Source organism: Lepisma saccharinum, chromosome 11 (assembly GCF_977018435.1).
Source record: "Lepisma saccharinum chromosome 11, izLepSacc3.1, whole genome shotgun sequence".
Classification (NCBI taxonomy): domain Eukaryota; kingdom Metazoa; phylum Arthropoda; class Insecta; order Zygentoma; family Lepismatidae; genus Lepisma; species Lepisma saccharinum.
The window spans coordinates 54,149,764-54,293,942 of NC_139239.1; the positions used below are offsets into that span (position 1 = coordinate 54,149,764).

Genomic DNA, 144,179 nt, shown 5'->3' on the forward strand with positions numbered 1-144,179 from the left:
ACCAGCCTGCCCCTACACTACACCTAATATCAAAAAGTGCAGCGAAGTACTGTCGGATTAAATATTATAGATACTCGAGTTTAGACTGCAATTAAAAATTAACCAGTAGACGTACATAAAAAAGAGTTACATCAAAATTTAGCTTATTCAATTCTGCGTTAATCTACGCTAACCAAACGTGGCAACATGGCGCACAGCGATGTCCGTTTATCCGTGGAAACTTCGGCTGGCACTGGCGAATCTGTGCTTGCGGTGTTGCCACGTTCCGCGTACAGCTTTACTCCGCTGAATAAAAATCTGTATAAAATCGGTTTCGCAATGTGAATTGACAACAATAATGGATTTTAATAACAGATGCAAAGAGCTTAAAAACAAGAACAATATTGTATTTGCGTGAGTACCCAATACGTTGAAAAAGTTGTTTCGCAAAATTCATGATTTTTTTTTGGCAAATTATAGAAACCTGGAAATTAAGATTTGTGTTTGAAACATTTCTGCCTGCATCATACTAAAATTTCGTAACGATCGGACAACCCGTTTTTGATTTAAAGAATTTCAAAAAGAGCAATCGTTTGCAAAACTCAAAAAAACCCGCCCCTTTTTTGTTGTCACTACGTTAAAAAATATATGACATAGCCTAAAAATTAGCATAGATTAACGCAGAATTGAACAAGCTAAATTTTGATGTAACTCGTTTTATGTAGGTCTACTAGTTAATTTTTAATTGCAGTCTAAACTCGAGTCTCTATAATTTTTAATCCAACAGTAGACTGAAGGGACAGTCACAAAGAACACCCATGCCCACTCCGGGATTCGAACCCAGGACTCCTGGCGTCGTAGCGCATTGTGAAAATAAGATGCAGGAAGTTTTAAATCATTATTACCTAGGCTATTACATAGATAGGTAACCGTAATAAATGATATTTAATATAAAATATTAGAATTTGAATTTGAAAAGTTTATTTATTGTACGTGTGTCTTAAAGCCGTACTATATACCTAGTAGGGGTCATAACACTTATATCAGTATTGATGAGAATTCACAGAAGTAGAAATCTTACTTTTCACAGAATTTAATCACGCTGTTTAATTTGGCGTGTGCCACCTTCCTCATGGGAGTTTCCTTGCTGAATGCGAAAATAATGTAGGAAACAAATTACGAATGTCGGATAAGCACCAGGCGCCGTAGCCTTGTTAACCTGGAAACTTCTTTAGTATTCAGTGTGCACCGTGATGAAAGTATCACAATTATTATTATTATTATTATTATTTATTTGAAGTAGGGTTACACTTAAGCTTACAGTTAATTTTAAGATTATCTTACCATAAATACAGCTTTTTGCACTACATGAATTAATTTGTTAAGCTATTCAATTAAGCTAAATATTTATAAATGTACAAAATATAGAAAATTACAAGTGTACCTACATAATTTAAAAACACAAGAAATAAAAGTTAAGTAAGTATATGTGAAGGAGGCAATGAGGTAAATGAGGCACAGTGTCAGTATTCATAGATTAACATCTTAATTCGTTGTTTAAATTTGGCCAAATTTCTCTCCTTGGGATGATTAATTAAATTTCTGTTTGTTTGAGTTGGTGTTTTAAGTCCACTTTATGCACAGTAAGGCTAATCGGGACTGGACCTACAGTTTAAAGTGGGATCCGAACCACTTGTGCCTCCACCGGGTATCGAACCCGGGACCCCTTGATTACAAGGCAATGACGCTACCACTGCGCCATGGGGGAGGCCCAAATTTCTGTTTGTAAATCGAATTAAATTCGGTCGTAAGATGTCACAATAGTAGCTAATGTTATATTATCTAATTTCCTCAGCACTCACGAAATTGAAACCCATACATTTCACTTTCGAGGAAAATGATTTGTTTTTTTGCATACGTTTTCTTTGTCGGATGAGCGCTCCGCGTCAAACTAGGACATGACAAAAGGGAGGGAAATTGTCTCAGCGCCTCTGATTGGTCGGCTTCCGGACGCATTTGACGTACACGAGGAAGAGAAAAGATAGGGGGTTTGAGATCCTTCACAGTGTATCCAAATGCAGTTTTTATTATCCATGGGTTTGTTGATTTATTATCGAGTGTCCGGAAATTTTCCACTGTGGTCTTCATTACATGCTGTTTAAAATCAAACTGGTTAAACTTCCACAGGAATAATAAGAAATATCACACTCGAGCTCGGTAGGTTGAAAACTTATTTACAATGTTATGGAAATTTTATTAATCAATTTATGAAACAATTGAGGGAACAAATACCTATTTATCTATTTATCATTTGAACCAGTGTCGTTGGTTTCATCCCCATCCCATAGCTGACAGTGTCCGCTGAGGTGTATTCGTAATTTCGCCACTGAAGGTTACGGATTCGAGTCCCGCCTGGGCATGGATCACAGTTAGCCTGAAAGAGGAAGAAAAAGCATTGTGTGTATTAAAAAAAGAGCACCAAATACAAATTCGTATACGTCACCTAGTAACATACAGTGGCGGGTAGATAAATTTCACAAGGTGTGCTTGTGAGTGTTCCTGTATACAATAATCATTGTTTTTGAAAAGATAGATCCATACATTCCACCGTATACATCCGTATAGATGGGCGTTAGTGGGAGGAAGGGTTCTATGTGAATGAAACAGTGGCGGAGCTAGAGTTTCTAGTGCGGATGCGCCACTGGGTGGCTGTTAAATATTTCCATTTGCCACATTTTCAAATAGAACTGTTTTGCGATAATAACACTGGAATGATGTTATACAAACAAGAACTTATTACCCAACAATAAGAAGTTTAAGGGGATAAATTTTAAGTTATATTACAAATTAACAAATCACCAATGTGCTAAATCTTACCTTTGAGATAAAAGCATTTTAATATTCGAGATCCCGGTAAGAACAGGATTTACATATGGATAATGTTTTCATCAATAGAAGATGTAGCTACTTATGGCTATTTATTAGAGCACAGGAATCTATCAATAATAGAAGTCTGAAACTTCCGTAGGCGAAAAGGTCAAAATTTTCACATTCGTGGTGTTGGCATTAGTGCAAGGATTTCATAGGCGCTGCTCCTGGAATGAAACGTCGTGCAACAGAATTTTGCTTCTCAATGTTTCCGTTTCCGAGCACTTTCGCCGTTCGAGAGTCTGCAACACTGAGCCTTACCGAGTGGGGGCCCTAGCCCCTTTTCTGTCCCCCACCACCGGAGACCTTCCCCGCGCGGGATTCCAAAAAACTCTCATTGAATCAGCTGCGAAGAGCATCCTCCGTCCGCCATTAACATAAGCCGGCAGGAGTGGAAAACCGGGAGAGTGGGTCAGGGAGTATATAAGCTATCCGGAGCTTTCCCCGTCCATATCAGTTGTCGTTCTTATAGTGTTACGGAAGGACGGAAACATGAAGGTAAGGTCCCCTCTGAGTGTTCTGTGTGTGCGAGTGTTCTGGACGTGACTCTGTGGCTCATTCATTTGTCTTTAAATGCTTTTAGTGCATTTTCCTGTAGGACTTTGTGTTGTGATTCGTGTGGGTGCAACAACCGACTTGACGTGTTCGAAGTAACGGAGTTGGTTGTAAGCGAAAGTAATATTGTAGTGCACTTGAGTGTAGCAGACAGTGTTTCAGACTTAACATCTTTATTTTTTCATTTTTTTACACATTGATAACATAGAACAAACAAAATGCCTACTTGTTAATTTCTTCTCGTATACTCCTCCTATTCTTACCTTTCTCATACTTTTACTTTTTTACCATATTTGAAATTATTTCGCCTTGCTACTCTCTCTCTCTCTCTCTCTCCTACCCTCCCCGAGGACATAGTGGTAACGTCGTTGCCTCGTAATCAAGGGGTGCCGGGTTCGATACCCGGTGCAGGCATATAGTGGTTCGGATTCCACTTTAAACTGTATGTCCAGTCCCGAAGAGCCTTACTGTGCATAAAGTGGACTTAAAACAGGTTATTTAAACACGTTCTTTGATGCCATGTTTCGGGAGAACATACACTCCCTTCATCAGACATTTATTTGTACTTTAATATGTTGCAATTATGACAGTATGACATTTAAAAAAAAAACAAAAAAAAGAATTACAGTGTGTTTCAAAAAGAATTACCCGATTTTAAAACCTTATATCTGTTGAACCATGCACCGCCAATGAATGAAACTTGTACGTACACTCACCCCAAGTAGTTAACAGGCAGTTTGTTTCTTTATACAGTATATTTGTAGAAGATACAATAAACCTACAAGTGTATCAATATACGCTGTATAAAACACACCTTATAACTAACTTAGTTGTCCGTACTACTACCGCCGTGGCCTAGAGTTGAAATGACTGCCTCTAGATACCACTAGTAACGCTTTGAAATCTGGTCATTCCTTTTGAAACACACTGTAGTTTTCAATGAATATTGTATATGAGAAACTCTTTGCAAAGAAATTTGTTTGTATTCCATTCTAGAAGGATTTTTTTTATATTGCAAAATAATTTAGATAATTTAACTTCAAAATTGTTTATAAATCTCCGAAAAATTTGAAATATATTTAGATTTGAATATAGAATGAGAAAACTAGTGCCAGACGTGGAATACAAAATAATATACAATATAATCTGTTCATGTTCAATAGATTTGTAGGAAAAACATAAAAAAAAAGTGAATGAGATGGCACGAACATGATTTAGACATTATAAATTTAAACCCAAGAACAGGTTCAACTCACATCATCAAAGAAAAGCACATTATTAAAAGGAGAAAGATTTTGAAAAGAGTTACGAGAGACATAGATTTAAATGTGTGAGAAGTTTCGTTCATTGTAAAAGGATGCTGGAAGAAATTGTAAACGAAAATGAAATATAGACTCAGTATGTGGTGTAAGACGACATTTAAAAAATTTAATCCTACTTAATATATCAAGAAACTTGGTAGAAAAGTAGATGATTTTGAATTATCTGATGACATTATGGATTCATAATTAATATTTGACAAGATATTCAGTTATAACACCATTAAGCCTTGTTTCCATGATATGAAAAACTCAATTTGCTGACCAAGGCTGAATTTATTTTATTTTAAAAAACATAAACTAAACGTTACGTTTCAACCTTCTAGCAAGGTCTTCTTCAGACTCTGTACCAAATACAAATGAAATAAGGTACAAAACAGGAGGATATATATATATACACACACAAAAATCACTCCTTCCCAGACACAAGATTATTAGATTCCTTTCCAGGTGTTCTGCAGGAGGTTTTTTAAGATATTCAGTTGAAAAAAATGTTGCTTGTTTCTCAGTTGAGTCGTCAGGTACCAACAGTGTAACATTAGTGACAAAATTCGTAACTGCTTCTTTTTTGTTTATGTTAAGTTTATGCTATTGCTATAACTGTAACATTGATCAAAGTACATGTAAATGTTTCCTGAAGAGAGTATTTGTTCATCCGAAACGTTACATCAAAACCATGTTTAACTGCTTGTAGCATCAGTAAGCTACAAGTGAAAATACAAAAGTAATTGTAACGGTGCTTTGTTACTTTGTGTTACTTCACTCGCGTTACCTTGACAGATTCAGCATTGGAGAATTTACTTCCCATGACAAAACAAGCTTTGTTGTGTTGTTTTAAACTTATGCATGTAAAGTTACACTGGGAAAACGTGCACAACATGGAACCCCTGACGTACGCAGGATTTTTATTTTCGGGAGGGGCTGGAATTGTAAAGGCTGATAGTGCATTGCATACACAATAAGATATTTCGTACATTAAAATCTTTACACTTTCAAATATTGCAATCGGGGATAAGGTTAATTTGCTTATACCACTGTTTTTTTTTCATCGAGTACTTTTCACTGCTTTGACATGAAAATGTTGATTTTCTCAAAGTTTCGGAGGGGGCTGTAGCCCCTCTGCGCAGGGAACAGATGTGATACTTGTGTAAACAGTATTCAGTGGGTTCTAAAACTGGGGCGGGCAAGGTGTAAAAACTGGGGGGCGTTGGTAGATAACTGCCCCCCTAAACGCCGCCACTACTCTTAGTGGATGCCAAAGTAATCGCAACTTGTTACTTTCAGAAGCGTAATAACGGTAACTTTAACGCATTACTTCTTTCAGTAACAAACTCCGAGTCTCACTTCTATCAGATGATGACGATGACATTGTGTTTTATAAGAAATTTGAACCCACTCCTTCCCATTTCGCAGCGTAATACGCTAACTGCTCGACCGTGACTAATACATTGCTCTCGTACTTTGAAGTACGAATAATGATACAACTTTATGTATTTTATGAGCATATTTCACATCACTGCTTGAGCATCATATATGCTGATGATGCGTGCATTTTCACATGGTCGGGAATATCAGAATTTTGTTCATAGACTCCGATATGAACTGGTGAGAGGCTTTCCAGGATATCCATGAAGATGTAACGCAATCTTTGTTTTGAAACCGAAGTGTGCCTCCGGGCTAAAATATGTGTCAGTTGAGTGAGACCGTTTCCCTCCTTCGTTTCGTCTTGGTCTCTGTCTTTTATTTTTTACTCACCTTGAGAACGTGTTTCCCGTTGCATGATGGAAGTTCACAGGCGCCGTGGCAGCTTTCTACTGACACGAGGTGTACTTGACTCCAGCCTAATTTACTCGAGATTAACAGCTGTGTGTTCGAAGAAAGCATTTCTTTCCTGAAAGGAAGAATCTCTTTTTAGAGTCAATGACCTTCAAACTGGCCATGATCAGTACTAGGCTGTATTTTGTATCTGTCCTTCCTTCAATTGTATCTATTCATCACTCATCCTTTATTCTAATTTATTTTCGTTTATTTTAAGTTGCTTTTCTACCTATTCGGTTAATCGCGACGAAAAGGATGAATGATATAATAGCAGTGAAGCCATTCCTGACCGTAACTCGAACCTGATATGCCCGACCCTGTGGCCGAGTGGTTAGCACATCGCGCTGCGACGCCAAGGGTCCCGGGTTCGAATCCCGGTCGGGTATGGTTGTTTCTGAATGTCCATTTTCATCCATTTCATCAATTCATACCTCTTCGCATCCCCATCTTCGCAAATTAGCCAAGAGGCACAAAACGCGAAGTAAAATAAACTAAATCAATCAATCAATCAATCAATCGAACCTGATACCTCTGTTGGGTTATTTCAGGATGGTTTTTCTTTCCGAATATGACAGACGTGGGGTTCGCCCATGGGTACCTGGGCAGGGAGGTAAAAGTTGCTTGACCGTGGTGTTCATTACACAACTCGAAATATGGCCCGCATCGAGAATATTGGACCAATTTCGCACATTCTATGCCACCATAGCACGGTGTAATATACATAATATAATATAATACACTGTCATGAGTTGATGGGACCCGGGACATACAACATTCGCTTTCCAAGCGTCGTCGAGCCGCCACCCATGGCGGAGTGGTTACCACATTGCGCTACGACGCCAGGGGTCCCGGGTTCGAATCATAGCCTGGGCATGGATCTTTGTGAGTGTCATGAATTTCATCATATCATCACTCATCCCCATCTTCTCAAATTAGCCAAAAGTGGCACAAGAAGCGAAGTAAAATAAAGCAAATCAATCAATCAATCAACCAAGCGTCGTCCATTACAACGAAAAGCCACCCGACAGATCTTGGTCCATGAACAGCTGTTTTTCTACCAACCAAGTTCTGCTTAAGTTGAATTATTTTCAAAAAGTGGAGATTTCATGGAAACATATTGAGATAGGGTAGATTTGCTTTAGAGTAATTCAAAAAATTTACCAATATATTATTTCTGAATGTGATGATACATAAGGAATTTAACAAGGACGTTATGTTCACGAACAGACGAACTGAATATCTTGCAAAATTGTCTTACCGTTCACTATTTTCAAGACACAACCCACATTTCCAAGGTGAAAATTGAGAACAATTTACTTCTTGCAAAATAAGAATTCTCTTAAATTCATTATCAGAAATGCAGCTAGGTACATGTGTTCATGGAGGGGGACAAATACATATATGTGTACATGTATACGAGTATGTAGCTTTAAATTGTATGTGATAAATTAATAACAAATACAAACAATTGCTGTGCCATATTAAACTTTCACTGATAAATAATAGTCGTTTCTAATATGTTCATGTACAGTATGTGTGTGTATATAATATATAGGTTGTATGTGGAATTATCATTACTTACCCTACTACATGTCTCAACAAGAACAAGAACCAGAAAGCTTAAATCAATTATGATCTACATACAAAGTTTTTTTAAAAAAAGTAATGTTTTGGAGGATTGCTTCTAAGCCACGAAAAATGTTGGGGGATGGGCACGGGGAAGTTTTGGGGGAAGCAGTGCCGTCTCGCCTTCTGACGTCACTGTTTATTATAAATTGTACTATACTTCAGAAAGGTTAACTTGTTTATAAGCACCCTGTCATGTGACCTAGTAATATCCCTCCTTCATCATCACACTTCCTGTTTGTGAAAGCAATTGAAGGTCGCGAGCAAACAGCTGTGGGTGGTGCGCCTGCTGGATGCAAGAAAGTTCGTTGATCTTGAACCAGGCATTGGCCGCTAAAAAGATGCAGCTTCATCGCTGCGGAAGAATTCATAGATCACTCCGCCTATGAGGACCTACTTTCACTAACCATTGTTCTTTTCCTGCTTCCGCCACATGCCAAAATTAAGCATCCGCGACAGTTGTTTCTGTTCATATTTATTTAGACAGCGCTTGACTTCTACGTCACTTGTTTATTTGCTATGCTAATTTGTATCTCTACTTACGCATCCCAATCGCCTCGATTAGCCAAAAGACAGAAAGGCGACTCTAAATAAAAATACAAAACAAATACAAGTCTAACAGTTTGGTCTTATACGGCTCGCACTACACATGCATCCAGGATATTTGGGGGGGAGGGAGTGCTCAACAACGTTTTGAAAGAGAGTGACGGTGCTAGAGCGAGCAGAAGGCGGTTGCCCCTACGAAATGAATGTCAGCCTAAAATTATATATTTCACACACATATTATAATTTTTATTTTGCCACAGAAGTTTTCGTTAAGGATTACAAAGGGTTGATAACTGGTACAGATCATTGGAGGGATACGATATCTTCAAACTGAAACAGTGTTTTCGAGCAAAATGTCTTACTTGCCTCTTCTGAAAAAAAATCCTCTGAACGCCCCTGAGTAAATGTTTTTTTAGCCCAAAAATACATGCTACCCAATAAGACCGTCGCTCAAAAGATATTTCCCACCCCCTTTTACCGTCTGCATTTTTTGTGACACCATCACCAACTTCACAACTACAGAGTATTGTTGGTGGGATGTTGAAGGAGAGAATAGAGTTGTCAGACTTCAACTTCGGCTCACTGGTGGACAATCAATATTTGGACAAGGAATACGTAAACGAATGAGCGAATAAATTAATACATTATGTACCCTGCTGGACAAAAAGTACCACAGGATTAGAATATATAAAGTATATAAAGCCAAATAATTAGCCAAGTCCCTTTTTTATTTCTGCGTTGCCATAGATTCGAGATTTCCACGAAACACCAGAAGCATTCTCGAAGACAGTGAGATTGCGAAATAAGTCGAATACCCAATGAAAACCATTTTGATCCCAACACATCCACATCGTCTCCCAATTCTGAGTTTCTAAAATCAGCTCACGAGAAGTTTTCATCAATTCATTTTTGATTACGGGGTTGGAGTGAGAGTCCTTCTTACTGGAGCTCTGTGTATGATCTGTTACGGCACTGTCCACTGTCTTCGCACAAAACCTTCACAATGCGTGTATGGGTGCTACTTAGTGAAGACGCCCAAATGCCAACATGTCTTCCACTTTGTACACCCTGGACTGCATCTTCAAGACTAACGAACCTCTGGCGTCTGGATCCACAGTCACTATAATCCACTGTGGCGCTCTTGCTATGCTGTCCATGTATGCTTGTGATTGTCCCTTCATCAATTTCATCTTTTCACCATTAATCTTCATCTCTGTAATTAGCCAAAAGTGGCACAAACACAAAGCAAAATAAATGAAGGATACAGGGGAAAAACAATCAAAGTCCACTTTTGGTGAAGATTGAGATTATGATACCATGGTATTGTAGGGGTGGTGTACACAACCTGACATGCCTAACTTTAGGAAAAACACTCATATTCCTGCACAAATCAGCATTGAAAAATATTTTTTCTGTTTATTCTGTACCATTTACAAACTTCAAATTGCATACCTGTAAAAAGTTAGAAAGTGGACTTTGAGTGTTTTTCCCCTGTACCCTTCAAATCAAATCAATCAATCAACAAAATCAAAAAGTTCGCGTGATTCAGTATCATTCATCATATGAATGAGTGATGAATGATTAATTATATTGTTAAATTAGGCTCACAATATTTTATTTCCAACCTGAGAAGCCACGAACGGAGCATCTCGGAGGGCTCGAGCCCCTTGAGCCCAATGGCTCCTAAAGACATTCACCCCCCCCCCCCAATTAACTCTTTCTCATCATGAAAAACCTCACAGTCGGCTAGAGTGAATTGATTGCAAATATTCCTTTCACCGTTGCCTTAAGTGCCTTGGAAAGTCCTCGCCGATCAAAGATAGGCATCGCTTTCGTAAGGAAGGTGACGGCGGATTTACGTGTGAAATGTTTATCGGTGCATGGAGTTATATCACACACTCCCTGTGGTGGAAGGAAGCCCTCTTGTACGTCTGTGTGACTAAGCAGCTCGTTAAGATTATTAAGTAAGTGATCTTGACCTAAATTACTAACGACAATTTTGTTCTGCGATGAGTAGGTGGTGTATAATTATAACGAAGGTATTTCTGAACTGTTTCAGGCATGGGCCTTTCGACTTCCGGTACTATGTTTTCCAAAATTGGTTCCAAATTTTCGAAAATCCAGTGATAAACTTCGATTCAGAAACATGTGGTACTTGTGATAATGTTATTTACAGTGCATGAAGCACTATTAATTTTCACATTCTGATTTTCTAGTTCTTCTTTTAAGGTACGTGTTACAATAGCGACAAATTGATGATTATGGTCACCGACAGGGTCGGTTTAAGACGAAATTGGGCCTGATGCTGCATACCGTCGATTTTTTCTGTAGAACTAACTTTCGAGGTGAAAAATTTACTACATGTGTCTAGGCGTCCGAAATTGGGGCTCCAAATTTCATTCTAAGATTTATTTTCAGGTTAATACAGCAAAAGAAAACTGTTCAGCTATCGGGAAATGCTCGTCTGTTTTCATGTGGACCTATTTCAGGAATGGGCCTAATGCTGCAGCATCAATAGCACCCACCTTAATCCGGCCTTGGTCACCGACGAGATGTGCATCACAAGAAAACATCTTTGATTGATCAAGAACATGAAACAATAATTCCTGCAACTTGTAGATGGATACTTGAATTGGAACTAGACATCTAGTTAGTTTGGGGAGTGAGTTTCATAACTATGAAATATACTTCCATCTATATTGGAATTCCTCGTATCCATTCATAGTAAAGGTAGAGTGAGCAGTAACTATTAATATCTACTTATAGCATTCTCCAAATAATAAGACCTCTTCAGTCTTCAGCCTCTTTTATTTATAGCATTCTACTTCAGTAGTCTACAGCAATTATATGTACTTTTAGGTGCAATTATGATTTATACAATCCTCTCAAGCCGTAGAACCCGAATAAATGTATAACATTGACCCTCCTATTCTAGAACAGGCCATATAGCTCTCAATTTTTAAAGTAACATTTCCTTAACCTTGTACTGCAAATAATAATAAAAAATATTCACAAAATAATTTTGTTCTTTTTACAACTTTTTATGGCTATTTTCAAGCTAGTTTTAACAGGTTTTGGAAACATGTACAATTGAGGAACATGTAAGCTCTAGGCTTCGTTCCATTGTTTGCACTCATTGTAAACAGCTTTTACTTTCATATAAAGATTTCCGAAAGCACGTTTCAAGTGTGGTAGTAACTATTCGTACAACCACAATGCAGTATAATGGACTCACGGTGGCTCGATTTCTTTTGTACTGAGAATGACATTCTTTGATCTGCATTCGTCAATTTATTTCAATGGGTACAAATCAGATCAAATAATTAACGGGGTACTCTACCCCCCTCTGAAAAGTTTGGGGGATACAATGTACCCATGTACATCTTCGTTCCTGTTCCAATGTGTGTTGTGACTCAACCTTACGTAGTGGAACTCATAGGAGCGTAAAGGTTTACGTGCACTACAATTCCTCAACAAAACCTTTGAAATAAAGTTAACACTTTTGGGGTGCAAGGGGAAGGCGAAATGAGAGCAAGTTTCCAATTTTTTGACCTCTGTACCTGTCATGCATGTAGAGTTTTTTTACATGAAATTGCAATAGGAGCTAGGTACCTCTCATTGCTGATGTGCTATTGAATTTTAACGATATCAGTTAACACGTTTCAAGACGATCAGCTTTAAACCTACCGTAACAAAATTTTGGAAAATAGTATTTTTGCAAGGATATATTTTGCTGTCCAGTTATAAAATGGGTGTTGTACTTTTTTTCTGTTTCCTCCCGCATAACCTTATATTTCTGTTCTCAGTATTCCTCTCTAAACACATGTCCTGCACAGTGTATTGAAGCTTTCCTGGCGACAAAATGAACAGATGCTATGGGGTTATCAACCAGATGAGTTCCAAGGGTTATAAACTTTAGGTGAGAGTGACGTTATCTCTTGAAAGTTCAAAAACCTTTTCAAAACTCACCTAGTCGATATCCCGAAACAGGGTTGTCTAATATTAACGGTGTTATTTGCATTGCTTCACAGTTATCAACATGTCACTCTATCACAATGACCTTCAAGCAAGACTTGGACTCCGTTTGATGCTGTACTCGAAATCCTTCGACGTCCAAAATCGTAAGAGTCCTACATTCGTCCATGAACAATTGAATATCCCCCGTGTGTCACTCATTCTCTTGTGTCCTCAAGATGCCATCTGCAAGATTACCGTACTATGCAACTTTCATTCTTTCGTTACGTAATGCACGTGTATTTGTTCAACCTAACCCATTGACAATGTATGCAACGATCTGCACATGTTGCAATTTTTTCATGCGCTGTCGCTCTTGCAAATCTAATTCAGCATCAGCTATGATGACGAGCACGGTGTCATGCTGCGCGTCCAGGATCGAACCTACAGCATAGAAGTTAAGTTCATATCATTTTGAATATATGAACCATCTTATAGTAGCAATTTTTTATTAAATTAAACAGGGTTCGTATTAACAGAGGGAGAAGTAATTACTTTCCTCCATCATTCAAAGTATCGGGCGAACACTGCTTAATGTTTATCCTTTGAAGGGATGATTCTCTCTCCTTCTAGTGAAGTGCTCCGGAATTTCGAAAGAGAGAGGGGGTTGCGTCTCATTTTTTAAACATGTTAAAGGGAAAATTTTTACCGGGAAGTTGAGTGCCTCTTTCATAGCAACATTTGCGAACCAAATTTTTCTACGCTGTATTTCAGTTGCGAATTTGTTCATGGTGAAAACAGAAAAGCCGACCTACAACCACTGTGAAAATGATTTTTTTCCCTTTTTGGAGTGGTTCTTACATATCTGATGCAAGTACAGTGGGATCCATGAGTATTACCCTGCAAATTGTCCATCACCATGTTCGCGCACTTTATTTGACCTAATAAGAGCTTCAAGAATTAAAAGAAAACTCAAAACAAGCTGTTGACAACTTCTGCACCAGCATACATAAAATCCATCGCTTAAAAACACATAGGATGTAAGAGAAATATTAATGAAAATAGTCATGGACAATTTGCACGGTAATACTCATGGATCCCACTGTACAAGAAAGATATAGTAATAAGCCGGCCCCTGTGGCGGAGTGGTTAGCACATCGCGCTACTACGCCAAAGGGGGTCCCTGGTTCGAATACTGGCCTGGGCATGGATGTTTGTGAGAGTTTATTCATCAATTTCATCATATCATCACTCATCCCCATCTTCGCAAATTAGCCAAAGTGGCACAAAAGACGAAGTAAAATAATGCGAATCAAACCAAAAAGATATAATAATATGCGCTATGTAGAGAGTGTTTAATGTACATATATTATATATGGTGTGTATCGACGTTTATCTGTGTTGAGTCCACTTTAAACTCAGTTAGGCACATCAGGATTGGACCTACATGTTTAAGAAGTTGGGTCACTCCGATACGAACCACTGTGCAATGTACTTCCATCAGGTATTGTGACTGACACAAAGATGTTCATTTATTTAATTTATTACTTATTGTTTAATTTGTGTGTTTAATACACACGATATATTTGTGTTGTTATGAATTTCTATTTTGTTATGTTCGCAAGACGTGATGTATAATTCTATTATGATCACATTATTGATAATGTAAAAATATGATGTATAAACTTCTATACGTTTTGACCATAGCAACGATAAAAAGAACACAAAAGATAGTAGATCAATAAGTGAAAAAGTATATGGAAATTTTTAATAGTGACGTCCGAGTTTTCATTGGATTTATCAAACTGTAAGCGGATTTGTATAAAGGGAAATACTAGGATGTTTCATTGAAGTTTAAGTAAAAGGCTTGCTTCAATAATTTGGTGCCTACAACCAGGATTCAAGAAAAAAAGGACAATCTTCTGATGCGTGGTTTGAAGATTCCGCAATGATTGTTATAGACTTTTAAATTTTATTTTGTCTTGGATTTGCAATTTGTTGAACATGTTGCGAAGACAAAATTGGCTGTTAATCATGATATTAGTAATGTTAACAATGAGCTCAATATTGTAATGTCTGAATTTAAGGACAAAATAGATGCGGTTGATACAGCGTGTTTACAATCAACTACATGTCTTGAATCTGCATTTGATAAAAAATGTTGTAATTTTGATGAGAAACTATTTCAATTTGAAAATGTGCAAGAATCATCGAAAGAACACGTTCTGGATTACGACGAACGTCTAAAGGATGTTAGTAATATGTTTAATATGATCAAAGTTTAGATAATATCAAATCAAATCATAATGACTGCTCTTCTAACATTATTGATCTTATGTCTAGAGTCACTATTTTAGAAAGTAAAAGCGATGTTAATGCTGATGTAACTAACTAACTAACTCTCTAGCCTTCTTAAACCCGAAGGTTCATGGCTGCAGCAACACAGGCCTTCCATCTGTCCCTATCTTGAGCAAGATCTATATATTCTTTTCCATCCCTACCGATTTCCCTTAGGTCCATCTCGACGTTGTCCCTCCATCTTTGTCTTGGCCTTCCTACTGGTCTCTTACCATCAGGTTTCCCAACAAGAATCCTGTAAACTCCTCTTTCCTCTCCCATTCGTGCCACATGGCCTGCCCACCTAAGTCTTCTTGATTTAATTATTCTAATAATATCTGGACATGAATACAAATTATGTAGTTCTAAATTATGTAACCTTCTCCACTCACCTGTCTCCTCATCCCTTTTAGGTCCAAATATTTTCCTAAGGATCCTATTTTCAAATACTCTCAATTTATGTTCCTCTTTCAATGTAAGGGACCAAGTTTCACACCCATATAGTACTACAGGCAAAATTACGGTTTTGTATATTTTAACTTTTAGTTTCTTAGATATTAAATGAGAAGACAAAAGTTTATGAAGAGAGAAGTAACATGCATTTCCTGAATTAAGCCTACTTTTTATTTCCTCTTTAATATAATTTTCATTTGTTAATATTACTCCTAAGTATTTGAATTTGGAAACTGTTTCAAACGAGTTGTTATCAATAATTAGATTTTGATTATTACCTAACACTTGGTTTCGGCCTGTAAGCATATATTTAGTTTTCTCTTTGTTAACTTCCAAACCTATCTCTTTAGCAGTTTTGAAAAATATTTTAGCATTATTCTTAATTGTATTCACATCATCCCCCAGTAAGTCTACATCATCTGCATATGCTAACAACTGAGTCACACCATTTAATTTTAGTCCTTCTTTAGTTTCGTTTACCTTCCTAACAGCATATTCTAAGGCAAAATTAAAGAGCAATGGAGATAATGCATCTCCTTGTTTTAACCCATCATGAATTGTAAATTTGTCAGACATATTAATACCCACACGAATTTTACTTTCTGTTTCACTGGTGCATATTTTTATCATACTAACAAGCTTCTTAGGTATTCCAAACTCTACTAATATATTATATAATTTATCTCTTTTGACCGAATCATATGCTTTTTTGAAATCAATGAATAGCTGATGGACATTTTGATTATATTCCCACTTTTTTTCAAGTGTCTGTCTGATGTGAAAAATTTGATCTGTAGTTGATCTGTTGCGTTTAAATCCACATTGATAATCACCTATAATTTCATTAGCATATGGGGTTAGTCTTGTTAAAAGAATGTTAGATAATATTTTATATGTTGTTGAGAGTAGAGAAATTCCACGGTAATTATTGCAGTTCATTTTATCACCTTTTTTAAACACAGGAACAATTATGGATTCTTTCCACTGTTGAGGGATTTCTTCTTTATTCCATATTAAACAAATTAATTTATGAATTTGACATATTAATGAATTTCCACCATATTTAATTAACTCAGCTGGTATTAAATCAATGCCAGGTGCTTTGTTATTCTTTAGCCTTTTAATAGCATCTTTAACTTCAGTCAAGTTAGGTTCTGGAACTAAAGGTTCTGCTGTGTGTACTTCATTCACTTCTGATTTATCTCCTACATGAACATTTAAAAGGTCATTAAAGTAGTTCTTCCATCTATTTAGAATATCGCTTGGGTCAGCTAGAAAATCACCGTCTTTATCTTTTATCAAGTTTACTTTAGGTTGCCACCCCTTTCTAAACTCATTTACACCTTTATATAAATCTCTGATATTTTTATTTTTGCTGTTTGTTTCAATTTCGTTAATTTTGCTTTTCAAGTCATCTCTTTTTTTACTTCTAAACGTGCGGTTAACTTCTCGCTTTATTCTATTATAATTGTTTAGATTTGTATCATCAGAGTTATTTAACCACCTAAGTCTAGCCTGATTTCTTATTTCTATTAGATTATGACATTCATTATCAAACCATGGCTTACTTTTTCTCGGTTTATGGTATCCTATACTTTCTTTAGCTGCTGATTCTATTGCATTACGTATGTGCTCCCAATTCTTATTTACGTCTGTTTCATTTATATTTTCATCATCATTTAAATCCTTCAAAATATCAAATCTATTTGACAGTTTAATTTGGTAATCTTTCTTAATTCTTTCATCAGTAAACTTTCCTGTATCAAATTTTAGAACTTTTAGATTTTGTTGCTTATGATTTATCACTGAGAGTCTTTCTCTTAATTTAGCAATTACTAAATAATGGTCACTGGCACAGTCAGCACCTCTATGTGTACGAACGTCTATTATACTAGTATGCCTTCTCTTATCAATGAGAATATGATCTATCTGATTATGAGTTTTACCATCTGGAGAAGACCAGGTATATTTATGGATATCTCTATGTTTAACCCATTACTGCCCACTGTCGACATTTGTCGACATAAAATTTAATAATTTATTATAATTTTTTTCTCATGGGTTTTGTGATATTTGTTTACAACGATAACTTTCGTGGATGAGTTGGCAACTACTTCAGCGACTGCAGCAGAGTGACCTTCAGTTTCCCTCCACAGAGCTTGGGGAGTCATTGTTGTTCACACGTGTTTGCATTGTGTTTGCATCGTGCGCTATGGCTGCTAGCAATAGGTATGTTTTTTCGTATTATCCTAAATCTTAATTAGGTTATTTTTATGTGTGCATAAATAGCACATGTTGGTTATATTTACGCTATGTTCACTTTCGTTGAATGGTTATCATCATCTTCTACGTACGTCGTTATAATTTAGTGTCGACATTTGTCGACAGTGAGCACGGACGTGTCCACTGTTTTCATCACCGGCCCTGTTACGATATCAGTTGTATATTTTTTCCAGGTTGACTGTAGAGCAGATCGCTTGTATATTAGAAGAGACAGACGACCTCTTAGATGCAATTGTATACACCGAGCCTCCTGAGAATATTCTTCTAAGCGATGGTGATAGTGATGAAGATGAACCCGTTTTAGATATGAACAAACTTTCTGGTAATCAACTTCGGACAGGTGCAGTGCTGGTTTGCTCCAAAATCACCGATAAGGGAATAGTGCATTTGAGACTGGGTGAACCAGATGATGATGCGTGCGATAATGTTTCAGCTGTTTCAGTGTCCGATGTGCCTCAGTTTGATTTTGGAAGTCCTCCGCAGAAGCGACCAAAATCTGAAGCGTCAACAAGCAAAGATCCCGGTAGTTGTGTTCAAATCGGGAGTAAACAAATCAAGACTGGAGTAAAAGTTATACCTTCACATCAGAGAATAAAGTCTCAAGTTCGTAAGTGGGAAAAGAGTGACATCGGAGACAAACCTTTGATCGAGTTCACACTACCCGACTTTCTTCAAAATGATTTCACACCGGTACAATTGTTCGAAATGTTTTTGGACGATGAAGTTATTGAATTTATAGTTCAATCCACAATTGAGTATGCCGTACAGAAGGGAAAACCTGCATTTACATTGTGCAAGGATGAACTCAAACTTTTCTTTGCAATATTATTCCTTTCTGCATACAATGTAATGGCTAGAACCAGAATGTATTGGGAATTATCTGAAGATGTACATCACGCAGGTGTTTCGAAAGCAATGTCAAGGAATAGGTTTGAAGAAATACTGCGATACATACGTTCTTGTGACAATTCAAAACAAGACGCTGTTGATCGTTTTGGGAAGATAAGGCCAGTTTGGTCTATGATAAATGAGCGTTGGCTTCAATTTTATCCAGGTGATACATATCTCTCAATTGACGAGTCAATGGTGCCATATTATGGAAGACATGGCGCCAAACAGCACATCCACGGGAAACCCATTCGCTTTGGTTTCAAAGTATGGGCATTGTCGACGCGTCTTGGATATCTTATTCAAGGAGAGCCGTATCAAGGTGCTGCAACGGGAAATACAATACCAGAATTGGGAGTAGGTGGCTCTGTAGTCATGGATTTGATATCCGAACTTTCTGCTCGTTCACGGCTCTCTTTGTTTTTTGACAACTATTTTACTTCCATTCGTCTGCTGGAACATTTACAAGCAAACTGTCACGATGGAACTGGTACGGTTCGCCCAAATCGTGTAGAAAATTCTCCACTTCCAGATGTTAGTTCGTGCAGGAAACAAGAGCGGGGAAGTTACCATCAACTAACAGACAAAAGTACTGGCATTACTCTTGTACGCTACCATGATAACAACATCGTTACGGTAGCATCAACTGTCTCGGGTGTGTCACCTCTGGGACATGCAAGGCGATGGAGCAATGCGCACAAAAAATACATTTCACTTCCTCAACCTTCGTGTGTTGCTCTATACAATACTTACGTGGGTGGTGTTGACCGCATGGACCAAAACATTCCATGCTACAGGATTAGTATCGGGAACAAGAAGTGGTATTGGCCAATGATAAGTTATCTGCTTAACGTTTCCATGAACAACGCATGGCAACTTTACCGCCCGACTGCTAAAGGAAAAGAAGATGGGCTTGATCTGCTCTCATTTACGAGGTATGTAGTACGGAATTATATGCAGTCGTACGTGAAAAACCATCCACTAGCAGGAAGGCCAAGCGTTAAAGTCTCATCCAGAGTATTGTCTGAAGTGCGATTTGATGGCACATCACATCATTTGGAAACTGTTTCCAAGCAAGTACGTTGTGGACATTGTGGAAAGGCTACAAGGAAGAAATGTAAGAAGTGCAATGTCGGATGCCATATACAGTGTTCAGAGGCATTTCACACACAGAAATAGATCAGCAACACTTACACAAAGTATGCATTTTTTTCTATTTCCAAAATTTAATTATGTTTTTATTTAGTTAGGTTCGAAAGTAGCAACTCAATTCAGAAATAATTGATATAATTTTATTATGTACCGCTGCAAATGTAAAAATATGAATGAGCATTGTAATTTCTTGTAAATATGTTCATGTATCAATATAATCTGAATGTCAAACAATAAAAATATAAAATATGTGGAATTTCGTTGTAATAACTGCCCATATATTTAGTAAAATAATCATGTTTATTAAGGTTTTGTTATTCAGTATTGATCGTGCCATCCGTGCTCACTGTCGACATTTGTCGACATGCTAAAACTAAGAGACTATTGGTCGAAAAAAATAAAAATCATTATTTTGGCATTATTTTAGACAAACTACAAAAGGGTTTCAAAGGATACAAGAAATTTCGAAAAATAAATAATTTGGGCAGTAATGGGTTAAAAGTGGTACTTTTCACAATTAAATTCTTTGAGGTTGCAAAAGTAATCAATCTTATACCATTATCATTACTTAATTCATGAAGACTTTCTTTACCAATCGTGGGTTTAAATGTCTCTTCTTTACCAATCTGTGCATTACAGTCACCTAACAGAATTTTCATATCATACTGAGAAAATTTATCAAAGACCTGTTCTAACTCTGTATAAAAATCATCTTTAGTATTATCATCTTTATCTTCCGTTGGTGCATGTATGTTTATTAAAATAATTTTACACCACCTACCCTGTAAAACTGCATATGATATCCTATCATTAATAAATTCTACTGTTTTAAGAGCTGAGATAATTCTATTATTTATGAAAAAGCCTGTTCCAAAATTATGATTTTCAGTACCACCATAGAAAAAAGTATAATTTTTAGTTTTACAATTCCCTTCTCCTGGCCACCTAACTTCCTGGACAGCTACTACATCTAATTTATACCTAACTATCTCATTAACTGTACATTGAAATGCCCCAGGCCGGTAAAGGCTCAGAACATTCCAGGTGCCTAATTTAATATCCTTATTCCTAACGTAGATCTTATCCTTAGTCCAGGGACCTCCCAAAGTAGTCCCCACCCGGAGATCCGAACGGGGGACTATTTTACCTCCGGAATATTTTACCTTGGGAACATCCATGGCCTTATATTGCTGATTCTTGACATGGCTTTTTACAGTACAGAGTTGTCAGCTCTACGCCTAACCCCCAATATGAATGGAGGAACTACTACAGAAGACAAACACAAACATATTAGACAGCACAACTACTACACAAGACACACACAAACACATCACAACTATAACACAATATAAACACAAACACACCACAACTACTACACAAGACAAACACAAACAAATTAGACAGCACAACTACTACGCAAAACAAACATACTAGACAGTACAAGTACGAAAATTATTCACGTAATAAAGGGAAGAAAAATAAATGCCAACATTTTTTTTAAAAAAAATAGTCAAATTTCATTGAAAAAGGCAGAAAAAGGCATTATAATTAAAAATAGGCAGTGGAGTCCCAAATAGGCAAAATAGGCAAAATGAAAAGGCTTCTAAAACATTCGAAACAACATAAAAAACGTATATCCGGAAAAATTTTATCAATATATGCAGTAAATAAAAAGAGGCATTTTGCCAAACTTCCGAGCTCTAGTTATTATTATTATTATTATTATTATTGATAACATTACAAACAATGAGATTGCACAGTGAACGTGATTGTTTAGTTTTCTGGTAACCATTTATCACTTCTCGCCGGCAGCGTTTGTGGTCGGGCGAAAGGGGAAGGAAGGCTCCTCCGTGTGAAAGATGAAAAGACCACCGACTATTGTTATTTCTTGTTTATTAGACGCAGGAGACCAAAAGGACTAAATACAACTTGACTTTCTGTAGTGACTTTCTTAATTTCTTCAGTTAATGCTGATGTACATAAGCATATTTCTGATTGTACAGAAAAGTTCCAACAGTTTAATTCCCGAATTGAAGGTATGGAACAAGGTAGCAAAATCCTTCAATCTGATGGCAAATATTTAACAGCCGAAGTTAATTCCAATGAAAATGCTCGTAATTCAGCTGTTACAAATAGTAAAAGTAGAATAAAATCAATTGTTGTGGACAATACAGAATCTAATACATGTCAGAATGGAAGATCCAAGTCTAGTGATGTATCAGATGATTCTTCTAGGACTGTTTCTGGTAAGAAGAATGTTATTAAGACTCGTGCCCGTAAACATGTCCGTTGGAAGCACAGGTATGATAAATCTTTAAGATCTAGCTCTAAAGAAACTTCCGTAAAGAAATTTCGATGTGAAGACACAGAAAGTTCATTCCAAAAGCGAGGGTTAGATGCTGAGAAACATAACTACACTCAAGCTTGTTATCAACTACTTGGTACGAACAATGGCAATGTTAGGAATGTACATAATAATCCACATTGTCATATGGATCAAAACTTTAATTCTCCTTGTATGTGGTGTGATTTTAACCCACAAATATCGGAACCTAACCTACAAAATGACTGCGTTAGCAGTATTTATCGTGATGCAAGTGTACCATGTTCAGTTTCGAACAATCACGATGATTCTTATTCTTCTGTAAATGGTTCGAGATTGCACGATTATGGTAACACAGGATTAAATGGAGCAAATTATGTTTGCCGTAATTGACCTTACAATTCGAGAGGAAGAATTGATCAGCCTATATCCAGAAATAGCTACGTATGATGGAGAGGAAAATGCAAGAAACAGTCTTTTAAAATTAAATGAATTATCTCAATTGCCCAAGTTATCTGGCAAGATAGAACAACAATCAGCAAGAGAATATATTGAACAGCTGGATAATATATTAAATCTTATAGGTGTACCAACAGAAATGAAACTGCAAAGTGTACAGCAATGTTTTATTGGGAGAGCTGGTTATTGGTTTCGTACACATAAATATTACTTTAATTACTATGACCAGTTTGTACAAGAATTCATCAATCAGTTTGCTTCTTCGGAACTTATTCAATCACAACTTACTCCAGTTACCGTAATTTGGTTGAAAATCCTCAAGATATAGATGTCGTGCGGTTTTTCGTGCGCCATCCGTTACTTAGTCAGTTACCTGACAATCACAATTGCCAATCACATTACTGGTCACGAAATTCGTTCAGTAGATCAACTGACTAGCATGTTAAGAAGGTTAGATGTAATAAAATATAAAATTTAGTAGAATGGGGCTTGTTGCTCTTCCTAATGAAGAAAACGAATGTGAAAATATTCCAAAGGTTTTTAAGTACTCTAAACAAAGTAGAGGCAAGTTAAATGTGCGGCAAGTTAATGTTCGACGTTCAAATCCACTAGTGTTTGTACTCAGACTCCAACTAATAGTGAGATAGAAGCCAATCCTGTTATCAATGAAGGTTACGAAAATCGGCAGGGCAACAATTTTCGAGGTCGATATTTCAACAATTTCAGACGAACCTCTAATAATTATAGATTTCATGGAAATTTTACTGCACGAAAGAATTATAATGGCTTGAGATCTAGAAGCGGAGGACAATTCCGAAATAATTACAGGCAAAATAATTATCGTTCACCTACAGGACAATTTAATGATGAAAATTTGCTGAATCAATCGCGATTCTATTACATAAATGAAAATCGCAGTGCTAATAATAATACAATGCCATATCAGTGTTTTCCTGCAAATTCAAGTCCATTAAATTCTCAACCTGAAGTAGTAAGTTTGGTATCATAAACTAATTCTGATTCTACAAGAATGACAAATGCTATGCAAGGTTCCGGTGGGATGTTAAATTAAAAGGTTGGGATATTTTACTTCAAGCAAGTTTTGTACAAGGGTAAAATTTTGCTTAAGATGACATCAAGAAATTTGGCTATTCTTTCCACTTCAAAGAAAGGTGGAATATTTTAATCTAAGCATATTCAATGGAACTAATGATGTTGAAACTTCTTCCTATTGCTACTGATGTGCTAAAATACGAGAATTGTTGCTGGGTGCAAGTAAGAATGTACCTTCTGTTTCTGGGTGATATTATTTAAGAATGTGTTTAGAGAACAGTATAAACACGTATATTTATCATGTGAAGGAAGAAAAAAGGATTATATGATAGTAATTATACGAGAGAATGTTTTTATCTCGACACGATTCTCTGAAGAAAATTTATTTGGATTATTGGCGTTAAAATAGATTAGATCTAATAAATACATGCTACTCTTTCTCTGTTAATATAACTCAAATTTTTGCAGATAGTTGTGAAGAATAAATATTTAACAAAGTGATACTGACAGCACTATCTATTATTAGATTAATATACACCGGAACATCTTCAATGTAGGGAGAAAGGCGAGAAATCTATATTTTTTCACCCATAGATGGTTCAAATTTTAATGGGCGACAATTTAGGGGATCTATGCCGCTCTTTGTCCTCCCCTACCCTAATATCCACTATCAGTTAACGTTTTGAAATTTAGATGGTTAGGGAGAAATTTATCATTGCGCACCTTCACCACGTACAACACCACTCGGTGTCGGGATCGAACCATAGGGGTGGCGTTAGCTCATAGCCACTCGCTTATGCTTAATCTTCATCTGGAGAGGTACCTAGATAAATGTTACTCTATATAACTCTTAAATGAATGGCGACGCACAAATTGGGTTTAATGAACGTTAAGACTGAATCGGCATGGACATAATTAATGAAAGAAATTACCTGTCTCGTATTTGAAGTGAAGATCAATAGGTCCTCCAATGTCCAATCACACACAGTCTATCATATATCTCCTGAACTTCTATCACGGTACTCCTTTCTACTTCCCCCTACATCCTTTTACTTCCACCGACTTTCTAAGCCAAACACCGACTCTTGAATCTCTCACTTACGATCAACCCCTTCATTGTCGCTCCTCCCCTTCATTCCATTTTTCAACTCATCACACTCGAAACGTATACTGCTGTCCTACATGCATTCTTTGTACATCCTGCCTTCTACTAAGGCCAGGGTAGCTCCAGAATGTGAGGTACACTACGATTAATCTTAGGTCTCTAAAAGATCTATCCACATGGGCGGAGGGGAGGGGATGGAAGGGGCACAGAATATGCTGTAAGCATGTACATAAAAGATGTAACACTAAAATTAATATAATGTGCGGTGTGTATGTGTTTCAAGACAATTAGGGCTACAAGCAGAGGCGCAAACTTATGATAAATGGGAGGGGGGAGATCGGCATAATCAATACTTTATATACGTATGTAAATATACATAAAATGTGTCCTACGTGATTTGTGGGGGGGCAGAAAGTGCCTTGCCCCCCCCCCAAAGTCGGCGCCTATGGGTACAAGTGTTCGTTTTAGGTTCAATTTGTGGTCAGATAGACTAATCGGAACTGGACCTTCAAAGTGAAATTGAATCACGGTATAATGTACTTCCATCAGAAACAAACCCAGGTCCCTTTGATTATAAGGTGATAGCTTTAGTAGATCTTTGTGAAATTGTAGCAGTTATACGTTATTTGTATTAACAATGATTGCAGAAAGTGATAAGCATGAGATATCATTTCCTCAGGCGAAACTGTCACAAACATGGACAGTATTCGATCTAGAATGCTCTCGTTTTGTGGTCATCAGTGAACATTATTATCTTGTAACCAAGATTCGCTTTCCGGTGTCGACCTATTTAAGTGTCTATTAAATCTAGGCCTAATTAATGTATTTGAGTTGCTTTATTTTACTTCGCTTCTTGTGCCACTTTTGGCTAATTCACGAAGATGGGGATGAGTGATGATATGATGAAATTGATGAAAGGACGTTCACAAACATCCATACCCAGGCAGGATTCGAAACTGGGGCTCCTGGCGTAGTAGCGCGATGTGCTAACCACTCCGCCACGGGGACTGGCGATTAACGTATTCGTTCCAAACATTGTGCTGTTCTCTTACTATTTGGAAAATGATTGCTCGAACGTGTTTTGTTTGTGTACTATCAATACTTACATGCCCCTCCCGCTAAATCCGCCAATGTCTATTCATATATCCATACCTTTACAAATCCAATTTCAAAATCTTCTCGTTTCATATTTCGATAATTTTAAGTGTTGTGATAGAGTTCACAGAAGAGTTAATTCAAATTGTTTCATTAATAGTAACAATATCGAAGAGTGGAAATTTGTAATGATAGGCCTAGATCCAGAATTAAATTAAAAAATAATATTGTTGAAAACAACATGAGACAATAGAAAACTCTCGTCTAAACAAGTCTCGAAGCGTAAGCTCTCGTTATCGCCTCAGTACCAACCTTTGTCGACGGAGGTTTGATTGAGTAAAACCATGGTAGAAGATCATTGCTTTCCTTGGCTCTGAACAGGTAAAACAACTTTCGCTGACCAAGCGAGAAGACTTCAGAGTCAAGGTCTAGGTTTGCCTCGCACTCCAAGATCAATACAAGCTGAGAAAAAGAAAAAGTAAAAGACAAGAATCGAGTCTCGGAGGCAGTGGGTCGAGAAGAAACGATCGAGGAAGTAGGCCAGACATTGCCCAGTGAAAGCGCTCGAGTTGCACGTCTTCTCGAAGACTGCCTTGACTATTGCGCGCCTTGGGTCGGTCCCAGATTTCACGTCTTTTACGGCGAACTCGTGTTTGCGGTTCTTCAGTTCGCAATTGTGTAAGCAGACATCTCCCTTTTACTGGTCCTGAGTATGCGAGAGCAGGGAGAAATGGTAAACCTGGGAAGGCCGGAAGAAACTGTTGATCTCATGTTGCACTCTAGCCCCGATTAGTTCCCTGCACTTTTTTTACTCTCTCTGCACTCAAGCGTCTGGTTGCTTACACGGTGCAACACCGACTCGTCTACTTTGTTCATTTGGTGTCAAGTAGTGTATTTGGTGTCTGCACCGTTTGCAAGGGCGCCCGCAGATTTTTTTCTCAGGGGGGCAGGGTCACAGAAGCTTTCATTATTCTTATTATTATTATTATGGCTATTATTTTTGTTATTATTATTATTATATTATTATTATTACTACTACTACCACCACATATGTTTTTTAAACAATTACATACATTTGTAATTTCCATATTCTCTATATCTATATACAATTTGGATAATTGTATACTGACAAGAAGCTGTTTTTTTATAGTTAGATAATCAGTGTAAAAGAGACTGAAAGCTTAAATGTAACCCTGCTTGAAAATAAATAATAATAATAATAGTTGTAACTTAAGTCACAGAAAACAACATTTTTTGTTATAAAATATCGCTACATTTTCACCATTCAAATTACATGAACTCTTTCCAGAAATTTCAGTCGGGAATAGTGCCCCCCCCCCCCCCCATGTCCTCTCCGTGTGGGCGCCCTTGACCGTTTGCACTACGTCCTGGAGCGGTGTAATGTATGGTGTATGGTCACGTGGCGCGCTTAAATAATTAAAGGAATGCTTAAAGCATCAGAGAGGAATTTGTTGAATCCTCTGAACTGAACACTGCTTTTCGTCTACGTGATTGAACGTCATTTCCTTGCACCAGCCTGATACTGAGATGCATCTGCACTACACCTAATGTCAAAAAGTACAAGGAACTAAACAAGGCTATTTATCTAAATGCGATGTTAGTTCAGCATCAAAAACATTTACTTTCTAAGCGATATGTATATCCACACCTGGTATTCATCCCGTTTATTTCAATTAGCATTTAAGTGCGCGCTCACGCGATTTAGGTACAGCAACTCCCTGCACATTGTCACATGCCGTGAAGGCATATGAGGTGTTGCTGAGGTAAGGCCCCGCTCATTCCACTCTCGGCCTTTTGTGAAGGTGGTGTGATCTGAACCTCGCTCCGGCCGCCTTTAACTGAGAGTTTTGGCGTAGGTAGTCATTTATTATAGGCTTGGTGAGCCTCCAATCCTCCCCACATTCCCCAAACATTTCCGGAAAAATTCCCGCCTGAAATCACGCACCTCGGGGAATCAAACCAGAGACTCAAGAGTGCAGTCAGCCGCTCTATCGAGTGAACCACATACAGTAGTTATCAAACGCATAATAACAGTTCCAATCGAACAAAATTTTAAAATTAGTTATACATTTAGCAATCTAGATGTAATCTCGATAACGTAACTGGTTGCCCATGAAGAGTCTGTTCTGACACAAAAGCGAAGTAAATGAAACAAATTAATCAATGAATTATGAAGACTTTCTGTATACATTCCAAATCTCAGCGCAAACTTGAGAGTCAAGGGGAAAATTCAGTTTCGAGTTATAATTGTTGGGTGTTAAAGGCGTATCTACACGCCAATTTATTTGCACCTTCCACGATTATACGAGACTCAAATCCTTATCACATACTTATACTTTAATAATACCAACGCTTTGGCCAGGACTCGAACCTATATTATTACTGGAGAACTCAGTGACATGCATCTCAAGACTGAGGATCCTTGTCATAGACTATGTAGAGTATTCACATTGTATTACTTCATGGAGAATATTTTCTCTACTGCAGAGGTTCCCAAACATTATTGTTTCACTGCGCCCTTAGTGTTTCAAGATTTTCCAATGGTACCCAAGACAGAATGTAGGTCTATCTAACACTTGCAACGTTCAGTTAGTGTGGTTAGGTTCATTTACTTAAGTTAAAAAATAATCACATATTTCAAATTCAGAAACATTTTATATGTAGAAAGTACTAAATAAGGACATATTGGGAACAATCATATCATTGATTAACATGTAAGTGTCATTTCAGTAAAAATATTGGAACGTTTCGCTCCCCTGCAGGGAGCGGCGGCGCACACTTTGGGAACCACCGCTTTACTGTATTTCATGACCGAGTCGTTTTTCTCCAAGATCTGCACATGGACGCCTTTTATTGTCAATACTTGTCCAGTTGTACTGTATTTATAGGATACAATACTACGTACACATGAAGACTCTTTGAGTACAAACATATTCTACCAAGTCTATTTTTGAGTAAGCAGGTGTTCAGTAACTCAGAAGTCCATCATCACATCAGAACGAACAATCCCTGCGATAGAAAACTGGAACAGAGTCATCAGTTCTTCAGATGCATCTCGTCAAAAGGTCGTTGCACTTGCATTCTTGAACGTTCGCCTTCCATATGTTTCCTGTACACTTGCAAGTCGTTTTCTTGCTGGAGAAGCTTCTCTTTTCTCGGTTCGCAAAGTGCTTATCGCTTTTTGACTAGCAAGACCTGTCTGTACGGCAACCACCTTCTTAGAGAAAGCAAGGAAAGCAAAAATGGTCTTTGTAAACCCTTTCTTAATTGCCCGTTAAATGCAGAGAGTGCTAAGGATATAATTTCCCTTTCAGATTGTAGAAATTGTACAATCTAAAAGTGGCGAGGCTATGGGGAGATCAGGGTGTGTCACTGCTCCCCCAGAGTTGTAGAAAACATATTTATGACTGTCAGTATATAATTTGGCGTCAATATTATATACAATATTCTATATTGACTTTCCAGTTTCTAAGAATTTTTGTGTACTCGCTCAACTGGCACTCTGTCCCCCTGCTAAATTCTTTTCTGTCGTTGCTACTGCAATATTTTCATGCTTATCATTTCAAACTTGCATTACGTAAAATATAATTCCTGATTTCAGTTTGATGCGTTTTCTGTCTGTTGCCCTCTGGACATTTAAGCGGTACACATTTCTTGTCATAATTGACCAAAAATATGTCATGCGACAGGATGTGTGCCTGCAATAAAATCAATAACTGTTTAATACTTACTTCTCTCTTGAATCAAATGCTGATATCACGGTTTCATTAGGTTTCGTTTCACAGTTGTAGGGAACATGACACCGCACCACGACCACCACTGCATTTTTTTTACACACCCTCTCTTCTCTCTCACTTTCTTCTCTTCCACAATCACAGGGTGGCGACAGACCTGGAAAACCGGGAAAAGTCAGGGAATTTGAGGTGTCAAAAAAAGTCAGGGAAATGTCAGGGAATTTCGTCTTGATTGACTTCGAACAGTCTTTTGACGAAAATTGTTATAACTCTGGCACTATGGGAGCAATCTACTTCGGATAACTTTTGTTTTGCAGCTAAAACATCAGCGCATGCAACGGTGTACAATTTACAACACCGGACCGAGGAAGGGGGCTTGGGGGGGCACGTCCCCCGAATTTCAATGGAAAAAACAAAAATATGGAGTTTGCCCCCTCTTCTCCCGCTATTTTGGGGAGAAGGCGCAAACTTTAGTATTCTTTTCAAAGAATGGACATTTCTCAACAGAATGAAACATGTTTTATGTTCTTGGGTGCCATACAAGTTGAATAATAAGCCAAAATGTGATTATTATTTTTTTTACGAAATGTATAAGTAATTTACATTTTTGGAGGAAAATTGTTATAACTCGGGCACTAAGGGAGCAATCTACTTCGGATAAGTTTTGTTTTGCAGCTAAAACATCAGAGCATGCAGCGGTGTATAATTCAGAACGCCGAACCAAGTAAAGGGGGTTTGGGGGGAGCGACTACCGAATTTCAATGGAAAGAAAACAACAAAAATATGGAGTTTACCCACTATTCTCCCGTTATTTGGAAAGAAGGTGCGAACTTTAGTATTCTTTTCAAAGAATGGACATTTCTCAAGAGAATGAAACATGTTTCATGTTCTTTGGTGCCATACAAATTGAATAATATGCCAAAATGTGATTTTTCTTTTTTTACGAAAAATAGGTAATATGCATGTTTGGAGGAAAATTGTTATAACTCGGGTACTATGGGGGCAATCTACTTCGGATAAGTTTTGGTTTGCAGCTAAAACATCATAGCATGCAACTGTGTACAATTCAGAACACCGAACCGAAGAAGGGGGGGTTTGGGGGCGCAACTACCGAATTTCAATGAAAAAAAATAATCTGGAGTTTACCTCCTCTTCTCCCTCTATTTTGGGGAGAAGGCGCAAACCTTAGTATTCTCTTCAAAGAATCGAAGTTTCCAAAGAGATTGAAACATGTTTCATGTTCTTTGGTGCCATACAAGTTGAATAATATGCCAAAATGTGATTTTTCTTTTTTTACGAGAAATAGGTAATTTGCATGTTTGGAGGAAAATTATTATAACTCGGGTACTATGGGGGCAATCTACTTCGGATTAGTTTTGGTTTGCAGCTAAAACATCATAGCATGCAACCGTGTACAATTCAGAACACCGAACCGAAGAAGGGGGGGGGGGGTGGGGGTTGGGGGCGCAACTACCGAATTTCAATGAAAAAAAAAATCTGGAGTTTACCTCCTCTTCTCCCTCTATTTTGGGGAGAAGGCGCAAACCTTAGTATTCTCTTCAAAGAATGGACGTTTCCAAAGAGATTGAAATATGTTTCATGTTCTTTGGTGCCATACAAGTTGAATAATATGCCAAAATGTGATTTTTCTTTTTTTTACGAAAAATAGGTAATTTGCATTTTTGGAGGAAAATTGTTATAACTCTGGCACTACGGGAGCAATCTACTTCGGATATGTTTTGTTTTGCAGATAAAACATCAGAGCATGCAACAGTGTACAATTCAGAACGCCGAACCGAGGAAGGGGGTTTGGGGTGGTGCGACCCCCGAATTTCAATGGAAAAGACAAATATCTGGAGTTTGCTACATTCTTTTCAAAGAATGGACATTTCTCAAGAGAATGAAACATGTTTCATGTTCTCGGGTGCCATACAAGTTGAATAATAAGCCAAAATGTGAAACTGTTTTTTTACGAAAAATAGGTAATTTGCATTTTTGGAGGAAAATTGTTAGAACTTGGGCACTATGGGAGCAATCTACTTCGGATAAGTTTTGTTTTGCAGCTAAAACATCAGAGCATGCAACGGTGTACAATTCAGAATGTCGAACCGAGGAAAGGGGGTTTGGGGGGAGCGACTACCGAGTTTCAATGAAAAAAAACAACAAAAAAACATCTGGAGTTTACCCCCTCTTTTCCCACTATTTGGGAAGACGGTGCGAACTTTAGTATTCTTTTCAAAGAATGGATATTTCTCAAGAGAATGAAACATGTTTCATGTTCTTTGGTGCCATACAAGTTGAATTATGAGCCAAAATGTGAAAGAAACTCTGTTCGGAAATGTGGCATGGATATGTTGCGGAGGGGGAGGGGGAGAGCTTGGCCATCAATATGAATTTCCCAGGCTTGCTCCAGACCTGTGTCAGAGTTTCCACCCAAACATAAGAGTATGAAGGTCCAAAACGCACATTCATTTCGTAATCAGCACCATGATACCATATGGTATCATCGGGCCAGTACGACCTTACCCTGATGATACCATAATGGTTGGTATCATTGGAGGAGTAAAGGTTAAGCCTCTAAATATTATGTGGTGAAAAATGCATTGAATTATCATTTTTTCTTGTCCGTATGGGAGTAGTAAGGGAACTTGTCAACAGATGGAGGGGATAAGAGCCGGTGGCGCCGTCCGATAGTTGTCAGACGTCGTAGTTAGGCATTTTGTTGGGCAAACTGAAGGAACATGGAAACAAATATGTTCCATTTATACATACGATTTTTGTCGAATATCACCACCCGACAAAGTATCTCACTACACCATGCGACAGAAATTGCATGGACTGAAACATCCAACAAAAATCGCATGCATAAACAAGAAGAGCTTTAGACTGCAAATATGCTGGTGGAATTTTATTACTCTTCTGGCTCACTTCACATTATTTAATGTAGCAGTGCTTACGAAGGTTTTCTTTCATCATCCTGACGCATTACTGGTTTCGCACAAGTTAACATACGTTTACAATGACATTGCACTATTCTTACATATCAAGAAGAACCCAACCAAATGGGATATATATTGAATACTATCACGAAAAAGTTAAACATAAATCTACATTGGTGAACGTTATAAAAATTGGCAAGTGCATGCTCCCAACATCAAATTTACTGCAACACTAGTATTGAAATGAAATTAATGCCACTCTCTGTCCTGTCTGTTTAATCTCGTGAGAGATGGTCTTAAATTTCTCACTGAGTGAAGTTAATGTCCAATATTATGAAATAAAATACTAATAATAAATACGTAAATATTTTAATATCATATTTACTCGAATCATTCAATCATAACAGCAAATCACTTCCTTCAAGAATTGACTTTTCTCTGCCAGCCCTGCTAAATTTTCACTTTCCATCTACTGATTTATACGAGGGGTGGCCAGAAAGTAATTTCCAATTAGTAGGTACATTGATTTTTTGCAAACGCCAAAACCGTTAAAAATGGTAATTGCTGCGAAATTATGTTTAGGAATGTGCAGTGATGTCTGGACACATTTTTCGCCCGTTCGAAATATCGAAATAATGCGAATTTGGCAAAAAATGCGAATTGTAGGCATTTTTAGCGATTTTTTAAAAAGAAATGTCCTAAAACCATGAAATCCAACATCCTTGTCTTTTCTAGGCCATGTTTGTGTACAAAGAACATTCAAGTTTTCCAACATTTTACTCAAGAGTAAACTATAGAGTTATACGTACGTGAAATGATTCCGACAGCCACATTAAATCATATATTTCCCACGATTTTTTCAACTTCTATCAAAACCATTTGCATCACAGAGCAAAGTGGCAAGGTTATAACAGGAGATTGAGTGCTTATCTACCGTCACACGGGAGCCACATCTTCGTATTTGTCGCACGAGATATGTTTTGAATTACCACGCTAAGTGCGTTCTATCGGCATTTCTCGATTGAGTAATAATGGAGCTCAGTCGTTAGGGCATCTGACTACTATGCGAGAGACCCGGGTTCGATCCCCAGCGGGGGAGAACCGGAATGTTTTCCACCTATTCAAACTGCTCCGGCGCCCACCCAGCATCATACGAAGCTGGTACCTTGAGGAAACTTTGAGGGATAAAGGCAGCCAAGAGTGTGGTGCTGATCACATCATCCCCACGTTCAGCCGTGATCAAGAAAGTGTGGGGCCCTAACCCCACACCAAAATTTCATTATCTAAAATCCTTCCCTTAAAATTAATAAAGGGGTATGGAAAATAACTTTCAAGATATCAAACTCTCGCGAAGAGGCATAAGCCATGTGACTTACAATTTGAAACAGTAGTTTAAAAACACCATGAAGGTATAATTTCAGATATTTGCCAGAAAATGCGCTAAAATGAAAATGTGAATTTTGGGAAAAATTTTCGGCATAATCACCACCGTTGTTCTGGCATGTGTCGCACCATGGCACTAAATTTTGTATGCCCATGGTATATGTGTGTGACACCAAAGAGTGGAACAATCTCTACCGCAATGTAGCTGTCAAATCCTTGCCTTGCCAGAAACCTCTTCAGTTAAACAAAGAGATGAAAGTAGGTACATTCAAGGCCAGGGCTGTACAGGGAGTGGTCCAAGTTCTCTCACCTGAAGTGATGCAAAGGGCCCGTGTGTACTCAGCTCTATGGGGTTGTGCACATTCGATTGGCCTTCCGTGAATTGTCTGCAACATCATCTGACCATCCTATCACTTACGACGTCCGGTCTGCACAACTCACACGATTGCTCTGTGCCAAATTCTGAGTGTGCAATGTAGGCTACATCGCAGTCGGTGGGAGACTGTATGAGAGCTGCAATCTTTAACCTAGAACTGTCCTAAACCGGCTACATTGCAACTGTACCAGATTACAGCTACATGCCACTTCTTCCTGCCTGTATGTGTGTGTCGCTCTCTGACCACTAGTGCTGCGTATAGGTACCATTGGAGCTTTTCCAGGATGCCCCTCGTATATGAACTTTCAGAAGCTTTTATTATTAGTGTGTTCCTGTTTTAATGTGTTGGTTAGCTAAATCAGGTACCTATACAATGCAATTCTATAAATTCCTTGATATCCCATCGATAATGTAAGGAAATATGACACTTTCTTTTGTTTGATTCAGTTGTTTCACTTATATGCAAGAGTTAAGTTGTTTGTTTTACAGAGAAGAGAGAAGTAGCTTTATTCATTGAAAAATGAGTCCGCACTCATAGTTTTTGCAAGCAGAGGGTTCCAAACCTCAGTGGAAATATCAACATATAATACCGAGAATGTATAAGGAGACTGATAAATTACAAATTGTATTTCTTAATCAGTCACTCTTATCTCATTTAGTCGTAACTTTACAATAAGCAAGTATGTTATTTTAAACTTACTGCATATGACAAAATTCCATAATCCTTCCTTAGCTTGTGAATTGTAATAATTTTCCAAATTCACTATTTTGCAGTTTGAATTCAAGTCATAGAGAATAGAGAAATTAAGTCAATTTAATAGAAGATAATATTCATACTTAGCAAAACCATATGTGGATCTGTATGAGTTTATTATTTCCATTTGTAAAAACATCAATTTAGTTTAGTTTGTAATTGTCAGGGAAAAATGTAAATTTTGTCCTGGAAAACCTGGAAAAGTCAGGGAATTTCATTTCTGCTTGTTTGTAGCCACCCTGAATCAGCTTCCTATCCTCCCTTCAATTGCCTTACGTCATAAATTGTTCTTAAATTATTCCTATTCCCTTCGTGCTTGGTGTTGCTTGTCTGATACCCTATCTACATGCTTTAACCATCGTATTAGTTGTAAAACTAACTGTATTCTGTCATTCGTTGAGGGTGTAAGGAATGGCCTTTACATAAGACACTCAAGTGTTAACCTCACTTCCACGCAGCATAGCTGTATTACATTATTGGACACTAACGAGGTTCTTATACGAGATACTGATCTGTTTCCTTGTTATATCATTTATTGTCTATCAATTTACATACAGTAAATGAAGACTTCATATAGTGTGGTTTAGAGAGAATATTTTAGACAGTGAGGTATATCATCTTGTTCTTTAATATTTCTAGATATTGACGAAGCTAAAATTTAGGATTTTGAAATTATAACACCAAGCATTTGGATTTGTAATTTATCAAAGTTTATATTCTATTTGTTTTCAGATACAACTAATATGCCTGGCAGTGATAGTGGCGATGGTTGGGGCTGCCACCTTGACCGACAGGGATAAAAGGGATTTGCTTGGTCTTTTGAACAACAAGTTAGACGAACATTATGGAGCTCCGGTAAGCATATTCAATAATTCATTCAACTTCCAGCATTTTATATCACTCACGTGTCTTGCTGTCTTAATTTGACTACACTAAAAAGCTGATCGAAGAAATGACGGCCTAAGAGAGAGTCAATTTCCGTTGCTATCAAAACTGTTAGAAGTTATCGTAAAAATTACAATATTCTACCGTTAAAAAATTAACAACCTGTTAATTTATGAAAACGGTGCACACCGTTTTCTATTTCAATTTGAACACTGTATCATGCATGAAGATAAGTAACCATTGTAAATTACACTTGCTTACACCATATGGTTTAAAAGTGAATCATTCAAATTAGATTGATTAGGGTAACTATGGAATGGTCGTTACTACATTAAGAAAGGTCACGATACTTTTTTTTTAACAGTTATTAGATGGCAGCGAAAATTAATGGTCTTAGACCGGCATTTCTTCACTTTTTACAGTGAAACTGCAGTGAAAAAAGACCATGGACGTTTTTAAAGGTTAACGGTCATTGCATAGTTAAAAAATTAACGTTATTGCAATGATTTAGTTTTTAGAAATGTATTTATCGTGCACAGAACTGCAATTTATAATCACTATATATCTTTACGTAAGATAAAATATTGAAATTTTAGAAAAGAATGGTTGCATCTCGTTTATGTTAATTATCAGGCAGGCTGTTAAAATTTAAAGCTAGAATAACGCAAACTTTACTGTAAGCTCGAATAATGTAGATTTGTTTTTAAATATAAAATCCATTTACAGACACTACTGTATTTATAATAATAGCTACTATGTCTTTTATGCTTTCTTTTTTAAAGGAACTAAAAAATGCCTTTAAGGGTTTTTTACTCGTTCACTTATTAAGTTGATTAAGTTACGTTCTCTTCTTGTTAACCAATTGCGGGTGTCACAGTGTAGGACGTCCCAATTAGAAAACGTTCCCCCGGAAAATCAAAAAAGTCTCCCGGATAAAATACCAGGTGTTTCATAAATAATTGGGGGGTTATAAAAATTTATTGCAAGTAAACGATGGAACTTACGTTACCGAAACCAGTCCAGATCGATCGAGGAACGCAAGAAGTTTGTGCGTGTATGTTTTGTTAAGCGAGAGTTCATATCCCTGCCGGTGCGACACTCAAATCACCCACATCATTCACAGTGCAGTGCTGTGTGCAATGTTTTGGTCCTCAAGATCACGGGACCTTACACCGTGTGACTTCGTTTTGTGGACTCCATCTAAGACAGGGCATTCGTCTCACAGATGCCGCGTGATATCGCAGCCCTAAGAGAGCGCATCATCGCAGTTATAGACACAATGGACAGGCCCATGTTGATGCGAGTGTGGCAAGAAGCAGACTGTCGTGTCAATATGTGCCTGTCATCCGTGGCGCACACATTGAACATTTGTATGTGTTGAAAAAAAACTGTTTGAGTTCTGGACTGGTTTCATTAACGTTAGTTCAATACTTAAATTCCAATAATTTTTTGTAACATCTCAATTATTTATGAAACACCCGGTACAATATGACCTTTAAGACCTTTCCCCACCATGGTAGAATTTCCCCTTCAGAAAACACAATGGTCTATTATATGGTATATTATCTCCCTAGACTTTCTACAATTTTACCTATATTTACTTTGTATGTTTTACTTAAACAAAACTTTACTTCAAGGAAGGTTTTGCACTGAACAGCTCTTATTATTATGACATCTTAATCTTTAACTATCTATGGTAGACATATTAATCTCCTCGCGTTCTAGACAGTTTCTGTCACTTCACTTCACACCTTGCGTGTTTGGACTCTATGAATGTACTCAGTATAAGTTAATTGCTCTGTGCACTTATAAACACTACATGTCACACATTGGGTCCCAATGAAGCAACTAATCCAGGACCTCCTGAAAACAAGCTGAAAATATTAACCTCAAAACTATAGATGACACTCGGTGGAAAAAATCGTTTTGAAAATGATATCGTGCCGTGGTCACAGATGTTCAACCGATTCACACGGCCTGTCATCAGTCGATTGGCGAACCTCCCACTCGATTCGTTGGACCATTTCCTAGCACAGGGCAACCATTCTTTTTTATCCGGATTCGGTGGTCAAAATATTCACACGTGAATTGGTTTTCAGCGATGCATGACGTGGTCAATCTCGCACGCTTACACAACTTCTGAAGGAGTTTCTACCATTCAAGAAATTTTCGGATGGAGAGGCTTACACATGCAGTCAGTGTTCATGTAATGCATCTAGTTGGACGTTTTTATTGAATGTCCAAGTAAATACCTAATAGGACATTCATAAGAACATACTCAAGACATGCAAATGACATATATATATTGAAGAGTGATGCAGAGCCGAATATGTAAAAATTATACTTTTCCATCTCTCCACTACTAACCAACGATCCGACCATTCATTGACAATGCCACATTTCACAGAGAATAGCTTCATTGTTTTAAGCTACATACCACTGTGTATGTAATTCTGGCCTCGCCGCATCCTCTGGGGATTTTCCAGAGGATATTCAGGTTAGTCGCAAAACTCTTTCAACAACGCTTGGGTGCTGGTAGATATCATAAAACAAGTAACTTTTCCCTATAAAGTTTACCTCGAAAGCGCTTAGTTTCTGCGCTATATGCGATTAAAATCTATCCTGTACATATGCAACCCAACACAGCAAACGCTTGCTGTGACATAACTTCCAGGGGGACGTGGCAGGGTTGCCACTAGCGTTCCTCGTTAAGAGAGACGACTTGAAAACAACAACTTGGGAGTCTTGCCTGAGCAAAATCCAAAACATTAATGGCACTTGCGATGTTGTAAGAAGCATTGACAGTATTTAAAAGTGACCAAGACAAATAATGCGCAGACTGAAATTCAAGATTACTCAATCTAAAATATCTCCATAATTGATTGATTAATTTGGTTTATTTTAATTCGCTTTTCTGCAGCTTTTCTGTACCTTGCAATTGTTGATATTGCATGATACACGAAACACTCCGTGGTGATGTGGTTAGCACAGCTCGCTACGGCGCCAGGTGTCTCGGGTTTAAATCCTGTCCTAGACATTGGTGTCATTTGTTATTTCATCATATCATCCTCATCTTCGCGATTAGCCAAAGGTGTCAGAAAAGCGAATTAAAATAAACCAAATCAATCAATCAATTATGGAGATATTTTAGAATGAGTAATCTTGAATTTCTGTCTGCGCATTATTTGTCTTGGTCAGTTTTAAATACTGTCAATGCTTCTTACAACATCGCAAGTACCATTAATGTTTTGTAGTTTGCTCATGCAGACTCCCAAGTTGTTGTTTTCGAGTCGTCTCTGGAAGTTATGTCACAGCAAGCGTTTGCTGTGTTGGGTTGCATACGTACAGGAGAGATTTTAAGCGCTTATAGCGCAGAAACTAAGCGCTTTCGAGGTAAACTTTATAGGGAAAAGTTACTTGTTTTTATGATATCTACCAGCACCCAAGCGTTGTTGAAAGAGTTTGTGACACCCTGTATATGTTCTGTACGAATGCAGTCATGTTGTTTTGCACGCAAAATGTTTTATTCGTATTTATACACTTAGAATTAAATTATTACTTATAAGTATATATTACAAACACTTTTACACTTTTGCTATTTTCATTTTACATTTTAGATTATTACACTCTATAAGTATCGACACATACTGCAACTCTTTAGAAATATCGTTGTTCTTTGTGGAGAGTTCATTGTGGACGATAACTGGTAGTTACGAAGATTTTATGTAATTATTATTTTTTGTTGCCATAATTCCTTTTCACATTTTTTATTTGTAGTTAAATGCTATTCCCCTAGTTGTATTTCTTATGTTACCTTATGCATCTTCACTACCTCTGTAATTTGATCGCGACGAAGAAGATTAAGGAAGAATTTATGAAATATATGACGTAACAAATACAAACATAAGGTCTAATTTAGGATACTTGGATCTGTATCACGAACCACCAGATTGGTATTTTTTCGCATTGTGTCGGTTTTTAGATTTTTAGGCTAATTGAACGGTGAGAATGTACGATGATTAGATTAATTAAACTGTTGAGGATATACTCACAAAAAAAAAACATACCTAGGCCGGGACTTAAATCCGAAACCTTCTGTAACAAGGCCTTCAATCTACCACCCAGAACACTCCCCTACCAGGGCGGTTAAAGAATGCACTTCTTGTAAGAAAAAGGAGAGGAGTAGCCGAACTGTTGTGAAAATAGACGTCGAACCGAGTTCTTTACAAAGACAACAGTTCGCGTTCACTACCTTTCTCCTTCGCATATTTGTGAAGTAAATCTTCTGATGATGAATGTGTGGATGCAAACTTTGAAAGGATGGGGAATCTGGGTCTACAGCAGACATAAACAGGTCACTCAAAGTTTGTCTTTGAAGTCTCCTCAGTCTCTCGCAAACAATCTGTATTTGAGATTTTCACTGCATCTGCAGTGTGAATAGAAGAGAAGAAGAATCCCATGGAAAATGAAGTAGGCTACAGCACTTGCATCACACCACAGAAAAATTACTTTATAATATAGTTCCCTTGTGATTATACGATTTCTTGTATCATACAATTTTTTCTTGACAGCCAATACCAAACATCACCTAAAGGTATGTAGGCCCTGTATTTAACAGCATTAACCATGTTTCTATATATCTCCCATTTAGTGTGTAGATTCATCTTCTCGACCCAGTATCAACTTCCACGGTCAGACAGTAATCGCGTACCTACTGTCATATTTGGAGAACCAATGATACCCTATGCTGCGTATGCATATTTAGGTCTTTCATCTAATCCAAATCCCGGGTTACAATATTTCAGCGAAAGCTAAACACATTTCGGTAGAGAATTCGCTTTCGTACGTCAAGTTCAGAAGAGGGCACACGGGGGAGATGAAGGGGAGGCTGAAGCATGAAAATGTAGCAACGCCATAAATGCATGTTTGGATCAGTGTGTTTGAAACATCATCCATTTCATCAATTCATTGTCCACCTCGTGGCGATTGCCCTTCTCAACGTTGATTTTTAGCAAACCCTGATATGCACATCTTAATTTTGCAATATAATAATTATACAGTAGAGCATCGGTTATCCGAATACCGACCAACCGAAACATCGGCTAACCGAAAGCGTTCCAGTAGGCAAATTCAAATGTAGTTCCACCAGCGAGTCTCAGCTCTGAAGCAAAGGACAATTTTGGACATCTTTTCCTAAACACGTGTGATACAAAATATATACAGTTTTGTATTTAATATCACTGTTTCTTTGTTTTATATTGCTCCTATGACTTTTTTCGCAAATGATCGGTTATCCGAAAAATAAGTTATCCGAACACCCCCAGCCCAGAATTGTTTCGGATAATCTATGCTCTACTGTAATTCATTTTTTTAGAACTTTCCTGCAGGCTTGTTTGCAGTTTCTCCACTACAGACAGAACTTGGATAACAAAAAACGTATTGTGTGATATCCAGAACGATACATGAAATGAACACAATTTCGCTGTGTGTGACTTGCACATGTGGGAGGAGGAAAAATCATATTTGTGACATGGGAAAATCTGAACATTCTCCTGCCTTTGGGAACTTTGTTACGGAAGAAAAAGGGAATGCACTCATTCCACGTTGTATAAACAATGAGACAGTCGCAGTTCCTACTGCCTGTTGAAATCACCAGGCACGGTGAACGCATATTCATGGAGAATTGTTCTTCAGTCATAAAGTTGTCAGGCGATATGTTGTAGTTCGGTAATCGTAAAGTTATAGACTTTACTTGATTATGTACTTCGTTGGTGGTTCAGTTATACAACACTACGGTAGATGAATTTTAAGGCCACACATACAGCTTTACATATTTAACAAAATGTTTGTACAGTTTCAAGAGTTCACATTGTGAGTTTGAATGTTTATTATTACGTTATTTTTTTAAAGAAGCGCTTTCTTCTTTACATCGGACCAAGAGCTTTGGCACTGAACGCAATATTTTTGAACGTTTTGACTAGAAATTTCCTTAGGAATAGACGCTAAAAACAGGAATTTCTTACGGGTTAATGTCAAGATGAACAAGTCAATGTGGGCGTTTACCGCTCGTGTTGTTTGTAATATGAACTGACCACTGGTCTGCTTAATTTATGTCAGAGCGATGTCAGAACTGCTGCATTTTAAGCAACCGACTCCTCTTGTTCCATTATCAGTCTTAACACTGCGTAGAAATATACACATACATTACTAAAGTGGCCGAAATATTAACGTACAAATACGCGATGTAAATACACTGGTTATTTACGTAAGTACGTTACGCCAGATTGCCGAGACATACACTGCGACGTATATTTTCATCCGTACACCCTTTCCTCTGAGCCCAGTTCTTCTAAGCAAAAGCTTAGATAGTCCGGTACTAACTGCTTTCTCCCCAGGGACCAACCTTTCAGCGGTGGTGCCTCATGGATGATCCTAGTTCACAGCTGGGTCTTGGCCGAGGGAAGAGCAGGGCAATTATCTTGGCTGGATTCTTCCAGTCCCAACCTGCCCTTTCATCCCCAGCTGTCTTTACGCCCGCGTATACACAGAAAAGTTGAGGTCTCCTAAACTTTTGGGCCGTAGGAAAATTACGGGAGTACGTACAAAACTTACGGTGCGCAGGTCCCCAAATACTGGATTTCTACGTTGCGTGCAAAGTTTAATGACCTCGACGTGTTTTTACGGCTGTGTATGCCCGCCTTAACAAAGTGGTAACGGAAACAACTAAATTTAATTTAGGGACAAAATTCAATTAATCATAATTATGTATACATATAGCAAGAAGAATTCATATGACTGTATATGACTGATCAGACTACTGTGTCAAAACCAGACTGACGTAACTCCAAATTATCACATTTACAGAAGACACGAAGAAATGTATCAGTAGAATTATTTCTGACTCTTTAAAAAAATCAGTGAATTGGAGAAATTGCTAACGAGAAGAGGTAAAGGTACGTCGATCTGTCTCCAAATAGAGCTCTTAAGGGAAGATGTGTTAAATAAAGCCGAAAATTGTATTTTTGGAGTTAGGTTCCTCTGGTTCTCACACGACGAGAGGAAAATGTGTATTGAGTTCCGTCCAAATCGGACCTCATCTTCCTCTCTTCCTAACATTGTTGACCAGGCGTGTAGCCACCAATGTTGCCAGTTCTTGTTAGGACACTTTGAAAGATGGTCGGTGGAGAATTCAATTTCGTACGTGAAGTTCAGAATAGGGCACAAGAGAGAAAGAAAGGAGAGGCTGAAACACAAAAATGTAGCAATTCCATAAACCTAGCCGCAATCTATTGATTGATTGATTTGATGTTTTAAGTCCACTTTATGCACAGAAAAGTTAATCTGGACTGGACCTACAGTTTAAAGTGGGATCCGAACCACTGTGTGCCTCCACCAGGTATCGAATCCATAGCCACAATCTATGTTGCCCTATCATCTGTTGGGAGAAGTAGAGGAGGGTCTTTTGGCAGTTTCTGATGTTTTCTAGGATAAACGTTCTTTACATTTTACCCGGACTTTATATTTTTGTTTAAAATTATGAATAAATACGAAGGAAGTAAACAATATATCTAAATAAGAATTGGTAAAAAAATAAAATGTTTTTGAGTTTTTCATCAACAATTTGACTCTGATAAGATGTCACTCGAAACGTATATCAGCATTATTTAATACCAGAATGTAAATTGTGATATCTCTGTGGATTGATTGTCTTGGGGACACACAGATACGGAAGCGAAGAAAACACATATCTTTGTATAATGGCATATCCTTGGAGTGTGGACGACATGCATCCCATTTCCAAACTCCTGGGCAGGCCGCTGTTCGTAAATAATTGGCAAGATAATCTGACAAAATAAATAATTCAGAACGTGGAAGTGTACAGGATTCAAACAATTAAAATCTGGAAATTGAACTGGATTGGTCATCCATTAAGACAGATAAACAACAATGCCACAGAGTGGAATATAGCAGGAAAGCTACGAAGAAGAAGCATCCACAAGGGCATAGGTGAAATAAGATAAAAGCAGACTCTGAGTTTAAAGTTAGATGGCGGGCTGTTTTAGAGGGTCTATGTTTCAGGATGAATGAAGGTGTAGTAAGTAAATACAACCATCTTACACAGTGCACGAAAACGTGAAATTGTGACTTATGTGGGGTTAGAATCTTTTATCCTCATGTCCAATAGCGAACGGCACATTGAGAATTTTCTAAAAACCGATCAGATCACTGTGATCAACATGTCATCGCATCGTAAGTTCGTTAACGATCACAGGTCATTGCAGAACCAAGCGACACGGATAGGCGTGCGCAGACCCTCTGATTAAGGGGGCAAAAGCCTAGATGAAAGTTCAGTCGGGAAAGAAAAATCTTATTTTATCTCACTCTTTTAGTTATACTATATATATATATATATATATATATATATATATATATATATATATATATATATATATATATATAATATGTCTGTGTGTATATAAAACATATTATTTAAATACATTACATGATCAATTCATCCGCCCCATATAAAACCAAATGCAAAAAATAAATTGTCTTTGAAATGTGCGTTTCCCTCCAAACCAAACTGTTATAGCATCAATTGTCTCAAGTACTTAGTTGTTCTTACTTGTCCCTCTGGTAATTCACAATGCATTATGAAAAAGAAAGAAAATGCGAGCGTAGCGAGCAAGAAAATTTTTCGATCCAAATTTATATAAATTGAAAACAGTATTGATTTGATAGCACACAAAAAATGTCATGGGATGCCGTGGCATTCTCGTTTACAATTTTTCTCATCAGATCGTTCGGCGTAGAGGGACAACATTTGCAGCCCCCTAGCTACTACTGCTCTGAACTTGACAAGACTGTAGGAAAAGCAGGAACTGCGAGCGAAGCCAGCAAGACAATTTTACGAAATTAATTCTTATTTGTATAAAATTTGAAGTCGAGGGGGCAATTTTCCCTCTGTGCCCCCTGCAGGTGCTCCTGACCGTCTGGAAGAAATATTGCAAGAAAGACTTGAAAACTAATTCCATCTTCAATATTCTTTTGTCCTGCTACTCTTAGATTCTGCTAGTCTTACATTATTTTACTTCAATCTTTGCCCCCTAGTATTGATTTCCGTCCAAGGTTGGGAAAAGGCAATACCCCTGCCCCCTTGTGGTTGTGCCACTGAACCCCCTTCCCCCGTAGTTGCATCGAACTTTCATCGGCTTGAAAAGACTTCATCTTCTTTAAGAGTATAATAACAGCAATAAGAATCCTCTAGACTAAGTTTCTAAGTGAAAGTATAATAATATAGAGGCATGGAACGTCTGGAAGGGGGGGAGCAAGGATGGTTACATCTCCCCCTTCGAAAACGAATGTCAACCTAAAAGTATAAATTTTACACGTATAGTTTGATTTCAGTCATAGTAATTTACATGAATTATTATGCGATAATTTCAAATTCAAGTGCTGTTTTTTTGAGGGGCAACACTATTATCGGGGTAATATGCCCCATGGAAAAATACCTTGTTTGTCCCTTCGTGGAAAAAAAATGCGAACGTCCGTGATTAAGGGGGGCAACTGCCCCCCTTGCCCACCCTCCCGCCCACCCCCCGTGCGCACGCCTATGGTGACACGGTTACGGAGAATGTCACAAGAAGCCCTACACATATTCGACCTATTGGCATTTTCATGCAAGGACGTTGTACCACTGCTTCGCCCGTGGTAGTCAGCAATTGCTACCGCAGTCAATATTTATCTTCGGTCGCGTGCCTGAGCATTGCATCAGCAACGAACGTACGCCTAGATCACCACAAAAGGCAAGGACGTTTTTCTTTCATTTCTGGAAAGCCTGTGTTCAGTGGAGAAAGCGTTGGACGCCGATCAACGATTGTAAACTGTGACACTGACATTGGAGAAACCGAATCTTCCACGGCACTCCTTCTTTTCAGTCGTGAGACTTTTGTACTTTCGTCACCGAAATTTCACGGTAGCCGACTCGCAGAGGATGGGTTTTCTAAATGCATGCGTTGTGTTCAGATGTCACCGTCCGACACACTGGTTCGGTTGTCCTTGCCGTTTTTAGATCTGATGTTTACGTAGAAGAGGGGCGGTTTAAATGCGGTATCGGAACCAAAAAGGATGGACAACTTTCGCTTTTTTCCCCACTTGTGGATTTGTGGTTCTGTGAAATTTCTTGAAATTCTATGATATCGGATCGGACCAACAGTAAGTTAGATTTGGAACTTTCCACATAATTCTACATTCATCAGGTCTTCAACTTGGAGCTTTCCCGTAAATTGTCATACAAGAGTATAGAAACCATAGGTTTACCACTTCAACAGCCAATAATAGGGTGTAGGGATTGTTCTTTCCGAAGATTACTGAACCACCGCCGGCTTCCGTGGTGGAGTGGTTAGCATATCGCGCTACGACGCTAGGGGTCCCGGGTTCGAATCCTGACCTGGGCGTGGATGTGAGTGTCCATTCATTAATTTCATCATATCATGACTCATCTCCATCTTCGCAAATTATCCAAAAGTGGCACAAAAAACGAAGTAAAATAGAGCAAATCAAAATAAAATAAATAAAATACTCAACCACCAAGCTCTTTTACAGTGATATGATAATTGCAGGTTAACGAAACTATACTAATGTCCAAAATTAAAGCAACAAACGGAAATTCTTTCCCGTGTGTCCATTTGACCACATAATACGATCAGGTGATAGTACATGTAATATTTATGATGTCATAGACAACTGGTTTAAGATAGAAAATAAACTAACCTTAATGAGCCAGGATTCAGGGATGCCCATCCCCCCCCCCAAGGCTAATGGCGCATCCCCCCCAAGGCTAATGGCGCATCCCGCCCAAATCTTGTCATGCGTTTCCCCCAAATCATATCATTCGCGCCCTTAAACTATATCGTAATCCTCACAAAATATTTAATTACGACAGCGTGTCTACCGAAAGTAACTTTTCCTTAGCTTTACTGAACATTATAATTGATCTGCCCCTCCTCCCTAAACGGGTGTGCCATCACTCAAGACCACCCCTAAAATCGTTCATCATAATCGAGAATATCGCGTGGATCCCACTTTAAACTGTAGGTTCAGTCCCGATTAGCCTTAGAGTGCATAAAGTGGACTTAAAAAAAAACAAATCTATCAGTCGAGAATATCGCTTGTCTTGTAATGCAGCTTTAGTATAAAAACTTGATATTCATCTCATTAAAGCGCCAAACACACATCGTAGCAACAAATTATTGTGTGCGAAGCGAGCAAGGAAATTTTTACATCCATTTCTTTGCAGGCATTCAAGAATATTAATTTAATGGGGTGTCAATACTTTCGTAAGAACCCGAGATATTTAGTCTTTTCCTTTTCCAACTTTTCCTTTGGCACATTCGGGGTCGAAAACGTGTGGATGCCTTATCGCTAAATACAATCTCCAGAATGTAATGTTCGAACTCTCTCTCCACTACAGAAATCCCTTGACAATCTAAGATTTAACACTTTATCAAGAGCTTTCTATCTCTCCCTTTAAATTTAATACTCAATCCTCCCACCAAAATTTCCATGCCAATTTTAGACTTACTGTTAATATTGAAGAGTAGACTTTGCCTCCTCCAAAAAATTAATTCTCAGTCTCCACACCAGAATTTGCGCAACAATCTAAGACAATAGTAATATACCAGAATTGGATATCCCCTCAATTTAATGCTCAATCCGCCTCTAACTAAAGTACTCACCATAATCTAAGACCTAGAGTTGGATACTGTCCCCCCCCCCAATTCAGAATCCCCCTCAGAACCCACGTGTCAATTAAGGCCTAATATATAGGAGTTCCAAAATTCCCCCTCCTTCGATAATGCCCGAAACACTTTCATTTTTTCATCCAATGGAATAAATATGGTGCATTTAAGATGTAAAATTTTTACATATATTTTGGAAAAGATATAAATGTTGAATTTTATATTATTTGAAGGGAAAAAATCCCCACAAGAAATCTCGATGGCGCAGCCTGCGCCATAATCCACCTGTGGGCACCCCTGCAAGGATTTATCAACAAAGAAATCACGATAGCAACAGGTTAAACTTGACAAATTTATCAACAAAAAAAATCACACGAGGAATGTATTTCTGTTTGTTGCTTTAATTTTGGACACTAGTGTAGAACAAGAACTTCCAAAACAAGGTTTAACTATACTCCTGTAAGTTATAAAAGTGTGCATTTGTCTTCGTAAAGTTGCAGCAGAAACTATGATAGTGAAAATTAATGTTCATTCTAAACGCACATTATTTGTTCATCAACACAGCATCTTAGAAGTTACAATTAGCTGAAATCGTCTCATCTACAGTCTGTTGATTAACCCTGCGAGATTTTTTTAAAGTTTACACAATACTTATTAAGTGCTCAACCCTCAGGTATATTTGCTCAAAATCTTTTTCTTACTAATACCCCCTTTATTTTCCCGCTCATTTCATATTTTCTTCTTCTCTTCTTTCTTCCTTGTTCCTTATGGAAGGCAGGTTGTGGAACTGGTTTATCGTATGTTCTTACGTTTGTTGCATTTCTCCACGTTTTCCATTCTTTCGCTAATGTCTTCATTTCTCTGTAGCTTTCACAATTCACATCTGGAAAGATTTGTTTGATATACTTACTTCTTCCTTAAATTATTTTTTCATTTTTTCTTCATGTCTGAGGATGTGGTCCATCATCTTGCATCTTCATTGGACAATTAAATCCCACAGTCTTTTCTTTCTATGTGCGCGTCTCAAAGCAGCTTCATTTCTTGCTCTGTCTAACCATTTGTTTATCAACATTCCTTGGTAGAATCATGTCCAATCTTTTCCTTTCAACGTCTGCCATTGTCCATATTTTAATCTATATAGTGCTGTGCTCCAGACAAATGTCTCCTTCCTTATAGTTAAATCTATGTTCCTGGAGGGTAATGATTGTTTTTCCTGCTAAAAGCTGATATCTGCATGTTATGCGGTATCTTACTTGTGATCTCTTTCCTGTGTCTTCCAGAATTCGTAATTGTACTGGCTTCTACTCTGTCCTATCGTTATGTTTGTTCTTAAGGGCTGAAATGTTCTACTGCATACCATTATCTTTGTTTTCATCAGATTCATTTTTTTGTTTTCATCATATTCATTTTCATTTTATAACCACTTTAGAGGACTTCTACCAATATGACTACTCTATTAAACCCGAATATAATGGAGTAGTCATAAGAACTAATGAACGATGGAGAAGTTCTTTTTAAAAAAATATATCAGAAGGACGAACGCTTGAGTGCAGAAAGAAGGCGAAAAAAGCTGAGAAAAAGAACAAAGAAGACGGGACACAAAAACAGAAACGTGAGAATCTTTTCCGCTCACGAAACTGCAAAAGTATCAAGGCTTGTCGGTTCACTTTCTGCTTCCCCTTCACTAACCTTAAATCTCTTCAGATCAGGTGTCAGGATCTGCTGGGACTTCATCTTAGGGATCACAGAAACTACTCACTTTTATTACTTTTATTGTGTGGAAAGCTATTTTTTCATAAAAAGGAGAAAAAGGACCAAGTTTCAACAATACGGTTCCGTTATTCTGTAACGCTCAAGTAAAAGGAATCCGTGGTTCGTTTCTGTTTTCTGGCGTTCTAAATCGAAGATGGAGTTAATATTTAAGGTTTACATTATTATTATTATTATTAATACTCGGTTCCTACATGCAAACAAATACACGGTGCTTTTAAAAGGTAACCCATACATTTGGTTGACACCACATTCACTACTGCCATTGCTAGATGCAAATGTGTGCATATGATGGCAACTATACAGTGGCAACACCAACTTCACAGCTGAAAAAAATGATCATTTGAAACTTGAATAGAACTTAATTGTATACATCATTATTTTGGCTATTTCAACAGTCTCTTGCCGTAAATTTACACTATTCTACCGTTAAAATTTTACAATCTGCTTGTTAATTTACATATACTGGACACAACCTTATTTTCGTTACTCATTCGTAACGGCTCCAGTCTGTGTGGCGTCGCTAACCGGCACTGAGACGTTTGGCAAAACTATATTTGCATATTGTACGATTCATATAAATATGAAATATTTAAAATTACAGTTTTGTGCACAAAAAATATATATTTTAGAAACCTGAATTATTAAATTAGATTCACTCTGTAATAGTCGTTAAAACTTTACTGACGGACATGCCCCATTTCTTTAGTGGCAACAGTAAATTGTGGTCTAAGACTATTTCTCCTCCTTTCGACTTTTTTCAGTGCAGGATTCCTTCAGTTATAACGGTGAAAGATACGATTGTAATTCCACTCCCTATTTTTTTGGATTTACTTGTTTCACCGGTTTAGGACTATGAATTGCAATGCACTAGATTATCCTTTTCGCGACAGCAGCAAGTGAGAAGCATCTCCTATCTACCCGAGCATCATTTAGGAGGCAGGAGTTCCATTCGATACACCTAAACAGTGGGTTCACCACGTCGGGGAAAGAGAACAGAACATTGTATTAACATTTTCTAATTCTTCATTAAGTCCCGCAACGTGACCGTGCTGTAAAAGACTTCAGGCTTTGGGCTCGCGCTACAGGACGCACACTGGTTCGAATCTCCTGGAAGGCGAGGGGGAGTGTAGCAACTTTTCTCATGAGATTTCGGCCAGTGTATGGAACCGGCGACCGCCCAACATCGTGAGTAAATTGAGGAGCTACGAACGAGTAGCGTAACAACAACGACTGGGGGTTTGTCGTGCTGATCACTCGTCGTTACTCCGTAACTGGTTGGACGATCGCCATCTCTGCTGAGGCCTCTGTGTGTAAGATCGGCTGTTCCCCACGGGTTATTATTATTAATTCTGCAATAAAGAATTTGTGTAATTTTCAAGATATCTGGCAAAATTAATATTTATTATGCTAATAAACCTGAATGTTTGCCTAATCGCAAGCATACGAATGAAAAGGAATATATTACGTAAAAGAACACCCTTGTCAGTACCGTGGCTCGAACCCAGAACCTTCAATGGTGATATCGTGAATCAACTACTGTATCCGCCACTATATTATTACGAACATGATTGTGCTTCATTACTGTTAACACTACTTAACGTTTAAGGCTATGTATTCAGAGAGTATTCTTCTCTGTATGCATTGTCAGGAAGAAAATAAATATCACTGGTAAGCTTTAATTTGGATCACTGACTTGTATTCGTTCAGCATGAAATATGACATTTTTCAAAATAATATATTGCGTATTGTGTGTGTTTTGATGTGTTCTACATGGTGTGAAAGTTTTGTCAGCTTAGGAATTGCATCTATGTATGTATTCATAGCCTTCATCTATTAACTGTTACAATTATCTTTTGTCTTGCAGGCCTACTATCCTCCTCACAAAGCATTCGACCTGTGGGCTTTCAAGAGGGCGATAGTGGACGCCCTTGTCCAGGCAATCAAGGCCATCAAGGGCGGCATAATTGCTGCGAAGGGAGCCCTTATCAAAGCCAAAGGCAACATCATTTCGACGAAGGGTCAGATCATCGCCACGAAGGGACAGGCGATCGTGAACTTCGGGAAGCACCTGGCGACCAAGGCCCTTCTTCCCGATGAGCACCACACGTCTCCAGGGATCAGCTACGCCTTCCCCAGCGTCAGCTACACTGCCCCTTCGGCTCCGTCGCTGACCTACGGGATCCCCAGCAAGCCTGCTCCTAGCTACCTGCCTCCCACTGCTCCGACTGCGCCCGCCACTGCGTATGGGCTCCCCAAGAAGCCACTCTCGACATACGCGGTCCCGACCAAAGTGTCTAAGTTTCCACAGCGTAAGTAAATGCATAAGTTCAAACGGAAATGTAACAACTATAGCCTAATAAGATCTTCAACTGGTTAAGAATTCAGTGTGAGTCCACTGTGGATTTGCCTCAGTGGTAAACAGCTCTGGAGCCCACTCACTCTGATTCTAGGGATAAATCAGGAGGGCGAAGCAAGGTGGAGGGTTTTGGTGTCGGTTGAAAGAACATAATGCATGCAGAGATCGAGGAAATGAGGAGTCTTACTTCCAGAACATGTTTCTAAAATCAGACGAGAATTTATGAACGCTACTATTCTTTTCATAAACAAACCATCTTGAAAGACATATTTTTGCAAGGTGTTTGTATATGTAGAAGTGTATTTTACTGCAGTGTGTGCCCACACTTTCTTTAAACAATGTCAAATTGTAAGGAACTAATTCATTTATTACAGCACCTTCAGTAGATACTTTTCAAAGTTCATTTTTTTAAAACGTAGAGGATAATTCAAGACGGCTCAAATTGACTCAAGGAATTGCAAGTTCCTCATCTCGAGGAATAATGTCCAAAATTGAATTTTTGAAGATGACATGCCCGTTGCCAAAAGTCAGAAAGTTTGTTTCAAGTCCACTTTATGTTAAGGTAGGATAATCGGTACTGGACCTACAGTTTAAAGTGGGCTCCTGACCACTGTGAAATGCGCGTACACCTGGGATCGAACCTTACACGGCAACAACCTTACTCTAAGCCATCTGGAAAGTCAACGCATTGTCTATAATATGACCTTGTTTCCATGGTGATTTACCACAACGTTTTATTATTATTTTCCACTGAATGAAGAAATTTCTTATTTTTCTCAGTTTGGTAAACAGATAAAACATCGAGAATTCTAGTATTTTCATGCATAAGCTCCTCAAATGCATATATTATGTTTTTTCGACAGTAGAATCCAAAATTGGCTAATTTTACCAAGAGCGAAAAATTTTCTTACATTTTCCAGTTTCCAAACCAGATAAAATTTATCGAGAATTTTGACAATTTCGCACAGATCTAAGCTGATCTCGATTCAACTTTGGCCCGCTTTAGAAGGACCAATATTTCAATAGACTTGCTGGCCAGGTCTGTTTGGACGCCCCTGCTCTCGGAGTCGGTACTGTATCCCTCCGCGGCCACCTGTTCCACTTCGTAGCCAACGAGCGAGGCAGATGATTATCCTCCTGAGTGTCGTCATAATCCTCCGCAAAGTGGCTGCCACTTGACCTTCTTTCCCCGAGGAATGTCGACACTCCTTTGATTGTTCTCCCGGTTGTCGGAAGGAGAAACTGCAACGCGGTGTCACTTCCCGTAGCAGTTCCTGTAAGCAAAACACCTTTGTGTTCGCATTGTTGCGACAAGAATGTCTCAGGTTTGTTGTCCGACACTCTACACCGAAACAATTTGACACGTAATGGACGCTGTTTACGTGTACAATGGTCCAGTCTCTCGTTTCGAGTGTGGCTGCTGAAGAAGTGACAGGGAATTAATGGTAGCATTTGACCCTGAGATGGAACATCAAGGGGTCGTAACTTCTGAATAATTAAAATTGACTTACAAAATTCGATACGACGTCAGATTTGTCTGTTGTTTTTCCTCCACAGATACTGGTAGGCAAAGAACTGTCTTGAAAGTACAATGAAGTTTTTGTTTGTTTGTTTTGTTGTTCATGAAATCCTTTCCGTCATGCAAGCGTCGGTGGACCGTTCAGAAACATCAATGTTTTCAGTTGCCCACGTCAACAAATTTAAGAAACCAATTTTTCTAAATATATTCTGAATTAGATAAACCTGTAACGACCGGTAATAAGTACATCTGATGTTCGATAAACTTCTTGAAATGTTATTGATATGGTTATATTTATGTCATTACGTATATGTGATGTGTTATTGACTGTTGGTCGCCTGTCACGGGGTGACGTGTGGTCAGCACTCCCAGTCGTCGTTATAGGTTTCCAGTGACCGGGTTACGCTACTCGTTCGTAGCTCCCCAATTACCTTACGCTTCCCCCAGGAGACTGGAACCTGCCGCAAAATTAGTTTGGTATTGACGCTTGGGAAGCACGTGTTGAAATCGGGTCTACGGCACTGCGGGAGGGTGGGTTGCTGGCATGCGAGCCAATCAAAATCTTCCCAGTGCTTCACCCAAGCCCTGGTTACCTGGCAACAGAAAACATTTATCTCGGTGTTGCCGCTTGTCGGGCGATTCTTCCTGCGATCAGATTTCATGTTGTTGGGAGAGGACGTGTTGTTTGTTTGTTGCGTTGCTGTGATAATTTGAGTAAGAGAAAAACAATGGGGGTCCAATCATTTCTGTAAATAAAGTTCTGGACAGGACTGCTGCTGCTTTCGGCCTGTCTAAGAACACTATTGTTACCATAGGGAAAGAAAAATATAATGTGGTAGAAATAAATAAATAAATAAATAAATGCGAGGCTTCAAAATTGGAAACCCCAGGAAAGAAGAGGAATAGCAATAAACGCCTGACAAATTTAGATACCTTTCAGCAACTCTTATTATAGGAGGAAAGATTATCCCACTGTTGGGAAACTGCGAGTTTCGTTGAAAGATTCGGCATTTTTTCAAGGTGGGGAAACATCTTTAAGGACAGTCATAAAATATCTGGGATTCTCATACAAAAAAAAAAATAATGGACGCAAAATAAAGTAAAGTATGTAGGCATATGGGGATGTGGAGGTAAAGCTCCACACATTCTCGACCTCGACCTCGACCATATTATGGAGGTGATGTGGTTCACCAACCGCCTTTACCGCAGGTTTGCCCCAGGTACTCACTTGGGCTGAGTCGACCCCGGAGCCGCTCGGGATATTTGAAAAAGTTCCACAAACCACCGCGGGTCTCACACGTGAAAGTCAGACGCCCCACCAACTCAGTTGCGGTATAATTGAAAGACGGGCAGACTTTAACGGGGACTTCGGAAAGAAATGATTATTGAAAGTGTATATACAGAATGGATTGAAAAGGTAACCTGTAAACAATGCTCGTTTCGTTAATTCGTTCATGTTGTAAGGGAGATGGAAATGAAGAGAGAAAACAATAACACATTCATCATTGTTGTCATCATTGTTATTTCGTTTTCCTCGAAAAACAATAACACATTTCATCATTGTTCCTTTTCATAACACGTTTTCCTCGACACAGCGTCAGACGGCTGCCCTGCGTACCGTACCGTACCGCATGATATGGCAACACCGTGACGCGTGTTCCTTCAGCTCTCAATACCAAACTAATTTTGCGGCAGGTATAGGGTTGTTAAAGGTCCAGAAATTTTAAATAAATTCAATTCGGATCCGGGAGAGAAAATCAGCAAGCGTAAATGGGTTCTGGACCGTAAAGAACCTTTTTATCTACAAAGTATTTCAATTCGGTCCAGGAACCCTTTTGGGAAGCCTGGAAGGCTTTTGTGGTAGGAATAAACAACTCTAGTACTGCATGCTTCCCGAGTTACTTGCAAGGTTCAATGATGCTTTGTGGGTGAGCAAGTTTCACGTTTCCACATTCCTTGGTTCTTGGATTTATTGGCATAGTATTTCCCAACCTCTGTAACTCAGTGTGGATAGATTAACAGTAATTTAATTACAAAATAATAAAGTTTCGTATTATTCGTAGGATTACACTCCATTTGACAAATTATTTGGTTTCGTCAAATCTAATGGGTCTTCATTGTTGGGTGTTCTAATAAAAAATATGGTACTGAAACAAGTTGAAGCTCATTTTAAACACTTCTCACTTCAAGTACTTATGAGTAACTTTAAGAAACGAAGGTCGAGACGGACCTGAAATAAATTAATAAGGATTATCGAGATTGGATTGATCTTGCACAGGGTACACAGCCGGAAAGCTTTTGTTACTGCAACAATATACTTTTGGGTTTAGGAATGCCAGATACGTAGATAGTTCGAGCTCCCGGGTAGCCAAATAATTAGCCCTCTCGCCTTTGGTGCGAACGGTCCCAGGTTAGATTCTCGATGGGAGCTCCAAATTTCTTGACACTCCACCGTGTGAATTATTGGGGGGGGGGGGGCTTCGTGAAAGCAACAGCAGTATCGAAACCCAGAAATGAGAGACAAAAGGACTTGATGTGCTGATCACACTTCACGTGTAGAAAAAGCCGTTATTGAAATAGGACTGATTGGGCCACATAGCTTAGTTTTAGATTTTTTTATGTGATTAGTGTGGATTTTGGAATATGCATTAAATGAAAGGAATTAGACCACTGACATTTAAAGTCAGAGAAAGAATTTTCTTTCTAGTATTCGTATTTCAAAGTAAATTAAACTACATTTGCGGGTGCCATTGTGACTATAGATTTGTCCGTTTCGCTAAAGCCAACGCAACGACGTCGTGTTGGTTCGATCATTCGCGGAGTTGCTCTAAGCATTTGACGACACATAAGGAGAAAAAAATGAAAGGAAACGGTTGCTCGTATAAGTCGCCAGAAGCACGATGCAAACACGGAGAGGAAAATGGGGACATGCTGGAGGAAAGTGGTGCTAAACGGCTTCTGCTAGAAGAACCAGGTGAAGGAAAGTACAAAAGGAGCAATTGGGAGCATCCGTTGATTCAAAGGATAGAAGAACGATGTGTCGTTTGCAAACGTTAACATAACAGCTTGGTGTGCAATAAACTTACAACCGGCTTTGCACTTTTGTTTTCTCGTTATTTCAATGTCCTTTGCTTTACCATTTACATTGCTGATATTATTGGCACTTCTATTTTAACTTATCGAACATGAGTCATTCTCACCTTGGGTGACAAAAAGACATGGACATCTAGCTAGACTGGATAGTCAAATTATCTAACTAATTTCTAGCTAGATGTTAGACGGTATTGTGAATAATGCACCAATCATATGGTGAAAATTTCAGACAAACAGTAAATATATTGTCAGTTCAAATATACTGAGACCTATATATCAATCATGTGGTAAAAAAATGACAACACAGTGTAACGAGTGCACTCACGGCCCCCGAAATGACGTGTCAATCATACCCCGGCACGGGGCCAAACGTCGTTACGTGTACGGGAGACCGGTCGTGACTCACGGTCCAGTTATCAAGTTCGGTACTGAGACGGTCGTTTATTGTCATACTATTGCGAGGCGGAGATTAATACCTTGAAATGTTACACTGTTTTGTTTACCTTTGATATGTAGATTCGAACATTCATAAAACACTAATAGCATAATATCTGGTACCTGAAAAACGTCAAATAACCACACTGACGAACGGTAAAAAAGTGAATATATATTGTAACAACAAAGAAATATTGCAATCAACAACTGTTTACAAAGCCTCCTCAAACGCTCACTCATTCACTCTCTCTCTCTTTCACACACATGAGGTATTTTTACATGTGAAGTATGGATACAAATCATGGATCTCATTAACATACCATTCCTTTTAATTTTAAACCTTTATGTGAATTTAGGGCATTCGTCTGCCAGCTCCTGTGCTCTTTTAAATTAACTTAAGTGCCAGCCCTCGGAAAGCGGTTAACTAAGACAATTGGGTCGGCGTGGTTAAATCTTTCGTTCCAATGAACGTATGCATCCAGTCGTGAGCACGACATTATAAAAGTTTCTCGGACGGGGGTGTTACACATAAGCCTCTCTCGTCCAATGAGAACAACTACTCAATCACATAGTGATGCAAAAACTTAATTGGCTCCAGCTGCCGGAATACACTAATCAATCGTCGGCGCGAGCAAAAATTACCTTAAAAACCACTATGCAACAAATAATACTATTTCACGCACACGACCTTACAATAAAAACAACTACGCTTTCCACAATTAAAAAGGACTCATCAGTCAACTATTGACAAATTAAATGGCGCGACGGGGCGGTCGGTTACACAAAAAAAAATGGAGCACACTTTGACCATTTATACTAAATATTAAAGAAATGAAATGGAGCTTCTAACGCTGAATGCAGACAATTAAATTAGAACATCTGAACATGAAATTACCCTTTTTTATAACAATACCAAAACAATTTTTAGACGCGGAAGTTAGGTTTGGGTTTTCCTGAGTAACTTTGCAAATAAGTGAGACTTCGGCGTTAACTGTCTGGTACAGTATACTTCAGAGGGTCTCATGTACATGTAAACGTGCGTCGTCAGTATCAACACCGTACAGTTAACGCCGAAGTCTCACTTATTTGCAAAGTTACTCAGGAAAACCCAAACCTAACTTCCGCGTCTAAAAATTGTTTTGGTATTGTTATAAAAAAGGGTAATTTCATGTTCAGATGTTCTAATTTAATTGTCTGCATTCAGCGTTAGAAGCTCCATTTCATTTCTTTAATATTTAGTATAAATGGTCAAAGTGTGCTCCATTTTTTTTTGTGTAACCGACCGCCCCGTCGCGCCATTTAATTTGTCAATAGTTGACTGATGAGTCCTTTTTAATTGTGGAAAGCGTAGTTGTTTTTATTGTAAGGTCGTGTGCGTGAAATAGTATTATTTGTTGCATAGTGGTTTTTAAGGTAATTTTTGCTCGCGCCGACGATTGATTAGTGTATTCCGGCAGCTGGAGCCAATTAAGTTTTTGCATCACTATGTGATTGAGTAGTTGTTCTCATTGGACGAGAGAGGCTTATGTGTAACACCCCCGTCCGAGAAACTTTTATAATGTCGTGCTCACGACTGGATGCATACGTTCATTGGAACGAAAGATTTAACCACGCCGACCCAATTGTCTTAGTTAACCGCTTTCCGAGGGCTGGCACTTAAGTTAATTTAAAAGAGCACAGGAGCTGGCAGACGAATGCCCTAAATTCACATAAAGGTTTAAAATTAAAAGGAATGGTATGTTAATGAGATCCATGATTTGTATCCATACTTCACATGTAAAAATACCTCATGTGTGTGAAAGAGAGAGAGAGTGAATGAGTGAGCGTTTGAGGAGGCTTTGTAAACAGTTGTTGATTGCAATATTTCTTTGTTGTTACAATATATATTCACTTTTTTACCGTTCGTCAGTGTGGTTATTTGACGTTTTTCAGGTACCAGATATTATGCTATTAGTGTTTTATGAATGTTCGAATCTACATATCAAAGGTAAACAAAACAGTGTAACATTTCAAGGTATTAATCTCCGCCTCGCAATAGTATGACAATAAACGACCGTCTCAGTACCGAACTTGATAACTGGACCGTGAGTCACGACCGGTCTCCCGTACACGTAACGACGTTTGGCCCCGTGCCGGGGTATGATTGACACGTCATTTCGGGGGCCGTGAGTGCACTCGTTACATTTGGCGCCGCGAACATGGGACGGCAACTTTTGTCATGTCTTTCCGGGAAAACCAGGTTGCGAGAGCGGCAGAAATTTCGTTGTTGTATACGTCACGCATAAAATTCTTGTGTTAGGTTCCTGGTTACTTGTGTGTTTTTTTTCATTTTGTATTTCGAGGGTTATTTTGATGTATTTGTCGTAGGTTCACGTGCAAGGACACGTTATTGGGCGTAATTGGTAACAATAGGGCAGATATTTTTTTCGGCGAAAGCAGCAAGGGCAGCTGCATAGGGCATTTTTTATGTACTTTTTGTGTACTTTTTTTGGTTTTTGGCATAATTTATGGCATCAGGCTGAGTTGCGGGATAAGGGATTCCCGACGGACCTCCTTTTTCTTTTCATGTATCGATTCGTAATTCACATTTTGTGTGAGCTCGCGTAAGTTTGCGTAACTGTTCCTAAGTGCGACAGAAGATTGAGCAGATAATTAAGGAAAGGCCTTCATGAGATTAAGAAATCGTCGCATAGACTGTTTGAACAAGAGTGACGTCATGATGGTTTGCAAGGTTTGTGGACAGGAATTTCATGATTTCGAAGTCGACAGCGAGGGAGATTCCGGACCGGTTTGTCTCCAGTGCAAGAGCCCGCCAGGAATGGAAAGGGAGATACCAAGTGCCCAGGGGGGTACATCGTCACGTGCGGACAGCGACCACAGCAAGGAACAAGATGACGTAGGAAGTGGCAGTGGTGCCAACCAATTCCAGCTTATCCTCCAGATGCTCCAAGGGATGCGTACCGACTCCGAGAGGTTGCAAGCCAACATGCAAGAAATGCAAACCGAGATGCAAGCCAACATCCAGGGGTTAGAAACCAGGGTCCAGACGAACATCCAGGGATTGCAGGCTGAGGTGCAAGGGATGCAGACCGACGTGCGAGGAATGGAAGAACGCCTACAAGGGACGGTTCGCGCCTCCGGAGAAGAAGTGACGCAACAGCTCCTTCAGACGATCCAAGAATCCGAGGCTCGAATCGAATCCAGGATCGCCAGGACCGACGTTCGCCTCAATGAACAGGAAGCCAAGGTGGCAACACTGGCGCAGAGCGTGCGTGAACAGGAAGGAGCTTTGCAACACATCGGCCAACAATGTGCACAGCTGGAGTCAGCCTGTAATCGGAGCAACGATGCCCTCGAGCGACAGGTACGGCGAGCAGCGAGTCTAGCGGAAGGGAATTCCGAAAAAATAAAGGAAATAGAGGACAAACTGGAACGACTAAACGTAGCCGACGTTCCGGGATCATCGCGAGAGGCGGCAGCCATGACGTCATCGCAGCCAGCTGCGGTCCCCTCGTCTTCAAGGCGCGCGAGTGACGCAAGACCGACTACGCTTGTCAACGGGGGAAGCGAAGTGGAACCTGGACTACATCTTCCATCGCCGCGACCGTTCGAAGCCCAAACTTCAACCCGGGAAGATATACGATCTGAACCAGCACCGGGGAGGAGGGCTCTGTTCCCGCCGGAATATAAGAAACATTTCAAGAAGTTCTCCGGGGCCGACAGGATTTTGCCGTCTGCCTTCATCGAGGAATTCGAAGCAACAGCGCGGGAGTTAGGACTTGCGGATGGGGAGCGATTACTCGTGCTGAAAGGCCTAATGCAAGATCGGGCAAAGAACTGGCTGGATCGGAATGAAAGACACTTTCATTCATACTCGGCGTTTAGGGAAGCGTTCTTGACACACTTTCAGCGCCCCATGCAAGTGGAAAGGATGCTTATCCAACTGAGGAACGAGAGGTACGACAGGAACGGGGGACTTACTTTTGCACAATATTTCTGGCGTAAGTTCAATGAGTTCCAGGCTCTCCAGCCCCAGATGACCACGTCCGAGATAATTGCGGCCCTAATTTATCATTACCCGCAAGAGATAAGACGGCATCTCAACGGGGCGTGCGTTTTCGATGCAGAAGCCATGTCGCTCACGCTAGAGAACCTGAACCAGTGCGAAGAGGAACGCGAGAGGACACGGAGTGACAGATGGAACAAAAGGAGGCGACCGGAGGATGAAGGAAACCGGGGAAACAAGCACCCACGCGTCCATTTCGTCCATAGGAGGTACGATGGGCAGCAACGCGCTCCAGGAGCCGAAGTTCGCCAGTTTCGAGATGATCCGCCTTCGCCACGACAGAGACGCCAGTATCGGGGACAGAGACGTCGAGGTGGTCAGACTCGCGGTTCGCCGGGTCACCATGGCAACAGCAACGACAGCAACTTTTCCAACGGGCGAGTGAACAATGGTTATTATCAACGTCACCCCGACAGTAGACCGGAGAGCCCGCGTTCTGACAACGGGCACACAAGGCGCAGCCCGCCGAGGGTTCAAAGGAGCCCGACGCGAAACGCGAACGGGCCGAATCCCAGCAACACATCTCCACAGCCGGGCCCGTCAGGTCGTCAGCGCCGAAGAGAGGAATGGGATGGCGAAACATGGTTAAGCGACGTCGCGCCATTTTAGAAGTATAAAATAACATTGCGCCATACCCAGAGTGTATAAAATGTATATTTATTATGTAAATTGGAGGTATCATTTATGTCATGAGTTTTGTGTTATCGAACTGGTTTACTTTTCTTGTACAGGGTGGTAAAAAAATTTGTAGTCAAAATTTCATGCCCCAGAGTAGTAAAAAAATTTTATTCTCCTACAGAATTTTTTGATCGGAAGGAGGGCGAGATATCACGGTATCTAGTGACATGTGAAACGCAGTTCGATATAAATATATTTTTGTTTATTGATTCATTTTATGCACAAACATGAAAGTGTGAGGTTTGATCTTATTTTGTGAATAAACTCGTATCCGAGCCAGACGTCGGAAGCTGGGGACGGGTCTTTCTTGAGTGACAGCCGCCGCTTAGAACATGACATATTTGCACCAACGCGGAGATAAGGAAAGATTATTTTCGCCGCTACCGGGCTCGAGTCGCAGCGGGCGTTCGAACCCATGTTCACGGATGACCAGAGAGATCAGCTGGAGCTCAAGCCTGCAAGGATCGACGACGCGCACTTGACTGCGTTTCAAGACAATGGAGAGAGGTCATTTCCATCCCCTGAGAAAGCGAAGCCAAGCCACTAGAGCGTCCTGTTCAACGGAAGAATTCGAATCTCTTATATATAGGCGGTGCTACCATCCCAAACACAGTTTTCACCCGGATTTCACAGAGAGAGAATCTCCGCGCTACACTCTCGCGTGATCATTGCTTTGTGTCCGTGAACTTCGTTTCCTTACGTACTGTGAGCGACTTGCGGACAGTGATGCCAAAAGCAGGGAAATTTCCCTCGGCACAGGGAAATTTGAGGGTGAAAAGGGAAAAGGGAAATTTCATGAAAAATAGCTAAAAAACAGGGAATTTTAAACTCACAATTTTGGTTTCATTCTTTTAAAAAGTTCGAAAATATTATTTTTCAGCGTGTACTTTTTCCAAATGAATAGTTAGCAACAGTGACACTTTTCAGTAAGCTTTCTTTCTTCCTGTTATAGATGAACTTGACCGGTCAGTCTTATATTTCTCACGTCTCCTAGAAAGACCTCAAGGCACGAGCCGCGCTGCACCTGGAAATAATTTGGGACGCGATTTTCAACTTCATTCCTTGTTCCATCCATCATTTCAGAACGTGTCTTAGTGGTTGTGTGCGTGACTTTGTGTGTCATGTGTCGTTGCAAGGAGAATGGAAGAGGTGACTGATAGGAAGCTACCTGCAACTCCCAAAAATATTAGAAAACGTCGTGGGGATTTATCTGCGGATCAAAAGATATCTGGGAAACATGTGAGAAAATTTCGTATTGAGTGGCAAGAAGACCCGCAGTTCAAAGGCTGGTTACAACCAGTTAAAGGTAACGAGTGTAAGTGTAGGTGCATAGCATGCGATGTTGTTTTAAATTGCGGAAAAGTGATCTGGAAAAGCATGCGAAAGGACAAATTTCTAGTATTTTATTCAATGGGGGGTTTGAACCCACTAAACCCCCTTATATACAGTTCTTTAACAGTTACTGTAATACAAAGACACAGCTTCAGATGTGTTTTGAAAATTGAGGGAAATTTAGGTCGAAAAAGGGAAATTTTACACTGGTTTAAGGGAAATCCTGCATTCGGAGATTGGCAACACTGCTTGCGGATAGGGAGTTACCAGTGTGCGCCTTATTTTGGTGAGGATTACGAGTTTATTCACAAAATAAGATCAAACCTCACACTTTCATGTTTGTGCATAAAATGAATCAATAAACAAAAATATATTTATATCGAACTGCGTTTCACATGTCACTAGATACCGTGATAACAGCAGAATATATATTATCTGTGAGTGACATCTTTGTTTGTTGCCGTAACCCAGAGCATTGAGTATTTTCTTTCGGTGTATAAAATAGCACCCAAATAATGGATCCAATAGACATAAATTATATATATTTATATATAGCTCTTTCACAACATGAGACTGCATGACTGACACAAAAATGATATATTGTTACCTTTCAAAAAATTTGACACGTTGTAGATTATCGAGTAATCACGCATCTCGATCTTTGTATTATGATCGAATAATCATGTCAGTCATTTTCGATTGTGATATTCCAGATGTAGAAGTGTAATGTTGTTTGTACCTGTTTGTAAGTTTGTAACAAGATTAGAAGAGAATGTTTATACACGGATGGTAATTTTTTTATCACAGCAGAATAAGGCGTACTAAAAATCCAGTATTCATATATGTATAAGTTGAAATTGAGAATTACATAAAATGTGACGACTAATATGAACGTCTATTTTTAGTCTTTGTGCTTAAATTGTTGTTTTTAATCCACTTTTATGATAGGCTAATCGGGACTGGACCTACAGTTTAAAGTGGGATCCGAACCACTATGTGCCTCCACCGGGTATTGAACCCAGGACCCTTTCATTACAAGGCCTTTAGCCTTTATGTTGTCGGTTTGACCCCAAGTGGGTTCACAAAACTCATTGTTCTGATAGCACATAAATCTGTTAATCCAGCCTCGATTAGTTTGTCTCTGCATAATGATAGATTAAAACAACTTTTATCGAAGCCATCAACCTGTTTGATATAACAGTTGGGCTGAAAAGTTCGTAGGCTAACATAGTAAAAAAATTTTTTGACAAAATTCGATTTTATTTTTCAATATAGTTGCCTTCGAGGGCGATACAACGATTATAGCGGTCATACAATTTTTCGATGACATTTTTATAGTACAATTTCTCTTTAGCCTCAAAATAGGCCTCAGTTTGGGCGATTACCTCTTCATCAGTGCTAAATTTCTTTCCAGCGAGCATTCTTTTAAGGTCTGCAAACAGGAAAAAGTCACTGGGGGCCAGATCTGGAGAATATGGTGGATGGGGAAGCAATTCGTAGTCTAATTCATATAATTTTGCCATCGTTTTCATTGATTTGTGACACGGTGCATTGTCGATTGTGAGCACGCGCGGCACCCATTTTGCACACAGCTTTCGCATGTTCAAATATTATTGCACAATATGTCCAACACGTTCCTTTGATATTTTTAAAGTCTCAGCTATCTCGATCAACTTCACTTTACGATCATTTAAAATTATTTTGTGGACTTTTTCGATGTTTTCGTCGGTAACAGCCTCTTTGGGGCGTCCACTGCGTGCATCGTCTTCGATGCTCATTTCGCCTCGTTTAAATTTAGCAAACCACTTCTCAACGGTTGATTTTCCTGGTGCAGAGTCCGAATAATGTTTATCAAGCCAAGTCTTGGCTTCAACAGTATTTTTTTTCGCCAAAAAGCAATGCTTTATTAACACACGAAATTCTGTTTTTATCCATTTTTTCACAATAACAAAAGCTGCTTCACTCACAATGCTATATCTCACGAACTAATTATCCGGCAGCTGTGAAATTTATACACGTATCTTTTGAAGGTTAGTACTAAGTAAAAATCACATGGATTTAATTCTAGTAACGCCATCTATGAGTCAGCCTACGAACTTTTCAGCCCAACTGTTATTCCTTCAAACACCTTCATAGAGGAATATATCAATGGTGTGTGGCATTTCTCATCTATTAGAAATTTATATATATACACACACACACTTAATATGTACATATACTAAAATCTAAATTTAGATTAATTCAAAATTTGTTATTGGTGACCTCCGTGGCGAGGGGCAGCATGGTGCCTTACGAAGTTACAGATTCTAGGTTCGTTTCCAGTCCACTTTAGCCTAATCTAAACTGGATTCGAACCGCCTTCATTGGCAATCGAACCCTGGATCTCTTGATGATAAGATGATAGAGTTAGTTTCATCGACGAGTCTCTCAATCCATTAATGATTAATGATGCTGACTTTAACAAAGCCTTTGATGATGTTGTTATTGTCTCCATTGTTTATTTCAGTGCCGGATGGAGTCCAAGCAGGCTTGATCGTCCTAAAACCAATCCACGTCCCAACAACGAGCCACACCCTCCCGGAGGCTCCGCTGGCTCCCACCGGCTCCCACCTTCCGGGTCCTGGGCTCAACGCTTACCTGCCGCCGCCAGCGCCTTCCGCCGCTTCGTACGGATCTCCCACTGCAGGTTCGTTCGGGCCCCTTGCTACCTCGTACGGAACGCCACTGGACACTTACGCCGCGGGATCGGAGCAGCTGCTCTCACTCATTGCGGCTCCTGGTAAAGCAGAGGAGAAGGGAGATGGCGACCAGGCAGTGTCCATCCAGAGCTCCATTGGATACTCGCTCCCGTCCATCACATATACATTAACGAACGCTAAGAAGACGACGTAACTGTAAAGGATATGGTGAGTACATCTATTTCTCTCAATGCTTTAATACCAGATTTCTTTAGGATCGTTCCAAAATGGAATCTAGAGAAAGATTGTGTCCATACATTTGACTTTTCGATTTAAAAAAAAATTAAAACAAAATATTGCCATAGTTATTAACTTAATTTGATTTTTGTTTTCTAGCGTAACTTTTCTTCCACTTTTTGGCTAATCGCGACGATAATGATGAGTGATGTTGTTAACATTTCCTTTCTCTCTCTCTCTCCCTCTCTCTCTCAATATTTTTCATTCTTTCTTTGCATCGCGCTTGTTTCTTTCTTTCTCTCTCAAAGAACACCGCACAGATCGGGATTCGAATCCAGGACCGCTGCTTCGTACAGCACGCCTATGAGTTTGGTTGCTATAGTTATTAACTGTAAGAATTTTATATTATTAGTAATTATCCTAAATTAGGAATGATACACGTCCTTGTTTTCCGGAACAGTCTCGGTTTTTAATAAATGAACGAATTCACTGTCTCGAAAGATGCCTATTTGTCCCGTTTTTTGTTTCAGTTTCAAATAAAAAATATTTTCCATTCAATTTATTTCGCTCTCTTTCATATGGTTCATCGTGGCAGAACTGCTTCCTTGTTGAAACTTAAAACTACAATTACCATACAACTCTGTGTCGTATTTGCTTCCACCTCTGTAACAAAGTATGTTTAGTGTCGACGTGAAGCAGGGAGGAAGGTGTAGGCTCCGTGCTTCGGTACGTGGAGGATGGGATATTAGCAGTGCTCGAAATTAGAGGAGCGCTTGACATCATAAGGAGCGATTGTATACCCGAGAGAGAGAGAAAAAAAGGCAAAGCATCTCCCAGCTGACTCAGTGTCCCAATGTTAAAAATATATGAGCATCCACCCAGCTAGATCAAAGGCTCAAGTAAACAGTCCCCTCTCCCACTCTACACACAGAATAGTAAATGGATCATTTGATACAAACAAATGCATAATGTCTGTAGCTCAGAGCAAACGTTTAAATGCATAATCGAAAAGGATGCAGGAAAGTGCATGAAAACGCATCAACTGATGCATTAAAGTTCATCTCGACTGAAAGAAATCCTCACTTGCATCATGTGATTCAACTTTGGTGTTTCTTCTACGATGTTCAAAAATGCACTAAAATGCATCAAATGGGAATCTGATTCTTCGCAGATGCCATAAAACATCAATCGATGCGTTCTGGGGCATCAATCGACATGATGCATGTAGTTTTCTGTGTGTACAATTCCCACTGGATATTAGTAGGCTACTGGTATTAAACCAATACATGATATTTAATGCTTATAATATTATGACTGTACTACAATAATACCCTTTTTGTATGAGGCGGATGCCTCGGTTTTTCATTTATAGAATCTACCATCATAACTTGATATACATCTTGAATATTCATTCTTTCCGCCCGTTACTTATGTTTATTTCTTCTTTCCCTCGGGTGTAAGGGACGAATTTCCCCATAGCACACAAATGTTTACCCCACGTGTTTACCCTGGACTCCATTCTTGCAAACTAACGAGGCTCTGGCGTCTGAGGCTTGTGTTGTGTACTGCCCATATGTGTTTGTGATTTACCCTTCATTCATTTCATCTTATTACAATTCACCCTCACTGTTGCGATTAGCCAAAAGTACCAATAAAACAAAGTAAAATCAATCAATTAATCAATTTCCCTCTCCCTCCTCTCCGCTGCTTTTCATTATTTTCCTGCCTTCCTTTCTCTTTATTGATCCCTCTCATTCTTCATGTGGTTCATATGCATTCATGATCACACATTCACAAATGTTTATCAGGTCGTTTTCTGGCCTTAAATCTACTTTACAAAAAGGATCCTGGGTCAGACTAGAAACTATGAAACAATATAATACAAAACATGTTTTGATAAAGAATAAATAATAATTATTAAATGACTTTAGTTTTCTAGGAATGCCCTATCTCATACGAAGGAGACGCGTGCCAGTCCCTATACATATGCCATGATGCCATATATCTGCCGTGTACCAGACCGTTGTGGTGCCCAGGACACAGGAAGTGTGTGCACTGGCAAAATGTGGCAACACAGTGGATTCCATATTCCATGTATATAGCTCTTTGTATTTACAGGAAACGAACTGTGTCAGTATGTGTGTTATGTGTGTGTGTGTGTGTGTGTGTGTTTGTGTAAAAGAGAACGATCCCTCACTGTACATATGGATACACGAAGAATATTGTCCTTGAGGGCAGTGAACGAGGAAAATTACATTCAGCCACCAAAGATAGTCGATATTTACTAAGACGAAGGTTTAGAAGCATCCTCTAAGTATATTTTAAGTTTTTAAAAGTTCTGAATGATAATATCCTAGTCACAACATTGGGTTTATTTCTAAAGTTAGTCTTAAATCAGTTGTTTTACTTTAACAAAATCATTTGCCAATAGTTTGGGAAGTGTTTACCGCATAGCTATGTACGAAGTAGGTTCAAAAAGTTTGTAGAATCGCTTCATTTTCGTTCGAAAAACTCTCCTTTGATGTAATACCTTTCAACCTTGAATTTTACCACCATTTGCTGATGCGACAGCATTCTCACAGTCTGGAGAGTGAGTACAGAAGCTGTAGAGTGTCTTAAAAACTTAAATCTATCGTCTTTTGTTGATGCAAATTCAATGCGAAGTCTTGCTTGCTGTTTCTGCTAGCAGCCGGGGTCGTTCAATACTTTAGCTCTGCGTAAGCAGATCACGTGGTTCCTATCCCGCCAATAACTGGTTCTATCAAGGCCGATATTTAGGTATGGTTTCGCACTCAGTTTGCTTCAGCCACTCTAAAACTTGCATCTCTTCGATCGAGAGAAACACTGCTAAGGGAAGGGAGGGTCGAAATAACGAACAAAAGAAGTACCGATGATAATTTCAACTGAAATTAATCGAACAGTCCACCCAGTGCTCTAGATCTTGGGCGAGTCAGTACACTGCTGGAATGAGTTTGGCAGGCAACACTCAACGAAGCAGGGTTGCCATATCGTATCGCTGTCAACTTAGGCATTCCGTAAACTTTTGGAACGCGCCTTGTATCTCATGATTGAAACCTTTAATCTCAAAAACTATTTTCCATAAACTAGGTAATAATTCGACTGGAGTTAGAGAGTTGTCAGGTGACAAGCTAACGGCTCAGCAACAATTTAGAAAATGAAAATGTATGATATTGATAATACTGTGCTCCCCTCTATAATTCAAAGGTAACAACGCCTAAGCTTACTACTTATACTTCAATCGTTAGCTCTTGAAAGTTACAGATGTTTGTTGTTTATAAATAAAAACAATAATTGAATTGAATTTGGAAAGCTACAAGAATGGTTAGAGTTGACCTGAAACAATGAAACTTCATTTGGATAGATTGTTGAGATGAGAGTAAAACAAATAAAACATTGAACTAAAGATATAATTTCTTGTTGAAACTCGTTCAGTTGCTCAATTTAGATTTGCATGATACAGTAGAATGCATAGCATTGATGAATGTTCTTTATTTTCTTCCATAGATATTGATATCAAAATATTTGAATTCATAGTTACAGTTTTTCTGCATTAAAAAAATATAGAACCAAGATTTATTAAATGTATTTTGTAGTAATTTATTGCTCTATATTTTTGTGTAGTTTGTATTATAAGTTTGAAAACATTTGTATCATTGTGTATATTTTTCAATAAAAATTTACTGAAACGAATCTTGATTTATTTCTTTTGGGTCAAGAATATACTTCAAGTTGAAGGTTTTCGTTTATGATAAGTTTTTGTTGAAATCCAATTTTTTAAAACTTTACTGTATCGTTAAACATATTTTCTCTATTTTACGAAATACGTTGTGTGTTGGTTTGTGTTGAGCTCCCCAACAAATATATTATGAAATACGGTATTTTTTCCGTTGAATCTAGCTATTGGTAAAGCTTTTTGGTTCACATATGATAACGAAATATGTGAAGCAATGCAGTGCGCGCTGCTGCAAACGGCTGGTAGCTGCACTTGCTCCCCCCCCCCTAACGAGTTCATTGGTCGAGCCTTTTCGAGCCACTACTTTAGCAGATACTTGAATTCGTTCGCTCGCTCGAGAAATTCACTGGTCAGAGTGTATATCTCTTCCGAAAATCACACCAGAGTATGGCTATTTCATTGTTTTTGCTTCATCTATTTCATCTATTCATCCTTCATTCGTTGCGAATAATATAGGACTAGAAACGCCACGGCAAATACCCCAAACATAAAAGTAGTCGAGGGAAATTATTTTAATAACATCTCTGGCTGTTCTGCACTTGTAACTTGGGTGCGAGTCATAACTCCTGTAGCCTCCAATCAACAAGTGAGCCACTGACGCCATCTGAACCTCGCACCTATCTCTAACCCTCTTGCTCACGCTCTACGCTGTTGGTAGGCTCGCTAGTTAGACTTGCACAGTCATTCAGAGTTTTGAAAATAATCTGACTCTAGCACACTTTAACCTGTTTTTCCCTTTCTTTCTTTCTTTCTTTGTTTTTGTCTTCGCTAGATCAAATGATCATTCATCTGTCAATGAGAGAATAAGGAAAACATAAACTGACCTCGTCTGCTTTAAAATAAGCTCTTAGGTAGGAAATATCACTTTTGTTTTGTCGTTATTTTTTTAATTCTCGTTGCTTATCCTTCCTTTCCTAATTCACCTACTTTGACAACAAGATTCACTGGGAAGGGGAGAGGGTCAGGTGTTTGTAATGTATGAGTCGTGAAGGAGAAAGTGTTGATATCGAGGTCGAGAGCTTTCTCCGCCATGTATCTGGTCCTTGTGTGGAATCCTCCGACGTTGATTGCAGTTACTTTAAAATTCTTCCGCGAGATGGCAGCTCACGTTTGCAATAATGACGTCACAGTCATACATCCAGGAGGGACTCTAGCAATAACTAAAAGGCCCCACTTCACTTCGTATATATATTTTTAGATTCATTTTCCTCCTCTTTTACTATCCGGTTTTGGCTTACTATTCACTGACGACTCGTGTCATTTTTGTGGTGTAGGAAGAAGTTATGGTAAACCGAGGAAGGTTTGAAAAATGCATTCACAGTCATACGTATTGCTTGTACAGTGGGATCCACGAGTATTACCGTGCAAATTGTCCATCACCATGTTCGTGCACTTTTATTTAACCCAATACGAGCTTCAAGAATTAAAAAAAAACTCAGAACAAACTGTTGACAACTTCTTCACCAGCATACATAAAAATCCATAAGTTAAACACATAAGACGTAAGAGAAAAATTATTGAAAATAGTCATGAACAATTTGCCGAGCAATGCCAGTGGATTCCACTGTACTATCCATTGCATTTAAAATGTTAGCTGCAGGTCCATGCACAAAGTAGAGCAAGGGGCACTTGCCCTCCTTGAACTACAAAATATTTAAATGTGAACCTATAAAAACCTATGAAAATAACATCGATGATATTTCAGAGCGTGGTGCTGATTACATCAGCTTCACAAATGTGTGTATTTGAAGTCCTATCCCTACCTCCTTCCCCCATTTGCTTGCATGGTATCTTGCATTGTTCACACAATCATTTATCATGGATCCTAGTTTGTTTGACGTAAAATTTGAAGGTCCTTTCTATTTATATTTTTAAATTGTTTATTTTTTCTCTAAGTCTTGTAAACTTTTTCAAGATGTGGCCTTCGTCTATGAGGATTTGAAAACCCAATTAAATTTCCGAACACATAAAACTGGAGAACAAATTGTGTTTTTTTTTTTTAATTTTCATGGAACGGAAAACAAGAGGTCAGAAATTTGTAATAATTATTTGTTCCAAAATATTGTACAAGCATACAAGTACGTAACTATTCACTTTCACGTTAAAAAAAAAATCGCTGTGCCATTGATGCAAAATGTATATACTATATCAGCTGAAATAAAGTTATCCAAATTATATTTAACAAAGGCATTAAGAAGATTCGGTGATATTTCTTTAAAATATAAAGGAATTATTTGCTGAATATTAAGTGTATGGATGGCAGTGGTTCAATTTGTCGGCTCATTTTCTTGCGTCTCTAGAAAATCGAAGTGTTTAGTTCATGAATACAGGTTAAACGTTACAGTTATTTGCGTTTACTAAAATCGTATATTCTTTTAAAGGTAGCCAGGCTCTTGTGCTTGCGATATTATTTGAGGCGAATTTCAAGGTTATAATTTGAATAAAAAAATTTGGGGGTACTGTACACCCTTTCGCAAATTTTAGGGGGTACAATGTACTCCTGTATCGAATGAAAATCCTGAATCTCACGTTTATACTTTTAAAACGTTATATTTTTAATAAAAATTGCAAGTCACTTTTAATGGACATATCTTAAATAGTACACCTTGTTGCTATAGTTATTACAAGGACACACTGGCGGTGATTAGAAGGGTCAAAGGGGGCAGGTGTCCTCCTCTATTAGAAACTTTTGGCTCCTGCACTGTGAGTTATTAATGCTAAGCCTTGTCTACCAAAAAAATAAACTGTCCTTGCTCCCTCGGTTTTGGCATCCAATCACCGCCACTGCAAGGACATAATTTGAATTTTCTTCAAAGTTAGGTCCTAACAGTGAAAAATGCCTTAATGTGGAAAGAAAATTGTTTAACCACCTTCCACCTCTCAAACACTATAATACCTAGAAATTTTCAGCGAAATATGCAGGCACGACCAAGACTCGTCGAGCCAGCATTTTTCGCTGAAAATTTCTACGTATTAGCTTACATCTCCTGTGTGTGCCTAATCTAAAATAACTATAATACCTGTATAATGAGGCACCAACATGCAACATTTAATGGACAGTGAAAGACGTCTAAAAAAATCATTGTCTTAATCATTGTAACCATTTTGTTGGACACGTGTCCTAAAACAAAAGTAGAAAGCTCTTCTTTCATAAGGCATTTCGTTGTGTGTTTCCCTTTTCATTTGTCCGCCGTCGGTCACCGGAAACGTGTATTGGGGAACCAGAAAAGTCGCCAATGGAAAAGTTCGAGTCAAATTAACGGTCGAGGAGTAATTGGTATTTCAAAACACCCCTATTTTCAAACTTGGAGAATACCACAGTTTTCTGAAAATAGGACAGCATCTTTGTTATTTGTTGTTTCTTTTAGGCGGAAGAAAATGTATTTGTCACGGATGTGAGAAGAAATAAAACACAGTGGCGGACTGGGAGCAAAATTCTGTTGTCATTTTGTTAACTCGGCCCAGAATAAGGGAATGAGAAGAAATACTTGTGTTTCCGCTTTCACTTGAATTTAATGTTCTCGGTGGGGTTGCGTGTAATGACAAATAATAATTTTCGAAAGTAACATAAAAAAGTAATATTATGTTGGCAAACCTGATGGTAAGGGCAGTGGCGTAGCAAGGGGTGGGCGAAGTGGGCGACCGCCCGGGGCCTCGTGCCTAAAGGGTCCTAACGTCCCATGAGGTTAATACGAAATATGTAATAAATAGTTCTAAGTGAGAAAATATATGGAAAAGGCAATTTAATTAATACATTCTGTTTTTATCTTATTTTAAATTCCAGTTAAACGTTATAATCTGAATCAATGCTTCAAATCAGGGACGTATAGGCAGACGAGGCCCTAAGCCTTAGGGTGCCCGAAAAAAGGTACAATTATCGTCGTATTTCTCATGAGAAACATTTACGCAAAATTCACGATAGCTTGCTTGAACATTTTTACCCATTTAATATATTCTTCTATAAGAAACACATTGTCTTGTATTTTCTTATTTCTCTTGACTGCGCATTCCCGAGTTTAATAACTTAACAATAAAGCACCTCCAACCGCCACGAAGCAAGTGTGAGGCACTTAAATGCTTGGTTGTTTCCTTCCTTCCTCGTACCCAGGATTTTTTTGAGGAGGGGATGTGAAACAAATGGTAGATCCGAAACGCTGTAGGATTTACATTTTAAGAGCGAGTAAAACTATTAAATATCATTTTCGTCGGCAATTTATTATTGTAATTTAAATATGATAAATTGCTGACGAATCCCTGAATATTTTGTATGGATTCACATTGAGATTTCAAATGTAAAGAATCGAGGGGCCTCGCATTCTAATCTCGCTCAGGGCTTCGCGATATGTTGCTACGCCACTGGGTAAGTGACTTGTAGGAAGGCCAAGACGAAGATGGAGGAGTAACGTTGAGATTGACCTAAGGATGGAAAGATTGGATTGATCTTGCTCAGGATAGGAACAGATGGATGCTGAAGCCATAAACCTTCGAGTTTAAGAATGCTAGTGAGATAGTCAATATAATGAATCCCACTCTATCAGAAGCTGTCTGCAGTGTTATTTCAGTAATGTCTCCCCTTTACAAGTTCGGTGGCCGATTAATGACTTTTTCGGAGTAGGAATTTTTATATCTGTTCTCAAGCAACTTGAATTTGTCAATTATAATTATGACTAACCAAATGTTTCGTGACTTACATGTAATTCACATGTTATATTAACAGATACTACACCTTTGTTATTTATATAACAAAGGTGTAGTGGTAACACCGTTGACATGTAATCAAAGAGTTCCAGGTTCGATATCCCGTGCAGCCCCATAGTTGTTTCCATCCCACTTTAAACTGTAGGTCCAGTCCCTATTAGTCTTTCTGTGCATAAAGTGAACTTAAAAACAAACTCAAAATACCACACACTTAACTCGACTTTAATCGTTTGTTTATTGCTATAGCCTATAGGCCATCACACCTAACCACCCTCCACCTTTACACACCTCGTGAAAATTGGCCTTAAGGGCATGCGGGACACTCTCCACGAGGATCTTCCCAAGCTCTTCCCCCCCGTGTCAGTGTTGCAAACTTATCTCTCTTGGAGCCAGGTCTGGCTCTTTCGTGCACTCGTTTGGCTGTTAACTGGGGTGCTGCTGCCCCCATGCCCCACTATGATGCCATCACTGGTTACGGCCAACATAGACCAACTTTTGCCATGATTATACATTTTGCACGTGACATGATATTGTTATATTGGCTGCGTCGCGCCACTCCCTCTTATACAGACCCCAGCTATTTTTTTATAGCGCCGTGTAGACGTGAAATTGACATAATATTGTTATCAGGGAATCCTTTATTTTCGATTTCATACGACCATGAGATGGGTGATGCCGCCGGATCTAGATGGTGAAAACTAAGAATAAATTGTCATCAATTTAGAGTTAACGGAAATAGCAGCGCCCCACCCTTTTGACAACTAATATTACTCTAGGAAGCACTTTGTAAATCTAGCTCCTTGAAAGTCAGTTTTAACTCCATTAACGGTGAAATTCAGCTCTTTTATACGCATCGGGTTTGGCAACACTGTCAGGATGGACGTAGGAGGCAAGGAGTGGGAATATCAAACTTCCGATGGAATAGAAAATGATATCAACGGAAAGAGGGCGGTTTTAAGATGCATTTCACCAGCGGAAAAGTCGAAACTTCCATTTGATTAGCTGTAACTTGATGTTGAAGTTGATTCCCCATAAGGAATACATGGGATTCCGAAAATTCTTATTCATCATATTTTTCAAACATCGTGTCCAGCTTAATGATCAACATAAAAAAAACGCTTCCACTTGCAACATTGAGAGAAATTCATTCTCTTGGATACACCCAGGTTCTTTTTAGTAGCAGTGCCCATTCGGGCGATATTGAAATAAATGCAAAATTGGTGCGTAACTGTACCTCCTCCCCTTAAGGATAAAACAAAGAAAGTAAGTTCTATTAATATCTATTGATTGAACTATAATTTTCCAAGCATGTTGTTTTTGATAAGATTGACAAAAATTAATATAGGTGAAGTTTCATAAGTTTTAACACCATAGGAGAGACGAATGTGATACACAGATATGACGAAACGCCATGTGGTACGTACTTATTTCCTCAGATTTCGAATTCGAATTATTAATTTTATTTAAGGTTGCAAAAAATTTGCACACGAAGAGGCTGGAAATTACGCAGATTTCTATTTAGAAATGGGCATATCAACAATGTGGAGTCTATCACCCAGTAGAGTCTTTATAGTGTCCATCATATCAGTGCGTTTTCTCTGTTTCATTATTTCTTATTTCCAATACACAGTGAATCAAGGAAAACGCATAGCCAATTTTAAGGACAATACAACATTATGGACTCGTTTTCTCTGCTCTTGAACTTGTGAAGAAAGAGGGCAACGGAACGGCTTCTAGACTGTGGAAATGTTTCACAAAAGTGAACGCTGTTCTTGGCCTGCACATTGATATTGATGTTTTCAGTTCTATGGAAAATCTTATGCAAGGTAAGCTGTACAGTTATTGTTTCAAGAAAAAGAAAAGACGAGGATTTTGAGCATATCTTACATGCAGCTGAGGAACGTGTTGAAGAACATGATCTTGAGCCGATGTTATCTTCTAGAAAAAAAAAAAACTATTACCAAAACAGATACAGATAATTCCGAGTTATGTTGAAATGGACACAGCAACCAGTGTCTGAGACTGAAAGAAGGTTCATTAGAAAGCAAGCAGGAATAAAGAAATAAGCCTATTACGATATTGAATCTATGCTCCTGACTAGGGAAACAAGTAACACAATAATGTCCTATACAGAATTTCATCAGCACATGCTGTCTTGTCAGCTTTCGATGTTCAAATCTACCATGGTCTCTTCAACTCCCGATGCTTAATATAAATATTCTACACTTGCTCAGTAGGCCAGTCAACAAGGGAAAGCTGGAACAAATTTTATTATCTTTCTAAAAGAGTTCTTAATGATATATTAATTTTGCACCCCTGTGCTACCCTGCATTTGGCCACAATATTTGAAAATCAGTTTTTTGCAAATATCTCGCTTGGAAAGCACTTTACAGTAAACAAGTATATGACCGAAAATAATCTACTTAAAATTCTCTACAGAAACAATTCTGTGCATTTTTCTTCTAGGAAACACCGTTAGGACGTTAGAGGAGCGAGAAATTTCACTTCTTTTTTTCGCTCCATTTTGCAAGAGCGAAAGACAAGGAAACTTTTTTTTCAAGATAACTTAAGGGCTTCTTTCTTATTAAAATACCTATTCTAAATATATGAGCCGCGGTAGATCAGTCCTGTCGACATCCGTGGCGGAGTGGTTAGCACAGCGCGCTGCAATGTCAGAGGTCCCGGGTTCGATTCCCGGATGGATGTTTGTGTATGTCCGTAATGAGAATAACCGAGAATATTTTTAAAAAGTGATATGTGTGAAAGTTAAGAAAATGGTGAATGATGGGGAATAGGGTTTTTTTTTAAAAAAAATTGTTTGGGCGTCTGACCATCATGCGGGAGACCCGGTTTTGTTCCCGGCGGGGGAGAACGGAGATTTTTTCCACCTGCCGCCTATCCAGCGTCGTATAAAGTGGGAACCTGGAGAAAACTCTGGTGTGTAAAGGCGGCCAGGGACATGGTGCTGATCACATGACCCTCAACTTCACCCGTGCTTAATAAAGTGTGGAGCCCTAACTCCACACCCCCCTATACGCCTTTATGGCGTGGTGCAAAGCACAAGGGACCATTTTACTTTATCTTTTTTTATTTTTTTTATTCTAAATGTTCTAACAACTTTTCTTGAAAATGTGTTTTCAAGTGGCATATCAGAGGCGAAGATATAGTACAAGCAATGCAAGCACTGCTTGCATAATTCGAATATCATTTAGTGTACTTAATGTTCTAACCGTATTTAGTTTCCATCGCACTCGATTTCCCGAAAAAATGCGGCCGCAAACTCCCCCAGCAGCTCTGTAGCAAGCACCAGCCTCAATGCTTGCAGCCGTTCTGCGGGAAAATAAGGCCTCCGAAGGAGTCACATGGCGAAGCGTGAAATTGTGGTGGAACCCGTCCACAAAGCTTCTACAAAAAGCTGTGCTTTCCGAGCTTGCGTGATTCCCGAAAATAGCCGAGTTCAACCGAAAGCAGAAGGATTCATCTATGGGTACGTTGCCAGCAAACACTAGTAACGAATATTTGTCTTCATGAACACGTAAACAAGATCGCAAATATAATAATAATTGTTAGTCATAAAATAACTAAAAGAAGTTATTATCACTGTTCTAAATTCCATATATATCATATTATATTACAAATTATTTTAGATTTCGCGAAATGTAAAACGCGTAAAAAAAGTTGACATTGGGAGTTGGGGCAGTGGAATTTCTGCACCACCGTGAAGAGTTTTCTCAGGGAGGGAGGGAAGATTGGACGGACCTTGGTCCTGCACCCTGCTTCCTGGTCGGTCCAGCTCAAATTACGCCAGAAGTGTTCACCGCTACCAGTGTTTGCAACTGCCAAATTATTTACGCAGTAATTCAAGTGAGCTCTTTTACAAATTTTACAATCAATAAATTGACTGCTTTTGAATAAAACTTTGGGTGAAAATAAAGCTATCTGAGAAAGAACTATATACTGATATTTGTACATGGCATAGAAGTAAATCGTATACATTCTGCATATTATGAGCACAAGAATATGTTTTAATGATTGATTGATTGATTTGTTGTTTTAAGTCCACTTTATGCACAGTAAGGCTAATCGGGACTGGACCTACAGTTTAAAATGGGATCTGAAACACTTGTGCCTCCACCGGGTATTGAACCCGGAACCCCTTGATTACAAGGCGACGACACTACCACTGCGCCATCGGGGAGGCCCGAATATGTTTTAAGTTCTATTATTATGACGCAAGTGGTGTTCCCAGGGTCTTTTTACGGTCCCCATTTTGTCATCTTTTCCTTCCTTTGACGTTTTTTCTTAGATATACTGGGCCAAAAGGGGGTTATGTCTACCATCCATCCCCCCCTTCGCGCCGGGCACGCCATTGAATGACACTTTATTACTTAAATATTAATGTACATACTCGTTCTGCTGAAATGATTCTGATTCCTCCGTGTAATTTTTATCTCCAAACTGATATATCTTTCCTTTGTGACGGATAAAATTAAGGAAATAGGTTGGTATCACTTTCTGTTGTTTCAGAGAATTTCAAAGTGTTTTGTGTGGATGCTTGCATTTGCAGTTGTGGAAAGCGCGTGGGATAGTGTGAGTGTTTGTTGCTTCGTGTTTTGTGCTGTGAATTTATCGGAATGAACGCGTATTTAGGAACGGTTGATGTGAAGTGCGGGTGTATTATTGAGTAATTGAAAATTGCTTCGTTTAGCTCGAGAGAGATAAGTGTTAAAATGAAAATCGTGGAAGGGGGTCGACCAACACCAAAAGTTTGAAATTTATTGTGGTGAGTACATCGTCTATGCATGTGTTTCTTTGCTTTGAAATGAATTTTTTATTGTTTGTGTTTAACTTTTTATTTAGTGTTTAAGTTACTCCAATGCGGTTTTAAGGGTGCCCAAAAATACTAAATTACATCATGCAGCGTAAAATAAACAAATGATTCCCATTTTTTTTTTTTTATCTAAATCGGTTTGGTCACCGTTTGACCATATTAAATAATAATGAACAAATAAAGGTACTAATAAGTAAGTAAGAAATTCCGTCTCCCTTTAGTCGTATGCGGAAAGTTCGCATATGCAAAACGTTTAATATCATATGAATAACGTTACCTGGATTTTTTTAAAAAAGTAAATGTGACGTTTGCGGATCATATGGTTTATTTTTAGTACAGTCACTTTATTACGATATTTTGACAAATCCAGCGACTGGGTAAATGAGGCTATAAACCTTGAATATTTCCCCTCGGCATGTCGTTGTACTACATGTTTTGTTGTACTGAAACATTGCTTGCCTCCTTCGTAAGACTACGCTTCGCTACTGTGGCATATGTATGTTAATTAAACAATAATTCTGCAATATTTAATATAAAACAAATGAACATAATGTCTGTATACCTAGACTATTATACTGTTAGAAACCAAACTATCCCTTGTCTTCTACCAGCAAGAATTATTGTAAGTACATATGAACCCCTTTAGTCTAAAGGAAAACACCGTGTATGCGCGAATACCAAAATGTTAAGATGCATGCTATTGAGAACATGGTCCAGTTTGGAGGGACACGTGCTGCTTGTCGTGTAGTTTCAAATCGAAAAGTTGCATTTATTTCTTAAGATTAGCTTCCAAGAGACACGTTCTGCTTCCGTCTTAAAGCTCCCTTCTTCTTCGTACATTCTGTCCCGGAAATCCTCGGAGAGAGCGAATGAATATAGGTCTCTTGTGCAGGTAGTAACTCGAAAATACTCGACCAATGAACGCGTGAGACTGAACAGAGTTGGGGCCTTGCTCTAGAGATTCCCTGGAGAGAGTATAGAACAGTGTCAGGTTTTGAACAAGTTAATTTTTGCAATGCTCACATGTCACTGAACTCTATAGCCCAATTTCCCTACAGCTACAAGGCCCCTTGTGGAGTCTTGAAGGCGTTTACAGATTATAATGCGAAGAAGCTCTGTCGGTGCTGCTTCTTTGTCTGTGTTGACTTTATAGCATAAAAATCAGGCTATGGTGGGTGAGATGAGAATCACTGGCACAAGAACTGAAAGCCTTTGCTTATTCCTTGATTAGGCATGCCAAAAATCCACTTAGCATTGAGTCAGTCGCTTCTCTGTCATCCCCCACAACTCTTCATGGAGCGCACCACGGCTCAATCGTCATATCTGACCAGATCAGAGACCAAAACTTTTCTGATCGTGTTATTATGGTTTGAATTGTTGTTTTAACTTTACTTTATGCACAAATAGGCTGGATCTACAGTTTAAAATGGACTCCAAACCACTGTGTAATGTGCCTCCACCTAGTATCGAACCCGGGACTCCTTGATTAGGTTCCTTTAGAGATACATTGACTTTCAGACCAAACATATCTCCCGCACATAGGTGACACTAAACTATTTCCTATAAAGATTGCATGCAATGATAAAAGCAATTGAACTATAAGTGACATTCTTAAAGAAAAAAGCAAATGTAATAAGTCCAGTTTTATAGAAGAGATATTTATTTTTATGGAAGAGATATTCTGCAAAACTTCACGTAAAAGGTGCTTCCGTGAGTTCCGCGCTTGTAAAACGGGACGGGAAAAATGACGTAAAATTTCCCGCTCATCTAGAACCCAAACGGAGCATCCTAGAAGAAAAATGTACAGAACCTTTTTTGTAGAGAATTTTATATAAATTATTTTTCATCATAACCTTCTTTTCCGTAAAATGCTTTCCAAGCGAGATAATTGCAAAAAAAACTGATTTTGGGCGCCATTTTTCAAAGATGGCGGCCAAATCCGGGGTGGTATAGGGGTGCAAAATTAATATGTTGTTAAGAACCCTTTTAGGAAGATAATAAAATTTGTTCCAGCTTTCCACGATTTTTTTCCTTATTGATTGGCTTACAGGCATTTAGGCAAATATTGATGCAAGTGCAAGCTAAAAATGTATATAAAGATTTCCTTGAACGTTGTGCTTGAAAAATCAATCACCTTCGGAGAAGTCGAGTAGAAGTTGAAAATATTCTGTTTTGAATTATGCGACTATTAGTATTTTTTTTTCTATTTATACCTATAAACATGTGTGTGCTATTGATACTGCATTGCTGTGGTGGAATGTAAAAATGTTACAGGTCTATATCTTTATACGATGCGAAACCAACGTTCGAAAAAGATACGAGTGCGCGTGCGCGTGTGTTCGTTTTTGAGCATGCGTGAAGATATTAAACTCCAATAAAGGATAGTTGGAATAAGTATATAAACAGAATGTGATAATCAGATTTTGAATCAAAAGTAACAAAGTATTATCTCGTATAATTAATGTACAGTGACGGCGATTGGGTTCCAAAACCGGTGGGGAGGGGGTCAAGGTGCCAAAAATAAGGGGGCAAAGACAGTATATTTCCCTTTGTAGATTAGGTTTTTCAAAAGTTTTTCTGAAGTGTATTTATTCTCAGGTTCCTATTTAAAAAACCTGCCTCTCCCTACAAACGGAAAGTAATCGTTATTTATGTTTGCCCCCCCCCCCCAAAAAAAAATCGGAAGAAATCGGCGCCTATGCGTTCATGTCTGACCGCGATTCGACCATGGGACATCTGTGTCGGTAGGGAGATAAAAGGATGTGTCTAATTTGTTAAACATTTTTCATATGTACGAACATGGGCCAACGAAAATGGACGACCAAATCCAGATATCGGATAATTTTCTATCCGGATTTCATATGTGCGGATATCTTATATTTTGATATCCGAGTTATCCGTCAGTGGCGGCGATTAGAAGGGCGAGGGGGTAGTTGCCCCCACCAGTGGTGTATACTGGGTCCAAGATCTGGGCTATCTCACTATGTCACGTGGTCCTAGGCTATGAATAGAATTATATTTACCAACTCCTAAGAGATCAGGTTGCCAACTCATAAGAAATCAGGTTGCCAACTCATAAGAAACCAGGTTGCCAACTCATAAGAAATCAGGTTGCCAACTCATAAGAAATCAGGTTGCCAACTCATAAGAAATCAGGTTGCCAACTCATAAGAAACCAGGTTGCCAACTCATAAGAAATCAGGTTGCCAACTCCTGAATTTTATTCTCTAGACTTCAGGCTTCGCAGATAGCCTAGCTAGCCTAGAATATACGCTCCTGGCCCCCACTTTTCGCCATTTTTGCCCCCGAACTATGGTAAACCTTCCACAAAGGGAAATATACTGTCCTTGCACCCCCCTCAGTTTTGGCACTCTTCCCCACCAGTTTTGGAACCCAATCACCGCCACTGTATCCTGATTATCGGCTACATCGAAACGGATATCGAATTTTTCAAATCCGGATATCCGTTATCTGGATTTTGTGGCCACCCCTAGGAAATACTACATCTGCTGCTACTACTACTTCTATCAGGCACGTATCCAAAGGGGCTTAGTGGCTCGAGACATTCCGAAAGTTTTCGATTTATCTAGATAAAATGAGTTTTTTATGTTTCTTGTGGTGTGTGAAATAAAATAATGTGGCGATAATATAAGGAGAGAAATAATTATCGAAGCAAGACAGAGAATGTTCTGTAACCCTGTTATTGATAATAGCACATAGCGCCACACGTAGGGCGATTCATTGTAATTTTTTTATATCTCTGGAAAGCGCGAGAGGGAACGTTCTTGAATAAGAGAAAGAGTCGAACTACTGGCAATATATGTATTAACGAATAGTTTTATCTGCGGAACGTTCTAGATACGCGGCTTCAATTTCCTGGTTGATCTGTACAACAGAATCGGTTAATGAAACTTCAAAGGTAAGTGTGACAGTTCATACAGTTGATTAATGATCAGTCAGTGTCCATTGGTAGCTTTACGTATAAGATCTAGTGATTCGAAAACGAAAAGGACTAAATACCGTAAAGTAAGGAAACCTACTACTAGTTCCAGTTCGAGTCCAAATCCGAAGACATTGACGACAGCGGAACTTCCGGAGCACAGATTAGTTCCGGAGTATCAGTGTACTGCTAGTTCGGGTCGAGGCAAGACCATCTTGAGGTTCAGGCCACAGCGCTTAGTCAAGACGTCATCATCTGGAGGCGATAGTCTTAACGCTGTAAACTCCTTGACATAATTTTACCGTAGATAATTAAGGTATATTTATTTCTCTTATGAAGTTAAATTTTGACATTTACCCTCCCGACGAATATAGCTAGAAGAAAAATGTATAATATTGAATATTTACACCAAAATTTTCATTGACGAAGTCACTATGGCCACCACAAAAATTCCTACCATAGCACAAAGAAAGAGTTGAAAACCGTTAGAAACTTCCTGTCGGAAATATTTAAACATTGTATATCTTTGAAAAATATTATCGGGAATATTGGTCAGCTACAGTAAAACTCGTAACCGCTTTTGTATGAACTTTTGTATGTAAAATCAATTGATTAAATAAAATAAACATGTTAGGTTGACCGTAAACTTTTCAAGTTACCTAATCAATTAAATTGTCTTTAAGTTTACCCAAAATTCATCAACCAGATAATGCAGATATTCTGTGTAGCTATACAATTTCAATACAAAACCTTAATTTCTATATTCTTGCAGCAAAAGCGAAAGAAATTGGTACAAGGGCAATGTTACATTTCTGTGTATAAAGACTAAACGTAAATAATTTGTCACATTGTAATTTCGATCCTATTGACTTTATTGAACGAAATATAATAAACAAATTGAATCTTTTCATTGTCGTTAGTAAGATTTGTGACAATAACTTAAGAGTTTCATTGAGAAAAAAAGCAGATTAATATTTCCATTTTAACGTTCACTTGGGAAATAAAAATTTGGAATATTTCCTTACACTGTTTTTTACATTCCGTTAGAAAAATCGTGAAGAATGTTAATAAATTATGAAACAATAAACATTATCACTGATTTAATAATCAAAGTTACGTACATTGAAGCTTCACAAAGACAAAAAATAAAAAGCAGTTCATATGAAACAGTTTTAAAAATTTAATACATTTGTAGTTCATATTAACATAGCTAGGTAACAAAATGCTTTCTGTGTGAAAACATTTGTATTTGAAACATAAGTAACATATATATTATTGGATAGTTTTACACACGAATATTTCATCGACGTTCTTGTCACACATCGCACCTTTGTATTTAAATGTACAACATATCTTCCATTAGCCTCCGATTAGCATAAAGAAGCATAAAGCGGGATAAAATAAGAATAAATGTACACATGTATCAACTTTGCCCCGTTGTATAGTTTTCTTTCATTAAGCACATTTTGAAACTGAAAATTTGTGCAAATAATATGAATAATTTATCGAATGCTTGCATAAAATTTACACTAACAAATTGCTTTGGTAGACGTAATATTAACCAACGTTTGTAATTCAGGGTAAATTATTTGATAATTCTAAACAAAATGTTGACATGTTGTCCACATTTACGAGTATATTTGATGCCTATTTCGGACACATGAAATGTTTACATCATGAACTATTACTATTATTTATTTTTTAGTATAATACATTTGTTACTTGTATATTTTCGTAGTGACTGAATCACATCGAATTGCCCTAAAAAATTCTCATTTTTAACATCTTGAAGAAATGTGAATGTTACTCTTACCTTTTTCATTGTAATTGCCTCTGCAATTGAGTACACAAGACTTATACACCATACCTCTTCCACATTTAAGCATATTTACACGTCATGTAAACTCGATTACAGTTCTTAAATTTGCATTACAATTCCATATTCACTAAAAAGGTCCAACATTGATTCCGAAGAAGCAAATCAAACATGGCAGCTATCTCGCCTCCAGTTGATGACGTTTAGTCACGTGACCGGAGCAAGCCATCAGGCTTTCAGATTGAGAAGGTAATGGTCGAGGGCCGAAGAGATAGAAGGTATCTCTCTAAAGGGAATATTTCAGTGGAGCAGTTTATTAAAAAATAAATAAGCTGCACATTTCAACTGAAGATCAAAGTTTTGAGTGATGATTTAGTTGTGCCCGGCGGACCAAATTTCGTGTATCCAGTGCGAGATTTTGACGGCATAAAAAATACTTTTGTTTAAGCCTACTGGGTTCGACACACACTCAAACACTTAACTACCATAGAGACAGTCGAAAATTTTATGAATGTCGAGAAGTGAAAGCAAGAAAATGCTGCATAGAGGAAATTTTTGAAAAATATGAAAGGATTTCCCTTCAAAATCTGGTCTCTAATTATAACAATTAATAAAGAAATAATTTATATATATTTTGTATTGTTACGTAAGAGCAATAAGTATGCTGAAGGTTAAAGCCAAGATTTATGGGAGACTAATGAAAGTTAGTAAATGGATGTTCCTTTCCATTTCCGATGTGCCACTGGCGTGACGTTCGTTACAAACAGCTCTGTGTTTGATATCAAACTATTATTATACCTTATGAAAGAGGCAATTTTAAATCATACCCAATAACATATTCTCTTAATTTTCTTTTGTTTACTTTTCATTGAATTTTGATGCTGTCGTGAATTCACATTGTTTCATGTGAAATAATATCACTTCATGACTTCTCTCTATAATTAATTGAATATTATGCATAAACTATTTTTGATTGAAATATTTGAACACGATTTTTATGTAATACTTTCTTTAGAACATAATTTCAATAATTTTTGTTTTTAAGCATGTATGCATTTTCTTGCTTTCACTTCTCGACATTCATAAAATTTTCGACTGTCTCTATGGTAGTTAAGTGTTTGAGTGTGTGTCGAACCCAGTCAGGAAACATCAGATTAGTTGTTTAATTGGAAGCAGCAGTATCATATAAACTCATTAAAATAGTACACAAACAATTATTTTTATCTGGCATGGGGCTTCAGGTGAGTGCTGGAGTTACCCCTCCCTAAGACTGACTCTGATTACATATATATATTACAAAAATGTGAAATGCTTTTAAACATAATTCCTGCAGCCAAAAGTACTCCATGAATACTGCCCACAATTTCAAAATGTTGACACTTATTCATCCTCCTCTTATTAACCTTGCAGCAGGCCTGTAGCCAGGCAGGGGCCAGGGGGGGGCTCAGCCCCCCTGGCATCGTCGTCAGCCCCCTTGCATTGTCGTTAGCACCCGGTCATTAGGTAAAACTATTGTATAATTTGTTTGTAGTGACAAGTGAAAATGTAGACAGCGGATATTATGTGGTCATAACTTGAAAGGACAAATTCACAGAACGAAGGTCAGCTATCACATGCCTTTATCTTGTTTATGAACTGATGTCTAAGTTGCAGAAAGTACAGGGTGTCTACAAATGATTGAAAGCAGTTTCATGATGTTACTGTATGTATTATTGAACGTATCACGAAGAAACTTTGCAGTTTTGTAGAGAAACTCAACAAGTTTTGTGATACGTTACAAGTTATGGGAGTTTTCTGTTCGCCGTGGCGCCGTTGAGCATATTCGTGACTTTCCGGAACTCAATGCTTTTTGTGCACTCTCAAAATTTAGAGTTTACGGCCACTTCTTCTCCAGCGAACAACCATTACAGAATACGAGTATCTTGACATGTTAGAAAATTGGCTCATGTCACAGTTCGAGACAGACAGTGAGAACTTTTTCCACCAGTTGTATGGTGCTCCGCCCCAGTTCCATCACGATGTCCACAGAATCTTAACCACCAGAGTATAAAACCAATGGGTCGGTCGTTGTGGAAATGATGATCAACAACTGCTGTCATTGCGTCATGGTGACTTTTTGTGTGTGGGGTTATGTGAAGGATTTAGTGTGGATTTAGTGTTTAAGCCTCCATTACCGAGTGATCTAGCAGAACTGCGGGCTCGTATCATCAGTGCTTTTGATCGAATTGATAGGTACGTACATGCTTCATCGTGTTTGGGAAGAACTTGATTATAAAGTTTATTTCTGCAGAATCACGAAGAGGGGCATATCGAACACTCGTAATGTATCACAAAAATTGTTGAGTTTCTCTACAAAACTGTAAAGTTACTTCACAATATGTTCAATAATGCACGTACAGTAACATCAAACTGCTTCAATCAGTTGTAGACACCCTGTATTTAGTAGGTTGTAGGTTGTATAGAGTTTAGAAAGTTCTTGCATAGCCAGGCTGAGCTCCCCCTTGACATTAGGTAAAACTATTTTGTATAATTTGTTTGCAGTGAAGAGTGAAAATGTAGACAGCAGATATTATTTTGCTCACAGCTTGGTGAAGGATAAATTCACAGAACATAAACTTCATCTTGTTTATGAGCTGAAGTCGAAGTACCGGTAAGTATTTACAAGATTCTCTAGACTATAGAATGTCCTTTCACAGAGGAGCTTCTTTATCCGTAACTTTGCTGCCCCTGTTGCGGTCTCCCATTTAGACAGAAATCTGTGACTTGGACGTCATCATCCACATTCCTTCCATATCTGCATCAAAGGTCAACAGTTCCTAGGTTTTGGGAACGAAGGGAAGTTTTAGTAGTTCAGGTGGGGGTGGAATGTACGGTAGGCACTATGATTGAATATTGTGCATTCTTTTCTATGATATAAATATCTGTATCATCAAAAGTAGTGTGTAGTATGTAATAAGGGATGATGTCAATAGCAATTAACACTTCAAGAGATGATTTAGACGATACCTATAGAAATATGTACTATTTGTGTGATATTTTTAAATTTTATATTAACTTAATGACCCCCCCCCCCTCACAAAAATACACAAATAATTTACCTTCATTTAACACTGTTAAACTCTTGAAAAATGGACTTGGTTAACAAAGTCCCCCCCAATAACCCGTGAGCCCCCCCTGGAGATCAATTCTAGCTACGGGCCTGCCTTGCAGAGACCATCCAGCATACAAAAGTTTGATCCAAATTGGTGAATAAATAGTATATTCATTGTAGTTTGTGTATTTGTTCATTGAAATAATATTTATTTAGCATAAGCAGAGTCTTAACTAGATATTTTGTCTGCACTCCCTTCCTCCATCTCTGTTTGGGGAAAGGTCATTTACCTGCATATTCACATGAAAGCAACTTCCAGATCCCATAAGGCATACCAAAAATTATATTAATCATGTTTTAAGTGTATAAAAGTTCCTCTAAAACAAGATTTTTTCCCCCTTGCAACAAAAATACCTAACACTATTATAAATATGATGGGAACAGTGGCGTGCCCAGGATTTTCGAAAGGGAGGGGTTAAGTACACTTTTTCTGGTACTCAGCTCTCATTTTGCCATCTTTTCCTACCTTTGATGTTCTTTTTTTTAGGAATACTGGACCAAAAGGGGGGGTTATAACCCCCACCAACCCCCCCCTTGGGCACGCCACTGGATGGGAATGGAGAGAGGTTGAACCAGTCACTCAGCCTAACTTGAAATTTGCTTAATTCATTTTGAAGTTATAAAGAATATTTTATAGCCAATAACAGAAATAAAACCCAGTTAATAATATTCCAACAGAATATCCAAAATAAAAAATGGGTGAGATTGAAAAATTAAGTGTAAAAGAGGAAGCAGATGAGAAATTTATGTATTTACATGCTACCACTTAATTCAATAGATAAATGGTTACATCAGCTTTCTGCATTTCTAAAATAGAGTTTTTTTTCTCAAGTTAAACTTTATGTCTAAAAAGATAATTTCATGTACTTGGGGTGTATAAAAATGAATAACAAAATAGAATGTGTGTAATTCAGTATATTGAATATATAAAATGTGGTCTGATAATCAGTTATCTGAAGAGTGTAGCAGCAGTCTTTCCCAAGGGTATATAACAAATTGACATCAACAATAATAGTTTTTATTATTTTATGTGACTGAATTGTTTGCTGCTGTTCTTGACTTGCTAAGAATTAAATGTACTTTTCAGATACATGAGGTTACCATTCTTTACCACCAATATGGGATGACTAAACCTTTTTGGAGATGAGAGAAATGGATAGCTGTTCATCTGACATGAGTAGACTGAAGATTAAATTCAATATTTCAACAGACTGAGGAAAATAAAGAACAGGTGAGAAGCAAGTTAACTTTTTAAAAATATCTAATAATGACAATATTGTAAGGCACTATTTATGCCATCACTGTATCTATATTGTGTTGTAGTAGTGTTTACCTTTAAACAAACAAAAAAACTCCTTTACAGGTATTGGCCCTCAAAAGAGCCACAGGGTTTAGATAATAGCATGTTTGATGCATCAATATATTGGCAGTCTTTGATGATCAACAAAACGGGAAATTTTTCATATTTTCCTGAAGGTAAAAGGGATGATGAAAGGATTCTCTCGGGCTATCAATCAGGTGAGTTGATAGCCTGAGAGAATATTTTCATCATTCGTCGCCAGGAAAGCTTTAAACTTACTTCATGTACACTTACGTTTGAAAAATATTAAATAAATAAATAACTGCAATGCAAGTAACTTACATAACAGGGTGATATGCACTGCACTCCAACCAAGCAGTCCTTTAGAATTCCAAGTTATTCTTTGATATTTTGTCAATTGTTCTTCTTCAGTACATCTTTCTTTGCAAATAACATTTTTTGTTACGTTTACACACGTCTGATTAAAGTTCAACTTATTAATCAATGTAGCCTTCAAAGTTTGTACTGAAATACCATCTTTTACCAGAACCACACCCACACTGAATTCCTTTCAACGGAAGCATATGCGTTTGCAATTTCGAATATTTAGTGGCATTTATGTAAAGGAATAAAGGTCATAAATATCTACTGCAAAGCAGTACATGTTAGCATGCTGTCGCAGTTTCATCTTACCAGTACACAGTGCGACAAAAGTCACAGATTGATTCTCACACATGCTAACTGCAGCAGTGCAGACCTGTAATATAAACCTCACTGTAGTCAGGTGTAAATGACTAAATGTTACTATGCTATAGTTATAGTAATAGTAGAAAAGGTGTATTGTTGCAGTAATTCTATGCCAAAAAGTCATTGTCACAAAAAAAAGGAACATTTTAACATCCTGTTTCTGTTCCCAAAAAAATGTGAACTGAGACACAAAAAAGGGACTGTTCCCGCTAATGCAAGACATCTGGTCACCTTAGGCACATTGCATAGCGGTTTGGATCCCATTTTAAACTGCCAGTCCAACCCTGATTGGTATAAGAGCATTTAAACTTTTGCTTCAGTAAGTTCTCTTTCACAAATCTATCTGAAATATATCTTCAGTTGCTGGCTGGTATTTGGTATTCAGGAAAAAAGTTTAGATCTAAATTTTGAAGGTATCCAGATATGCGCAATCCAATGGAGTTTTTAGGGTGGATATGTTTTATGAGATTTTCTAATGCAGGTTTGTGTAGCAGGGAGCTGCACCTCATAACTATTGACAATCTTCTTGAGATCCATTCTTTTCACACTACACTTCAAGCTTTGCTGGAGGCCTACGTTACATATTTATATCAATAACTGCAAAATTATTATATTTACCATTATGTAATGATAAACGCTGATGGCTTTAAAAGAAGACATCTCCTTTTGTACCTGAGAGCTATGTTGCATGTGCCCCTGTTCTCCATCTTGCCACTAGCAGACGACTATGTTGACTGCATGTAGCACATAAAATTGTCGCTTGCTCAAGTAGCAATTGCTACCTCACTTTGCACCCAGTTTTGAAATGTGTAAAACTGTATTTATTTTTTTAAAATGCAGCATAGTTTTTACTAAGATGTAACTTAGTGAATCATGAGTGTAGTGTTTTGCTTGTACTCGTCTTTTCACATGCCCCCTCTCTTTTTTTCCTGCTATCTATGGTGATATCTATTCCCAGCATCTTATTGTTATGCTTTGAGGGAAATTAGAAATTCATGGATTTTAATAGAAACTGGTTCCTGTTTCTCAGAACCATTTCTTATCATTCGAACTGCAGTTTGATGGAAAAGTTTGAATGTGAGAGAGCAGCCAGCCTGTGGCAGAATGCATAGTGGAGCTTCAGCAGCACGTTTTCATCATCTGCGTTATTCTAACCACCATGTGATGATTTTTGAAGGCCATGGAAGTTGATGTTGGAAGGAAAAAAGTTTTGATTTGTGAGTACTCCATTTGATATTAGTGGCATCATTTAAAGATTCAATGTTTGAGGAATGTGCATTACCTAGACGTGGTAGATTCAAATGAAGTATATTTCAGATTTGGAAATTAATTTCGCATGATTCCAAAGTGAATATTGTGCAATTATAATATTTTCTGCATGAATCAAATTCTGTACATGTATCTACAAATGTATCTACTGCTGCTACATTTCATAGTCTTAGTATTTTCAGTGATTAGAAAGCTACATTTAAAAGCAGCTTTGCTACAGCTATTTCTATGCACTACTCAGTACTTCACTACTTTTGCATAAACAACTAAACAACCATGTGGATATTAAAAGAAGTCCTTAGTAGTTGTACTTACTATATAATATAATATGTTGATTATCATCATGATACCTGTCATTCAATATATATTTTGGTAGCAATGTTATCATGTGTGACTTGTTTTTACTAGTTTTTGAGTATGGCCTAGCAATCCAAATTTGATATCCGAGTATTGCGATTAGGATGCTACCCAAATTAATGTTTACTAGATTTAATTTGGTGTGATTATTAGGTTGATAATTGTTTCAATTATTATGAATAATCAGGTAGTTATTATAGCTGATATCCAGATATCTGAATTGTCATGATATTTGTCTTTAAGATAAAATAATTCTTTGATCATTCAAATGGTAGAAATCTATATGTGGGATATCCGCAATTTGGATATGTAAATATCTTAGTATATTTTTATCTGAGTACCTGACATTTTGTATTATCTATATACTGTCATTACAGATATATACACTTTGTTGCCATTCGTCACCGGACACCCCATACCAGTATGTTAATCCGGCCGCAGAACCACATCAGTATCATGCAGGGCCACCTTTCGCCGCAATGATGTCCGCAAAACTTCTAGAAAGACTTTCCACCAATTTGTGATATGTGTCGACGGGAATCTTGTCCAATTCTTCCTGCAAAGCGGCAAACAGCTCAGTGGTGTTTTTTGGATAGCATGGCCTGGCTCTCAAGCGGCGCTCCAACTTGTCCCAAAGGTGTTCAATGGGGTTGATATCTGGACTTTGGGCTGGCCAATCAAGTTTTTGCACACCCATGTCTTCGAACCACGTGTTGATAATGCCTGCAGTATGACATGGAGCATTGTCGTGCTGAAACAGGTATGGGCCAATACCGAATTGTTCCCACAATATCGGTAGCGCAGAAATGTCCAGAACTTTTTGGTACGCATCGGCATTCATGTTTTCCCAAACTAAAACAAGAGGGCAAAGACCATACCATGAAAAGCAGTACCACACCATGATGCCACCTCCACCGAATTTCACTGTGGGTACGATACAGTCCTATAAACACCGTTCACCGGGCATACTCCACACCCACACATGTCCATCAGACCACCACATCTGGTAGCATGATTCATCACTCCATAGGAGGGATTTTCATTGTTCGAGAGTCCAGTGGCGGAGTTCCTTGCACCACTGTAACCGACGGGCTGCTTTGCAGGCTGTGATATGCGGTTTGTGAACTGCTGCGCGACCATGCAAACCAAGTGCGACAATCTCCCGGCAGACAGTACAATCACTTGCAGCACTACTGGAAGCTGATCGAAACTCCTCTGCCACCTTCTGTAATGACGCCTTCCGGTTTGACTTCACCACATGTTTCAAGCATCTACGGTCATGATCTGTTAATATTTTTGGTTTATTGGGTCTGGGCCGGCATGTCATGACCTCCTCTCGCTTCCATTTCATGTTAACATCACTCACTGTCGACCGGGGTATCTGAAATTTGTTGGAAATCTCATGGGTCGAATGCCCAAACCTGTGGACTCCAATGATCATCCCTCGTTCTGCCTCACTCAGTTCACATTGTCTGTCCATATTGACTGCTGTAGCTGGTATGAGTGTATTCTCAACCGGAAATGCCTTTTATAGGTTGTATGATGTGTACAGACAATCCCAAGAACTTTTTGAGGGGTGTCCGGTGACGAATGGCAACATAGTGTAGATACCATCAATCAAGTTATCAGGATATCTGTTAACTGCATATCTGGATATATCTCATCCAAATATTTGGATATCCATTCTTCTGCATGTTTAGTTGTATGAAACAATGTTGACTAGATTATATTCATATGTCAATTGATTAAGTGGATATCAGGATTATTCAGCAAACTAGATTGCATGCATGAGCATCACCGGAATTTTTTTGTAGGAGTGGTGGTCAGCCCAAAATTTTATACAAAAATATCACAAAAAATATGTAACTCTTATGAACTAATAAAACAAACCATTTTTTTTCAATTTTTTTAGTATTATATTCTTATGGAGACTTTTCTACTTGTTCCATCGCATGATCCACCACAACTGTTTCTCTAATTTTTTACATTGCATACAGTTAGTGTACTGAAATGTATAGGTATTCTGTTTTGTTATTAACTTTTACACACATCAAGGAAAAAGCTTTTAATAGTTGGGGAGAAATTTTAGTCATAAATAAAGACCAGAGTTTAAAGGGAAATTTTTTTCTCTAAAAAGGACAAAAAAGGGGGAAATTATTGCCAAAAAGGGGGAAAAAGGACTATAATTTCTTTGCACTCCACTAAAAATACTATTTTCAATGAAAGCACAATATATACCATTCATATATAAAAAGGGATACATTAAATTTCATATTAATGTATTCCATTATATATATGAATGTTGTATATTGTGCTATCATTTCAAATAATATTTTTAGTTAAGTGCAAAAATAAATTCTAGTCCTTTTTCATTTTCCTTTTTTGAAGGTAAAGTACAGCTAATAATCTTACCATCCATTTCGATGAAATCTTCCTACAACATCTTACCACATTCCATAGCTTACTGCCACTTGTACCTGGGTTCGTCATTTCACTGACACTCAATACTGTTGTCACTGTCACACAGTTAAGTTAAAACTATTCTAAAAAACTTTACAGTAAAAGTCTAAATCTAGCAGATAAGTACACTTTCAACCCAACAGGTGTTCAGCTTACAATGCGTTTCTTGCTGCGTAAGCCCAGATTGAATTATTTCAACAATCACTGCAAGGTACTACCAACACTCATGGAGGAAAGGCAAGGTAGAAGGCGCTTGTTCTTTCTTTCCTCTAAATGCACCAAATAGGCAATTGTTGTATATTTTGTTCAGGATAAAAACAGTCATACAATACAAGGTGTTTCCGGGCTGATGATACAAACTTTCAGGGATGATGGAGAAGTGCACATGTATCAATTTGAGATATGGAACCTTGGTCCGGAAATGACTTAGTCGAAAGTTATAAGCAAAAATCGCTGTATGAAGATGCAATACTTTTATTATCTGCACAAGTTTCACAAGCTGCTACATTCACAACAGTTGTTCAAAGTATCATCCCCCAGCTTTGCTGCAGGCATGACATCATCGCACAAAGTTCTGGCATACCCATTGGAACAACCCCGAGGTCGTTCGAATAATGTCACAGGCAGCGAGAATTCTTGCCAGGAGATCTTCTTCAGTCTCGACAGGGGCCTCATACACAAGACTTTTTCACATGACCTCGCAAGAAGAAATCAAGTGGGTTCAGATCAGGTGATCGAGCTGGCCATGGAACAGGAGCCCCTCTTGCTTGTGAAACTTGTGCAGGTAATAGAAGTATTACATCTTCATACACCGATTTTCGCTTATAACTGTGCCCTTCTTTATCATCCCTGAAAGTTTGTATCATTAGCCTGGAAACACCCTGTATATTTGATATTTTGTCAATAAATGGACCAAGGAAGACGTTTTTTTAAAACGGGAGAATAATGGAAAGTCGGCTGAAAAACTAGAAAGGAAAATATTTTTAAAAAAGGGGAGAAAATGAGAATATGTGCTGATAAAGGAGAAAAAAGGGAATTTAAAACCATTTTTTTGTGGAACATAATTATCAACACTGTTGTTGAAAAATAAAAAAGGACTTCCCTTAAAAATCCAGTATCAAGTCATAAAGTTTGTTTTGTGACCTCTCACACTATTTTTTTTATTTAACACATTTTTAATTTTGTTATTCAACTACATGAATTTTATTTCTAGTATTAACAATAAATATAACAAGTTTTCTCCATTTTTGTAATTTGAAACGAACAATATAAAATTTGCAGTGACGTCAACCCCCTTCCTAATCTAATTGATTACATGGATATCTTTAGTCTGGAATATAAGAATATCTCTCATCTGGATTATTCAAATTGCCATTATCTTGTAATGGACTTGCTCTTTATCACACAGATTTGGATTTCCTACTGAAATGACTTTGCTGACATTGGACTGGCTACCAAGCTAGAAATGATGGCTGACTTACTGATTTTGACAACTAGAATGTGTTCTAATTGCAACTTGCACTGCTCGAAGCTGTGGTAAGAACCAATCAGAGTGAACATTTGGACATATGAAGATCATCTGTGAGTTTGAAAAGGTAAATCAGTTTTTTGGTTGTGGTTTCTGAAGGATGGTGTGCATTATCTTGTTTGTTACTCGATAAAAAGAAGTAGCAGAAATGAAGTGCATTCATGTTCAGTATTTAGGAATTTATACATAGCAATGAAATTTATATACAGCCAATTAGCCAATAATGAAGATGAATGAATGTTAGGTGACTGAATCCTGCAGATCTCATGTATGAATACATACCGGAGTTCATTAAAAAGCATGTTGAGTACACCCAGATTACCATTCCTCCATTCGAGTCAATTTCTAGTCATGTGATTTTCTTTCTCTTTGTAAACCATAAATTTTGGGAATTGTAAGGAAAATAACAACAGTAACTATTCTCCTATGACATTCTTTCTGAAGTTGCTGATCCATCCTCTTAGCTTGTGTGCTCTGTGCAGTGCCTTGAGCGAACACAAGTCTACCAACAAGTATGGTATCAAGTATTGTGTGAAGTGAAAACCAGCAAGCAAGAAAGTACAACACCACTATTCCAAGTTCAAGCAGAAAATCTAACCTGTGATTCACACTTAAGTGTTAGTGTTGGCAGTTTCTTTGACATTGCATTCACATACAAAATTTTCGTCAAAACTTTGATAAGAAATGTAGCTGTAGTGAAATTTTCACTGCAAGCTACAAGAATTATATAACGAAGCTTCAGCTAGAGTTTTTAAAATGTAATGCTGCTACAGCTACAGATATACTTTAAAATAGCTACAGTAGTACACAACTTCAGATGACTGAGTATTTTCATCATTGCAAAATATGCTTTAGACAGTGGTGACTGACAAGTATGATCACTTTGTGCAACCTTCTTTTGATATTGTAATTTCTCAGAAATTAATACTTTCTGTTGCTCAAAAGGTGAAAAACGCTCACTTCCCACACTCAATACAGGCATCTAAATACCATTCTTATCCACTGTACAATTTGTAAAACTGAATAAAGAATTGGAACTCGAACTGAGTGACTTTCACACATTTAAAACACATAATGATATAATAGAGCTACACTCATTTGATCAAACAATCTAGCACATTTCCAAATAATCCTTAAACATAACTTGTATATGTAGTGGTAATGAATTCATCTTGTTATTAACTGCTTACCTAATTATCCCAAGTTAACTTTGGCAGGTACTAAGTGCACTTTTTATATTATCCCGAGAATTATCGGGTCAAACTACTTTATCTCATCAATTTGTTTTGTCCAGTACAAACTCGTGAGAGGCTCTCTGTCACAAAGTACAGTAAGTGTCCACTTGGTAGCAGCACCTTACTCAGCTTGATGCTTGGAATGTATAGCAGAGTGAGAGGTGCCAATGGTGCAGTGAATCACCTTACTACTGCCCAGATTGCAAAGTCTCCTTATGTGTAGCTTCATGCTTCAGAGTTAACCTCACTGTGCCTATTTAATATCTTATAATTTCAGAATCAAAATTGTAATTTGTAAGATTTTAAAAACACATGTGTACATCAACATTTAAAGTCAAGATATTATGTTTACGTTTATTATGATGATGATGATGATCTAAAAATATATATCCTTCATTAGCCTTAGTATACTTGGGATAATAAAGTTTGTTCATTAGCTATATATACATGTAAATATATACATTATGTTTATTAGTGAATGAACTGAATTGTTTAAATTTTCATTTTATACATACTATATTTAGAGGCAGTACATTATGAACTTTTTATAAAAATAAGTTTTCTTACATGAAAAGTGAACATTTTTCATGTATGTGTGTGTAGCCCAAGATAACTCACGATAATAAAACATAATTTTTATATGTATAGATATTCTTCTTAACGAGCACACAATATAGAACGAAGAAACTGTATTTAAGAAATTCCAAAATTTGGGACCGAATTTTGGAAATTAATTTGTAAGACAAGCGGTTAAGGGGTCTTGAATTCAATCTTCATAGGAGGCACATTGCACACTAATTTGGACCTCAGTTTAAACTGTAGGACCAGTCCGAGCAAACTCTGCAACTTGATTTTGTACACAACATGCAGATGTTCTGCCTAAGCTTTACAACAGACCAACTCACTTCGAATACACCTTTAATCCTCAAGTACTATCGATTAACTACCAGCATGCATATTTGTTTTAGACAAGACACACAAAATATTTGTGTAATTTTTGAAATGGGGGATGGTGAAACAGCACATTTACATTTTTCTTAAACAAGTCTTTTGGTTGTAGATATTTTGTGCAAAGATATATTTGATATTTTATCTTCATTTATGTTGAATGAACTTCAGTCATTTCATTAGCATGCAAAGTAGAAAACTTGGCATTTATATGAGATTAAGCACATTAAAGCATTATGAAATTAACTCAAAAGTTCTTTTTGGAAATACCAGAAAAGTCCTGGAATTTGGTTTGGCAAAATGAGTGGGAACCCAGAATAAGTCTGCTTTATAATACATTGGAATTGTTTGTCACGCTTTGGTAAAACAATGATGATGTGAAACATGTCTGGAAAGTAAAGATACAAATGTATTCACATAGATTTTATTTTACAAAACTTCCACTTCAAATGGATTATCTGCACACACTTTTTTTCATTATACATAGTTGCTGTAATTATCCAAACACTTAATAAGTTGGAAACCATCTTCTGTATCCCATAGAAATCTTCCACCTGCCACTCCTTTCACCTGTTCATCATCATCGAACCATTGCCCACTGAAATGTTAGGTGAAAGTCGCTGGGTTCAACATCAGGATAATACCATGGATAGTCCAAAACATCCTACTTGAATCTTTTCCGAAATTAAATGGTGGCATTCACGGCATGGATACAAGCAGTGTTGCGAAGCAGGGACAATATCATTCCCCTCCATTTGCTTTGAGGGGGTCATTGAATCCATTCTATGGTCTCACAATATGCAGTAGCATTAATAGTTGTGCCAGAGGTCATGAAGTCAACCAGAAGACTCCATGTCTATCCTATAAAACTGAAGCCATTATTTTCTTTTGTCTGAAATTGAAGTTTTGAATTTCTTAATTTTGGGGGAATGTGTATGGTGTCATTGGAGTGGATTCGGGCATGTGGTGGTAAACCCACTTTATATCTCCAGTCACTATTGAGTCCAGAAACTGATCTCTGTACAGCATATGAGAAAGTTGAGTGCAAAACCTATATGTTTTATTTTGTGTTTATTTTATATCATTTTTGGTACCCAGTACATGTGCTTATCTCTATACTCTAATTTCACACTCACACCTCATGAATTGTGGTGTTAGACAGGAATTAGGTCATCCAATTCTCTCACACAAATGTCATCTTCAATTATATGAAGAAGGTTCTTGGATGCCCCTTTCTTCATCATGAGTATCAGTCCTGCCTTCCACAAATTCATGGCACTGCGTCATTACATTTTGTTGATTCATGTTCCAATAAATGCAACAATTTGTGATTTTCTGCTGGGCACTTTGCCTTTGTGTTGACAAACCAATCATTTAAATGATATGATGGAATGCACCTCTCATTTGGTAGGATTTTTGGATTGATTGTGTAATTTCAAACACGTTACTTGGAACAAAGCTCGGCGTAGCACTGCTGAACAAATACATGGAGAAACCATTTTAGGCAAGATCATAGCCAGTGTAGTTATTTAGGCATAACATATTCCTTTGGCCAACATGTGATGTATCTTTACTCTCCACATACCCCTCACATATCCAAATGCTTTGATGCATTAAGAGAGTTCCGACTCTGGAGTTTGGTATTTCGCTCCTTTTAGGTGTTCATTTGTTCTTGCATCAAGATTTTCATATACAGTATTTATGTAAGAATAAATTTTATACTGCGATTCTGTTATGAATTTAAAGATTACGATGTTATGACCAGTACGAAGCTTCAATAGAAGGAGACTAGATGACACCATGGATTTATTTGTTAAGTTCATACTTGATGAAAGAATGAATGTAGATCTGCATCCCAGTGAAGACTGTGACTGCACAGACATTGAGCTTTGCCAATTGAAGTAAAACTATATTTCTCTCAATATCTCCTGCAGAGGAATCCGAATTAGTTCAGAGGAGTTTTTAATAAAAATGTTTGAACTCTTACATATAAATGCATTAAAATTCCACATAGTGATCTTGCGATTTATTACAAAAGATAGGGAATCAGTTTAGTCCAAATTAGTGGGAACAATTTTCATGATTATGATGCTGCGTGTCAAACTTGATTAAAGTCACAATTTTACAATACTTGTAACTTGGAAAGTAGTCTACTTTTATGTGTGAATTCAGTAATTATTTGTAAAGGAAATAAAGTTCTCCATCTACATTGCACCATGCCATGAAGGCACATGTAGGAGGGTGTAGAGGTAAGGCCTGACACATTCTCTATATCGGTCATTTTTGGAAGTGATATAATCAGCAGCCTGCTCTGGCCACCTTTACCCCCTCCCCCCACAGATACCCATTTATTTGAGCCTGGGTGAACTCGAGAACCACTCTATACAAAAACAATTCAAGAAAAATCTGACCTTAGATCACCCATCCTGGGAATTTAACCTGGGCCCATGGGCGTCCGCAGGATTTTTTCCATGGAGGGGCAAGGAAGGTATTTTTTTTCCAGGGGGGGTCCAACATGGCATATTTTCCCCAATAATAGTGTTCATCCTTCAAAAAACATTGCTTAAATTTGAATTTATGATGTTCGTGCAATAATTAACACACATTATTGTGGCTGAAATTAAATTATATGTGTGAAATATGTAATTTTTGGTTGACTTTCATTTTCCAGGCGGGGGCCACGGCCCCCCCCTTGCCCCCCCTTCCGGACGCCCATGCTGGGCCTATCACATGGCAGTCAGATGCTCTACTGATTAGACCACTGTAGCTCCTGAGATGTTTTTGAATAAATAATTATTACTTAAAGCACCTTCATACAGCTAGAAGTTGTAATGCAGGAAGAAATATTACCTTTAATGTAAAAATTACCATTTAAGTTGAACTGTTTTATTAGTTTGAAATAATTTTGACAGTGATAATTTTTGAAGTAATGCCAGTTTTCCTATTTTTATAAGGCCCCTGTTGCCACTTGATTTTCTCACTGGTCGAATTTAATAGACTTCTTGAAAGAAAAATGTTCTGTTTTCCGTTCATTTCCGTTCTATCCTTTTAATATTTCTTTCGATTGTGCTAACTCTACTTTTCAATCTTCTTTTTTCCACTATTTACCTTGATTTATTATCTTGCCTTATTTAAGTTTCTTATTTCCTCCCATGTTACTTCTTTTTTTCCCCTTTTCCTTTATTAGGTTCTTATTTTTTGCTATTGTACTACTTTTGAAAATTCTATTCTTGACCTCCATTTTCTCCTTGCCTTATTTTTTACTCCTTCCCATATTCTATCACTACAAATCTTTGTGACCACATAATCCTTTCTTCTTGCAGGGCCAATTCTTCCTCAACTGATTTTTTTTTTACCTGTTCAGAAACTTCTTTTTTATTTCATCTTCAAATTGCCTCTTTATCTTCTCAGAACTTCCATACCCTTATGTTTCCATTGTTTGTAACTAGATCCTTAATGTTCCTTCCTTCTGAGCCCTTCAAATTCTAAACTAGAATCACCATTAAACTCCCCACTGAAGGTTCTGGCTTCAAGTTCAAGCCTTGGTATGGATGTTTCTTTGTAGTTCTTGTTCATGGTGTGCATGAATTGTTATTATGCTCTTTATCCAATACAAATAAGCAGAAAAGCTTCAATAAGCAATGCTTCAGCCTTTACTTCCAAAACTTTTATCAGGTTTTGTGAATATTGCTTCATTAACCATCCTCATAATAATAATAATAATAATATATCTTTATTGAGCGGGCGAGGTTCAGCGTACGCTGTTCTCCCACCTAACCCTTGTCAGAATACAGTCTACAGTTACAAACGGTTTACATATCCAATAAGAAAAAAGAAAAGAAAACAAAAATAATAATAATAATAATAATAATAATAATAGTAAATAAGTAAGAAAGATGAAAAAATGCATGGACAATTTGAAATCAAATAAGAACTGTAAAGATACATTTAATGAGTATATGTATACACAAAACAAAATACATAAAACTAAATTCTAAATACAATTTTAAGTATATATATAGGCACACACACATGTACACATAAATGCATATTTGTTAATGTTTGATGGTGCAAGAATAGAAATATTTGACATGAAGTAATATCAAATTCTTACATTGACATTAATACATTGTGGGATGTATTTTTATTCGTGTGTGCTTCTAGATTCAAACTGTTTACATAGTAGATAGTCCTTTGCAGTGGATTTAAGAGCATGCAGTGTTGATTGGTTGCAATTAACCAAAAGCAACACTAAAGAAGACAGCTGATACACACTTGGAATTACTTGTACGTACTTTAAGCTCTCTTCCCAATTTTTCTGCTTTACAATTTCCAATTCTCAATCCATTTCTTCATTATATGTTTAATAATTTCCTTTTCTTCATATCCTTTGACTTCTTCACACCTGTTTCTATTTCAATCTGTACCTTGTCTCTCATTGCTACACTTTCATTTTGGACTTGTCTTTAAGTTATTGTTTCTCTTTTCAGTGCATACTATTCTGGAGCATTTTACATGACACCTCCTTTCTTATAACTACTGTCACTTCTTTTGTCAATTTGTTTCCAGGCCCCAGAACTATTCCTCATCCTTTTATAGCTGTGGATCCAGCCTACACTTTCATAGATTTTTTTTAAGTCCAGAGGCTCCACATACATGTTTGAAAATACTTTAGTTAGAGGTGTTGATTTCGGTGCAAAATTTTTGGGCATGTTTTTTAAAATAGCAAATTTGCTTAATTAGTCTATACCTTTTGATGCAGTTAGCCTAATCTTGGTTTTCAGGGTTGGGAATTCTGAAAAAGCTTTTTCAATCTGAGTTCTCAGTGGCTTCATACAATACTCGTAAGATTAACTTACATTTTGATTGAGCTGGTCTAAAAGCTTGAATTGAAAGTCAAAATATAGGTTTTCGGAGGCAATAATCTTTAAAAAGGCATATAATTTTGAGTCTTTGTAGTTTATTCACCATGTTATGAAACATATGGTATGAAAATGATGGATTCATGACAAGAATTTATCTGCATTGATCCAGTTGGTCAATAAATATGAGCTCTTAAAAGTCAATCCAAAAATTTTTGAAAATGTCTTCAGTCTATAAAGAAGCATTCACCCTACATGAACAACAGACCAAGGCAATATGGCGCATGGTATTGAGAAAACAGTGCAGTCTAAGCAATAAGTGCAGCTTGTTATATCACTTTGGTTTCACTGATTATTGAGGGTTGACTTGCATGCGACACATGTCACTTGTTGCCTGTGGTTTCGGTCTGAAAGCTCCCTTAGAATCCCACTTAACCATTTTTTTTAGAATATTCACTTCACATGTTAACAGTAATAACAAGATGGGAAACTGAACAGATATTGGCTGTTGGGTAGGGGCGAGTTTTTACATAACGCAAAACATGACCCCTTTCCCTAGAGTATTTAATATGTAATTTCTACTGTAATTACCACCACAACAAATTTAAAATTTCTTCCTTGTCCTGTTTTTCTCTGTTAAAAAATCTACTTCTAGAGTGCTACTACAAAAATGTTAATTTTTCCAGAAACACAGTAAATTTCCATTACATTTCCAGGACTTTTCCAGAAAAAAGTAAATTTCGTGATTTTTTTAGGCCGCTAGACATTCTGATCATTCTTGTTTCTTAAAAAGTGATATTTTATGCAATCTGTTTTGCATTAGTGCATGTACCTGGGTATTTGTTGGAGACAATTCTAAGAAACTGTGACAAATTGTTACATTCAAGGTCAAATTCACATGGCACATGAACAGGAACCAATCAAATGCAGAAGGTTACAAATCTTCAATGTGGAAAGCTGTAAAGGATTGGTCTATTCATGAGTCTAGATTTTGAAGAGTTTTATTATTTTGTAAAAATGGAAAGATTTGAATTTGAATTTTATTTTCTTCCATTGACCCTTGATTAAAAGGGCATGGAAAACATCAAGATATATAATTAAATTATATATCTTATATAATATAAAAAATATAATAGTGGCCCACGGTGGCTCAGTTGGTAACGCATCTGACTACCATGCTAAAGGTCCCCCGTTCGATCCCCGGTTGGTTCAAATCCGGGAACTTTTCTAACGTTGGAAGCAGCCCCGGCGACCACCCAGCATCGAATAACATGGGTACCTGGGGAAACCCTGGGGGGTAAAGGCAGTCAGGGGTGATCACATCACCCCTACTCATGACCGGATCAAGAAAGTGTGGGGCATTACCCCCACACCACCTATACGCCTTCATGGCATGGTGCTAAGCACAGGGGAGCACTTTACTTTTTTTATATAATGAAATAATAATTAGTTTAGTACATCATAACAAAAAAAGAAGAAACATTGTGTAGTACATTACATCACTACACCAAAGTAAAAATTAAAAAATACACTTCATTACACTACAATAAAAATAAAAACACATTATCGTTGTTGCATGATTGAAATAGGAATACAATTAAAATACATATTGTTTAGTACATTGGCCTTGTATTGTCTTGTTCCATGAATTCTCTGATACTGTAGAGAGCTCTCTCTGTCAAATATTTTTTTATTGTTTGTATTTTTTTATTTTTTGGAGATATCAGTTTTATGTCATGAGGTAGCTGGTTGTAGAATATTTTCCCGGCATTCATTGGTGATTGTTTTTAGATATTGAGTCTGTGTTTGTTCTGGTAATAATTATCTTTTCCCCTTGTAATGTGGTTGTGTAATTGGTTATTTTTGGTCATGCTTCCAGTATTTAGAACAAACGTTATAGCCTTATAGATGTATAGGGAGTATATTGCCATTATTTGTTTCTCCCTGAATAACGTTTTGCAAGATTCCCTAAAGCTTAGTTTGTACAGTGGGATCCATGAGTATTACCGTGCAAATTGTCCATTACTATTTTCATTAATTTTTATCTTACATCCTATGTGTTTTTAAGCGATGGATTTTTATGTATGCTGGTGCAGAAGTTGTCAACAGCTTTTTTTGAGTTTTGTTTCAATGATTAAAGCTCTTATTGGGTCAAATAAAGGGCACGAACATGGTGATGGACACTTTGCAGTGTAATACTCATGGATCCCACTGTACATTATTCTAAGTGCTCTCTTTTGAAGTCACAGTATTCTGACAGTATTATTATAAAATGATCCACCCCAGGCTATTATGCCATATTCAACATAAGGGTAAATTAGTCCATAATATAAGCATTTGTTAATTTCTGTTAAATTATATTCAGCCATTTGTTTTAGCAGGTATAGATTAGATTATAGTTTACTGCAGATGTTGTTAATTTGTTCTTCCCATGTTAATTTTTGATCTAGTGTTATTCCCAATAACTTTACTGAAGATACAGTTTCTATGAGCACATTGTCTATGCATTGTGTTTGTGACTCAAAATTCATGTTTCGGATTGTATTGAATATCATAAATTTTGTTTTATTGTTGTTTATTATTAATCCATGTGAAGTTAAGTATCGTTCCAGTTGGTTTATGGTGATAAAAGTGTTTATTTCAAGCTTCCTAGGGTCGATACCTCTGGCAAGAACAGTTGTGTTATCTGCATGGGTGACAATTTGTGTGTTTGGGTATTCTGGTACATTGTTTATGTACAGAATAAAGAGCAAGGGCCTAAGGATTGATCCTTGGGGTACCCCCATTAACACTTTCCTACTTTGTGATTTTAAGTTAGTGACTATACCATGCATGTTGTAGCTTATTTGAGTAATTTACATTCTGTCCTGTAGATAAGATTGGATAAGTTCATAAGCTATCCCTCTTATTCATATGATGCTTAGTTTGACCATAAGCAAGTCATGTTTTACCTTATCGAATGCCTTGGAAAGATCTAGATATACGTATAGTGTTTGCAGCTTCGCGTTTCAATAATGTTTCTGTTACATAATCTATTAACTGTGCTAGAGCTGTGTGTATTGATTTCCCTTTCTGGAATTCATGCTGGTTTCTGTTTATTATGTTATATTTGTTACGAAACTTTATAATATAATTTGATAAAAAAATTTCCAGTATCTTTGAAAAAGCAGATGTTAGGGAGATAGGTCTGTAGTTCTCAATGTCTGTTTCAGCTCCTTTTTGAATATGGGTATCACTGTGCTGTTTTTTAGAACTTTGGGGAATGTACCATCTTTTATTGAATTGTTGACTGCATACAGCAGGGGTTCTAAAATAGATTCTGAACAGGATTTAATAAGTTCAGCTGACCATTCATAGGTCCGTGAGATTTTTTGTTTTTCAAACCTTGTATGACTTTTTTTTAGCACTTACTTCTGGGATATATATACTGTTTGGCTGATCTTTGTCCATTGGGATCCCTAGTGTTTTGTCATTATTTTCATTCTCTCTGTTTGTGTTGGTTAAGTTTATAAAATATTTGTTGAATAACTTACATATGATATTCGGGTCAATTACTTCAGTGTCATCCTTAATGATTTTTATGTTTGCTTTATTATTATTTGTGTTTGATACACAGTGATTGTTTACAATTTTCCAAATGGCTTTTTGTTTATTAACAGACTTTTTTATTTGTTTACTGAAAATATTTGATTTTTGTTTCTTTATGGTTTTCTTGAATAGTTTTTTTTACTTTTTTGTACTTTTCCTGCTGCTTAGTATCTTTTGTAATTCTAAATTTTTCAAATTCTATTTTCATATTACTTTTCAAAAGTATAATTTCTTCTGTTAGTGGCACTTTCTTCTTATTAGGGTATTCTTTTTTGTTGTTTTGGGACAAGCTACATTTAAATAATATGTTAGGAGGCTTATTAGCAATTCCCAGATGTCATTCATGTCAGTTAGTTGGTAAAGGTCTATCCAATTATCCTGATGTAAGAGGTATTTAAGATAATCTATATTTTGCTCACATGTATCCCTACATTCTATTGTGTAACTTTTTGAGTATTCTAACCTTTTTGCTTGTATTGAAATTTTTTGAGACGTGTGGTCAGAGATATGTAGGACTTCAGCTTTAATGTGATTTGATTGTATGTTTGTTATTACATGGTCAATTAGGGTTTCTGTACTTTCTGTTATTCGAGTTGGTTCTTGAATTATTTGAGTTAGGTTGTTTGCCTTCAAGGTATCCAAGTATTGAGCACTGTTTGTGTCTTGTTTAAGAAGATCTATGTTTATATCTCTAACTATTAATATTTTGTTATGTTTTTTTGTCAGATGGTTTAGCATGTTGTCCAAAGCATTTACAAAGAGATTTATGTCACTGTTTGGTGATCTTTATACTGCTATAATCTTAAATGTATCTAATCCTATATTAAGCTCCTACACCACTAACTTCTAGTATATTTTCCATACAGTATTTGTCAAGGTTTAACACTTTTTTTAAATATTTTGTACACTATTTTTGATGAAGATCACAGTGCCACCACTTTTTTGAATTGACCTGGGGTAAACTGCAAGTAGATTGTAACCTGTAATTGTGCATAATTTATAATTTTCAGACCTGAGACCATGTTCAGTAACTACGAATATATCTGGTGTGCATTCAGTTAGCATTATTTCCAGTTGGTCAATTTTGTTAGAAATGCTCTGTACATTGTTATGGAGAACTGTAATCATTCCTTCTTGGTTTAGCAGGCTGTTTTTATTGAGCATTTGAATATCATATGAAAATGTTACCAATAAAGTTTGATACAAATTTGCAACTGTTCCCTGAAGGACCTGCATGGTATATTCACTTTGTATTTAGAGTTCTTCCCTATGATTTTTCCAGTGGAAATGCTACAACTGGGTAGGGTGGGTCATGCACCTTCTCTCCCAGATTTAGGAAGAAACTTTGCATACATACTTACATATATACTCTGTATTAATTTTTGAATCTCAAAAGTAAGTTTGAAGAAAGGACATCATACATGTTTTAATGAATGAAAATCAATTTTTTTCTTAGCCTTTTTTTTCCTTTCTTCCATCAAAAACAGGATATGTCTTATATTCATAAAAATAATGAACAGACTGTGCATAGACATATTGGATGGTAAAAAAATCCCAGTTTTACAGATAAAGAACCAATTAGTTGTATTATTATTTAATTTGTAAATGGTTCCATGAATTCTTATCATAAAATACTAATTTCCATTCCTCTCACATTATAAAATAGTAGCTTAAATGAAAAGATCTAGTATACATTATTGCTATTTGTGTCTACAATTACCTTTGTTACTTATTCAGTTATTGATATTCTATTGCTGGATATGAATTGATTACATGCTAAAGATGTAACAAAAAATCAAAATTTATTTCTTTTCAGGCAGAAGATGATGTGCGTCATTGAAGATATCACTGAAAGTTGTAAGGTTTAGATGTAACTGTAATAGTAGAAAATACCCATGCACATCATTAAACTTATTGGAATATGGGTATGGATACCAGTAGCTGTTAAGATGGTGATAATTTTCTATATATTAACATCCCACTGTATTTAGTTTTGGAAGTTTTATGATCTGCATCAGCAGACATAAAATGTTATCTACTTGCTTTCTTAATTTTGTATAAAACTGATCTTAATCAGAGAAAGAATTTTGACTTTAAATTTTAAAAATTGCTGCAAATCTACCAACATAGGGTGATTTATTAGGCAAAAATATGCTTTTAAAAAAATCTAAGTCCAATACCTAAATACACTGGTTGACAATTGCTAAGGAACAAACACATTTTGACCAATAACTTTTGACTATGTGATCAGGGTGCAACAAGTGAACAATATATAAGTATAGATATCAGTTAAGGTTTATTGAGAAAAGATGACTGGGATTCCCCATCAACCAAAGAAACAGGACGTCATAAAGCAAAACCAGCATAAGCAAAACAAAATGAGGATAGCACATGAATCACAATTTGGCATATGTAGAGTGAGTCCAGAGGAAATCAGTATGGCGTGTGGTCACCGTGGACTAGACAGCAAGCTGCACACCTGTTTGGCATGCTGTCGATGAGAGCGTTCGTGAGCGTGAGGGGTATATTGTCCCATTCTTCCTGAAGTGCAATTTTCAGCTCCTGGAGGGTCCGGGGTGGGGGATTCCTTTGTGCAACCTGCCTTCCGAGAGCATCCCACGCATGTTTGATGGGATTGAGATCTGGTGAATATGCAGCCAGTCCAAGCAGGTGATGTTTTCTCTTTCCAGTGTCTCTTGTCAGTTGGACAGTTCTGTGTGGACGCGCATTATCATCCATGTAAAGAAAGTCAGGGCCCACTGCACCCCGAAAAAAACGAACATAACCTTCCAGGATCTCAGTAGAATACTGTGCTCCAGTAACGGATCCTGCGACGAAGATGTGCAGTGGTGTTTTCCCATTCTTCATTATGCCCCCCCCCCCCCCATACCATGACTCCGGGTCTGCCATACCTGTCATGTTCTTAGCTGTGCTGTGCATGATATCGTGTTCCACGTTCTCTCCACACCATTTGATGTCCAGAATCACTTGTCACACATTACCGCGATTCATCGGAGAACATGATATTTGCCCACCTGTCTTGGTCAAAGTTACGATGCTGAACACACCAGTGTAATCTGGCATGACGGTGAGCTGGTTTTAATGGCACACACTTAACTGGCTTCCGGGCATACAACCCACCACTATTTAGTCGTCGTGTAATGGTTTTTGGGGACACACGGACACCTGAAGCACCCACAAGGTCTTGAGCAATTTGGGCTGGAGTGGCAGATCGATTCCTTTTTGCCACCTGGACGATGTACCGATCCTGGCGAGCATTGTACACCTTCCACGACCTCCACCATTCATATGCAAAGCTGTTCCTCTGGTACGAGTAGCTTTCTGAAGTCAGGAAATGACACTTTTCAATAGCCCCATAACACGTGCCACTTCAGTGACACTTCACCCTGATTCCAGCTGACCAACCATTCTGCCCTATTCATAATCACTTAAATGTACTCTTCTCGCTATCTTCCTTTCCTTTCTGAATGGGCGCAACGATTCCTTGCTGCCCTCTACTGGTCTCTTTCTGGCAACAAACTGACACAGAGTTGTGTATGAAAAATATATGGGTCAATATGGGTTTGTTCCTTAGCAATTGTCGAACAGTGTATTTTGAACCTTCCCCCCACCTGAACAGTTTAGGTTAAAAGTCCACACTCATATATTCAGTATAAGCAACAAATATTTTGATAAAAATTCAGTTTTATTTCTGCAGACAACAAAAAAAACAAAAAAACTATAGTTCAATTTTAAGTTCAGACTTGGTAAAACAATGGAACTGCTTGATTAAGAACCACATAAATTACAACTACTTGCACTTAAATGTGTCTACCTGTGTACATTCCAAATGACAAGACATTAACATAAGGTCAAACATATACTCATAACAAGAAGTTTAACAGGGTTGAACATTTTTTAGTATTAAATTTTCAGGTAACACTTTACTATACCTGAGACAGATTTCTTCAAATTTACAGGAGAAAGTACTTACGCAAATCATTTTCTGTAGCGTTGTCAGGGACGTCGTTAGGGGGGGGCTGGGGGGGGCTTTGGCCCCGGCAGTTGTAACTCTGGCCCCCGCAAACAAAATTTTGATCGATTAAAAATTATCCTAAATTAATACTACATATTATTTTCTGGTAAATTTGTAGCAGAGTTGGAAACACTGTTCCGAAGAAAATCTTCGGAAGGAAATGTAGGACAGCAAAATTCCACCCTTTCCTTGCTTACCAGATTATAACCAAGGTCATAAAATCTGCCTGCTTAGAGGTTATTACCCTTGCCCTAAGTTCCTGGAAACCAGAGATCCGACCCTTTTGTTGCAAATGACCCTTCCAATACAGATGGAATCAAAGACTCCGCCGTGGCCGAGCGGTCAACAGTAGGTGGTCGAGCGACATAGGCTATGGAGAGAGTTCTCCAGTACCGACATTGTTCTGAGATTTAAAATTGCTCTATGCTTCAGCTTCAGAGCCACAGATTAGCTTTGTGTTCTTGCTTGCGAGGAAGGTCTGCTATCGGGTTCCTACGGTCACTGTGTATTTGTTCGTGTGTGGGAAGAGTTCTAGCGTTGTTGTGCATTTTCATCTTGAATGGATAAATTTATCAAAACCGGATATTTTAAAACTATCTCAAAACATGTGGAAGATGACGGCAATGAAGAGGGTGTTGGTCCAAGTTCTGACGTTCCAAAGTTAGACAAAACAAGTGAATGTACTAATGTGAAAACAATTACTGATCTTGGGGTAGATAATCCTAGGCAACCACTTTTGCAAAACTATCCAAATACTACGTTCGGAAAGCGAAAGCGGTCATTTCAAAAACACTGGTTTGCATCTGCGCCGTGGCTAGAATATAGTGTGGAACTTGACGCAAGGTTTTGTTTTCCATGCCGTAAATTTGGCACAGATTCAGGATATGCAGAACCAAATTTCAGGAAAATAGGGATGCGCAACTGGAAGAAAGCATGTGAAAAAATCAAGGAACACAAAGGAACGTCATACCATCTAAAATGCATGGAAAGTAGACCCAGTGTCCGGGTACTGGGCCATCATTTGGAGCTCGAACCATCATTTGGAGCTCGATCGCCTTAATGGATTTTTCTTGTAAGGCATGTGTTGCCAACTTCTTACCCGAAAAAATCACCAAGATTATGACGCTTGTTGTAGCTTTTTATGATGTACATTTTGAGGGCAGAGTTGACAACACTGTGGGTTTACTGTAGCCTTTTATGAGGGGGGTTTATTGCCCTCTGTTTACATCTGGCAACACTACCGTAGATTTTTTGATAGTGTTGTTAATTTATTGGGTTTTTTCACTGTAAATTTTCATTAAAGGACCTGAGGGGTCCATGTATTTTTTTATGTCTGGCAATACTGTTGGGGGGCCTAGTGTTGGCGACACTGTGGGTTTTTACTGTAGCCTTTTATGAGGGGTACCTATTGCCTTCTGTTTACATCTGGCAATTTTATTGGATGTTTTTTTTTTTTTTGAGGCTCGAAATTATTATTTGAGGCTTGAAATCATCATTTGATGCTCGTCGGTGTTGCCTACCCACTCTACAAAAATTCTACTATATCGTAACAATATGATTTTTCACTGGCTAAGCTAACCTACAAATAGGAATTGGCGGCACTGACTTATAAACCAACTGGGTCCTCTTGGCATGTTTTTTCATGATGTGTTACTAGGCTATTGAGCATCTTGGCGTATACAATGTATATATTTTTGAGGGGGAGGGGTTATAGCTTTTTACGCTGTACGAATACTGGAAGCTTGACAGTGACAACCAACAGAGTAGGTAACACTAGTTTCTGACAGTGAATTTAAAATAAAATATTAAACAAAATACATGAGTAAGCACTGTGATTACAAATAGTACCAGTGTTATGCCCCCCAACTCCAACTGGACAACTGGGGAAAATAATTGTACAACAATTTGTACCTAATTGTACAATACTTGTACCTAATTGAGAGAGCCTTCCCGTAACTTACTTTATGCACAATTTATATGATTTTACAACTGTGAAAAGAAAGCATATGTGTTCTGTATGCACACATTCATTCTTATTTTTCGAAGTTGAATGAAAGCACGTGTTTTTACGCTCTTGTAATACTTACCTTGCCCCAGTGATTTTAAATTGCTTCCATCCGCTTTTTTTCTGTGTTATTTCCGCATGCACGCAACATTCGCTTTCAATAGACAGAAGGAGTGTTAGTATAGCAGGCTCCGAGTTTACAATTTATTAAATTAAACAATAATTTATGTAAGAATATACTTGTACTTACCGAACACAAAATAATAAAAAGCACATGTGAATATTTGCGTGTGTTCATGTTATATGACGACTGAGTAAAAAAATAATGTTGACTCCCCGAAAGATAAAAGTTCCTGGTTCGACATCAGATGCATGCAAATTTTATGTTTTGCTCTCCAAAATCTTGATTTTTATGTTTGTGCTATTTGTCATACAGCAGAGGAGAAGAGGGGAGAGGGCAGGGGAGGGGGTACTATTAGCGCCATCTATTAGCAAACAATAGAAATAAAAAGTAGCGTCAAACTTTTTCAACACCCAAAAATTTTAAACGTCCTCGCGTAGTAATACGATCTAGCTGAAGATATTTGAAGGAGTACTCTTAGTCGACGAAGCTAATTGCTAGGGCCCATATATTGCTAAAATGTTCTTTGATTTGCATATTTCTCATACCGCCATATGTTGTTCTAGTTGACTTCTTCCAAAAAAATGCTAATTAGCGAGAGTTAATTAAGCAAGGCAAGTAAAAGAAGGAAATAGGACAATATGTGGTGGCGTGAGAATATGTAAAAATTCGATTCAGAGGTGGATCGAATTAAAATTGGGGGATATTTTGCATTTTTTCCCTATAATGTACAAAACATTTACCGTACATAATCTTTTCCATTTACAACAGTATAAAATAAGAGGAATGTGTGACAATATCTATATTAATTAGGAAGGTATGTTGTATGCTAGGTTAGCTAATTGTGTCTTCTACAACTTTACTGTATAGAGGAAAGATGGAAAAAGAGAGCTCTACAAAAACTAACGCTCTTAACAATATTGTACGCCCCGTGAAAATTATATATAAATAAGGCATAAGCGTATTATCTGCTTTCATGTCAGATTTTGCCGACCTGTGAGCTGTAGTGTTTAGGTGACAAGCGACCCGCTCAAATATAATACCGTTGACAATATTGTACGCCCGTGAAAATTATATATAAATAAGGCATAAGCGTATTATCTGCTTTCATGTCAGATTTTCCCGACCTGTGAGTTGTAGTGTTTAGGTGACAAGCGACGCGCTCAAATATAATACTGTTGACAATATTGAACGCCCCGTGAAAATTATATATAAATAAGGCATAAACGTATTATCTGCTTTCATGTCAGATTTTCCCGACCTGTGAGCTGTAGTGTTTAGGTGACAAGCGACGCGCTCAAATATAATACCGTTGACAATATTGTACGCCCCGTGAAAATTACATATAAATAAGGCATAAACGTATTATCTGCTTTCATGTCAGATTTTCCCGACCTGTGAGCTGTAGTGTTTAGGTGACAAGCGACGCGCTCAAATATAATACCGTTGACAATATTGAACGCCCCGTGAAAATTATATATAAATAAGGCATAAACGTATTATCTGCTTTCATGTCAGATTTTCCCGACCTGTGAGCTGTAGTGTTTAGGTGACAAGCGACGCGCTCAAATATAATACCGTTGACAATATTGAACGCCCCGTGAAAATTACATATAAATAAGGCATAAGCGTATTATCTGCTTTCATGTCAGATTTTCCCGACCTGTGAGCTGTAGTGTTTAGGCGACAACCGACCTGCTGAAATATAATACTGTTGACAATATTGAACGCCCCGTGAAAATTATATATAAATAAGGCATAAGCGTATTATCTGCTTTCATGTCAGATTTTCCCGACCTGTGAGCTGTAGTGTTTAGGCGACAAGCGACCTACTCAAATATAATACTGTTGACAATATTGTACGCCCCGTGAAAATTATATATAAATAAGGCATAAGCGTATTATCTGCTTTCATGTCAGATTTTCCCGACCTGTGAGCTGTAGTGTTTAGGGGACAAGCGACCTGCTGAAATATAATACTGTTGACAATATTGTACGTATATTGTATTGTATAGGAGACTAGAAGCATATAATTTGGCGAAAAAAAACCCAAATAAGATCATAGAAAATAGTTAAAAAAAAAGTGAGCAATTATATTTTGCATTGCACAGCATTTGGTATTAAATAACATACCCCCAAAAAATCTCTGCATTATGCGTTCTGTAAAAAATTGCCCTACGTGCCAAATTGGTGTGTCAAGTCAACATTTTCAAAGGCACTGTCGTACTTGTGTGCCGGGAAAGCGAATATGTGCAACCAAACTGTGCTCTAAGTGTGGAAAAAATATTTCTATTGACAACTTCAAGCGACACCAGCTTACTTGCAAGAGCACTGGAACATCTCTACCGCAACCTTCCAAGCGTAAGGTAGAAGTAACCTCCCTCAATGCATCGCCACCTGCCAAACGCGTCAAGCTGGCGAAGAAAGCAGACCGATTTGCGTTTGAGCATTTATTAGAAGACTTTAACATAACATCAGACAGCTCATGCGATGTGCGTAGTTTTCTGGAGAGCGAGCGAGCTAAGATAATATCCATCCTCAACGATGCATTGGCTACATACTCCACTAAATTCTATGCTGTGCTATGCTGCAAGTATAAAAAACCGTCTGATGAAATATATAAATTCTTCCATGCCACAAAAGCAAAAACACTGCATCAGGCAGATATCACTGACCTCGACAGCATCTACAACAAGTTTGTCGAGGAGTTTGTGACAAAACACGAGGAGCATCAGGCTAAAGGCTCGGGCGGTTCGCTGTGTGGCGACCCCCACGAACTTTGTCTGACACTTAGCAAGTTCCTGCCACTGGCAGGGTCTAGCTATATTGCCCTGCCACCCGAGGTTGAAGCAAGGAAAGCTGTTCTCAATATTCAGAACAAAGACACCAAATGCTTCCTCTGGTCGGTGCTGGCAGCATTGCACCCTATACCTAGGGAAAACCACTCGTACCGTGTTAACCACTACACGCAGTATGAGTCGGAACTGGAGGATGCAATGGCCGGGATTGCCTACCCTGTAGAAGTCTCGCATATTCACAAGTTTGAGGTTCGTGCTCGTGACTTGTTGGGCCTGCAATTAGCCATCAATGTTTACGGTCTCACCGAGAACAAAAATGAGGTCCATCCCATCCGGGTGAGCAACGTGAGCAACAACAACGAGGTACGAGAAATCAACCTCCTGCTCATCAAGGACGAGACCCATCACCATTACACCCTTATCCGTTCCCTCTCTCGGCTTGTTTCGAGCCAACGGAGCAAAGACAAAACCCACGTCGAGGTGTGTCGCAGGTGCTTGGCTATATTTTATAATCGAGAACAGCAAAATTACCGGTACATCAGAGGACCCAACATTGCTGCTGAGAAGCTAGCTCGCCACATGTTCTACTGTGGTACCAACGAGCCTGCACGAACTATCCTGCCCGAACCTGGTGCAGTAGAGTGCTTTCGCATGCACAGTGCTATGGTGAAGCATCCTGCCTATATTGTAGCAGACTTCGAGGCCTTTCTTCAACCTCTGTCTAACTGCGAGCCCAACCCCGAAACATCCTCTACCATTCCTTTCCAAATCCACGAGGCCTCGAGTTACTCCTATGTTGTGGTGTGGCGAGACCAACATATTGCCTCCGAGCCCTATGTGTATCGCGGTCCCGACCCGGTTAAACACTTCCTGGAGAGAATGCAACAGGAAGCCATCAAGATAGGGAAGGTGCTGTTGGCCCCCAAGCCCATGCTGCCTCTGTCTCCCAAAAACAAGCATCAGCACGAAATAGCTCTAAATTGTCCTGTTTGCAACTCGGTCTTCACTGACGATAACAAAAAGGTCCACCACCATGACCATTATGGGACCGGAAGCTACATTGGCCCGTGGTGCAACAGATGTAACTTGAGAGCCAGGGACCCGCGCTTCATACCGGTCTTTTTTCACAATGGCTCGGGATATGATTTCCATCACTTGGTCACACATCTAGGGTACGACAATGCGAGAATCAATGTCCTGGCACAGAACGAGGAGCGTTATATTAGCATCAGCAAGTGGGTGCCGATCCCCGACTCAAAAAGCAGCAGCATCGAGCTTCGGTTCCTCGACTCTCTGAGGTTCCTCCAGGCAAGCCTCGATGCTCTTGCTGGGAAGCTCAGAGACGACCAACTAGCTATTACCACATCAAGTTTCCCGAACTTAGATGTCGCACTCATCAGACGTAAAGGGGTCTACCCCTATGAATACGTCACAGACCCTTCCAAGTTCGAAGAAGAGTTGCTGCCTCCCCAGGATAAGTTCTACAGCCAGCTGAGAGGTTCAGGTATTACCGACGAGGAGTACAAGCATGCTCAGTCTATGTGGGTCAAGTTGGGTTGCCGAACTTTCGGTGATTACCACGATGCATACCTGAAGCTTGATGTGACGCTTCTTGCCGATGTGTTCCAGGCGTTTCGGGCGAATGCGATAAATATTTACAACCTGGACCCTGTATATTTTTACAGCCTTCCTGGACTGGCATGGTCGGCCATGCTCCTGCTGACTAAAGTTAAACTTTCACTTATCTCCGATGTTGATATCATGCTTTTCATCGAGAGAGCTATCCGGGGCGGCATGGTCCAAGTGTCGCAACGCTTCGCACACGCCAACAATCACCACATGGCCACTGGTTACGACCCCTCCCAACCATCAAGCTACATCATGTACACTGACGTGAATAATCTTTACGGGCACTCCATGATGCAGCCACTCCCAACAGGACAGTTTGAGTGGGCTGACCCCTCCAACTTCGACATCGAAAAAGAGTGCGACGAGTTTGGGTTTTTTGCCGAGGTGGACCTCGACTTCCCCGAGAAGCTGCAGGATACATTCTGTGACCTTTCGCCTGCTCCGGAATTGAAGTGTCCACCTGGCTCGGATCAACCGAAGCTCGTCATGGACTTGGAGCCCAAAAAGCGTTATGTGCTACACTACCGGAACCTCCAGTGGTTAATGCAGCAAGGGGTCTCGGTCAAAGCAGTTTACCACGTGCTCTTGTTCAGGCAGTCTCCATGGTTGAAGCCGTACATCGAACTGAACACCAACCATCGCACTGATGCCACTTCGGAACTTGATCGCGATTTTTTCAAATTAATGAACAATGCGGTATTTGGGAAGACCATGGAGAATGTGCGAAATCGCGTTGATGTGAGGTTGGTGACGAAGAAAACACAGTGTCGTCGACTTGTTGCAAGCCCGCTGTTCAGGTCTCGAACAATTTACAACGAACAGATGTCTCTAATTCACATGAACCGGGGCAAGGTGCTACTCAACAAGCCCATCTATGTGGGAGCTGCAGTTTTGGATCTGAGCAAGTTGTGCATGTTCGAGACATATTACGGCATACTACGTGCACACTACAACCACAATATCTCGCTCCTCTACACAGACACAGACAGCTTGGTGTACCATGTTCGCACGGCCGATGCGTATGGTGATATAGCCAAAGTTCCAGCTCTTGTCAAGCTCTTCGACACATCGGGCTATCCCCAGCTAAACCGGTATGGAATTCTGCCCCGGAACAAAAAAATACCCGGCAAACTCAAGGACGAGAAAAACGGGGATGTGATTGTGGAGTTTGCTGGACTTCGTGCCAAAGCCTATACGATCCGGGCTGAGGGTTCAGTAACAAAAAAAGCAAAGGGTGTAAGCAGGCAAGTGGTTCGGGAGCACCTCAAGTTTGAGGATTACCTCGAGTGCCTCAGAACAAAATCGCCCATTCTACAAAAAGAACATCGTATCCAAAGCGTCGATCATGTACTTACAACTAATATTGTCAGGAAAGTTGCTCTGGATGCACACGACGACAAGAGGTGTATTCTTGAATGTGGGGTCCATACACTTCCGTGGGGCCACTATCGCCTCCAAACTAGTAAGGCCTGCCCAGAGTGCAACAAAAAGTAATAGGCAATGCGAAAAAAAAACAATTTTAATTTACTTCCACTTCCTCGATTACATGCATGCATGGCACAGCAAAATTAAACTTCTGGAAACTGCTAATTGCAATTTGTACTTATATATATAAAATTCCACATTTCTTATTGTGTGCTATTTTTTTTTTATTTATTTAAAACTGTTCAGTCACTCTTTCATTCTTGACGTCATACACAAATGTTTTCTCTGCAATAAGAATGACACTGCACAGAGTATCTGCAGGCAAGGCATCGTGGAACTCGCATACAATCTTGATGTTGGTACGATCGTTGACCACCACTTGCTTCCTCTTAGATGTGTTGATGACGGTCATGGGTCTCCGTGCTTTGAATTCGCTGGGCGCGTAGTACACGTCCACGCTTCCTTCGGTCACGCGTTTGTAAGCCGTGTAAGCTTCGTAAAGTTTGAGGTAATCGTCTTTGGTCATGTCGAGGTTGTAATTCTCGCGCGGGAACACTTCGTTTCTACCGTTCTTCAGATAAACGTTCTTGATCTTGCAGTCGTCGAACTTGCTGGAATCTTTTTCCTGATTCTTGTCCCTCCCGGTCTGAAAAAGCACTACGACGAAATCTGGCATGTCGAACTGTATGTTGTTGAACTGCGTCGTCACGTCGAATTCCATGTGACTTCCCGACGCCATCTTCTGCACGCACTGGTAACCGTGAAAGTGAATCGGCACCTGTGGACTTTTCAAGATCTCCGCTTTGTACTTGAGGGCGTAGTTCGTTTCGTATTCCACCACCGGCATTCTCAATTCCATGCTCCGGATGACGCATTTCGCCGCTTCGGGTAAAGTGTTGGCTATCGGCGTGGTGCCGTCCGGACCCAAAGTAGCGTATCGCATCAGTGCGTCGTTGTCGTTGGCCGCTCTTCGAAACGTGACCCTCAGTCCTCCCTTCCACATGATCTCCTTGTAGTCCGAGAAGAAACCAGGCAGCAGACGCATGGGAAAGAGCACCGTGTGACTTTTCGTCGATATTTTGGTTCCGGCTTCGAATCCCCCGGCCTGGTAGTACGCTGCGTCCGTTTTGGATAATTTCAACGTTCCCACCGCCGTCGACGTGATGCCTGGATAATCTATTCTGTCGATGACGGTGTTGTGTTTCCTCACCTCCACCTGCGAGAACAGGTGAGGCACGAAGTTGTCCACGAGTATCAAGTTTGCTGCTGCAGGAAACGCGTCTCCATTTTCTTTCTTCACCACGTCGAATTGAAGGTAGAGGTCCGCTCTGTGAGGATGAATGAACCCGTCGCCTACGTCCACGTCGTATTCGATCTCCCTGTTCGCCTCGTTCAGATTGGCAAACGTGCGACGGTTGGGAGGGAAAGATTGCAATTCGTAACTTTCGATTTGCTCCATTTTACATGTATGGTTATTTATTATACGTTGATCTCCACGATGGCCGTCGTAGTGGCACCTGCGAAATCCACCACGTCTCCTTTCTCGTTCGTCACCACCAACTCTATGTCGTCTATGCGGTTGCGACATACTGGAAAATAGATCGGCGAAGAGGGCGTGTAGATGATCGGTTCCATGAACTCGGAACTTGGTTTGAAAGTGGCTATGATTCCCGTCTGCTTGTGACTTCCTAACAATCCGTCCGAAGATTTCGTGATCATACCTTCCGCCACGTTGCAGTGTACGTTCAGAGTCTCTATGGCCAAAAATTTAGGAATGTTGGTTGCTACGTGCTTGATGCCAGCTTCGAGTTTGGTGTCGTTCTCGAAACCTAAAAGTTCTCCCATGGTGCCCAGGTCCACGGTCTCCGTCGCGGATAGGATTTCCACTCTGTGCGTGACCGAATTTTGAGAAAGGTATGTGCCTTTGGGTAATTGAGCTTGCAAAGTGGAAAGATTGTATTGTCCTGGCGTGACGACGATGTGTTCGCTTCCAACGCTAATTTTGTTGTTGTGCTGCGTAACATTAGGTATGAGGTACATGCTGTAGAATGCACGCAGAGCCACGGATTTAGGATAGACGATGTCGTCGTGCAGCGTGAGTTTCAAGATTGAAGATTCGCTCGTGAGATGGAACACCCCCATCCTAGTGATGCTGTTTCAGGTTCCACAGTACTTTCTGGAAATCCTCGATCGTAGGGTTATTTATTTTAGAGAGAAACGCGAGCACGGAGAGGCAGAGATGACCGCAGTTCACGTCTCCGAAATTTTGAATGCGTTCGTCGTTGTAGTATATAGAGGTTTTGCTCGTTTTCAGATAATAAATTAAATTTGTAGGTGGAACACCTCCGAAAGAATCGAAAACGAATGCTTTATCATTGTCGTTTTTGTGGTAACATATCCAATGCGTGCCTGGATTTTCTTGACCGTCCAAGTTGACTACTCCGCATTCTCTTTTTTTAACGCTTGAAGGTAACGAGTCGGACATGAAAACTCCTCTGAAGTGTTTGATTTGTAACGGTCCGATCAGAGATTCAATGTCTCGGTTGGTGAGTGCTTCTGTTTCTTTTTTTTAAACTTCTTCATCACGCCCTTCCCCCCTTTCTTCTCCATGGCCAGGTTGTGACGTTTCTGTTCTTCCAACTCGGCCTTGTTCTTCTTCGAGTCGATGACGGTTTTCGCGATGGCGGCACTTCCGCCGGCCAAACTTCCAACAGCCCCCAATGCTGCTAGGATGGCCGGGATGCTGAATATGAAACCTCCGATTTTTTGCTGTTTCCGCGAACGCTGCAATCTTTTCAATTGAGGTGTGCTGAGCAGCAATTTCATTCCGTGTCCTTTCGACAAGCAAGAACGTTTCTTCTCGCGTTGTTTCTTGGTGAGTAACCCATCGAGGGCACCTAGATTTTTAAGATTGGAGTATGGTATCTGGTACACGACACCCTTGGGCTTCATGTTGATGCTCTATGTGTTATTTTCACGGTATGTTATTTATATATATATTCTGAGATTTTTTCTTGTGTAGTTTTTTTTACGGTATGTTATTTATATATTTTCAAGGCCTCGCAGTCGTTACACAAATTCTATTACGTGCTTCGTTTTCTTGCCAAGAAGTTCCTTTGTCCCCTTGTACACGATTCGAGTTTTGTTCTCGATTAAAATAGATAGCTTCTCGTCGGATAACATGTTAGCGTATCGATCTGGTAAAAATAGACTGTATTGTGCGTTGAGCAACAGGCGTACCTTGGGACCATACTGGGTAGAAACGATTGAACCGGAAGTTATCGTGTAAGGTTTGTCGACTTCCAATTCCTGAATTTTTACATACTCGACTGACAAATTTAGCATTTGTTTTAATGCTTGGAGATCGCTCATTTTTTCAGTTGTCAGAGTGTTAGAGAGAAATTTAATTGCTTTTTTTTTCACGATGTGTGTTATTTATATATACCGAAGATTATTTTTTTACGATGTGTGTTATTTATATATCAAGTTTTTTTTTTTACGGTGTTATTTATATACCCCACCCCAATTTTTGTTTCGTGTTCATGGCGATGGTGGTACCCAGTGCGGCGACCCGTTCACCCAGCGATGCGTCTCTGCTCACGAACCTTTCGAAAGCTGCATGTTCCAATTTTTTGTCTGCTTCGTGACGTGCGTCCAGATCCGTCTGCGTGGTGTTGTAGGCTATGTCGTGATCTTTGCATGCCGCGTCCAACGGATTCACACCCTTGTCTCCTCTCTCCAATCTTTTCTCGAGTTTGGTACCCGGTCCGCAGTACTGGTAGCCCGGTAGATGCATCTCGAAAGGTAACTTGTTGATGATGTCGTTCACGAGTCCCTTTCCTTCGGCCACGTTCCAAAATTTCGGAGGCAGCGTGTTGATGATTTTGATCAGGTAACCTATGCCCTTGTCGTCGTTCACGATGAAGTTGGAAAGTTTCGTGCTGATCATGTCCACGATGCCAACCTTCTCGTTGTAGAAATTACGGTTGCCTGCATTCTCTTCGCCGGCTATCACCAACAATCGGTCCACGAGTTTCCTAACGTCGTCCACCCAAACGAATTCTTTGGGTAACGTGTTGTAGCGTTTGACGCCGCTGCCTGTTTTGACCTGGTTCCAAATCGGTTTGATGAGATTCCTGTACTTCTCGCCGCTGCTCGATTTCACCCTATTCTGCGAGGCGTCGTTGTTCTGGTACAAGGCATCCGTCATGATCAGAATTTCCTTGTAACTTTGGTAATCTTCGTCGGTGTAATCTTTCGGCTGCTTTTTGGCGACGAGTTCCCACAGTCCCACCGTACCCGGATACCTGTTCCAACTATCCTTGTCGCCTAAATTGACTTTAATGTCGTTGCCTTCGAAGGTCACCTTCGATTTCCCAATCTTCCACACCACACCGCCGCCTTCGTTGGTTTCCATGCTGGGATACAATCCGAACACTTCATCCTTGTCGAATTTCCCCGTGCTCAGGTAGTCTCGTGCCAAAGGTCCCAACTCGATTTTATCCGAAGACGACGTGCTGCCTATGGCTCGACGTCCTGCCGGTGCATCCTTCAGTTCGAACGGCGTCGAAGGAATGCTCGAAATGGGTGTGGGTACGGCGTAACTTTTAGCTGCGAGCGGTACGAGTTCATTAATCAAATTTTTATTTTGTTCCGTGACACTTTTAATTTCTTTACCTAGACTGCTGATGGCATCGATCACGGGTTGATCCTGACGTTTCTTCTCTTCGTAGAATCCGCGATTCTCGGATTTCCAACCTTTGAAGCGTTTCGCGAGGTAATCGCGAAGCTTGAGATTTTCGTCTTCGATTTTTCGTTTCGTCATGACGTTATTTATATACGTCGTTTCTCACAACGTTGCAACGTTTAGAAAGTCGTTGATTTTGTTTCTGTATTTTCCATCGTTGGGTTTTCTCGTCATGTCGATCGTCACAAATCCGAAATCGTCACCGTTCCAGCAAGTAGAGCAGCCTTCCGAAAATTGATTGTAGTTCATGTCTCCGCCTACGTAGTCATCGTACGCATGCTTGAGGTTGGTGTGATCTTGACGAAACAAACATATGAAATTGGCGTTGTCGCGCACTAACTGTTTTGGAATTTTGGAAAACGTTTGAGCTAGGTAAAAACAATCCATTCCTTTGTGACGACCTTGCGTGAAAAAGTTGCGAATTTCATTTTGATTTTCCAGGATGGCGTCGTCGAACACAACGACTGAATTTTCACGACAATCGTCGAGTGGTTTTATTTCCGAGGCGAACGTTGCAATGTCCAGACCATCGTACAGTTTCATCAGTTGCTGGTATTTGGATTGCTCCAAACTTTTCGAGAACACGTACAGGTGCCTGTTCTTCCAATTTAACCAATTCGGTGCAAGGAGAAAATTGTCCACCAGCAGTGTCGTTTTCCCACACCCCGAAGGACCTACGATCAGACAGCGGATGCTGTCGGGAAGCAACTCGCCGTTCTTTTTCTTCGTTTGACTTTCCGGATCCGGTAGACGCTTCACCACGTTCCACGTACTCACAAGATCACTTCGTTCGCGTCGATCCAACTCTTTTCTGGAAGTCCCAGCCATTTGACAAACAGTTTGTCACCTTTCCTACGCAATACTTTCTCGATGAGGTACGTGTTGGGGTGTTTTGTTTTAGAGAGTTCCTTTTCGTAAAATCTTCCTTTCAAAATCTCGCCGCTACTATCTTTTATTATATACGTGTGTCGGTTTCCGGGTAGAACTCGAACCACCGTAAAGAGTTCCGTGCTCCAATTTTTTGTGAATCCCTTCTCGAAGGTGCGTTTGAATTTGCTGATCCTCACCTGGTCTCCAATTTTGTATTTAGCTTTTTTTGTCGTGGGAGTGTACTTTGGGCAGTAAACGGTAGAAATTAAACGTTGCTCGTCAGATTTGGTAACGGCAACTGGCTTCATGCCTATCGTTCTGTGTGCCGTATCATTATAGGTGTCGACGAGTTCCGGCAGGATGTCGACCCATTTGTAATTTCCCCGAAGCGTGAATCGTTTCCACATGTGTGTTTTCAAGGTTCGATTGAATCTTTCCACGATGCTGGCTTTGATGTGACTGAAGGTCGAATAATGTTGAATCTTGTGTTTTTGAATAAACTTTTGGAATACGGCGTTATAAAATTCCTTCCCCTTGTCTGTTTGCAGAAACCGTGGTCGTCTGCCGCCGCTTTCGCGAAAAATTAATTTGAATGCTTCCGTGACGCATGTTCCCGTTTTCGCCTTCAAAGGTAGAGCCCATGCGAATTTCGAAAATGTGTCTATGACGGTGAGAAGGTACTTGTTGCCCTTGTTCAATTTATGTACGTTTTTCAAATTGCCGCTACTCATCTCCACGAGGTCACTTTGCCAGAGGTCGTCGATGCCCTTGGTTACCACAGCCAAACGTTCGTAGTTGCGGCGTGCAGGTTTATGCAATTCTTCGACGATGGCTTGCCTAGACATTTTTTCTTAGAGATTACGTTTCAAGAGAAGCACAAGCGTGATGGGATTCAAAGAGGGTGGCACTTCGCTCGTGTTTTGAATGATCAGCTTATCACCGGCACTCACGTCGAAAACGGTGAGATCTTCGTCTTCGTGTATTTCATATATGTTGCGCGTTTCGTTCCAACGTGCCAGAGGAATGTTTCCTGCTTTCTGGACACCACGATTCGATATCAAAGTCATGGTGGGAACGCTAGCTTTTCTACCGTGAGACCAGTACGAAAATTCGTTTATCTGAATCGTGCCATCGAGGAGAAACTTGTAGTACGGATGATAAGGATGCAACATGTACAGTTTGTTACCTTCGACGAACGTGGAGATTCTTTGTTGATTGGGTACGCTGTTGATTTCGATGGCTTGCAGAGAATGCAGTTTAGCGAATTTAGTGTCGACGCCGAGCAGATTACTGTGAACATGTCCGAGTTTATTTTCGATGGGCAGCAAATGCTCGATTATGGCATCCGTTACGGCAGAAAACGACGGTTTGATTTTCACTTCCACGTTCAACTGCTTGTAGTTTTCGTTGAGTTCTTGCAACTTGGCACCGAAAGAGGCCAGCGTCGATTCCTGCGTGGATTCCAGCACTCCAACTTGATCTCTGATGTTGACGACAATGTTCTGAAGGTTCTCGACTTGATTCAATTTCGAGCTCTTCTCGGTAAGATCGTTCACGATGCTTCGCATCTCTGTAAACTGCGTGTGAAGATCGGCGACGCTCTGCGAAGTGGGTAGCGTCGACACCAGCGAACTAATTTCGTCTCGAATCTCTTCCACGTTCGCCGTTTCCGTTTCTAGTCGTTTCAGCATTCGAGATATGTTTCTTTTCAAAGCGTGCAATTCTTTGGAGGTGGGGAGATTGGCCACCCTACTCTCGAGATCGCTCAATGAACTTTTGATGTCGTTCGAATCGGATAGTGCCGTCACCGCCGTTTTCAATTTTTCCAAATCTTCGCTCGAAGGCACGCTTGTCCGTAACGATTCCAAGTCACCCTGTATGTTGTCGAGTACGTGATGAAAATGAGCGAGATTCGTTTCGACGTTTAAATTTTCTAAATATTCGATTTTATGCTGAACCGTGCTCAACGTGTCTTGAATGCTCGTCAACGCTCTCGCTTCAGCGTGAATATTTTTAATTTCTTCGTTGATCAATTCCAAGGACGCCTGAAGCGTAGCGATGGTGGTTTGAATGTGTTCGAAATCTTGATAGGCCTCCAATTGAATGTTTATGTTCGCGACGCTTTTACCGATGACCTGCAGTTCGTCCGACGATGGTAGGTTCGTCATTGTATCTTCCAAAGTCTGCAACTTGGATTTAATTTCTTCCAACGTGCTGGTGAATTCTTCTTGTAATTTGGAAACGACAACGTGCAAGCGTTCTGCATCTATATCGTTCACGACGGTTTGAAGTTCGGAGAAATTCTTTTCTATTGCGGAAGTTCGTTCTTCGATTTCGAGTTTCAATTTTTCCAAATCTTCATTTTTCGATTGAAATTGCTGTAATTTGGCCAAATCATTTTGAAGCGAATCCACGCTCAACTGTATATTTTGAACGCTGTCGTAAGAAGGTACGTCGACATAATTTTCTATGAGCGTTTTCAGTTCGGAATCGATTTTCAGAATGGGGTCGAGACATTGCGTTTGGAGCGTAGCGATTTCCGACTCTAAACTTTTGTTTAAGGTCTCCTGCAAAGCAATCAAATCGGTCCTCAACTTCTTAACTCGAATGTCCAACATGAGAATCTCTTCTGCGTGGTCTACACGCTTGGTGTTGCCGAAAATGTCGTTAGGCATTTTTGGTTAACGGTTATTTATAATAGGATAGACAATTCGTAATTCTACAAAAAGAGGAATGAGTTTGTCGTAATCTCCGAGGAGTTCCATATAAAGATAATCTCCTGCAGAAACATCGTACGTAATGTTAGAAAGCATCTTGTCGTGCTTGATTCGAAAAATATTCTTGCCGGTAGAAATTTTGATTTCGCCTGCGTTTTCCGGATTCACGGTGATTTGAAGTTTCCCGTCGATCGGAATTTCGTAGAAATGTAAATTGTTATTAAAAACATAAAACATCTTGCCCACATCGTCATTCAGTTTCGTCCAAATGCTGTTGAGATGAACAATCAGTAAACCATTGAGTTTAGATAATACGGAAGGTAAGAGGTTATTGGAATTTGGTGGTGCAGTCTCCATGTTGATCTGTTTGCGGAAGCCAAAAAGATTCATTGTCCTTGTTAGTTATTTAAGAATACGGTCAAAGTTTTTTTTGTAATGACACGCAAAGTTTTTTTTTTTTGTTTGTTTGCGTCACAATACAGGCACGCGCGCGCACGTGTGTGTGTGCGACACATTGTTCCCAAAAGACGTTTACAAAGGTCACGATATATAAACATTTGGTCCCACAGTTGGAAAATTACGATAAGATGCATTCAAAAGTTTCAAAATATCATATAGTAGAATTTTTTGTAGAGTGGGTAGGCAACACCGACGAGCCTCAAATAATAATTCAAGACTCGTCGGTGTTGCCAATTCCTATTTGTAGGTTAGCTTAACCTGTGAAAAATCATATAGTGGAATTTTCTTCGGATGGGTAGGTAACACCAACAAGCCTAAAAAAAGGAACATCCAATAAAATTGCCAGATGTAAACAGAAGGCAATAGGTACCCCTCATAAAAGGCTACAGTAAAAACCCACAGTGTCGCCAACACTAGGCCCCCCAACAGTATTGCCAGACATAAAAAAATACATGGACCCCTCAGGTCCTTTAATGAAAATTTACAGTGAAAAAACCCAATAAATTAACAACACTATCAAAAAATCTACGGTAGTGTTGCCAGATGTAAACAGAGGGCAATAAACCCCCCTCATAAAAGGCTACAGTAAACCCACAGTGTTGTCAACTCTGCCCTCAAAATGTACATCATAAAAAGCTACAACAAGCGTCATAATCTTGGTGATTTTTTCGGGTAAGAAGTTGGCAACACATGCCTTACAAGAAAAATCCATTAAGGCGATCGAGCTCCAAATGATGGTTCGAGCTCCAAATGATGGCCCAGTACCCGGACACTGGGTCTACTATGGAACTGTGGGCGAATTACAAAGTGAGTACCAATTACTTTTGTAAAACAATTATATATGTGTGTGTGTGTGTGTGTGTGTGTGTGTATGTTCGTAGATTAAATTTAAAAAATGAAATATGTGTATGTCTGTATCCAGTGTTCAAATTGAAAAAATGCTGAGGGAAAAATTTCACAGCTTCCCTATTCTAATTTTGAGAATTGTACCTGACAGAGAGCCAACTGCGTTGGGCAGAAATTTCTCTAGGGCAGGGGTTTCAAGAATCCCGTATCTAAAACATACGGACTGATTTTATAAATTTCTTGGGTTCAAAGTAAATAACACAAATTTTCCAATTAGTGTACAAGGTTTCAGTAATCACGGATCTCGTCTCAGTGGACTTTTATTTAATATCAGAATTATTTTTCTTAGAGGAAGGCAAATTAATCAGGAAATATTTTCTCATTAAATATATATTGTAATTTGCAAACCAACAACAGTAATAATTTTAATGTAAAATTTAGTTCAGAAACTGACAATATATATGTTGATATTAATGTAACATTTACTTGAAATTGAAAGAAATGATTGCGTCAAATTCTGAGCAATGGCAAAATATGATCTAGAATATACTTATGAGGGTAAATTATTTACATGGTCAGGAGTTAAATTAAACCCCCCCCCCATTTTAATTCGAACACTGGATGTACTTTGATTTTCGTCAAAGATATGCAACGGTGATACAAGAAATTAATGAATGGACAGTAACAAAAGACACGCCTGCCTGTCCAGGGGAGGACATCGCGTAGTGGTAATGTCGTCACCATATAATTCCATATATATCCTTGGTTCGATATCTAGTGGACGCACATAGTGGTTCTGATCAAACTTTAAACTGTACGCCCAGTCCCGATTGGCCTCCTATTTGTGCATGAAGAGGACATAGAACATTTGGGGACAAAATCGTAATTCGGGAGCTAACGTGCTCAGCCACTGAGGCGGCTAAAATTCAATAGGTTTCCATTTTGGCTATGTTACCTTTTTTCCTACCTCGTAGGTTAATTTTTACGACAAGTCGATGTGGATTGATGAATGATGGACGGATGGAAAAGTGATGGGAGCATAGACAAACAGAATGAGTCACCAATGGCTGGTGGAGGTTTGAACATGGGATCTCTGATTTCGTAGCCCTTTACGCTTACCACTCCGCCACGAACACTGGAATAAATTAAATAAGTAATGGATGCCATGGTTTAGAATGAATGTCGGAGAGAGTGGAAGCCGAGATAATAACATGTACACTAATGCATTGTTGGCATTGCTAGCAGATGTTAACGGTATACCGATACCTCGCAGAACGGAGAAATAATTTTTACCTCTATTTGCATTGTTTTAAAAAATATATACAGCACTGACGAACGAAGGAACAAAGCTAATCTCCACTGTCTAGAGCAGGGGTTCCCAAACATTTTCGTTTCACGGCGCCCTTCGTGTTTCAAGATTTTTCCACAGCGCCTACGTCTAGTACTTGCTTTGATTGACTGAATTGATGTTTTAAGTCCATGCATAGTAAGGCCAATTGGGACTGGACCTACAGTTTAAAGTGGGATCCGAACCACTATGTGACTCCACCGGGTAACGAACCCGGGACCCCTTAATTACAAGGTGGCGAACTCTAACACTACGCCACCGGGGAGGCCCTATCTAACACTTGTAACGCTCTGTTAGTGTGCTTACGTTGCTTGCCTTAAGTTAAAAAATAAACATATTTAAAATTCAGAAACATTTTTTATGTAACAAGTACAAAATAAGAACATGTATTTGGAACAATCATATCGATGACTGAATTTCATTGAAAATATTGGAACATCACGCGGCAGCCCCGTAAGCCTACCAGGGCGCCGCGGCGCACACTGTGGGAACCACTGGTCTAGAGATTACAATTTCTGTAAAACTGAGTCCTAGGTTTGAATCCTGAAGGAGATATTATTTTCTTTCATTATTACAATAACTTGTCATCGTAATCAAAAATAGTTTAAAGTCCATTTTATGCTCAAATATATTAATTGGAGCTGGATTTATAATGTCAATTGGACTCCGACCCATTGTGTAATGTGCCTCCACCGGGACTTAAACCTGGCACTCTTTGGTTATAAGGGAACGTTGTAAACCACACCTGGGAGGCCCGCCGTGGTGAACGTGTCGTTATAAGAAATATGCAATATAAAGCAAAAATGTGAATTTATTCTTGAGAATGTTAAAAAACAACAAGAAAAACCAGAATATTTGAGTCGCTAATAATATTCTGCATATTACATATAATTGTGATGGCCGTTTGCGAGTTTTCCTTCATTAATTGCCATTCATAATCGTCAACATTGCGATTAACTAAAAGTAACAAAAAAGCGGTACAAAATTTGAAAAATAAAATATACATAGAATAAAAGTAAATGGCAATTAATGAAGGAAAACTTACAAATGAACTGAAAACAAAGGTAATAACAAGTTGATATTTACTACCTACTTTTGGGCTTTTTGAAGTTGTCATTTTTGGCGCCAATTTACCTGTCTATTTAGCATGGTTTGTGGCTATTATAAACGCGCTCCCTACTGATAACACGAACTGTGACAGAAATAAACAAAGTGTGAAAATACCTAAGTCAGTGTCTTCATGACACTTGTACAAACCACCAACGTCGTTTTGCGATAATGCAGGGTGCAAGTTTAGAGGTGCACAATTTTCGAAAGAAAAGTGGCACGCGTCCTATTTTTCCTATTACATCTCGAGGCATTGGTGTACACATGGGGGAGCTGATGAGGCTACAACTCTCCCGAAACTTTGAGAAAAACAAAATTTTGAAATGAAATCTGTAAAGAACTCGGGGAAAAAAACAAATTGGTAAGTGCAACCCCCACACCCCCTAAAATGACCCTAGATACCATTTCTCTCTTTGAACAACTTTAAAAAGGAATCCCAAAAGTGGTAATTGCCAAATATTTTATATTGTCTCTCTCCACCTCCCCTCCGAAAGAAAATCCTGCGTACGTTTGTGTCTGGAGGAGAGTTACAAATCACTCGCGTAATGTAAAGTGCTGCTTGCGATGGAATACTGCTAGAATTTAAATTTGAAAATAATTTCAATGTTAAAGGCGTCCCCCGGCGCCCACCCAGCGTCGAATAACATGGGTACCTGGGGGAAACCCTGGGGGCGTGATGCTGATCACATCACCCCCACTCACGACCGGATCAAGAAAGTGTGGGGCGTTACCCCCACACCCCCTATACGCCTTCATGGCGTGGTGCTATGCACAGGGGAAGACTTTACTTTACTTTACTTTTAAAGGCGTCATCATTATTACTATTATTAATATGATTTTGTAACGTCCTATTATTGTTATCATTACGTCCCTGCCTAAATTCGCAGCCAGAAATACGATTGATTGATTGAGTTATTGTTTTAAGCCCACTTTATGCACAGTAAGGCTAATGGGGACTGGACCTACAGTTTAAAGTGGGGTCCGAACCACTATGTGCCTCCACCGGGTATCGAACCCGGGACCCCTTAATTACAAGGCAACGACGCTACCACTGCGCCATCGAGGAGGCCCAGAAATACGAATAAAACGCGATCTTCTATCTTCAGGAAAGCAACGTCTTGACAAGGCACAAGGCGGCCCTAAGACCAGCACAAAGCTTGAATGGAGACAATACAACAATCTTGTTCAACAAATGTTGGCGCGAAGGTTGCGGACAACCAAAGGCGGCATTGCGTCCCAAATACTTTCTGAACTGCCTGTCATAAAATATTCCTGCGAGAGGACAGTCGTCACCTGTCGAACCTGACAAATTGCAAGGAGCGGTCTTTCTTGCTTTAAGGGAACAAGGGAAAGATGGAGAAGATAAAGGGAAGGAAATGACAATCAAATGGTAGAGAAGACTTATCCCTGGGTTGAACCCCTGCTGTTTGAGAGCACAGTTTCTGAAAGGCAATACGCAAATATGGTTAAATTTTCCCTTCCCCAGTAAATCTTTGTTTCCGATTCATTTTGTTCATTCTGCTAGATTTTGCTTCTATCCAGGGTGCCAAGTACCAGAACGGTCCAATGACCTCGGTGCCCTCGAGCAAGGAATAACTTGAGTGAGGAGGCAGGAGGGCTTTGGGGGAGGGAGGCGGGGCAGATGCAAGAGGACGAAGAAAATGTAGCAGTTTACTTACATGATGACTCGTGAAAGAAAAATTGTTATTGCTTGCTTGAAAGAATGAAAGATATGAAATTAGTAATATTTTTCTAGTTTGCTTCGCTCTCAATATAAACGTTTCTAATAAGTAACAAATTATAATTGTTATCCCAAAAAACTGTGTATGTGTGTGTGCGTGTATGTAATATGTTTTGTTAATGATGACATACTGGATACCAAATAATGTAAAAAGTAAAGTGCTCCCCTGTGCTTTTCACCACGCCATGTAGGCGTATAGAGAGTGTGGAGTTTGGGCTCCATACTTTCTTGATCACGGCCGAAGGTGGCCGCCTTTACCCGCCAGAGTTCCCTCCATGTACCCACTTTATACGACGCTGGGTGGGCGCCCGTGCCGCTTGAACAGATGGGAAAAAATCCCGGTTCACCTCCGCCGGGGATCGAACCCGGGTCTTTCTCATGGTAGTCAGACGCCCTAACGATCGAGTTCTAGGACACCAAATGATGACTAAAACTATATGCGGGAGTGCTCTGAAAATACTAAATAGTTAAAATCTGAAAATGTGTTGTGCTTATTGATACATAGAAATTATTCTCAGTTGTAATTAATAATGGTAATTATGAAAATATTTCGTTGTGGAATTGTATTACAATTAAAGAACAGGTATAACAGTTTTTTCAGTGATTTTATAGTAAAAACAGTATGCTATTCAGCGCATTCTGTGAATTCACTGAAAACCGCAAGCCTTCGCACAGACGTTTGATATCAAATATAACCAACATGAGATTGAGGTACTACAAAACTATGTTCGTAATATAAAACAAACGACCACACTAAACAGCATTTCTGACCTGCATTCAGCTTTGCCGGAAACAATTTTTCCAATTACAGCAGAGCTGTTACAAGTAGCATTAACGTTACCAGTATCATCTTGTGCGTGTGAACGATCTTTTAGCGTGCACAAGAGATTAAAATCTTACCTCAGAAACAAATCAAACCAAGAGAGAACATCTGCTTTGGCAACCATAAACATAGAACAAGAAATTTCAACGTCATTAAATGTTGATCGTGTCATAGACTCGTTTGCATTACAAACGAAACGACGTCATTCTTTGATAGTTCCAAGAATGTAACTTCCGGTAATGGCCTCGGTCTCAAGATTAGCAATTGCTACGTAAGTAAGCACGAACACAAATGTGTCAACAGTCCACAGCTGCGACTCCTGTATATAGTTTAAAACTGTGTTTACAAGCTTCGTTGTACTGATTTTTGCATGTCTCAGCAGAGAGGAATTTTCAAAAACATCTCTCCTCTGAAAGTGCTAAGCAGATTTCGTAAATTCTGAAAAATGAATATGGGTAAGATTTCATCTGTAGGTTTGTTTGTTTGATTTGTTGTCTTCACTTTATGCACAGAAAGGCTAATCAGGACTGGACCTACAGTTTAAAGTGGGATCCGAAGCACTGTGCCATTATCTCCACCGGATATCGAACCCGGGACCCCTTGATTACAAGGCGACGACCTTACCACTACACCATCGGCGAGGCCCTTTCACCTGTAGGTTTGGAAGAATCCTCATGATGGTTGCATTTGTAGCTGTGTTGAATATAAATGTAGTAGTTTTGTCTTTCCGGAAACTTAATATCAAATATCTTGACAGACAATAATGCAATCCACAGGAGGATTCTCCAGAATAGCTAAATAGGAAAAATCCTGCACAGAATAATTTATCAGATGTCAAGAAATCAGCTTAGCACTTCCACAGTAGTTTCGATAAAAAAGAAGAAGTTGTCATTGAGACAGGCAGAAAATAAAATACATTAAGAAAACTGTAAAGTAATAGTTTAATAGTAGTACTTTCATAAATTGATTTGCTTCCTGAAAATTCTTGAACTCTAATGTTTATTTGACCTCCAGTATTCACATATATATTATATACACTTCGTATTAGTTTTATATACCAATGCACTATATATGTAGCAATATTATAATGTAATATAATGTACATATAAAACATATATATATATATATATATATATATATATATATATGTGTGTGTGTGTGTGTGTGTGTGTGTGTTTGTGTGTGTGTGTGTGTGTGTGTGTGCATCACACAGAGTTGTTTAACTTTACTGTCTGGTAATATTTGCATAGGAACAAATTTTAGATTTGGCCCCCCCGAACTGATCAACCTAGCTACGTCCCTGAGCGTTGTTGATGTTCGGGAATGTAATTTTGATTCATTTTAATGCGAATGCATGTGGTTTTGTACGAAAATCTATTTCCGAAGCGCTATTACTGCTGCCGCCATTTGCTTCCTGCATGAGAGCACAATACGCTCTCGTATTGTCCATATATGCTAAATTTAATGAAAGGAGTGCTAATGGAACCAAACCTAACAGGCCTAACCTAACCTAGTAGGCATACCTCGTCCCCGTGATGGTTTGTGGGGCTATCGCGAATTTTTGGGCTAACGTCAATGGTTTTTCTGGCTCAAGGAACAATCAACGGTAAGCTATCTCCATGTTGGGTGTGGAAATAAACAAGAACAGTAAGTACTCGTAAATGTAAGAAATATACATTACTTTCCTAACAAATTCAATTATTTCACCTAAATAAGTGTTCCGGAATGCAGAATAGTACGTTAGCAATGTAAAAAAGTGCGAAAGAAATGATTCCCAGGTGTCTCAGATATAGTAAAGTAGTACCAATTTTCATGCATAAACAGCATGTTCAGAACTTTTTGTGTTTAAAAGTGACATTTTGTATCCCTTATATGAAGATATAAGTATTTTTCAAAAAAACTGATTACTGTATCTGTACAGACAACAAACTCTTATTCTGGTTAATTTCAGTAACAAAAACATGATAGAAAACTTTTTTAAAGTAGAAAGTAATTCAAGGAGAAGTGTTTCTTTTACCTTCATAAGCTCCAATGTCCCATACCACAACCTGTACTAGTACACCTGCAGAAACAGGATAGTCTTGGTACAAAAAGTAAAAATGTTAGGGTCAACAGATTAATTTGCACTCTATTGGTATTGGCTAATATGGTCATATAGTGTATCTCTAAAAGGACCAGTAATTGTACATATTCAGCATAATTATAAATAGCCTGTATTTAATGCAAAATTCTGCCATTTTGTTAGTACTTTTTATGTTTATAAACATAAAATTCATATTCCCTACTTTAGTACAGTAAATATTTAAATATGACTTTTTCAAAGCAAAACCCATTTCAGTCACCTATTGATTTCCTATTATGGAATAGTTGGAAATTTTATACTGGTTATCAGTAGGGCTCGGATAGTTATGCACTAAAGAATCGCAAGATATGAATGCAAATATGCACTAAAAAGTGTGAAATATGCATGCAAATATGCACTTTAAAAACCTGTTTAATTTATAAATGCTGTATATTACAAACTATGAAAGATTACATGCCAGGCAATGAATATGCCTTATTCTGAATGCTCATCCGCTACACAGATTTTCTTCAATTAATATGGTTCTGTGTTAAATGAAACCCAATACATTACAGATCAAGATCATGATTGCATTTGATAACAACATGATGTCTCAAATTTTCGAACTTGAAATTCCTTCTGTTTTCAGCTAGAATAGTCTTATATTCAGAAAACACACTTTCCACTTTGCAAGTGGACTGTATTTTAGGGCAACAAAGTAAGACACATCAAGTTCCAGATCATCCACACGTTGTCCATTTGTATGCAGAATTTTGCAAACTTTCACCATTCCGAGCCCTAGTTATCAGTATCAACAAAAATGTCATGTCGGTCAATCCATAGTAAAAGTGTTCTTTATAGTTACACAGGGTCCATTGAGCTGATGCATGAGGTGAGTCAAATGAAATTGAACAGATGTGATTATGTAGGAAAGCATTCCTTTATATCCACATGATTAGTGGAAACATGATATGCACATTCCATTAGGTATTTCTGTTTTTTAGACTGAAATAGATTGTATGAATTTCTATTGCTGTCAATAATTATTACATTCTGGCATGAAGTATTAAATAGGTGACTTAATTATATCTGATTTTTATTTTCAGAGTGAAGAGGCCCTACCTGAGAAACTGAGAGACAGAGGAAAGGGAAGGAAAATGAGGTAAAGATGTAAGTTTTAGGTAGATACTCCTGTTTATTTTCAAGAAGATTGGGATGTTAGCAAAAGAGAACATTGAACACAATTAAAATACTTTGAGCAGTACTTTAACGATTACTTCTGGTTATTTGTTGCTTACCAGAGTAACAGAAGAGTTTTTTAGGATAATTCTGTAACACTCCTGCGTGCTACTCCAGAAGAGTATAAGAAATTTACAGGTTCATGTAACCACTGGCTGTATGAAGTTGCCTCATTTGTGAATGTATTATCGACCATCTCTTAAAGTTCCTGCTGTTACTCAAATCCTCATCACACTGAAACCAAAAAACAAAACAAACTACAAACTCCAACCAATTATTGATGCATTTTAAAGTAAAAGTTTAATGCTGCCTCTCACAAAAGCTTTATCAATCAATGAGCAATAATTCCCTTTCATGGGAGAACATCTCTACGTCAGTACATTAAGGGAAAGCTTGACCCGATAGGTTTGAAGAACTACATCCTTGTGACTTCAGATGGCACGATTTTGGGCTTCATCATTTATCAGGGAGCAAAGACATGGGCTGGGGGTCAACCAGATACTGTTAGGAGCAGATGAAACTATTGTGAAGACACTCACTGCACACCTTTCAAGAGCCCACACTGTGTTCCTTGACAGATACTTTACTAGTATTAATTTACTTGAGAGTTTTCTGAATGATGGTATCTATGCAGTTGGGACAATTATGAGTAACTGATTAACAAACAGAATAAAATCCAAACTCTGCAGTGACAGAGCTCTTGCAAGAATTGGAATAGGAAGTGTCAATGAAGTTGTGAGAGAAGACAGAATGATCTGTGTAATCAAGTGGCTTGATAGACATCCTGTGTTTATGGCCACCACAGCTGTTAATGAAGTAGCTCAATGGGACAAGAAAGAAAGGAAGTATATTTTAGTTTCTAGACCAGAGGCGATTGCTTTTTATAATAAGTCTATGGAAGGAGTCCTTATCTTTGTGATCTGTTAATTTCATACTATAGAGAACACGAAACTGGCCTGTTCAGGTATTCTGACATTTCATAGGCATGGTCATAACCAACTCCTGGCTGGAGTACAGAAATGGCCAGATTGCATTAAGGATTCCTACAAAGAATATGATGGACCTGCTGGAATTCAAATTGTACATAGGTGGAGCTCTTATTATTTGAAGCATGAGGTTGGGACAATTCTTCTAGACATTCTTTCATGTCAGAAAGTGACTAAGAAGAAGTGGCTGATAGTCAACTGCGTAAGAGAAAGCAAGCAGTTCCCATTCCTTCAAAAGATGCATGACTGACCAAAAATGAACATCTCCCGATTTGTGCAGTTGAAAATAAAAATCCCTACATGTGGTGCCGTAACAAATATTGCAGTGGCAAAACAGGTTCAAGGGCATATGATGTAACATGTTCTTATGCATTACAAAGGAGAGACAGTGCTTTTTGGAGGTCCACACTGAACATAATTTGCCTCATAGTTTATGTCAATAGTATACTGCCAATATAATGTAAAAGTATGGTTTAAAACAAACAAGTTTTTTGCATTTTTATTATCCAAATCAGAATAATATGTACTTTGTAGCAAGAATGAACCAATTTGTTAGAGCAGCAATATATACAACATAGGTTTCCTCTTACTTTTATTTCCTGTTACTTCCCTATGGAGCATATGGCCTCAACAAACTATCGCCAATGGACTCTGTTTCCAGCCATCTTCCTTATCTCGTTCCAGGTCTTTCCTGCTTCCCATATTTCTTGTAAGTTCCAGCTCAATGCTTGTCTTTCTATTGCTGATGGATCTTTCCTCAATGTGTGGCCAATCCACTTCCATTTTCTTCTTTTGATTTGTATTGCCACCAGTTCCTCTTGTGTAAGTTTTCCATAGGTCTTCATTTGAGATAATATCTGGCCAATATATTCCTAGAAGTTTCCTTAGGCATCTATTTATAAATGTCTGTATGTCTTTAGTAATTTTCTTTTTTACTTTCCAAGTTTCACATCCATAAAGGAGAACTGACTTCACATTAGTTCTAAAAATTTGCAGCTTAGTTCTTATTGAAATTTCTCTGGCTTTCCAAACTTCATAGAACTAAATAAATGCCACATTTGCTTTCTACTTCTCGATCTAACATCTTCTTCTGTTCCCCTGTATTTGTCACCAAACTCCCCAGATATGTAAACTCTTTAACCTCTTCAATATTTTACTCATTCAAGTGGTAGTTTTCCATCTTTTTTACATTTGTTCTTCATGATTTCGTCTTTGTACTATTTATCTTTAAACCAACTCTTTTCCCTTCCTTATCCAAATCTCATAGTTTCTTTTCCATATTATAGTATGTGTGAGATAGCAGACAAATGTCATCTGCAAAGCACAAGTTTTCTAGCTGTTGGGTGAGATTCCAATTTATACCTCTCCTTTTCCTTCTGTTACCCGCTTCATTACTTTTTCAATTACCATCATAAATAATGTTGGTGATAAAATACATCCTTGCCTTACTCCTGAAATAACTTGTATTGGATCTGTAAGTATTCCCTCATGCACAACTTGGCATGTAGAATCATCATAGGAGTTTTTAATAAGATCAATCATATATGCTGGAATACCATATTCCTTTACAATTGTCCACACTTTCATTCTATTTACAGAATCAAATGCATTCTGAAAGTCCACAAATATAAGGTACATATTAGAGAAGTATTCCATACTCTGTTCTATAATAATACACAATGTATTTATCTGATCTATACGGGACCGGTTGCTTCAAAAGTCTGCTTGTTCCAAGAAAAAAGAAGAAAGAAATATAGGAGTGGGTGAGATTCGAACCTGTGATCTTTCACAGACATTCTCTATACAACAGTACTAAATTATTTCTGATGTAACAAACAAATTCCAATTTATAAAGCATTTAAACTATTTATTTCTTTTAGGCTAATTCTGTATTATACATTCCATTGTTACAAAACTTCGTACTCAGTAAATGTCATATTTCTCTGTTCACACACACACACACACACCAAGAAAAAAAGAAGAAAGAAATATAGGAGTGGGTGAGATTCGAACCTGTGATCTTTCATTCTTCATCAAAAGAACACTTGTGTGCTTCTAACCAATTGCTCTACAATGTTACTCCTTAAAACATGTATATATTTGCAGAAACAATCACCTGCCCATGTTCCAAACCATTTTTCATCACATACTATCTTGTAAAGGAACACTCGTAAGAACTTTTACAAGACTTTGCAGTTCAAAATTCAGTAAGGAGAATGCATAACCTTGAGATGTTAACATTCAACCTGAAGCTTCTTCAAACAGAATGGAACTTACATAAAATGGAAAGGCCAGAATTCACAGAAAATCCAGATCATATGCTAAAATGTATGTGTGAACAAAAATTTGCTTTTTTTATACTTAGGCACCCACTAACATGGAACAGCTAAATACTGTGGAATCCTGATTTTATATTTTACCTTCCTGAATTATACATTTTTCCATATTAAACTCTTTTCTCTGAAAAACATAATGATGGTTTCGCTATGCACAATAGAAACTTTTTTCTTCCAAAATGTATGTGCACAGATTGATGATCTCCCCACTATTGCAAGATGTATCTGAAAAATTCCAGAACATTTTCATTAATGTGGCAACAAAAGCTATTCGGTCATTTCAAATGTTGCAAACAGTTATGAATCAGACTTCAAGCAATGATTGATGGAAATGTTCAAAAATGGTTGATCTCCAGTCGATGATGATTCTCATTTAGGACAAATGTCAACATGAAAAACTTATTAAATTGTTGCTAAAGTTGCTGAAGTCATTGGCTCTCTCATTTGTCACTTTGTGAGGTGCTTGAAGAAACGAATATTTCAAAAACTGCTTGTCACGAGCTCATGATGGAAAATTAAAAATGTCGCATTGCGAAGATTTTAGAGAAAAATGAGTGGATGTTCATTTTGGTAATGCACATGTTACTTTTTAGTGAAATGAGACTCTTATTTGTTCCAAAACCTGTGCATTTACCTGAGCTTTCACCAGCATTTTTTTTATTCCCCAAAACGAAAGTGACATTTCAATGCCACCTTTTGAGTTAACTGACTAGATTAAGAAATTCTGGTAGGGCGTAGAGTTTCTTGAGAAGTGTGTTCCAAAAATGTTACAATGAATGGAAGCAACACACACGTTGATGTATAAACAATGGAGGGGATTATTTTGAAGGAGACAAAGTCGTAAAGTTTCTAAAATATATACATATATTTTTTAAATTGTACACAGTTCAGAAATTTTTCAGACAGATCTCATACAAGATTATCTATAGATGTGTGTATAGATTATCTGGCTGCCATAGTAATAATTATTGTTCATTAATTATTTGTGTTCCTTATCTTTGGTTGCTGTATCTTAATTAAGATTTATTAGTTGTTCATGTACAAGCTATGAGATTTCAAATGTTTATGCTTCGAGGACAATAAAATTCGAATAGTTTTGAATGTCTGATCACATTATTTTAACATTAATTGGTTCTATTCTGAGCACACAGTACAGATTACTCCAGTAGAGGCACAATGTGCTGAGTACATCACACTTTGCAGCCAATAGGTGCCAACACTTGGCCATGTAGAGCATTTAATTGCAGTCTCCACCATGGCCTCATGCTAGAGCCAGCAGAAACTTATATAAACATCTAGGGCATGTTCAGATCTGAAATTGACTCCAGATGCCCTCTGCATGAGTGAAAACTAGTCAAGAGGTCAAAATTAGTTAGTTAGCTGATAAAAAAAGAACAAATAGGCGTATTTTTGCACCACATCGATAATTTGTCATCCTAAAAGTGAAAGTTGTATTGCATTTATTGAAAAATATTATCTGGCCTCTGCATTTTTTTTAATGGATTAACTTTGCAATTACGATAAACAAAACATATGACTTATCTGTAAATAATCAGGTAGAATTCCGCTTGGTATGTCAGTATACATAACATATAGTAAGGTAAATTTGTTTTAGGCAAACCCTTCAAATATCATACAAAAGATCAAATAAGGGCTAGTGCGTCATACACGAAATGCCCATCTCAATTTGATTTTACAGAGATTTGTCTCGATCTCATCTCGAAATGTTTGGTTTTATTCTCGTCTCATCACCATCTCTAATTACAAAAAAATCTCCATAGTCCTACATAGGTATATATATATATATTTTAATAATTTATAAGTTTTTACAAATACCTTTTGACAGAAGTCATGGAAAAATAAGTGTGAATGTAGAGAAGCACTCATGTCGACTCTCAACAATTTCATTATTCCTAGTTAAAAATAGAGAAGGCTGTGTAGGGTCATAGAAATATCTGCAAAAAGTATCTGATGAAATTATATAACCTTTTCAGTTCATTTATTTATGCACAAAATTGGGGAAGTATATTAAATTTGGTTTATAGTGATGGAATATGAAAAGTTATAATTTGTATAAATTTCACAGATATGTAGTAAAATTCTCACAATTATGTTTAGTTTTGAACTTGCACCCATTTTCCTCTCAAATTTACCAATAAAATAAAATATTAACTGAGCATAATATAAAGATGTTGTATTGCTTATTTGATGTAAGTAAAGGTAAAGTTCCCCGCCATGGCATGAAGCCATATTTAGGAAAAAAAAATGCCCTACTGAAAATTCTGTCTACTGTTTTCAGTAGATCAATGGGTGTTTTGAAACATCTACTGTCATCTACTGTTTTTAGTAGGCTACTGTTTTCAATAGATGAACTGTAATGCTACCGTCGTCTACTGGTTTTGGTAGTCCAACTGTTTCCTCTATTTAAAGTAGTTGAACTGCACTCTTAACTTTGTCAGTAATGAACATTTTCTTATCTATTCAACTGAAAATGCAATAGAAAAATCATATAAACAACTAAAATATGTAATTGTATGGTAAAGCATGTGGAACTTGCTACTTAACAATGTGTTCACACAACAAAGAAATCAAATAAAGTGAACACATTTTTAAGTGTGTAGCTTCATTGTGGTTAACACACTTGTAGAAAATTGCAAAACATACTCTTTTAAACATAAATTGACATATTTTTCTTCCTATATTCACACGAAAACACCAAAAAAATAGTTTAAATGAAGGCCTGACCCTCAATGCTTGAAAAATCAAAAGAAGCAATCATTGTTGACTACGTTGATCAAAAAATGCAATTGCATTACACAGATATAATAATAACTATGGAAATTCCATGCTGAATAAAAAATCAACTAATAGATAGATAGTTTTATTCACCTTCAGAATGATTACATTCATGGTTCATGTAAGTATGTTTGTTTTTTCCAGAAACCCTATTACTCTGTTGTACATTACATGTTCAAGTATCTTTGAGAAAACTGGGAGGATTGAGATTGGACGATAGTTTTGTACATGGTTCTTATTTCCTTTCTTGAAGATTGGTTTTACACTTGCTATTTTAAATTCATTTGGAAAGTTACCTGTTTTAAGTGAAAGACTACAAATGTCTGTGAGTGGGTTTAGTACAGCGTCGGCATAAATTTTTATTAAGATATTAGGGATGTCATCATGTCCAGCAGAATATTTATTTTTTAGTTTGTTGATGATTTGATTGACTTCATCTGGTTTTACCGGTCTCAAGAACATTGATTTGGGGTTAAATTGTTTGTCTAGTATGGCATTTCCTTTTGATTGGGGGTTGGAAGAATGGGTATTAGCTAGTGAAATGTAGTATTTATGGAAAATGTTTGATATCTCAGCAGGGTTTGTTAATATGTTATCGTCAATTTCTAATTGCTTTATATCACATTTTGTTCTATTTTTATTATTACGAGTTTCCTTGTTTACTGTTTCCCAAGTATTTTTTACCTTGTTTTCCGAAGTTTGAATTTTGTCAGATACATACATTCTTTTGGCTTGTAATATGACTTTCCTTAGGATATTTTTGTAATTTACATAATCTTGTTTGTATTTATTATTATCTTTTGATTTGATATATAGTTCTCTCTTTTATTTTAGCACAAGATGTCTGTATTCCCTTAGTTATCCACGCTTTTGTGTCTGCATTTGAGTTAACTGGTTTCGATTTAAATGATTTATACAATCATGTATTTAAACTGCTAGCTGCTTTAAGGTTGAGTTATTTCTTAAGAAAGCATTGTAGTAACTTATTCATTAAGATATATCTGACTTCAGTAGTATTCATTAGAAAAACAATAAAAATTCAGTTCATGTACTGTTTCCCCAACTCACTTCAAAATCACTAAAAATATAGTGTCAAGAATTAATTTGTCTATTTTTGGAGTCAATAAATGATTTTATAATATATTGTAACAAGTATGTGGTATTATGCATTATTATTCACATTGTTTTTTCAGTACCGTAGCCCTACTGCACAGTACAGTAGTCCTACTGTAGAGTAGAGTAGCTGTACAGTAGATCTACAGTAGGATTTCAGTACATTTCACAGTACACAGTAGACGATATTTGAAAACAGTAGAAATTTCCAGCAGGGTGATGTACCAGAAAGTATAATGTAATTTTGGATAACAAGAAAACAGTCCCATATTAATTTTCATGTACCTGTTCTCTAATGATCATTGCTTATTGTATGACACACATTCCAGTCTATTCTCCATCAATAAAAGGAACAAAGTCAATGTAAACAAATACACGTGTCTTGTGAGAAATCCTATTGGTCAATTCTGAAACCAGCTGTTGCCTAGGTATGTAGCGTGCCTATGGTGAAGCCATGCCACTTCACTGGGACTATAGTAAAGCTGTGGGACCAAATAGCTATGGTCCATGGACGGGCTGAATAAGCATCGCTTGAAAATGTTAGCTGGGGGGGGGGGGGGTATGCTCCTATTGTTCAACATGGTGACAATAAGATAGCTGGCTTCCTCACTTCGAGCA

General features: G+C 38.4%; 1 protein-coding gene across 1 annotated transcript; it reads left to right on the forward strand.

Annotated features, from left to right (window-relative positions):
* Nucleotides 1-3,329: 3,329 nt before the first annotated feature.
* Nucleotides 3,330-69,578, forward strand: LOC145995256 (uncharacterized). Its single transcript, XM_083131830.1, has 5 exons — nt 3,330-3,405; nt 35,813-35,935; nt 51,344-51,788; nt 65,465-65,864; nt 67,805-69,578. Exons 1-4 carry the CDS (start codon nt 3,400-3,402, stop codon nt 65,848-65,850), a joined length of 960 nt encoding a protein of 319 aa, XP_082987956.1. The 5' UTR covers nt 3,330-3,399; the 3' UTR covers nt 65,851-65,864; nt 67,805-69,578.
* Nucleotides 69,579-144,179: the final 74,601 nt, after the last annotated feature.

What these genes read in the sequence shown, in the direction of transcription:
- LOC145995256 (XM_083131830.1), top strand. An exon ending in ACGAACATTATGGAGCTCCG is followed by an intron (nt 35,936 to 51,343) that starts GTAAGCATATTC and finishes TTTGTCTTGCAG; the next exon opens with GCCTACTATCCTCCTCACAA. An exon ending in AGTGTCTAAGTTTCCACAGC is followed by an intron (nt 51,789 to 65,464) that starts GTAAGTAAATGC and finishes TGTTTATTTCAG; the next exon opens with TGCCGGATGGAGTCCAAGCA.